The sequence below is a fragment of the Maylandia zebra genome, linkage group LG20, assembly GCF_041146795.1.
Source record: "Maylandia zebra isolate NMK-2024a linkage group LG20, Mzebra_GT3a, whole genome shotgun sequence".
In the NCBI taxonomy this organism is placed as follows: domain Eukaryota; kingdom Metazoa; phylum Chordata; class Actinopteri; order Cichliformes; family Cichlidae; genus Maylandia; species Maylandia zebra.
In genome coordinates this window covers 4,722,264-4,831,441 of record NC_135186.1, presented here as the reverse complement: position 1 = coordinate 4,831,441, position 109,178 = coordinate 4,722,264, and the positions used below count along the sequence as shown (strand labels likewise).

The 109,178-nt window shown below is 43.3% G+C and overlaps 4 protein-coding genes across 11 annotated transcripts; 2 read left to right on the top strand and 2 right to left on the bottom strand.

The window, feature by feature from the left end:
• Window positions 1-13,633: 13,633 nt before the first annotated feature.
• LOC112436652 (uncharacterized) lies at window positions 13,634-15,225 on the top strand. 2 transcript variants are annotated; one of them, XM_076878059.1, is made up of 6 exons: window positions 13,634-13,991; window positions 14,548-14,609; window positions 14,686-14,748; window positions 14,833-14,892; window positions 14,975-15,106; window positions 15,189-15,225. In XM_076878059.1, exons 1-6 carry the CDS (start codon window positions 13,799-13,801, stop codon window positions 15,207-15,209), a joined length of 531 nt encoding a protein of 176 aa, XP_076734174.1. In that variant the 5' UTR covers window positions 13,634-13,798; the 3' UTR covers window positions 15,210-15,225. The 2 variants fall into 2 exon arrangements, with proteins under 2 accessions (XP_076734174.1, XP_076734173.1); XM_076878058.1 differs by having other exon boundaries at window positions 14,975-15,225.
• A 5,439-nt stretch (window positions 15,226-20,664) lies between these two features.
• klhl17 (kelch-like family member 17) lies at window positions 20,665-35,325 on the bottom strand. 3 transcript variants are annotated; one of them, XM_012919919.4, is made up of 12 exons: window positions 35,098-35,325; window positions 31,263-31,527; window positions 30,439-30,560; window positions 30,108-30,329; window positions 27,598-27,714; window positions 27,262-27,493; window positions 26,691-26,835; window positions 26,307-26,474; window positions 26,123-26,211; window positions 25,900-25,973; window positions 25,579-25,760; window positions 20,665-23,087 (listed from the first exon to the last, which is right to left on the bottom strand). In XM_012919919.4, exons 2-12 carry the CDS (start codon window positions 31,474-31,476, stop codon window positions 22,859-22,861), a joined length of 1,794 nt encoding a protein of 597 aa, XP_012775373.1. In that variant the 5' UTR covers window positions 31,477-31,527; window positions 35,098-35,325; the 3' UTR covers window positions 20,665-22,858. The 3 variants fall into 3 exon arrangements, with proteins under 3 accessions (XP_012775373.1, XP_012775372.1, XP_004554263.1); XM_012919918.5 differs by lacking the exon at window positions 35,098-35,325 and adding an exon at window positions 34,322-34,911; XM_004554206.5 differs by lacking the exon at window positions 35,098-35,325 and adding an exon at window positions 34,322-34,908 and having other exon boundaries at window positions 27,280-27,493.
• A 133-nt stretch (window positions 35,326-35,458) lies between these two features.
• noc2l (NOC2-like nucleolar associated transcriptional repressor) lies at window positions 35,459-57,679 on the top strand. Its single transcript, XM_004554205.3, has 18 exons — window positions 35,459-35,609; window positions 36,023-36,142; window positions 36,525-36,708; window positions 36,789-37,035; window positions 38,775-38,865; window positions 38,987-39,065; window positions 39,217-39,327; window positions 39,441-39,554; window positions 39,670-39,858; window positions 40,177-40,316; window positions 41,506-41,617; window positions 44,443-44,556; window positions 46,361-46,462; window positions 46,691-46,834; window positions 52,417-52,530; window positions 52,665-52,803; window positions 54,689-54,778; window positions 57,423-57,679. Exons 1-18 carry the CDS (start codon window positions 35,590-35,592, stop codon window positions 57,557-57,559), a joined length of 2,247 nt encoding a protein of 748 aa, XP_004554262.3. The 5' UTR covers window positions 35,459-35,589; the 3' UTR covers window positions 57,560-57,679.
• Window positions 57,680-58,683: 1,004 nt separating this feature from the next.
• On the bottom strand, window positions 58,684-108,928 carry samd11 (sterile alpha motif domain containing 11). Of its 5 annotated transcripts, none has more exons than XM_076878022.1 (14): window positions 107,715-108,926; window positions 106,470-106,561; window positions 94,301-94,476; window positions 84,430-84,539; window positions 77,478-77,495; window positions 77,318-77,410; window positions 74,054-74,218; window positions 68,793-68,946; window positions 63,696-63,811; window positions 63,439-63,517; window positions 62,553-63,331; window positions 61,960-62,093; window positions 60,730-60,840; window positions 58,684-60,472 (listed from the first exon to the last, which is right to left on the bottom strand). In XM_076878022.1, the coding sequence occupies exons 1-14, from the start codon at window positions 108,412-108,414 to the stop codon at window positions 60,197-60,199; spliced, it is 3,003 nt and encodes a 1,000-aa protein (XP_076734137.1). In that variant the 5' UTR covers window positions 108,415-108,926; the 3' UTR covers window positions 58,684-60,196. The 5 variants fall into 5 exon arrangements, with proteins under 5 accessions (XP_076734137.1, XP_076734140.1, XP_076734138.1 ...); XM_076878025.1 differs by lacking the exon at window positions 107,715-108,926 and adding an exon at window positions 107,431-107,627; XM_076878023.1 differs by lacking the exon at window positions 60,730-60,840.
• Window positions 108,929-109,178: the final 250 nt, after the last annotated feature.

The window sequence follows — 109,178 nt, the reverse complement described above, 5'->3', positions numbered from 1 at the left end:
AGGTTTCCAACTTCCTTCATAGAACACGCGGTCTTATCGGTCAGACAACGAAGCCCAAAACTCATGATCACGCTCTGTTTGCTCATTGATTAGATCATTGTCTGTGCTGAGCTGCTGCACTAGTGTCATAAATTTTAAGCGCACGCTGCGGTCGGTCAGTTGATCCCAGCCTGTTCAACCAGTTGTTTAAACAGATACACCTGAGGCGCTAACAGTCATCAGCCTCCAAACTATGCCATCTTTCTGACTGCGTTATAATGTTCTCTGAAACCCCGTTTGGGGGGCTCGAGTAATTTAATCAGCAGTGGAAGTGAATATAAAGCGTCTCGGTAAGCGGCAGACGATAGAATTGAGACCAGATAAGAGGTGGGATCGAGATAAGCAAACACCCAAGCAAAAAGAGGGGGAGAAAGACTGAATGTGGCTGTTGCCAGGCAAATTTTGCTTAAGAGTATCATGAAATAATAATAATAACTTCAACTATAATGATATGTAAGGTTTATAATAAAGATTTGATTCCTTTTAGCATATATCTAACCTTTAAAATTTAAAATAATGCTAGTGAGCAAATGATTATGTACCGGTAGCAGTATGTATATATTAGCAGTGGGGGGGTTTGTGACACACAGCCCATGGACCCATGTATTTGGTTTTGTTTTTACTCCGAATCCCCTTCCTGACAAATCTCAGGGATTTTTGTCTCCCCTGGTTTCAGCACCGGAGACCTTTCACGTGTTGCTACATTTTTACTTTCAGTTCAATCAAAACAAAAGATCGCCAAAGACAGGGTCTGAAGATGTCACAGATATTTTACTGAGTAATCAAACAGACTGGTTTTAAACATTTATTTTTACTTTTCAGGTCTGGCTGTGCATCATCATGGAAAAGCGGGAAGATGAACCAGATAATTCACACATGCAGCCAGAAGTGACTCACACTCATAGTCATAATATTACAGGAAAAATGAAACAGGGAATTTTTCCTGTGAGATAAATCTACTTTAAGTTGCTTTGGTCAGTCAGGTGCCTCATCAGGCACGCCCTTTATCAATAATACGTTTTCCAGATATTTCACCATCTAGCACAGAAACAGGTTGTATGAGACAGAACCCAAGTTTGACCTGATAATTCAGGTCAAACTTACATTTCATGGCATAAATACTATTTGTAGTATTTCTAAATCTCACCATGACTTTCCTGGAAAAATGGAGGTAAAAAGATATTCAAGCTTCCTAATCTTGGCCTCTCGAAGTACTGGCAAAATTGATGCTTAACTGTGGAAGCCTGAATATAGTTACTAAATATACAAGTTTTTGAAAAGGTTGGAAGCACAAAAGTCAAATATGTGAATATCCATATTTACAGTTTAACTCGAGTAGTTAGGCCACCTTTTAAAGATGCCTAATGCTCTGCCTTGGATCAAAGCTGTGGCCATACTTTTCCCCCCATTAGCAATAAAGCGAACAAGCCACACATTAGCTGGAGTGAAAATTCCTGTTTCTGGTGTGTTTTGCAATCCTATGTGGTCACTAAAAGTACCTACACCTTTTCAACAGGGGCGGGCCACATCTCATTTGCAACAGACACCAGCGATCCATGAACGGCTCATTATGCATCGTTTGGTCAGGCGTTATACAGCGCTACTTTCCTTTGTGTGACATCATGAATACCTTTAGGCAACTGCTGTCCCAAAATGTGAGCTGTTATATTAATTGTAATGCTTATTGTCTCAGTAAAGGTGGCGTTTTAAACTCGTGTGTTATCCTTGAACAAGGATAGCTTTTAGTAACACAGGACTTTCCTGGGCCTACAGCACAGAGACTACAGCAGACGTAGTGTTTTGTGGGAGAAACGTTTCATCACGTCACGTCTCCTACAGGTAGTTTAACATTACTCAACAGGAAGAGGAAATACTTGGAACTATGTCAAAAACAAGTCCTTATCTGGAAGTCAGTTTCTTTGTTCTGACTCATGTAGGAAGGATCACATTTTCCAAACAAATCCGCTATGCACAATAATTTCCAAACAGTTTCTATTGAAATTAACGACTTTGTTTCCATTTTCCAAATATAGTGCAGTCAAAAGCTATTTGACAGCACTCTTTCCTGATTTCTTTTTTTATGCTTATTTGTCACACTTACATGTATCATCACACAAAACAAAGCAAAAAAAACCCGAGTAAACACAAAATGCTCTCTTAATGAATGAAATTACAATTTCATTCATTAAGAGGGAAACGTTATCCAAACCTACCCAGCCATGTGTGAAAAGCTAAATCGTGATTTTAAAAAGTTAAATCACGAAGCTGAGTTTAATTTCACTAAACACACTCAGGCCTGATTACTGCCAGAGTTACCGAATCGAGAAATCACTTAAATAGAAGCTGTCTGACAAAGTAAAGTATCCTAAAAGACCTCAAAAAGCAACATATAACAGCATGAGCTAAAGAAACAGCTGAGAGACAAAGTCACTGATATCTATCAGTCCAGAAAGGGTTACAAAGCCATTTCTAAGGCTTTGAGACTCCAGCGAACCACAGTGGGACTCATTAGCCACAAATGGAGAAAACATGGCACAGTGGTGAGAAAGAGACCAGGCAAAAATGGCATCCATGGAGAAAATCACTGCTGCCTAAGAAGAACACAAAGGCTCGTCTTAGATTTACATAACAATATCGTGATGAAAATATCCAAGACTTCACACTTTTTGGAAGGTTTAAATTCTGTTACATGTGACATAAAACTAACACAGCTTCTCATAAAAAGACCATCACACCGATGGTCAAACATGGTGGTGGCAGTGTGGTTGTCTGGGGCTGCTTTGCTGCTTTAGGACGACCTGCTGTAATTGATGGAGCCATGAATTCTGCTCTCTACCAGAAAATCCTGAAGGAGGATGTCCAACCATCAGTTCATGTCCTGAACCTCATTTGAGTTATGCAGAAGTGCAATGATCCAAAACAACAGCAAGCCTACCTACACAAAAAATAAATAAATAAAATAAATAAGGTGGTTTTGGAGTAGCCTATTCAATGGCCGGACTTATATTAGACTGAGATTTTTTTGGCAGGATCTTAAACAGGCCATTCATGCTCCAACACCCTGCATTGTGGCTGAATTAAAACAATTCTGCAAAGAAGAGTGAGCCAAAATTCCTCCACAGTGATGTGAAAGATTCACTGGCAGTCGTGACAAACGCTTGATTGTAGTTCTTGCTGCCAAGTTTGGCACAACCTGTTATTAGGTTTTAGGGGGAAATAACTTTTTTACATATGAATTTCAAATGAATGAAGTCATCATTTTAAATATTCATTTTGCATTTACTTGGGTTTTTGATTTTTAATATTAAATTTTGTTCAATAACCTGAAACATATACATGTGACAAATATGCCAAAATAAAACTCAGGAAGGGAGCAAATACTTTTTCACGACACTGTATATCACGCTACCTCCATCGGTGGTAGGTTGAACTGTGTTTCTCCCACAGAAGTCACTTGTTGGTGTTTACCCAGGCTCAGCGGGTGAGAGCAGCAGTGCTAAAGTCACACCTCAGGCCACTAAAACGGAGCCTGGATGTGAGGCCCCCAACATCAGGTGTCCAACAGAGAATGAGACGTGCCAAAGTTCTCACACAAGGCGACCGTCAAGGAATCTTAATTAGACCGTGGCCTCCTTTGAAGGGAAGATCTGTCATAGTCAGATTAATAGTGTCTTACTTCAGTAGGTTCCTGTCTTTAAGTCACACACTCCACATTCATTTGTGACTGGGTTATAAAAGTGTGGTGATAAAACAGAAGAGTGCTTTCACTCTGCACTTTAAAATGTGCACACAGACCTAATTACATCCAGTATGGGAACCAGACAACACCTTTTGATGTGATCTTTTATGATTTACATACTTTCACTTCTCTGGAAAACAATTGAGTCAAAGGGACGTATTGTGCCAGCGTGTTAGACAGGTTGTATCATTTCCTTGGAACTGTTGGCTCTGATAACTGCGAAAAATGAAGTGGGGAAAGAAATCTGAGTGAAACTGCTATAGTATCATTATCCCATCATCTGTGTCTACCAAAGCACTTAACTCACAAATTTTAGTATTTTTATGTTTTTTTATTTTTTTATTTGAATGCACAATAGGCTTTTCAGAAACTGCTGATCCTAGTGGTGGTTGTGTGGGATTTTCCCACACAACCACCACTAGGATTTACAGAGAATGATACTAAAAGAAATTAACGAAAATATCCTAGAAAAACAGACTCTTTCCTTGTGAGCATTGAGAGGGGAATCCCCAGATTTTTACCAGCTGATTAGAATGTAACAGTAAATAAATAACCACACCTTCCAACCAAGGTTTGCAGAAGAGCACCTCTGAATGCACAAGAAACATACAGCCGCAGGAAGACCACTCCGGCTGCTGCTGTCAGATAACAACAGGAAACTGAGGCTATTGGCACAGTTCTCCACAAATGGGCAGTAAAATGATTATGGAGGATTATCTCTTATGATTTTGGGTTGTTTTTATTATTTTTTATATTGTTTACGTGGATGATTTCTTGAAAGCTTGTCTGTAAATCAGGTTTTCCTGTAGGCACATGGAAACACATGACAACACATGACAACAAAAAACATGACAACAAAAAATGACAATGAAAGTTAAATAAAAGAATCCATCCTGCCTCGTATCAACAGGACCATGTAACAAATCTCCAATCATCTCAAACTGGTTCGTTGAACAGTGTGGAGCAGGGAAATTATTTTACTGCTATTGTTAAATAATTGTCATCATTACCATTGCATTAATAATATAATCTGGAGTTTATATTGCATTCAGGGGTTAAACAGTGTCTCTTTCAGAAAGACTGAGTTGCAGGCTGACAGGAAGTTGTATGCAGAAGTGAAAGCAGGAAGTTATTTTGAGCAGCAGGCTAAGACGAGGCTTTAACAATGTAACAGATAGCTTTAAGAAGGCTTTAAGGTTTTATGCATACAGGTATTAAATTAACTTTGTATTCCAGGTGCAGTTATAACTATTTTATACATATTGCATATCTGTGCTTATTTGAGTTGATGTTCAGGTTCTTTAAAGGTCTTAAGCTTCATCTAGTGAGAGTGTCTAGATGATCCATGCTGAGGGAAAACTAGAACATAGAAGGAATTGCAATACATGCTTACAAAACACTTATATATCAGATCATTTTATATTAAGCTTTTAAGTAGAGGTTCTTGATTAAAACATTTATTTAGTAGAAGACATACACATAGTCTCAGTGAGCCTCTGGTCTGGTAAAAGGTCAGAAGTGCAACAGGTGAAGAGGTGACACAAAGAGCATGTGAGGTCGTGACACACACACACATAGAGTTAAATTTATTTAGAGGAGAGATTACTCATGTCTGGTTGTAACTGCAAAATTGTCTCGGTAAAAGAGGAACCGTTCCTTGTTGTCTCGGCAAGAAAGAGGAACAAGACAAGAACTGAAAGGTAGACAGGAAGGGCTAGCCATGAAAATAGAAGATGATTTTCTAGGTGAAAAGTCATGATGATGTTGATCTGATCTATGTATAAAATGTACCGGTGACGCATGAAGGGGCGTCAGTAAACAAACCCTGATGCTATAAAATATCTGTTCATGCTTTGATTAAGTCGAGGACTACTGGCTGTCTGCGTACAGAGTGTCTTCCCACACGTGTGTTCATTAAAATCATTGTTGGACCAAGATCCTCCAGACCATGGGTGGTTTGTACTCTCCTTCCTCAACTTTGAATCTTAACATTTGGGGGCTTCGTCCGGTGGTTGAGGAGGGAGAATTGGAGGTTTAGATGGAGAAATTTGGTGGTCTCTGAGGTGGTCTGACGGGCAGACATGAATTCCAGTGGTCGAAGTGAGTGGGCATAAGCCGGCTTATCCAAAAGGTAAGGCACTACCTGTTGAATTATTTCCAAAGTGTGCCAAATTGGACATGATAAAATTTAAGTCTACTCACTGAAGTTACTGGTGGATGTCTGTTTTGATTTTGATGAAAATCTCATGAGTTGATGCAGTTAGAGTTCTGCTAGGAAGAAATGAAAGTAGTTAAGAGTCTGATAAGAAAAGTTTAAATACTGGGTTGAAGTCCCAAAGAAATTGAGTTAGAGTCTCAAGTAGTTTGGTAGGGTATTTGGTCATTTTGTGGGTTAAAGTCCCGGTTGGTCATTAGGTCAGACCTTTGTGGGTCAATTTGTGGGTTAGAGTCCCCATTGTCCATCAGGGTCGATCTGCCTCAGTTATACACTTGTTTTGGGTGTTGATTGTTGTTTCAAAATACTATAAATTATTCTAGAACGGCAGTTCGAGTCTGCTAGGAAGCGCAGAGCCCGGAGGTTACGCTCCCTCCTTGTCGTGGACGCGCGACATTGACCTGTCGGCGAACAGGGTTAGTTCAGTTTGGCTTAACTGTGGGGTACAGGGCATCCTGGAATTAAGCTAGGAGTTAGAGTCTCCTTACCGTTTGGAACGGTACCTGTGCTTTTTTGGTCAGAAGAAGTTGGACTTCGGGCGTGTAACTTTACCTAAAACTTCAAAGTTTGGGTTGGTTGACGCTTTTAAATTGAGTTAGGGATTTTAGAAATGAGGCCAGAAACAGTTAAAGTCTTGATACTGGTTAATTGGTCGCAAAAAACTCAGGGAGTTTATCCGCTGGGCGGTTATTTTAAATTTGTCTAAAATTGTGTAGGCGCTAAAGCTGGCAGATCTGACAGTGGTTGTAAATATAAGACGTCGTTGTAAAATAGAATAAGAAAATTTGGTGTGAGAGATCTCTGTGTGTCGAGTCAGTAATGCACTGACTGCCTGCTGCCATTTTTAGATGGAGAGTGTGTGTGCATGCAAATGAGGCAGCTGATGCAGAGCGCATGAGAGGACTATGCTTTCGGTTTTGTGTGATTATTCAGCCCTATAACTATTGTTTGCAAATGTGGATAAATGTCTGCGATTAGAATGCTGGCTTAGTATATAATAACATTGTAAATATATGAATGGTGACAGCGTTTCAAAGTAGAATATAAGAATTGTTTGTGTTTAAAACCAACGTTTAGGTAAGAAGATTTAAGGTGGATTTGAAGGCATAAACAAAAAATAAAAGGGTTACAGTCTGCAAGGGTTGTTAATTCATGAGCTGACTGGATGCAGAGTAAGTGGAGTGGTCATCCTGAGAGGATTGAATGATGCTCTAACTCTGTGGTCAAGTCAGACATAGGTTTTAAGCAACCATGAGCCACTAATAAGCGTGACAGATTAATGAATATGTGTAAATTGAACTTGTTAAATAGCCTTAATAGAAGTAACTCAATGAACACGCAATGAAGTGGACTTTTTAGGGGTAGTTTACCATTGATACCAGAAAAAGCAACTTAATTAGTAGTTCAATAACAAATTTTAAAGATAACCTTTGTTATTTGATAAGAGAGAGAAAAATTCAGGTTACATATATTAAATAAATAAGGGAATGTTAATCTCTGCGTCATTCCACACTGAAATTTCAATTGTAGGGGATCATTTGGAGGTGAATTGTGTAGGACACGGGGAGACAGAAGAATCTCCCCATGAGTTTTCGGTGTGCATAGAAATTGAGGAGGCTGAACTGGAAGCCTGCCTGGGTCGTTGTTTTTGTTTATTTGAGGGTCTGCTGGAAATTTGTGAGAACGACCACCTTGATATGTGGGAGCCTTCTCGGGCAGTGATTTTTTGTTAAACATGTGGCAGGTTGTGCAAAATGGAGAAAGCTTTGACATGATGAATAAAGGTGTGAGAGGTATTTCTTTGGTGATGTAAAGTAGGAGGTTTTAAAGTTTGAAAGTGTTTTTAATTTGAGAGAGGCATGAGTGATGTTATAAGAGTTTGAGTTTCTTTTTCTTTCAGTTTAAAACACATAAGTACATACACTTGGTACACCTGTTTACTCTTTGACTTTATTAAAACAGACGGTGTATTTGAGTTTGAATTCCAGTAATTGTATGTTGATATGGTAATTTAGTTTTATGTTAGGTGAAGGAGATGTCCATCTCTGCGTCTTGCAGGATTGAAAGTGAAAGTTGAAGGTTGTGATGTGAATGCTGTGAGTACTCGATTTGAATGATTTTGTGTGAGGTGTACAAAAATACTAAATAATAATAACACTATGAAAGTTGATAGTAGAGTGAGTGCAAGGTGGTGCGTGAACAGAGGAAGTCTGAGAGAGAAGTGTGTGCGTAGGCAAAATGCAGAGTGTGTGCGTGAAATAAGGGAGTATTGTTTTTACATCAAGGTTTAGTAGAACTAAAGTAGAACGTCACAAACAAACAAAAGAAGGTAAAATGAAGAGAGAAAATAACTGACAATTACATTAATGAATAGAAAACACACATACACAAAGTGCCATATGTGAAATTATTCTAGGAAGGAGTCAGAAGTGAGATAGTTTAATATAAGATGCAATGAAGGAAGCAGCTTACACTCCTTTAATTTCCAGAGCCAGTGTGTTCCCTCCCCTGCCCACTTGGGCCCCGTATCAGGCGAGTATGGAAGGCTGGATAGCCCATGACGGGTAAGATCCCACCTCGAAACCCTGGGACAACCTAAGGCAGGCACAGTCACGATTACTCGGCTTCAGTAAGAAGACGGGACCTGACGGGTAAGGCCACTGGGCTGAGGCAGAGGGGGTAAGTGGCAAGTGGAGCCCTACCTTCTGGCTGAGGACAAGGAATGCTGCTATTTAAGGTAGGAAATCAGAATTTGGGTTAGTAAATTTGGGGAGGAGAAAATTGACTGTTTAAAGGCAAAATTATGAAGGAGTCTGACACACTGCAAAAGCACCATATGCAAATTCACACACACAAACAGAAAATGCATTAAACTTATAAAGACAAGACAAGCTCATGGAGTTCAATGCATAGACACTGATTAAACCTGGCTAAGAACACAAACATATGCAATGAAGAACAGCTTGCTATTTTGTATGAATGATACAATGGTGTGAATGTTTAATAAAATACATTTGAGTTTGTAATTGAGGAATAGAATAAGCCATATGACAAAGGGAGTTATGAAAACAAAAAAGGGATTAAAGTAGTTTTAAAAAGAGTGACTTAGGAGTGCTCTCGTACTGAGTGATCAAAACCAGTGATAACTGTAGAAAGAAATAACATAATTTAATGAGTTGGTGATGTTTAAACATATGTTTCTGTTGTTACAGCTTTTTGAGAGTATGCAGTATGCAAATTAGTTGGAGTGAGTGGTGACGTAGGAGCTTCCTGTGTGTGTGTGACTGAGGAAGTGACTTTCAGACGAGGAAGCATGGCAGACAAGAGAAGTATAGATTTGGGTAGGAAATAGTTTATAGTTTAGTGATTATACGTTGTCGAAAGGGGGTGATTTTTGTTTGCAAATTGTGTGGTTTTAATGAGACTTTCGGTGTATTGAGGAGGTGAAATTATGTGATTGGTGTTTTTGTTTTTAATAGAGGGAGTTTTAGGAAACATGGACATGTCTGGGAGGGGCCCATTATTTTGTAACAGTGCACTTAAAGAAAACCTGTCAGGTGATTTTGTTTTGTTTTTATGAGCTAACAGTCAGCTCTATTTTTTCATTTCTGTTTTAAGCAGGCCTGCAACAGTGAATAACGGCGCTGAAAATTCTCGGGAAGAGCAAATATAAGGCGGCTTTCCAGATTACAATTGGCTGAGGAGAAAGCTACCTGGGGACTGATCAAGGTCGTAAGTCCCTGTAAAAAGGATTTTATGCGAGTCAATCCAGTCCAAAAGCATAAGGAAATATTTCCCTATGGAAAATAAAAAATGACTGAGCTTATTTTGCTGAGGGTGGAGAATCTGACGCGGGAAGCTCCACTATCAGCAAATACATGGTGTGACTGCATGTGAGTGAATGTGTGACTGCATGTGAGTGAATGTGTGAATAAATGTGGACAGACAATTTGTTTTTACCAGAGAAAATTTGTTGACTGGGGTTAGATTATGGGATTATAGTATATTGTTGGGAGAATGCCAAATGCTAAAGGGGAAATATTTTTTGATGTAACTCAGTTATCATTAATTGAAGAAACACATGACTGATAACTGTTCTGTTTTAAGTTTATTTTTATGACATAGATTGGATCATGAGTGGGGAAACTGAGCATTTTAAGTTTTGTATAGTATCTTGACACATGAAATGTATCAAGATAAAGGGGGGTTTAGGGTTTAATAATTTAATTGTTTAATAATTTAGGATCATTTCAGGACCTTTTGGGTTTTTGATCATTTGGATATGGTAAAACTGAAACTGTTATTTTTAAGTTAAGGTTAAAGGATTAAAGTGAACTTGTCACGGTTTGCAGGCCAAGCCGTGTGGAGTTGTAGAAAAGGACCCAAAAGGCGGCAGCTCTGGTGTAGGTGAATATTTATTTACAACGGTGGGCACAAAACAGCACTGGTGGAAAAACAAGAAACCGGAAACCTAAACTGGGTAAGCTAATAACACAAACCAGAAACAAGGATGCAGGGAGGTCCGGGGAAATACACAAGAGACGCAGGGAGACCGAGGGGAAACAACACAGACGAACCAGCAACTACCATAATAGAAGACACAACTTAAATACACCCAGAGAACACAGGGAGATTACACACAGGTGGGGAACACAGGTGACACTGATAAACATAACGAGACAGGGCAGGAGTGAACACAACATTACGCATACTGACGAGAGACTGTCAAAGTAAAACAGGAAGTACACAGAGGTTCAGACAGGAGGAGAGAAAGCACGGGGAGAACACAGACATAACAGGCTGGGGAAAACATGGAATAAACACAAAGAGAGACGAGAGCTCATGAATAGACAGAGGGGCACAAGGGGGTAAGAGTCACAAAGGGAAAAACACTTAGGGAACACCACAAGAGGACACCTCAGAAAACCTGGCCTAAATAAGGAGCGAAAATACAAGGAACCAAGAATACTGGGCCAACATGGCCCAGGACCAAGACAGAACTGAATCCTGTTTAGAAGATACAATGCCGGTTTTTCAAAGCTGTGAATAAGTCTTAGAGGGAAAATTAGTGAGGGTTGAAGGAGTAGAACAGCTTTGATTTCTTTTTGATTTCTAGAAGTAGTGGTTATAATGTAGGCGTACACATACAGATATTACATAGGAGGTATTTTTAGGATAAAGGGGAGAGCTTGTAAATAGAAATGATTTTATACATATTGCATTTTTTGATATGAGTTATTGAAGTTATTGAAGGATTGCACACGCTTACAGACACAGAGTTAAGAAACACACATGACAGTATTGATTCCAGGCAAAAGGCCTTAAATTCATTTAGCTTTTGACTGAACTTAAAAGAAGGACCAAAGAGGAAGGAAAGCATATATTTTGGTTAAGTCTGATAAACTAGAATTAGGAGGTATTGTTACAGTAAAGGAGCAAAATGAAATAAAAAGCCTATACCAAAAACGGGTTATAACATAGGAAATGTGAGGTTTTAAAATGAAGTTAGTGTTAACACATAGGAGTTGTTTCAAGGCAGCATTTAGCTATGATGAAATGTATACAGGAGTAATTGCTAATATGCTTAAACTTAATTGATTAAAGTGGTTGTTTTCTTTTGGAGTAGAGGAACTTGCAGCAGCGACAATTTGTGCACAGGATGTTGATGATCAGATAAGGGAAAAATAGAGCGAGCAACCGGACGTGAAAGCAGGGCTTAAAGAGTTTTAAAGTGATGAGGAACGTTGAAGAATATATATACATATAAGTCAATAAGTTAAGAAGATAATTAGGATCAGGCTTTTGATTAAAGAGTCCCAGAAAGGATAAGTTAGGGAGATGCAAGAAAAGGTGTTTTGTTTCCTTTACAGAAGATCTCGGCGACCACAGGAGGGGCGAGGATCCTGGAGATCTCGAGGTCCGAGACCACCAGAGAGGGTCTGAGCGAGGACACAATGTATTGCGACCTCTGGTGTTCCAGAGGTCGTGAGAGGGAGTGTGGAGCAGGGAAATTATTTTACTGCTATTGTTAAATAATTGTCATCATTACCATTGCATTAATAATATAATCTGGAGTTTATATTGCATTCAGGGGTTAAACAGTGTCTCTTTCAGAAAGACTGAGTTGCAGGCTGACAGGAAGTTGTATGCAGAAGTGAAAGCAGGAAGTTATTTTGAGCAGCAGGCTAAGACGAGGCTTTAACAATGTAACAGATAGCTTTAAGAAGGCTTTAAGGTTTTATGCATACAGGTATTAAATTAACTTTGTATTCCAGGTGCAGTTATAACTATTTTATACATATTGCATATCTGTGCTTATTTGAGTTGATGTTCAGGTTCTTTAAAGGTCTTAAGCTTCATCTAGTGAGAGTGTCTAGATGATCCATGCTGAGGGAAAACTAGAACATAGAAGGAATTGCAATACATGCTTACAAAACACTTATATATCAGATCATTTTATATTAAGCTTTTAAGTAGAGGTTCTTGATTAAAACATTTATTTAGTAGAAGACATACACATAGTCTCAGTGAGCCTCTGGTCTGGTAAAAGGTCAGAAGTGCAACAGGTGAAGAGGTGACACAAAGAGCATGTGAGGTCGTGACACACACACACATAGAGTTAAATTTATTTAGAGGAGAGATTACTCATGTCTGGTTGTAACTGCAAAATTGTCTCGGTAAAAGAGGAACCGTTCCTTGTTGTCTCGGCAAGAAAGAGGAACAAGACAAGAACTGAAAGGTAGACAGGAAGGGCTAGCCATGAAAATAGAAGATGATTTTCTAGGTGAAAAGTCATGATGATGTTGATCTGATCTATGTATAAAATGTACCGGTGACGCATGAAGGGGCGTCAGTAAACAAACCCTGATGCTATAAAATATCTGTTCATGCTTTGATTAAGTCGAGGACTACTGGCTGTCTGCGTACAGAGTGTCTTCCCACACGTGTGTTCATTAAAATCATTGTTGGACCAAGATCCTCCAGACCATGGGTGGTTTGTACTCTCCTTCCTCAACTTTGAATCTTAACATTAGGATGATTCGTTCACTGTGCTCAGATGACCTCCACAGTTACCAGGGCCCTGTTTCAGGAAGCCGGTTTAGAAAACTCAGAGTGAAAAACGATACGCAGGGTTGAGTAACCCCGAACTGTCCAACTCGGAATATTCGGTTTCAGAAAGGCTGATAACAATTAGTTCAGTCAACGCGGAGTTGCTACAACCCCAAGTTAAGCACGCGCACGAGGATACATAAAGCCCCGATCAGTGGAGCACAGATTAAGCGAGTCACCATGGAGACGGAGGGAAAGAAGGCGCGGTCGACGTATTTCACAGCGCTCGAGGCGGAAATTCTGATGGCAGCATATGCCGACAGCATGCACATCATGCAGAAAAAAAGTAACACAGCCGCAGCTGCAAAGGAAAGGGAGCATGCATGGCAAAACATAGCCGACAGAGTCAATGCGTGAGTGTTAATTTAAACATTGATCTAGGGATTTCCACCCATATAACACGTTATTTTATCATATGTCATTCTATTTATGTTATACATTTTATTTTGTGATGTGATGTGAGCGCAGGTGCAACCCAACAGGCCCCAAACGTTCCTGGCAGCAAGTAAAAATGAAATATAAAAATATAGTCCAAACAGGTAAGGTGTAATTGTATTATGAGCCATAGTGCTTGGTCTGTGTGTCCTATGTAAATCAATTGCAGTTAGAGGCTACAGTAATATACCACCTGTAAGCACATATTGAAATTATCTGAGCACATCACAAGTACACATTTGCCTACTCTGTATGCCCAAATGTGTGCCGTCACAGCCAACAGAAAAAAAGCGGAGGCCCGAAAAACAGGTGGGGGTCCTCCACCACCACCACCCACAGAGGCTGAGCAGTTGGCCCTCAGCCAAAACAGTGGGCGCCCTGTGGCTGAAGGCATCTCTGCGGGGACATCCTCTGTGGCAACAACCCCACAAGACACAAGTGCCTACATAAGGGGTAAATCCAAAACAATACATGGCGTGCATACATCCATTCTGCACAGTCACCTTGACCAAAATGAACTATGTCGTAGTGAAGTTACTGTCCTACTGACAGAGAATGACAGTCATCAAACAGTTAGGTGAATAAACAACACTGAGACACTTGGAAACTGTTAACGTGCTGCACGGGTGAGGGCCCAGGGAGAGACTCACACACACCGAGCTGCAGTGGTACGTCTTTATTATGAGCATAGCAGTGTCCTTTAATTTTGCATACATGCGTGTGTGTGTGTTAACCTCCCACAGGGTGAGCTCCCTGTTCCCAGAGACAGAGCGAGTAGTACATTCCGTACCTTTCCCAATAAGTGTAACATATGAACATATACCTCAATGCAACATAAAGCTCATAAAAGCGTTTCCACCCTGACACCTACTGATTTTGCCTTCCCTCAGTGTCGGTTGTCTCTGAGAGCATACTGACAATGAGGTGTATGGTGATTGGTATGTCTGGTAATTGCCATTTGCGCCCACATAAGTCATGAGTGACCTGTATGAACCCCATATTCTTCCAGTTGACGGTGATGGTGTACTGCATCTGGTGCAGCCCCCTGTTGAGCCAGACCGACATGCAGTTGTGAGTACTCGTAATACTCCACAGACTACATGTGTCAACAGTAGAACAGCAATGTTGTTAAATGTCTCCACCACAGGCACATGATGACGAAACAGTGACAGCTGCTACAGAGGAGGCCGCAACAGAGCCACACTATGAGGTATACAGTGTACAGTGGAAAATATAACAACTGACGACAATGTGGTACTATGATGACACCATGGACTTACTATGTCCCCGGCAGAGTGATGCTGGAAATGAAGAGGAAGAGGGTCCAGCCACTCCTACAACGAACCTTTCCACAGTGGGTTGTTCAGCACTGATTTACAACCAACCTAAGTAGGCATGTACTATGGATGCCAATGCTATGTCCCTTGTTGCAATAGCTCCCTGTGAAGCAGCTGTATAAGACATATCTGGCCAGGAAGATACAGAAGTGCGACATGGAAATGGTGCACCTCCAGCTGCAGATCCAAAAGTCGAAGCTGGAGATTGTACTGCTGGAACAACAGTTAAGGGTGGGTGGAGTGATCATAGATGGACGAATCATGTCAGTGTTTGTACAACATACTAATATACGCATTTATTCTTTGTGTACAGGACATACAGGGTGACCAATAAAGGCAGTTGACCACAGTATCTGTGTATTTGTCTTGTAACATGTTGGGTTGACGGGTCACAGGAAATGGTTGTGGCATATGGTGTCTCTGACTGCTCTTCCATCCTGTACGTTCGTGGGTGGGTCAGGATGTTCATCGTGTGGATCACTGCTGTTGTCTGGTTCAGCTGGACACTGTTCACCTCTAATCGTGGCAATGTTGTGTAGGATCACACATGCCACAATGATGTCACATGCCCTTTCTGGGGTGACCCTGAGTCCACGAAGGCACTGGAACCGGGCCTTGAGCATTGCGATGGTCATTTCAACTCTGGCCCGTGTCCTGCAATGGGCCAGATTATAACGCTGCTGTGGGCCCGGTTCAGGGTCAGGGTAAGGGGTGAGCAAATAGGGTAGACATGGGTACCCCCTATCACCAAGCAGGTGGCCAGTGAACTCTCCTAGGACAGAAGAATACATGTCAGTGCAAACGTCCCTGTGGCAATTGGTCTCTGTATATTTCACAGTTACTTCGACCCACCATGTCCAAATTTTGTGCTCAGTGTACATTCACAGAATATTTGTGAGTCATGTACAGAGCCTGGCCACTTGGCTTCCACATTTGTGATGATGTTGGCAGCATCACATATGATCTGCCCAGTGCAGAGAACACATATTAGCATCCATTACCATGATGCCATCACTTGTTGGTGTGAAATGCTACAGGGAATTATGTACCTGTACATTGATGCTGTGGACGGACTTCCTGTTCACATAGTCTCCTTCATTTGCTGAGGGTGCAATGATTGGGATGTGGGTGCCATCTATACAGCCAATCACGCCTGGGAACCCTGGAAATTTATGTACCATTTGAGTGGTAGTTCACGTATCACCACATCATGCATTGAGTTTTGTTCATCCTGATACCTGCAATTTTGTGGAATCCCTCTTTGATAAATCTTGTGGGTCTGTGACCGGGGAACACCACAAACGAGTGCAGGAGACGTTTCAGTGCAACTGTAACATTCCTGACTGCCCGACAGACGGTAGCCTTGGAAACGTGCTCAGCGTCACCGATATTGTACAGAAAGCTCCCGTTTGCAAAGAAACGGAGTGCGGTACAAAGAATATGTAATGGACTGAGCGCATGTCCACGATGTGTCACATGCGCAATATATGGCCTGAGGATGTTATCCAAATAACTTATTGATTGTGCTGAGACACGGTAACGTTCGCACAGGAAATCATCAGGTAATGATAAGATGTCCATACGCGCTCTGATCACTCTCTCCCGGCGGAGTGCTCTGCGGAGAATTTGGGCTTCAAGATCTACTGGCTCTTCAAGGAAGGGACACGCCATGTCTGACACTTCCTGCTGTCAGGTTTCCGACAAAGAGGCGGGGTCAGTCAGGGTTAGTTGTAGTAAACCTGCTAGGGGGCAGGTTAGCTTCACGGCGTGTGTCGTCATAGTGACTCACTGAGGCTTCAGCTGAACTCGCTTTGTGAAACCGAAAACCCAGAGTTTTCGTTAACTCAGGGTATACTTACTCAGTTTTTCCACTAAACCGGCTTCCTGAAACAGGGCCCGGTGTTCTGGGAATCCATCCTACCTGACAAACCATCCTACCCGTTGTTTCTACGCATGCGCACAACACGACATTCAGTGGCGAACCATCCTACCTATGTGAATATAAGCTACTAACATACTCTGATGGGTACGATTAAGTGCCAAACCGTCCTACCTTTGTGAATGTGACGTACAAGCATACTTTAACAGCTAAAATTAAGTGGCGAACCATCCTACCTCTGTGAATATGAGCTAGAAGCATAATTTTACAGCTAGAATTCAGTGGCAAACCATCTTACCTTTGTTAATAACAGCTAGACACATACTCTGACGGGTAAAATTATGTGCCAAACCATGCTACCTTTGTGAATGTGACCTACAAGCATTCTTTAACGGCTAAAATGAAGTGGCAAACCGTCTTGACTTTATAATTATGAGCTACAAGCATACTCTGATGGGCAAAGTTAAGTGGCAAACCCTCATACCTACTTACATTTGTGCTGGAATGACTCTGTGACAGCAGAAATGTGCATAAACTACTTACGGTAGGACGTTTTGCCAAAGTAGGACGTTTTGTCAGAACACCGGATCTTAATCCAGTAGAGCACCTTTGGGTGGAACAAGAGATTGTCATCACGCATGTGCAAACGATAAATCTGCAGCACCCGTGTGAAGCTCAATATGGACCAAAATGTGAGTGAGGAATGTTTCCAGCACCTTGTTGAATCCACCCAATAATTGGGATAATTAAGGCGTTTCTGAGGAAAACAGGGGTCCTAGTACTGGTGCGTGTACCTAAAGAAGTGGCCAGTGAGTGTATAATCAAATGAGAATCTAAAAGCAAATCTAAAGCATTTGCATTTACGATATGAACTGCAGCTTTATCTTGCTCTCCTGTTTCTCTTTCAAATCGTTTAAATCTACGTCTTCATTACTTTTGCTTTTGGGGCTTCGCACACAATAATTTTCCTGTTTTGCTATCGGACATCTTTGTCCTTGACTTTGATTTATCGTAAAAATACTGTAAATATTATTAGTTGGTACTCTGATTTGTGCCATGTGTTCCTGTTGTTTGAATTGTGATATATGGCAGCTTCACATGACAGCACTTGACTTTAAAAGCTTAATAAAAAATCAGCTAGCAACTAGCTCCAAAGCAAAAGTAGCAGTTTGTTATGGTCAATTTCTCAGATTTTACTCACTTGCTTAATTTAAGAACTTTTTGTGTTTTTTAAGTTAAAACACACACAAAAGAATTTTTCCCATGAACAATCAGCAAGTGTTTAAAAAAACTGATTACATTGAAGCATCATGTTTTGGATTTCATATGATTTTAAATATATATATATATATATATATAAAAGTGACTTCCAGATAACAGAAAGCCTTATAGAGATGTTCTATGGTTTAGTTCTCCAGCTTAAATGATTATTTAGGTAGCAGTTAAATGCTAGCTAACTCAAACGGCCTTACTCTCAGTGCTGAAAGAAAAGAAGAGTTTTTACAGTGAACTTTATGTCTCCAACTGAGCACACAATTTGTTCTTGGATTTAAGGATTTAAGACCTTCCACATCATTTCTTTGGATTGCCATGGGCTATAAGTCAGTCTTTGATGCGGCTGAAAGAGTCAAAAAGTGTATCAGCCCCCTCACAGTAGGTGCAGTAATCCAAGTTGACACTGCAGCCCTTTCAGAGAAGGTGACAGCATCTCTGTGGCTTGTTAAAGGCTGTGCGGAGGCTGACACCAGGGGAAAAGGAGATGCTGCAGTGGTAGGAATGCTGGGAGGACAGACGGCCCCCCAGATCAGCTGTAGCAGCTCTTCCAGAGTGAGCACATTCGACCAGACAGACTGTAAAGTCGTTAGCGTCCTGATAGCAGCAGAGCTGACAGAACTTTCCATCTACCGTTGACTTCTGAACTACAAGTTAAGCTCAACATTACTGAATAATGTTAACAGTATAGCTGAGGTTTGCAACCCCCCCCCCCAACAATACCCACCAGTATTTGTAGTGTTGCGTATACATGATGGTGCCACGCAGTGAGCATGTGTGTTACAATCTGGGCCCACATTTTTTAGCTTGTGCTTGTTTATTTCTTGGTAAATTGTCTCTATTAGAAAGAAGGTGGCAACCATCAGCAGATCATGTTGAAATTAAAGACAAACATGAAGCAGGTTGTAGACTTAAAACGAGCAACGCCCATCTCTGATGGTTTTTAGGTTTCTTTGTGGAAATTTATATATTAGAGATCAGTCATTGCACTGAATAAAAAACGCATTGTGTGTTCAGATATGACTGAGTTTAGACTGACAACAAACTTTCCAGGTCATGCTTCTCATGTCTCCTTCCATACTCATCTTCATATGTACTTCCTCAGAAGTGCACCCTGGTTTGGAAAGCAGTACCCCACAATTCAGATTTTCTTGGCTACCTGGCTAATGCGTACTGTCCAAAGAATAAGAATGGTTTTATTTTAAAAAACAAAAGACCAACCCATAATATATAATCAGTATGATTTGATACTGTTCTTTGCAAAGACAGGAACAAAAAAAAACCCAACATATTTTTAAATCCACCTTTCTAAAGTTCAGGTGTTTGATTGAGGTGAAATGTCCCTTTAATATCAGTACCAGTATGTACAATTTCAAATGTATCTATTTAACAGTCATCAGTAACAAAAAGCAGCCTGCAGCATCACCCACAATAAACCTGCAGTCATTTTCAAATTTATTAACGTGCTTAAATTAGTCTAAGACCTTTTTGTCATTTCTGATAGGTAGACTTTGTTATTTTCAGAAAAAGGTTATTATAGTGAACATACATGAGGTTATGTTATATATCATCAAGCAAGCACAGAGATCTCCATCTCATCCTACTGTGGTTATAAGACAGCCGTAGGCGTTTTACATCTTATTCTGAATGCGTTTTGGAAGAGTACGAGTTTATGGGGCCGTGTGTGTGCAGACGCAGTCACAGGTGTTAATGCCATGTGACTGAGGTCAAGACGGGTAAAGTGAGAGTGTTCAGCTGTCCACGTAGATCACTGTGAAAGAGCAGTATGTTGGGAATGGACCAGAGAACTGTGTAGAGTGATCCTAGCAACAAACTGTTAGAAACACAACTGTTACTCTGTGTGTGTGTCAGTCAGTTTTTATTAGGAAACAACATACACCTACTATTCCGAGTGTCACAGTGCTCCCAGCGCCATAAACGTCATGCCTTTTTTTGTTGTTGTTTGTCTTTGATAAATGGAGAGCTGCATTGTTTACATGTGATGGTATCGAGTACACCGTTGCTAAAGAATAAATATGTGCATGCAATTAGGTTTCATAATTTCCTGGACAAAGACAATTTTTGCATTTCTTCTTCTGCACACCACCACAGTGGACTTTTAAAATGAAGTGCAGTACACGAGCTGTATAAACAAGTTTTAATATGAATCATATTTGCTGCCTTATTTTATTTTTGATGATGTAGAACTCTCAAAAACTCCTGTATCAAATATGATTACCTGTTTAGGAATTACAGACATTTTTTGACAAACTAACATAATTTTAACATAATTAAATATTTATTATTTAATTATAAGGATAGTTTTTAAATACTCCTGTTTAATAATGCTTTGCGGTCACTGAAAGCCTGAAGTCTAGGACCCATGGACATCACCACATGCAGATGGTCTGCCAGGCCTTTAAGCTTTAAACCCCTTGAATTAAAGCTGAGAGTCTGCACGTCAGTCACATGTTTAATTAAAAATGCACGGTGGTGAACTATCCAATAATTTATGGACACAACTGTAGGGACCATTTATACATGGACGGGTAAACCTTTGCTCTTCAGTTACAACTTTTCATTTTGTATGTCACTTGCAACCAGTTGTTTCTGTGTGTGTTTGAAATCACCAGAACAATTTTCACCTTTGAAAACATGTTTATTCATTTTTTAAAGTGTATAGTATTGCTCCATTTGGCAACAGTGCAAAATCCAACATTTTAAAGTCCATCATAAATAAGAAACATACCATAAATAAATATCACCACATTTAACACAAACTTTAAAAAAAAGAAGAAGCTACAGTCACATAAAATTGCACAAATAGATGTAAGATATCTTAAGCAATCTTTCTATGTACATTTGGATCCACAGAATGGAGGCTAAAGTCTTGTGTGGTTTTGTGCACCTTTTGTCTTTAAAGTCTGTCCCTGCCTTGTATCGACTTCATCACAGCGTCTCTATAAGGCCATCACGACTCCAACTCTACGAGCGTCCGCACTTACACAGAAATTAAAACGCAAGGTTGTTTTAGATAAACAGAAAAGGTTCAACAAAAATCCTTCAAAATAAGGAAAAAAGGCAACTTCTCAGAAGTTTGGAAAGGTTAACACTGCACGACACGTGAAATGAACCCAGGTCCCATTTACTTTAGACATGCAGGTGAGATTCCCAAATCACCCACAACAGGTTCAGTGACATTATATTTGTGGTTAATCATACGGCATATATGATGAGGTAATAAAAAAGGGAATATGACAGCACCAAGTGTCAACAACATTACTGATTAGTGTCAAGTGTTGGCATACTGAAGCTAAACTAGACCTTTCTGCTTTGACTGAATTCCAGGATGATATCCACTTCCACATTTTTGGAAAAAACTGATCAAGAAGCAGGATTAAAAACAGTATAGATTTCTTTCATTGAGTGGTCAGCAGGTTTGCGAGCGATTAAAGCCTTTGTCACAAATGCAGTGTCAAATGCGGTCATGCTTATGGCAGTGAAGAAATATTTAGAAATGCAAAACGAAGGCCGCATTTCGAGATGCAACAGGAGAAACTCTACCCCTCTCATGCTTTAGACATTCTTTGTCATATCCACTGATGATATGCACATCACACATCTAAATAAATATATTAAAAACACTCTGAAGTAGGCATAGGTCGGATCTCCTTTCCTCCCTAAGCATATTTAAAACAGAATATATATTAGCATTTATACATTTTTATAAATACATATACTTTATCATCTCTGTTTTATATCTTTAAAAAAAGAAAAAAAGAAAATGGATCCAAACTCATTTACAGTTTTGAGGGCCTAGCTTTTCTATGCTGTTGGTGTCCATGCGCTCTTGCAGTGAGGGTTTACAACATTGCCTGTTACTGCCACCTAGTGTGGCAAAGCAGCACTACAATATATATATTTTTTCCTATCTTGTTGGTGCCAGTACATAAACATGCATGGTACAACCAGTAAAAATCTACATTCCAAAATAAATCATTCAGCTTTTCTCTCTCTCTCTTTTGTTTTTTTTAAATACATTATTGCAAAACCTCTGGGTGTCAAAGAAAAACCTTGCAGCGAGACCGCAACATCAAACCAAATACATTTACATCACATACGACAGAATTAAGGGGCCACCGTGTTTTTAGGTGTGTCAAACACCAGAGCGGTGGGAAATTTTTTTATTTTTATTTATTTATTTATTTTTAAAAGTGGAGCTTTGAAGAACGATTGGTCAATGTTCACATATGGGAGGGAGCCGGTATCTTTATGGCTATACAGTGGAGGTACTAAGGCCAGATATAGTGTAGTCCAGAATTAAGGGGAATATTGAAAACAGCCAGATTGTTAGAGGAAATTTAGAACATGCAATGCAGTAAGCCCAGTTTTTGTTCATTCAACCTCAAATTAATATAATCAATGAGGCTAAGAATGTATCTGAAGCTGCAAATGCACAAAACTGAAAGTTTTGTTGATTTTTTAAAAGGACTTTTTGTTGATATAATAAAAAATTTACTTGTGAAATACTGTACATTACAGTTTCCTATAATCAGTGAAAACAACATAGATCTTTAAATCCATTACCAGCATGTTTGTTTGTATTTTAATTCTGGTGCACTAATCTTCACCAAAACTGCCACTAATTCTGAAGCACACTACACCGAGGCCTCAGCCCATCTGTTCCCCTCGCCTCCACACATTTACCTGTCCAACCACCAGCGCTCTTCCTCCTCATCTTCTTTGTTTCAAACAGAGCAGTTGCGTCTCTTCCCAGAGCCAGTCTGGGCTGTAGCAGCAGAGGCTGAGGTCAGCCAAACAATGACCCCGTGTCAAAGGCTGGTGGAAGAAACCGAGAGGGTGGGCGAGGAAGGTGGCGGGAAGTTCAGGAGCTCCAGCACAGCCACACCCACGCTGCTGCGCCGTGTGAACATGCAGGAGGCTGCGACCCATTTATTGCTGCGTGGGTTGTACTTTTCAATGGAGTTGAGACTGGAGCTGCCATCATTGCCTCCCACTGCGTATAACCAGCCATCCATTGCCACCAGGTCATGAGTGCTCCTGGAAGGGAAAAAGACTATTTAAATGTGTAAGTTCTCACATATATTTAATATGATGTGTGCAAGTCGCTACTGCTGAAACGGACAAAGAAACAAATAGCAAATTCATGTGGTCTGAAACCACAGCTAAAAGCTGCAGTGTTCAAAGAGAAGAGAAGCAATTGGGACACCCAATGACCAGTGTACTGGCTTAGCCTTTGGATGAAACTGTCAATTTTGGGGACTTGTGGTGTTGCCAATTTTCTCTCCATCGTTTCTTTTTAAAAGTAAAATAGAAGGATAATGAAAATGAATCAGCGTCAGACAATGTCCAATAGTTATCAGATGAAATTTGGCATCTAGCATTTCTCATTTGCTCTCCACACAGACATGCAACCAAAGCCTCCTCAAAGGCCATTAGTCAATGCCACTCAAATTTTAAGATAAAAGTGGAAACCAGAAAGTTTCTGCTGTCTCTTACCTATAGATGTTATATAATCATATACACAAGCTGTTTACAGAGCTTTTCACACGACTCTGTGCAGTCCTATGGTTAAGCACTCCCTTACTGCTTCCACAGGAAATAAGCTAAGCAGCAGCCAGGTGCTGATGATGAATTGCACTTTGATCATCAGCAAGTTTGCGCACCTCTATAAAAGCAGCAACGTTTGGCAGTTTGCTGCCTGAAGCATTCAGGTGTTTGTTAACACATTGCCACAATTGCCCAAGTGAAGATGTCCCAGCAAATTCACATAAAAGTCAGGCCGTGAAAAAAAAAAAATAAAAAATACAAGAACTTTGTCTCAGATGCTGCAGGCCTCAGCATGTTAAATGTTAAAGTTTATGACAGTAAAATTTAAAAATGTGAACACGTGCGGCTTGTTTGGAACGATTTTCTATAAAAAGAACCAGGTGACATGGCTTTGGTTTGCAAAGACGAACCTAAACAAACTACAAGACTTCAGGAACAATGAACTTTGGACAGACAAAATTACTGCCGTAAACACGGTATATCCATTCAAACATCTCACGCCACAGTCAAGCATGGTAGTGGAGGGGTGGTGATTGGGGCTCGTTTTGCAACCACAGGACCTGGACACCTTGCAGTTATTGAGTCAAACATGAACTTTTACAAAAAAAACTACAAGAGGGTTTCAAAAACCACACAGGACTGTCGCTACCAAAAACCTTAATGTAACATAATGTGTATATGAGCCTGTTGCAGTGCTTGGGTAACACAACTCTGTTTAATATTTAGCTTTGGGGATTAAAGCAACCTGACATGGCACAGACCTTTAAAAAGCAGTACTTTTTGAACATCTATACTTAATTCTTAATCAAAGCAAATGATCGGTGTAAAAAATAAATAATTTAAAAAAGAAACATTTTCTGCGCTTAAAGAGGACTTGGAACAAATTTGGTTTTAATGTTCATTTCAAATATCCCCGTCGTGACCGTAACACAATGAGATGATTTTGGACAAGACTATTATTCTACAATGTCTCCCACACCAGCACACGTTAGAAGTGGCTATAGCGTGTGACACATTAGTAGCCAGTACAGTGTGATTGTTTTGGACTGTGGAAATGGAGCCTCTCAGCAACTGGATAAGAAAAGAACTCCAAGGCACACAGCTGATTAATGCCATGGGTTATTCATGGAGCTGCACAGTCAACTGTTGTCAGGTTTTTCTGCTCCTACAACACAATGACTCATACATAACCAAGTGTGCGTGTGCGGATGCATAAGTGTGTCTGCCCTGGGAAAGAGCAAATCTGCCGATGCTATCACAAATCCTCAACAGCTACATCTCCAAATCTTCCTCCCTGCTGCAGATCCTGTGACAATACAATGCTGCGAGCGTGCGTGCACGTATGCCTTTGTTGATAATCACTTGCAAGATGAGTTTCAGCTTTCATCTTCTAAGAAAATTAAAACATAAAAACTCTGTTGTGGAAAATAGGCCACTTGATGTTTATGCCTTAAGAAGGTTTTGGCAGCACAAGGGGAAAAAAAATCCTCCAAATGCCCCGACACCCGAGCCTTTTGCACACAGCGAACTAATTGCAGCCGAGATACTATTCTGACAAGCTACATACAGACAGAGCTACAGATATTTTTTCAGCTTTTCAAAGAAGATGGTTTTATCTCTTTATTTAGGTTAGAGTAAAACTGAGGCTTGGCCTGTGGTGCTTCTCAAATCCTTTCAGCAAGGTGTCGTGCTTGTTAGAAGCACAAAAATAAGGATAAAAGCTGGACAGCGCTAAAAAAACCAAAACAAAAAAAACCCACAGAGGCTGTTTCCATATTCTTCACTCCCAGCTGAAGTTATGCAGGCGTAAAGGGAGAACTGGGTCATCCTGCTGGCTCAGTTGGCTAAAGGTGTGTTTAATTTATTACCTAGAATTCATCCCAGATTTTTTTCTCATCTCTTCTCTTTCTGCCTCTTACGGTGCAGCATAATGTAAAAAAAACAAACCATAACCTCTGTTCTCTTTGTAAATGTGGCTAACCTGCGTATATTCATGGCGGCAACTCCTTCCCAGGTGTTGGTCTTGGGGTTGAAGCGCTCCACTGAGTTCAGGCAGCTGGTGCCATCATTGCCTCCTGCGACGTAAAGCATGCCGTCGAGCACGGCCACCCCGGCACTGCTGCGTCGACTCAACATGTTGGCGATGGCGGTCCACGTGTTGCTCTATTCAGCCAATCAAGAGACCGAGCACATATTCACACAGCAGATTCATTTGTACCGTTTCACTCTGTCTACAGCATCCAGTCTAGGTAAACCTGGCAACAGACGAGTTTTTCTAATGATAAATTTAACAGCTGTATACCTGGGGGTCATATTTCTCCACTGTTGCGAGATGTGAGGAGCTGTCATAACCTCCCACCGCATACAAGCTGCCATCTGGAGGGGAAAAGGGAGTAAATACTGAGAATGTAAATATTAGCGGTCGCATACCGAGATGGCAACTCCCTCTTGATGTGAGTTATTAAAATACAAACAGTGAAAAGTAAATACAGGAGCACAGCTTGGTTTTTTTTGCCAGTACCTACCCAGAGTTGCTACTCGAACATATCTCCTACGAGTGCTCATAGCAGCGATTGAGGTCCATGTGCTGGTCAGAGGGTCGTACCTCTCCGCACTAAAAGAAGAGGTGAAAAAAGACAGATGCTCACGTGTATTTAATTCAGCTTAAAATGATCAGTAATCATCAGCATAATAACAGGCTGTGCATACCTATTGAGACAGGAAGCTCCATCATAACCCCCCGCAGCGTACAGCAGGCCATGCAGGACAGCTACGCCTAGACAGCTCCGTCGTGTTCCCATGGAAACCTCAGGTTGCCAGGAGTTAGTGATAGGGTCATAGGACTCCACGGTTGCAAGGTCAGAGGTGCCGTCATAGCTAAAGAGAGCGACACGGATATAAATGAATGCACAACTTTGCAACAAACGGTGAACATACAAGATAAAAAGTTGCTTTGCATGGAAGAAAGCTCTCACCAGCTTATCGAGCAAATGCAAATTATCCACAAATTCTGCTTCCCCTCAAATCACACAATGTAATGTTTGAGTAACAAATAACTTTTTAGGGTCAAACGCTGCGATTATTATCACCTACCCTCCAACAGCGTATAGTCTGTTCCCAATTGCTGCCACGCCCACCCGTGCCCGCCGAGTGGACATGGACGCCACCATGTGCCAACGGTCTGTTCTGGTGTCGTACGCCTCGCAGTCTCCGTGGATAGCAAACAAGCTGCCACCACCTGGGAAAGAACAAACATACACTAAAAAAAATGAGGAAAAATGCTTTGAGCAAAAACGCAAATGTCATCAGGAGGATGGTGACATGAGAAAACGAGGACTTCAACTTCGGGTTTTTAAAAGGAGTGAAAATGAAATGTGTTTACAGTCATTTCAAACAGCAACGCTAGAAGTTAAAAATGAGGGAGGAGAAATATTAGAGCCTCACAGCCTCCAATCATAGTGGGTGTAAAGGTCAGATTGTTCATTTTGGAAACAGTCGATGGAGACACATCTGACGTGTGTGTGTGAGTGTGTGTGTACACAGGCGCACTATTCAAGTTCCAACATGCAGTTCACACAGAATAAAAAAATGCTGGCATTTGTAAAAATCATGAGTGACTGGTGAGCTAGAGATGTGTGTGGTCCAAGTGTACCCTAATGGGTACCTTCAGATGCACACTGACCAACGGCGAAGAGCACAGGGCTGGCGCCTTCACAGCGTCGTGGGCGCGTCCGGCTGTTGCTTAAGACACCCCTCTGCTCCGGCATCAGGTGATACTTTAGGGCCTCGATTAGCAGGTCTTTGCACTCCGAGTGGTGACGCACCAGCAGCTCCGTGTCTACGTTGCTCATCAGAAAGTCTCGCCTCAACAATGGCAGCCGCACGCACTTCATCAGCTAGCGAAGACAGTGGGAGAGTGGGTGATGAGCGGGTGGCGCTACATAGAGTTAAACAACAAAAAGGGGAATGGTTTCCATGTTACCCACCCCAAACGACTTACCCAAGGTACATGTTGCCTGCGTCCATCTATATCATGTTTTACCCAACTCAACACGGCTCGGTACACTTCTTCCTCAGATGGCACATTGAGATTGTCACTGGAGATCAAATCTAGGACCTGGATCGCAAAGACAAAGCATATAGGAAGAGTGAAATTATACTATCGCTTACAACTTTATATTATTCTTTTATTTTTTATTTTTTTTTAAATCATAGTGTATCAACTTGGACCGTTGAAAAGCATTTGCAGAATACTTTCTTGTGGTTGTAGAAATCGGCACACAGGAAGTAATTTGCATGGGTCACAGACCGTGTTAGTTCCTGTATATAGTGACTTCAGCTGAAGTCTTGCATCTCCTTTTGTTTTGCTTGATTTGTTGTCTCAATTCAAAATGAAAAAAAGGATGACTCAATAAAGCACGACTCTGACATCGTGCACACTTCGCTTGTGCATTATATTACAGCCTGTGTGTGTGCACGTGAGCCGTGATACAGTTTAAGTAATAGTTTAAGCTACCACTTCTTCAATTGTGCATCTGTGGCACAACGAATGCTGGACTCTGAGTGGCTGGCTGGCAGTGTTCCCAGCCCAAGCCTAAGCTGGCAGGGCTGGGTGGGACCAAGGAAGCCAGCTGCTGCTGCTGCTGTCTTGCCTGGCCAGATCAGAGCAAAACCCTCCCAGGAACAGCCTCCTCTAATCCAGAGTCACACACAGAAATACTGCTGATGCCACTGCCCCACCCTGCAGTCCCTCCTACCACTGCATGCACATAGTGCATCAAATTAACTCCAGAATGTGTGGGTGCATATGGAGAAAAACGCCTTTACTGCCTTTTCATAGCATGGCAGCACGATTGAGGGACATATGAGCGCCACTGTGTCAAAGTACTCATGTCTTCATAAGCTAAACGCAGTAATTAGGAGGAATCTGTCGACTGTTGTCTTCAAAATGTCACGCATACGACTCTACATCACCAAATTTGGCAAGTCACAATCCTGTCGTGCCTTGCCACTTCCTCCAGAGAACATCAGAAGAAATATGGGGCATATTTCACAGCTCTGTGAGCTTGGAGTCCTGTAGAGCAGCCAGTACATAAATCCTGATCTGGTGCAGATTTATGACAGTCACAGAACAGCTGCAGACACGACAGTGGAGTAAGCCAAGAGAAAGAGAGAGACAGAAGAACAGGAATGAAGAAAATGGCCTATTTTTAATCTGCTTTTATGCAGCTTAAGTTTCAGTGTTTTAATGGACTGTGCCCACACACTGCAGATTCAGTCTCTGGGCTTTGAAGGCCAGATACAGAGGGATGCTTAGTGTGTTACTCTGGTGGAACAACATCGCTTTAGGACTGTGGGAATTGTTATTTAAAGAGTGAGAAAATAACAGGAAAGGGATGGTAGTAGCAGTTTGTTAATTTTCTTCAACTTCCTTTTAATTTGCTGTTACCTTCTTAAACATTTCATCTAAGAGAATATATATTTTCTCAATTCTTTAGATGTTACAGTGAGCCCCTGCCTGAAACAAAAACATGATGTGCCTCTGTGGGCTTTTAGAAGCTGTCTGATATCATGAACACCAATTTTTAAAAAAAACCACGAATTGCTCTAAAAGTTTAAAAATAAAAACATGTAAACTTTGTACTCAGGTAGGTGTGTTTAAACTGCAGGAAACAGGAAGTTTAAATAACCCAACAGCAGCACTACTTTATTCTTTAGCATGCCAGGAATAGACTAATACCAACACATAAATGTCAAATACAATATGCCAGGATGTCCCGCTGGATTTTGTATCACTTTGCAGTAAGAAGCTAGCGTATGTTTCTGCCTTTTCTGCTACAATTTTGGGCAACAACTTTTTAAAAAATATTTTCACTCCTTCGGGATCTACTCCAAAAAGGACTTTGCAGTTCTTGTTAGCCAAACATTGCCCTCTTCACAGGTAACTGATAGCAGTGTTTGGCTGCTGAGCAGCTCATTTGACCAGGGTTATATTCTTTCCCAAGGCCCAGCATTCCTTACATCGCTCTAAAATAATAAATGGGTACACCTACAAGATGCATTTCTCTTAAAACGTTGGTTAAAACAAGCAAAAGAAAATTGAACCAAAATAGAAACCATTATTGTTACGTCAGAGGAGCAAACACTGCTGTTAGCTCTCTAAACAGCACAGCAGCTGTGGAAATGTCACTGGCTTTGCCTAATTACCACTTCCCAGACAGGAACCAGAGTGCTGCCACCGCTGAGCCCTGCTAATGAATAAGTGATAGTTTGGCTTAGCCGACTTGCCAGATGACAAAACTGCAGAAGACAGTGAAAACAGGCAGGAGAAAAAGTTTCTCTAGTGAATGTCAAAAGCACACAACTTCCCCGTGGCATGTTGATGCGGTTTAAAAAAGAAAAAGCTGTGCTTGTGTACACATTATGCTGGGGAAAAATTATAGATGTAAGCATTGCTGCGTGTCCTTTGTGCTTTGGCATTATTCATGATAGATTAATCATCACCCCTACCTGTTTCAGTGGCAGCAGCATGAACTCCTCAGTCTTGGACACCTCCACAAAGTGCTGCAGGACATACTTGTGTGCTGACTTGAGCAGGTCGCTGCAGGAGTGTGTGTCAGCGAAGCCTCGGATGCCCAGGCAGTTTGAGGGGTCCAGCTGGCTGAGGAGGAACTTACAGCAGGCGTCCCGCACCCCATTGAGCTGCAACAGGCTCGCTGCTGGGAGCAGTGTCTACAACAGGTGGAAACGCAAAGTCTGTTAATTTTTTTGTGCCATATGAAAAAGAAAGCAAAAAGTGGTTTAGCAGTTGTGTATGTGAATCTTAAAACGTCAAGCCTACCTGCACATTTCCTTCCCCGACCACAATCTCTGCTGTGTAGGCATACTGGATCAGCTGCTCCAAAGCCTGAGGGTCAATGTCGTGAAGGGTCACGTGGGTCTGACGGCTCTCAGACATCTCATCTGCGTGGCCGCACAGAATGAGATCAGATTAATTTTAACAAATTACACCGAGTAAAGCTCCAGCTGATAGCAAAACTCCTCCCTCTTCAATCATACTGACACATGGCATCTCATAGCATTTACAGCACTGCTGCAAAATGTCAGCACAGCTCATTTGTTACCGTTTATTAAATCAGTCGTTTCAAGTGTGTGAGATTTTTGAAATTCCTGGATATAAACACTCTCTCTCCCACAGAACTAAGCCTGGAGCTTCTACAGTAACAGTCACGAGCTTCATCGACTCATAGTTAGACAACCTCACAAACACCTCTGCTGAGGTTTTCTGTTAAAATAGCTTAATTAGGGACTCTGTCAGATGACATGAAGTCTAGCAGCTGAGTCTCCAGGCAAATGACTGTCTGGAGACACACAGCATCCTCACAAAGGGCTAGTGTTTGGGAGGAAATCTGACTTACACACACCTCACATGACCACCTGTGCCCCAGACAGGAATAGGTGGAAGGAAGCGATGATGCTGAAAGGATGGAACAGCCATAACGGCACGCACCCACGCAAAAACAAGTTCTAATGTAAACAAACTCAAACAACAGAGAAAAATAGTTTGCAGTTTGAGTTTGTCATGCCACTTGCTCATCTTTGTTAACTTCAGGGACAGTATACAGTATATGCATCATCAAGGTCCATAACACAGACTGAACTTACTGGTAAACATAGCGTGGAAGTATGGACTGCAGGACGCCAGCACCACTTTGTGCGCCTTGATTTCTTTGTTGGAGACATGAAGGACGATGTCACATAGCAAGCCACGCTGTCGCATCCGGTTCATGGACACGAAGGAGTCGTGGTAGTGGCGCTTTGAGTTGTGCGAGATGCTGTGGCCATCACGGTTGAGCAGCTGCATGCCCCCCTCCATCATGGTGCCTGACGTTGCGGTCGTGGGCTCGTGCCTGGGCCACACTCTTGGCAACTGAAACGTCAAGAAAAGCTTTTTAATGTCGGCCAATACTAATATCATCATCATAATAAAATCCTTTTTTTGGGGGGTAGACAAAAGTCTTGGCTTTGCTTATCTATAGGGAGTGAGCCGTTATGACAGGTGTCCTGGGCAATCATTATACAGTTATAGCACCCATCCTGTCGGCTATGACAGGAAGTCCTGCCAGCATGACAGAAATCTGAGTACAATCACAAAGTGTAGTAGGATGGATGGCCTGATTATTTCACATTCAGTCTCAGGAATGATTAGATCTCACTATGACACACCAGAGAGTTTCAAAAGATGGACATTATGGATGAGCCTGCCATCAAATCAGTGTGATCCATCCTGACTTGCAATTTAATTGGACCACATTTAGCTGTGAACTCCCCCACTCTGCTCTTGAATGGAAGAACACACTTCTGCATGTTGCATAACTGTCATCACGCAGCATCTTAGAAGTTGTTGTCTGATGAATATGTAGTGACCAGATGAGGAAACCAGATTGAAGCAAGAGTAGAAAACCACAGGCCAAGAACAGACTGATTCTTAAACAAAACAAAATATAATGCACTAACTCCGATGCAGTGATACCTTAAAAGTGTGAAAGGCTTATAAGCAGAAGCTGACTATGGGGTTGGGGAGGCCACGCTATCAAAAATATAACCTTCATACTCATTTGCAGCTCCACGTTTGTAACCTTTGAAGAATAGCTTTCAAATAATTCTTATTTATCTAATGCAGCTAAAAAAAGGATTATTTATCTGGGATGAACAGGACCCTGGAGCCCACAATTCATCCCATAAACTGTATATAACGCATACACAGACTAACGCATACACACACATAATGCCTTTAATTTAAAAAAAAAAAAAAAAAAAAGGGGGGGGGGGGGGGCAGGGATAGCTCAGTAGGTAGAGTGGTTGGCCCATGACCGGAAGGTCGGGGGTTCGACTCCACTGAACAACTACCCTGAGGTACCCCTGAGCAAGGTACCGTCCCCATAGCATTGGTGGCTGCCCACTGCTTCACTGGGTGAATGGGTTAAATGCAGAGGAGTAATTTCCCTACGGGGACTAACACATGCATATACACACACACACACACACACACACACACACACACACACACACATATGAAAGATGGACACAGCCAGCACAACATCACTACCATCTTTTCCATTTGAAACCTGACCTGACAAGCGAGGAGTGGATGTGAGTGTGAAACAGAGGAACACTGAATTCTTGCTGGCAAGTGATTTGCAAGTATTTAGCCACTGAGCAGACGCTGGTTCGCCCTGCGTTCAGACGAATAATTAAAATGTGGCTACAAGGGGCTCTCCCTCAAGCTCCTTCCCTTGCCTGGGAACCCTTCAATGTTCCCCTGGATAAGATCGTAGGATGTGGCTTAAGAGACCAACTTCTCGGCTTAGACTGCTGCCCCTACGACCCAGCCCCAGATAAACACCGAAACACTATTTTACATGCTCTTCTTTTAAATCAATTGATCTGACTGGCCTTCTGATTGGACTGCTCTTTGCAAAACATACGGTCTGAACAGCCGGTTTGGTGGGGCTGCTCTTCTCACAGCCAGAGGTGCTGTATCAGAGATGACAATATTTAGAATATCAGCCAAAAGTGAAAAAGAAATCACAGTAACCACACATTTAGACTTTTTTTTTTTTTGCTTAAATATATTAGCTGTACTTAGACTGATGTCATTATTTTAAACTTTGCTGTTATTTAATGTGAGCATTCACAGGTGTAGAAGAACTTATATGATTGAAAATAAAGGAATATATGTGATATATGTTTAAACTTTAATGATAAAGAAGGATTCTTAAACTACAGGACCCCTGATAAGTGTGGTCATTGCCTGCAGGACCTTACAGCCACACACATTAAACAAATAAATAAAAATCACACATACCTTAGGATATCTATTTAATACACCAAGCTGGAACATTCCCTTTGAACCACCACATACAAACAGCCTCTGTATGCTTTATTTAGACATATGACAGGAGGTTTACAATCTTGAGTTAATCAGAGCAATTATGCAACAAGCAGAATCTCATCAGGAGAGAATATTGACCAGTTTGAAGTCCAAGAAGTGCAATGCTCAATGCTGAAACCCATTGTACCATTTTTCCTGATTATGTTAAGTTTCACATGACTGTCAAATAAGCAGTTCCCTGTTATGATCAGTACATCCTAATAACGGCTCTGTCGCTTTCAATTCAACACTCTTCCCCCATCCCACCGAGCACCATCTCAAATGTCATCACAGCTGCCTGGCTACTACCCCTGGGTCCCATTTTCCAAAACACAATAGCCCATTAAAAAAAACAAAAACACGCACACCAGCCATGTTCCTCTATGAGGGAACAATCTGCTCTCATGCCCAAGGGAATAGTAAGAGACAATGCTGGAAAATGAGACATGGAAACACGGGATGTTGTGGTAGATGTGAAAACAACTGTCACAGTTAAACTAACAAACTGAAACACTTGTCCTGTTCATCTGAGGCTTGTTTCTCCCTTTATCGTCTCTACCCCCAAACCCTGGCTGGTATCCACACAGAGGCTGAGTTGCTCCTTGATAAATAGTGCCTGCACAATCCTGCTGAATGCACAATTTCATTGGGGGACACAGGGATGTTCCTATCCAAATATCACTATGTGATATACGGAAACCCCAACCCCCACTCCATCAGCACTGAATAAGAGCATATGTCAGCTGCAGCAGCGGCAATAGGAAAGAAAATGAATGTATAATGGCTTTACCGGTGGTTGTTTTGCAGTTATCCTTGAAGACAGTGTGTTCCAGGAGGTAAGGGGAGATGAATGAAGAGCTGTCGCAGTCAGAAGGCTCTAAAATCCTATCACCGTCTACTTATCGGTCCATATTGTGACTCGAGCATAGGAAATATGAAGAAAGCCTCTGTTTTGTGCTGTATGTGCTTGACGTCAATGCAAAAAAAGAGCTGCCTGAAAGCTGACATCGGTCTGTTAAGGTGACGCTGTAATTGTCGAAGCCGAAGGTAGCAAGGCTTGCTCATGCTGTTAAATTTTAATACGTTAAAAAGGAAGACATGGTTGAAAAACACCGGTATGTCATTTCAAATGACCAACCGGCAAACTAATGCAGTGAATGTTCAGTTTACGAGCCCACAGACACACGCGACCTTAAGCCACCACTTTTGTCTTGTCGGAACACGGAAGTGTGTTCGACGTATCCGTCTGTGCTACTGTGAAAGGCGGAGTTTTCAGTGACGCGCTGTGATTGGCCACAATATGAAACATACCCCGTTTTGGTTAGCCCGGAAAATAAAATGAAACATAACTACAAACGTGTTCAATAATGCACAGCTTCTGTAATTTTTTCCTCGTTATTTACGTGCAAATTATACACTTATCACCCTACTACTGACGTAAAATAAGCACCCTGTCTTTATTATCTCTACGTGAGATAGCCAGTGATTCTAAATAAGCTGTCTATGAAGCTAGCCGCTAAGGTAACGTTAGCTAACCTGAAAAAAATTAAAGCACAGGGTACTCACGACCAGCCGTCGTCGGTGTCGATGCGATGACAGCAGTGACTTCCTTCGGTTTGTAAGCTTGCCCAGCTTTGAGGCCGTGCAAAGTAACGTTTAAAAAATACTGTACTCCTCTCTGGATATTTGGCTTCCTGTGTCTGGTAAATGCAGCTGAACATTTTATTTAAACCTCACGTGTTGCATCAAAACAGTGTCCGATCTTGCACGCGCAAGAAAATTTCGAGGTTTCCGTGAACGCACTACCGTATATTTGTTTTAAATAATCAGTTGATTATTTGTTCACTGTATTTGTGCCGACTTTACTTTCATCAAAAACTAAACAAATAAAGTTTGTTAGCATTTTATCAAAAATAATAATGTTTCGGTCAGTCGGTGTAATTATAAACGCAAGTACCGTCATACGATCAGTATCCGCGAAACATAAAACCAATTCCATCGCTTTGCACCAGAGGATTGTGGGTATTGCGGTTTGGCGTCACGTTTTTTAGATCCAGCATGGCAGCGAAACAGAAAAGGTTTGTTAATATTTTCTTTATTATGCTATGAATACAATGAGATTTACCCAGTATTTTATGTTGATGTTGAAAGTTAAAGTCTGGCCAGTTAGTCGTGAAAGTCATTCTAACTCTTTACGACTGTATGTTAGTAACTAAAGTGCTAGCATAAAGTCGTCATGCTAACTCGAATACGACTGCTGTATTCTAAGTGTGGTTTCGCTTCATGAAAATATTAATAATAATAATGATAATAATAATAATAATAATAATACAAGGTTCCTGAGTGTTTTAGGGAGATATTTGCATCTGACTGACAAGTGAACAGCTAACCAACAAAAATGCTTACACGTGAACTTAAAAACTGTAGGACAGTTAGACCACACACACATTTTGATCGACTTGCTTCTTATGGATTGTTTTCTTTCTTGTAGGAAATTAGAAGACTTGAGTGTGGATGAGTTCCTGCTGACAGGCTTTGAATCGGACGAAGAGCCTCCCAAACAGAATGGGCTCAAGAAGAAGACAGATCAGAACTCTCCAAGCCCTAAGAAGTGAGTCCTTATATTTAGAGACCTTTAGGGGGTGAAACATAATCTTAAATGTGGGCACGCTCTGATACGGGTATACACACGTGCAGCATTTTCCAGTGTAAAATATTTGGATATTGTATTCTGTTCAATTGGGGTCATATCCATTTACTTTTCAGACTCACCAACTGACTTCACACCCCTTTAGCTATGGTACTATTCTGCTATATGTGCTGCCTGGCCTAATCAAAGTCAAAGTCCTAACCCGACTGAGATGCTTTGGCAGGGGCGTAATTTCCAGGGGGCCTGATTATTCTTTTCTGTATGATGTACTGTTAGAAAAGTGCAAATGCAGAAAATGTCTCAAAGTTCTGTAACTCGTTTTGTACATACTCTGTATTTATAGAGATCAAAAGTCTAAAGGTAAGGCCTCTCAGCACAAGGAGCAGCTGTCCAGGTTAAAGAGCAAAGATCCCGAGTTCTACAAGTTTCTGCAGGAAAACGACCAGGCACTTTTAAATTTTGACGACACCGACAGCTCAGACGATGAAGACGAGAGAGGGTATCACAAACTACCATCTAAACTGGAGGTAAGAGGGCTACTTACTTTCTGGTGTGAGTTCTTTTGGAAATTAGGAGATCCTCATGCTGCCTTTTTACATGTTTGTAGGAGGCCAGCTCTGGGGATGAAGAAGATGATGACGATGAATATGCAGCAAAAAGTTCAAAGAAAGCCAAGAAGGGAGCAGATACTATCAAAGTCACAGACAAAATGATAGACGACTGGAAAGTGGCCATGAAGAAAGAACCCACAGCTCATCTCTTCAGAGAAGTCACGCAGGCCTTCAAGGCTGCTGTCGCCACAACGAAGGGTGAAGAGGGCGGTCAGTGCCGCTACAAAGTAGCTGACAGCTCAGGTGGGTCCTCATATCTGTATTCATGTATATATGGGTATATAACAGTTTAATTTGAAATTAAAACACCAGTCACACAGGCCTAGAGGCCTGTCAGCAACCATTTACCATCCAACAGTCACAAAGGAAAAATGTGTGTTCTCCAACCGGTAAGCAAGTGATTGTTGAAAGCACTATTTATGCAGTCCTAGAGAGGGGGGTCTGTGACCCCTGGCAACCATTGATTGCTATGTGAAAGTTTTAATTCTGTGACTGGTTGGTGAGTAGTTGGTCTTAAATAGCCCTTTTCCATTAGCACCTCTTCGGATCAGATCGACTTGGTTTTTGGGGTTTTTCATTATGTGGTAGTACCTGGTACCACGTACTTTTGTAGTATCTACTCGGCCGGGGTTTCAAGCGATCTGAAAATGTGACGACAACAGACTGCATCCCACTGGTTGGCTAGTCATTGGTCATGAGAGCATCTCCTTCATGAAAATCCAGCCAGTTTTGAAACCAGGCAACAAGGAAACACAGTGGTCCTCAAGTCTGATTAAAAAGCCATACACCGAGCAGCAGGTATACCATCGGTGTAACGTCCACGGGACATTTGGACCCACTGCTATCACGACCCTATAGACAATAGATGGGGCGACTGGAAAACGAGTCGCCCCATCTGGATGATGAAAATGGCTAAAGGACCTCTTTTAAAAGAGGTATACGGTGATGCAGTGGAGACAGTTCAGCATCTTCCATACAAACTGCTGTCGACTGCTGTGATCTGCTAGCAACCGGCAACCAATCACCAACCAGTAAGGGAATACCTAGCGAATTTAATAATTTAACCATAATTTGTTGTCAGTCCTTAATGACTTGTCACATGCTGTTGGAAGCGTTCATGCTTTTGTGTGATATTTTACTCATTAATTAGCTTGTAGTCGTGTCCCTACGGTTGTTTATGCAGTGCCAGCCACGATAGAAATATATAAAATGCTTGGACTTGTTGTTATTGTTGTCAGGTGGGGTTTTATTTTTTGTTTTGTTTTGGGGGTTTTTTGTTTTTTTGTGGGGGGGCTTTTGTTTTTCACTTTTTTGAACATTCGTTCATCTCCGTTCTGATACTTCTGGGAAGCTGCAGTTAGAAATTTGCTGACATCTCTGAGTCCTCATGTTGAGGTGGTCATTTTTATTCTCTGACTGATAAATTAAAAAAAGTGTAGTCAACAAATAAAAAAAAAAAAAAAAAAAGGTAAATGCACAGGAGGAATTGAGAGTATCGAACAGGCCAATCACAGTAGCGGTTATATTTGTAGTTACAAATGTAACTGCAAAATGTAGTTACATTTGCACATCAGGTTACATTGTAGTGTTTCAGAGGGTTTCTGTTACGATGTATCTACAGTGCAGATTTAATGTTTATTTTAACGTTTTAAGCACTCCGTAAGAAGCTCATAAGATTCACAAACATCAAAAATGAGCTAGGATAAACAAGCTACATTATATAAATAAAAAGAAGCGAAGAATAAAAGAAGCGCAGCTTATTTAGAGACAAACATGCCGATCTCTGTCACAGAGAAGAAATTGAAAACACAGTTTATCAGTTACAAAAAGTCCTCTGGCAGTTCTTCAAGCTTTCCTTTAAAGATCGATTGTTTCTAGAATTGTATTATTGTGATGACATAAGCACATTAATATTCAGTCCTTGTGCTATTTATGAAAGATACAACACTTAAGCATGCATGATGTTCTTTTTCTGTCTGCAGTGTTCAATGCTTTGGTCCTGTTCTGCATCAAAGATATCCACGGAGCTCTGCAGAGGATGCTTAACCTGAAGCCAGATAAAGACCAAAAAAAGTACAAAATCCACAATATTCACACTCGTCTCATTTCTCATCGATTGTCTCGGTGTAGCTGAGAAGAGGGAAAAGAGAACCTGTTCACTCATTTCTTTGTTTGTCTTGCGGTTTGTTCGCAGGTCAGTGCTTCCTTCGTCTAGTCCAAGATGGCAGAAGAATCAGATGGACATAAAGATGTATCTCAGTGGAGTGGTTCAGGTTTGCTCTTTACTTCATGTGTCTCTTTGTTTTTCACCACTTAGATTTCAGGCCTGTGTGTTCCTGTGAGGCAGATACATGAAATACAGAATACAGGGATTCATTTTTGTGAATATTTGCTTTAAAATTATTTCTTGTTTCCCAACTGCAGCTGTTATCCAGCCTAACGGAGGCTACGGTCATCTGCGCGGTCCTGAAGCACACCAACCAGCTCGTACCGTATTACTTGTGTCTACCCAAACAGTGTCGCCACCTGATTAAGGTGAGACCTCCACCTTAGCTTGATGACACGGAGTAAAATATGTCAGTATTTATTGACAAATGATGTCTTAATGTGTCTCTGTTTTTGTTTCCTTTTCCTGTTTCTGACTCCAGCAACTAATGAAGCAGTGGAGCACGGGGGAAGAGACGAGTCGGGTTCTTGCCTTCCTGGCCCTCAATAAAATCTGCCGCCAGAAACAGGAAACGTACCTCAACCCGATTCTTAAGGTGAGCTGCAGGAATTGAGGTGTTCACAACAAACCTGGATCTTTACTGAGGCAAAAGGGGGGGAAAAGCAAATCCAGCCTGGGCTTCTTAAGAATAACCGTCTTCCTCTTTGCAGCAAATGTACATTTCTTATGTACAAAACTGCAAGTTCACATCTCCCAACGTGCTGCCCATGATCAACTTCATGCAGAGAACTCTGACAGAGATGTATGCCCTGGACACGCAGGTCACTTACCAGCACGCCTTCATCTATATCCGACAGCTGGCCATTCACCTCAGAAACGCCATGACCATGAAGAAGAAGGTTGTTTGGCTTCTTTTTGCTGTTTGTGCTCACATAAAACAGTATTTATAGAGACTGACAAGTATACATCTGCCTTGAGTCATTTAGGGCTTCAATTTAAGGATTGGTTTTTGTAATTATATAAAATTCAAATATATATTTGCTTTTGAAATGCTCATGCGCAAAAACGGGGATGTATGATTGGAGCTTAGTCCAGTTTACAAAAGTAATTTAAAGCTATATACTGACTGAGCAACCACGCGCAGTGACACAGAGCTATTCTCTGCTATATAGATGCTCACCCTCATTCACATTTGACCCCTTTTTTTTCTTTAATAGGAAACGTATCAATCAGTTTATAACTGGCAGTATATTCACTGTCTGTTCCTGTGGTGTCGGGTCCTGAGCACACTCCACCCCAGTGAGGTACTGCAGCCTCTGATCTATCCACTCTGCCAAGTCATAATTGGCACCATGAAGTAAGTATACATAAATATGTTAGGGGAAAAAAGCTTTTAAAAGATTAAAAACTCAACCCCAGAGTCTGATGTATAAATAAAGCCACGACTTGGCTTCAAATACACACTAAACAGCCACTTATATTATATCATACACTTATGTTACACCTCGCTAGCACCTCCATTTGCTTTTAGAACTAGCTTAATTCGTTGTGGCATAAATTCAACAAGCTGCTGGAAACATTCCTGCTTTGGTCCATATTGACATGATGACATCACACAGTTGTTGCCAATTTGTTGGGTGTAAATCCATGATGTCACTTTCTCGTTCCACCACATCCCAAAGATGCTGTGATGGATTGAGATCTGATGAATGTTTGAGTACATCGTCATGTTCAAGGAACCAGTTTGAGATTTGAGCTTTGTGACATGGTGCGTTATCCTGCTGGAAGCAGCCATCAGAAGATGGGTGCAGTCTGAGATGGACGTGATTCAGTATTCAAGTAGAAGTAGCGTTTAAATGATGCTCAGTTGGTACTGAGGGTCCCAAAGTGAGCCGAGGAAATTTGATTGAAGGCAGGATGGATCCAAGCTTTCATGTAGTTCTGACCTTAACATCTGAATGTTGCAGCAGAAACTGAGACTCCTTGGACCAGGGAACATTTTAAAAAAATTTGTCAGTCTGTGTGAATTGTAGCCTCAGCTTCCTGTTGGGATGGGAGTGGTCTTCAGAGATGCTCTTCTGCATACCTTGGCTATAATGACTTACTGTGATTTGACTTACTGTTGTCTTCCTTAAAGCATCCAAGCTCCTCTGATCCTTAAAAGTAGCAAGTGATTTCTGCCCAAAGATCTGCCTCGCGTAGGATATTTTCTCTTTTTGGGAATGTTCCCTGTAAACCTTAGAATGATTGCACAGGAAAATCGCAGTAGATTAACAGTTTCTGAAATACTCTGTCAGAAGGCACGTGTATGCCCTTTGGGTTGGCTGATTAGATCTTTGCATTAAGAAACATGAACAGGTTTACCTAATGAGATGAACCGTTGTTTGTACTCCTGCAATCTGCATCAATATATTTTGTGGTTCCTTCACCCAAAATTTTTTAAAACTGTGTTGCTTTCAAAATCTTGGAAGAGAATTATTATTTTTTTTTTTTTGTACACGTTGCCAACAGCAGGTGGAGACATTGATCACTATTTTCTCTTTCAGACTGGTTCCCACAGCGAGATATTACCCTCTGAGGATGCACTGTTGCAGAGCGCTCACTCTGCTGTCTGGCAGCACCAACACGTTTGTGCCCGTTCTGCCTTTCCTCTTGGAGGTAAGGCTTCACGTCATCTCAAGTAACCAGCGTGCAGAGCTAACAGCGTATCAGTGAGGGGTCAGGTTTCCAGTGGCTCGAGTCTCTCGCACCGACACACAACTTGAGGCCCTCAGATAGTTTGAGATAATCTACAATAAACAGCCCGTTGGCTGACTTTGGTGAAATGGAAACAATGAAAAGGTAGATGTGATGAAATGTTCCGTCGGTGGTTTGCTGCGGAAAAACATCAGTGGCATACGAAATGCACTTTGGTCTCAACGGCCACAACTGTAGAAGCTTAGGAGGAAACATTCAAAGGGTAGAGCTGTGAGAGACACCTTTGTTATCAGACCAATCACGGGTCACCAACTGACAACATCTTCTCTGGATCAGGTGCTAGTCACGTGACCGCGTAGTGTGCCTTTGTGCGCAAGTTTTTATGCACGCTGTGCGGCTTTGTTGTGGTTTGCTGGAGGAGAGACATGTGCTGGCGACTGGCTCGGCCCGCTGGGAGTGGTCAGCGCACGTCTGTCTGTATGTGTTTGTGTGCATGCAGCAGTTTGACCGAAGCGATAAAGACACGGTTGTGGTTTACACTCTGGTCCTAACATGCTGTGCAGACCACATCCTCTCTGCCTATGGCCCACTCCCCACTTCTCTCCCCGTCATACACACAGATACACTCCGACCCCCGCCTCCCTCGCTCCATCTAACCCCCAACAGCAAGCTGTGTTTATTTGTGACGCACAATGCTTCCTGTGTTTTTTCTCCTTTACTGTTCCCCTTGTTAAAGTCAGGCTGAGGTACGCTGCTACTGTTTTAATTAGAACAGCAAAAGCAGCCCCTTCCTCCTGTGTGTCTGTGCCTGTGTGTGTGTTCTCGTATCTCCGAGGGGGGTGTATGATTTGGAGCTTCCTGCTTGTGTAGCTGTGTGCATGCGTGTGTGTGTGTGTGTGTGTGTGTGTGTGTGAGAGAGAGAGAGAGAGAGAGAGTGCACCAGGGTTGGCCCATGCCTTCCCACTTCCCCTGGCTCCCCCGCAGACCGCCACCACATCCTATGTTTGTACAGACAGCACCGGCCAGGAGCGTTGCTCTGCTTCGCGCACAGCGAGCATTAACGACCACACACACACACACACACACACACACACACACACACACACACACACACACACACACACACACACATGCACAGAGATACAGGGAGTCAGAAATAGCTTGATACACAAATACAAGACAGAAATTCACTTGCGCACTGTGGGCAGATGTGAAAGCTAAAGCTTGTAGACAAATAGCCCACACGTTGGCTAGAATGTACTTTCACAGACTAAGATAGAAATGTGTCATCTCAGTAACACTGCAGTATTTAAAATGAGCTGCGCTGACTGATAATTGTCAAAACACTTTCAGCATCCCGCAGAATAAATGTTTTCTTTAGCTGCGTTGTCTTTGAAGAATAGCAAGTTGAATGCGGATTTACTCAAGACAGAGACGGTCGCGGCTTTTATTAACGCGTAGAAGCAGTTCCAAATATCAACCTACAGCCAGGAGATAAAGTTTCCGCTGGACTTGAAAAACTAAGCACACCATACGATTCAGTTGCTTGTAGAACCACTTTTAACTTGAAGCAATTGTTTTCTATATGACTTTCTCTTAAGGTCCTGCCACTGCATTTCAGTCTGGTTGAGGTCTGAACTTTTACTTGACCTTTGCAACACCGTCGTTTTCCTTTTTTAGCCATTCTGCTGTAGATCTCCTGCGGTGCTTGGGATGATTGTCCCGTTAAATTACCCAGTTTCAGCCAGCTGTCAGACAGACGGTCTCACATTTGACTCAAGCATTTGGTGCACAGTGGGGGTTCATGTTTGACTCAATGACTGCAAAGTCTTGTGGATGCAAAACAACCCAGATCATCACTCCTCCACTACCGTGCATGACAGTTAACCTGAAGTGTTTGAGCTGATATGCTGGATTTGATTTTCCTTTTTCATACATGGCACTGGGCATCGTTGCAGCCAAACATCTTCACTTTAGTCTCATCTGTCCAAAGGACATCGTTCCAGAAATCTTGTGGTTTGTTCAAATGCAGCTTAACTTAAGCCGTGCTGCCGTGTTCTTTTAAGAGAGAAGACACCCCCTCTTGTCAACAAGCACCACACTTGTTCAGTCTTTTTCTATCTGTACTGTCATTAACTTTGACATTTAACATGCTAACTACAGCCTGCAGAGCATTGCATGGTCTGATCCTGGGGTGAATTTACTGGAACATCCAGTCCTGGGAAGATTGGCAACGGTCTTGTTTTTCACTTAACAGTAGATCCCATCCCAGTTTGATGGGCAGCAACAATTGGTTCTCTAAGATCACTGTTGATGTCTTTTATTCTTGGGATTATGTTAACACACGTCTAAATACTGCGGACCAGCAAAGCTTCTGCTTTTAGAGAGGTGCTCACACTCGCTGATGATCAATAATTCAAGTGCATTTGATTAGCAGCACCTGGCTGCTACTTACCCTCTTAAGTCCTATGCAAGCGGTAGCTGTGGACTTGGTTTCTCACAGATAAAACAGATTTATTAGCTAATTGGTTTAATTAATAGTGATGTTAATTATGACATTTGTAGGCCCAACCTGCATTATTGATTCCTTCATTAAGGGATGTGTCTGGATTGGATAGTTGAGAAAACAGGTGGATGTTACTCATACCAAAATCTGCATCCTTTTTAAAAAATGCAAACAAAGAGACTGACAGATTGATTAAAAAGAGCATGTTTTATATTTGAGATGGTATGCACTACACTGTTGTATGAGTAGATCAGAGTTTACTGTTTGTCTCCTCTTACAGATCTTCCAGCAAGTTGATTTCAACAAGAAACCCGGACGAATAAGTAAGAAACCCATCAACTTTGCAGTCATCCTGAAGCTTAACAAGGTCAACCTAATCGAGAAAGCCTACAAGGTAAGTGTTACTGTGACCGCTAGTGTTAAGAGTGTTAGACCAGGTACTTCTTTATAGCTGGTATACAGCGGTTCCTGCTGATTCTGTCTTTAGTGTGCTGAGATGGAGCAGCTCCTGGAGTCTTAGTTATTTTAGTGCTACTCTGTGACAGAGTGGGTGTGGATTGAGGACAACGCTGAAAGTCAGAGCTCTCAGACTGACCCTGAGTCACCTCGCTCAGTGCTGCAGCCAAGAGGATTGCAGCTCTGTGGGATTATCCCCCGCACTCCGCTCGCTAGGTCTGTTCTCACCGCTGTCACCCAGGCAACTGCCGTGAACCCCCGTCTCGTAAACACACAGCAGACCTGACCGAACAAACAGATCGGTCTGAATCAGAGCACCTCTCAGTCCACACAGGCTTCAGATGTTTTATTTCACAGAAAGGCAGCTTAACTTCTAGCCCTGTAGATGGCATCTTTACGTATTCAGCTTTTACTAAAGGCTAAATAATAATAATAGTAACAACAACAATAATAATAGTTGTTGTTGTTGTATAAAGTAGGTCCTCATTTGACCTGAAACTTTAAAAGGTTTAGGGGCTACAGGGAGCTCTGAGTAACACAATTGGTAATCTCAGGTTGCTTTTCTGTGGTTTCCTATTTGTTTTTAGTCTGTGTTGATAGAGAATATAGCTGTTATGAAGTGCTAAAGTTTGTACACTGTTACCGTCACATAGTGGCTCTGTGGTGTAGCGGTTAACAAAGTTAGCATTACGTGCAAAAAGATTGTCGGTTCAAGACCAGGAGGAGAACCAAATCCTGCCTCTGGGGTCAAGCTAGTGTACTGGTACCCAGTGCCTTTCCCAGTCTTTGCCGTATCGACATGTAGATGCAGCTGCTGTGGAAACCTGGCTGCTCTTCAGCCTTCAAGCTGTTGATGCTACACTGTAATTATTTTCAATGCATTCGGTTTTCCTGGGGCGGCATCTCGGCTAGTCATGTTACTTTTTGGTATATTACCTAAATGGTAACCATTTGATCTCCTGTTTATAAGCCGGAGGTGACTTCATGTCCCAGGGACACACACATCCACAGCTGTGATGGATCTGTGTGCTAGCACTATACATTGCAAACAGAGTATATTGATTAGCACAACATTGTGATAATGTGCTGGCCAGTAATCGCATTTTGCTTGCTTATTGTTGCCAGTGTAGACTTGCGCAGTTTGTCGTTCATATAGACTCCTTTCTGCTTTTCAGTGAAAATACAGTCGTTCAGTATTGGCTCCAGTGTTAGCCACTCATCACTGCATCACTCCTAATGGCAGGGTGATGCAGACACATCAGCTCGCACTGTTTGAGTGATTTAGTGAGTTCATATAAAATAAAACTTTAGCTTATGTGAATGTTGCACTTTGTTTCTGTTCACTGGTATAGACGTCATGCTAAGCGAGATGTGATTGGTTTGGAGACTTATTTTAAGTTAGCCCCGACCAATAAGCAGGAAGTATATTGTCTGTCCCAAAAATGCCAATATCCATGAACACAAACACTGCATACTAGAAGTTCAACATTAAATCTTCCCAAAATAGATCTGGATAGAGACACAGATCAATTAAAACAGCTTGTAATGCATTATTGATTCTTGGTTAGTAAACATTTAAATGTTAATACCAGGCTGGGAAAAGCTATTGGCGTGATTAATTTGCAGCGAGGAAGATGCTTCCATAGATCCACTCGAGTTAGTTTCACATGAAATAGGAAAATGATGTCATTTTGTAAATTGTGAACATTGTTTATGATCGTTGCTGTCCTGTTGTGTTTTAGGACGGGATGATTGACCAGCTGTACGACCTGATACTAGATTACTTCCACACTCAGGCCAGCTCCATCGGGTTCCCTGAGCTCGCCTTGCCCACCATCATTCAGGTGAGGCATACTTCAAAGTGATCTTAAAGCAGACTAGAATTGATTTATTTTTTTGACTTAGCAATTGTCTAAAAAAGTGACAATGACACTGAATGCTATTCCCAAAGTTTTTCACCTGAATATATGATTCAGGATCTGCTGAACCGAATCAGCTTCCTTTAGGGGAAACAATAATCATCCTTTGTGCTTGTTCTTACCTTCTCATGCACCTCCTCCATGTCCCTGCAGCTGAAAGCGTTCCTGAAGGAATGCAAAGTGGCCAATTACTCTAAGCCGGTGCGTCAGCTGTTGGAGAAGATACAGGAAAACAGCAGCCACATCACAGGACGGAGACAGAAGGCCACATTTGGAGTGGCCGATGCCACCGCTGTGGTGAGTGGGTCTGGTTTGTGCGATGATTGTTTGGCCCTTCTGCTTTTGAAAACCTTTAACATAGAAATGAGTTGCAAATACAGAGCAATGCTCTTCCATTGATCCACATAATAAGGGCAAATAAATAATATGTTGAAAATGGCACTAAATAGGTTTAAATTTTAAAACTACTCAAGGCCAGTTAAACGTAAAGGTCATCAACAAAATGCAAGATGGGCAACAGGAAAAAACATTTTACTGTTATTTTTGCTTCCAAGCTAGACTTTATTTCATTTTGAAAGCAGTCTTGAGCAACAGTTCTCCAGACTTTATGAATATCTTTTCAAACGTTTCTTTGGACATGAAAAGGTATGTAACTCAATGCATGAGCCAGTGTTCTGTCTACACATGACTCATCTACATGTAACGTACCATTTGCCACTTTGTTACTAGTAGCCTGTCACAAAAACAGTTCCCATTTCTTTAGTTGAATCTATAAATAACTGCCAAAGATAACACACTTTGAAAAATACTATCTTTGCACCAACAAGGTGATTCCCAAAGAGCTATTAGATTAAAAAAATTGGCATTCCTTGAAATGGTGTACTGTGTGTTGAGGACAAACAGTATCTGAAAGTCATGTCCTGGAAAAATATGGGAAAGCATCCTGCAAACACCTGACACAGAACTTGAGAGATGCATCTGACTCCTTAACTGATCCATACGGTTCCCTGAAGCCTCATCACACACTCTTAGTGGAGGGCTGGTTGTCAAAAAGCCGTTCTTATGGAAGGGAAACATAAAGAAAGGGCCAAATTACACAAGAACTAGACTGAAAATCAGTAGCAGCACGTATGATGGAGCGATAGATCCACATTTTCAAATCATTAACATCAAGGACGTTTGGAGAGGGGTACAACAGTGAGTATTTACAGTCATCTGTAAATAAATTACAGCCCTTATGGGTAATAATTATTGGTTCGTGTAACTATATGTTCAACAATCATATTCCAGTATTTCTAATAAGAGCACCAGAGAAATCCAGTTGCAGGGAAAAATAGCTTTTTATATTCCTTTGGGATAGTTTCCAGTTGAGCTACGTGCTGCAGGCCATCTAACAACAGATCATCTAATGCCACAGGCAGAAGCTGGTAATGGAGAACACCTCTCTATATAAACCTTAAACTCAGGTAAGAATGACCCTGTGCTTACTCTGGCTGTAGACCCCGGGAGGTCTCAAAGGGCCAGTTATACACAAGATGCAGTTACCAGTAGTGCTTCACTGAGTTACTGTCCAGTTTTCAACCTAATGAACTGTATCTCCCATATTCATACTGGATAGTTTTCCTATAAATAGACTCATCAATAGCTATAAGGTTTGAACTAAGGGTGGTGCCTGATGCAAGTCCTTGGCTGTGCAGACAGTGGGACGGTGGCTTTACTCCATCCAGTAAAGGTTAAAAAGTGAAAACATAAGCTCTGAAAAGTAAGTAAGAAACTACAAATTAGATCTTTGAAGGACATTTCTACCAGCAGTTTTTGTGCAACACTATCTGAACCTCATGCTGTATTAACATAATAATAAAATTATATTATCTATATTATATTAGCAGTAGGGAGTATAAACTTGATTTTAGAACTTACCTTCACAGCTAAAAAGAAAATTCAAGAGTTTTAATAGGATTTTAATGGAGGGAACTCTGAGATCAGTTATAGTAATCATTTCTACTGAGACAGTGGATTTGTCTTTGTTTACATGTTATAATCAGCTGACCTGATGCTGCTGCTCTGAGCTTTACTGCTCTTTGTACATTTACAACTGAATTCAACTAGATGTAAGCAGATGCTTCATAGACTGTCTTGATTTCCATCCTCTACACTGACAGCACCCTGTTTATACTGTCTTTATGCTAGAAAGTATACAGTTGGTGTAAAGGCCGAATTCAATGAACGAGTCTCAGCATCATTAGCTTAAATTCAAATTCATCTCTGCTGTATGTAACCTAACACTGGCCATGAGCACCACAGCCACTGTGCACCAGTCCAACACAGCGCTTTACTGTACATTTACCACAGTACTGCAAGCTAACCTGTTTATCCTGAACTTAACTGCCAGGTATTTTCATACAAACCCTGGACCATGCAAAGTTATTATACTGAAGTATAACTTACCCCCAAAGTGTAGCGCTTCAATCAATTACATGTTTTTGCCTCTTTCATCTCTTTGTATGTGATAAGCCCTCTTGATGGATAAACCAGTAGGTGTTACTGTTCCCTCCATTTAGGCTCAAATCAGTTTCATGTTTGAATCTCCCAGACTCGTTAAACCTAAAGTCACGAGCCTGTTTTGCAAACATAATGAGTAGAAATTAGAGGCATCTGTGTGAAAATGTAGGAAGTAAAAGTAAAAAGTTGCCAGAGAAATAAATACCCAAATAAAGTACAGATACCTGAAAATCCTACTTAAGTACACCAGTACTTCATAGGGTTAGGTTTATAGGGTTTTCTATAAACCGAAGCACTTTATCACCCATCTTCCTCGAATCCACGACCAGTTTCACTCAACATGCGTGTCTTTGGACTGGATTTTGAAGTTCACCACAGACACTTCACTACAAAGAGCGACCTGCAATACTGGTTGTTCCACAAATCTCTCTAGAACATGCAGACACAGTCTCTTTAGAGCTTGCAGCGTCTGTAGATCACCAGTGCACTACTATGCGATGACGATGGTGGATCTGCTGTAAGATTAAAGAATTTGCATCACAAAGAGCAGTGCTGGCAACATAGTGGGCTGTCCAGGGCTAACAGATGTAGTTTGTCCAGGGCAAAGAACATTGACTTTGTTAGCTTGTAGTACTGGTGCTACAAAGCTTGCTAGTTTTGTTAAAATCCCTAATAACCAAAAGCAGTGCAGTTCTTTACTTAAACACACTGACAGTAATGTGTAATATGAACACACAATAACTAGAAATCTTTTCAGACAAACGTGTTTGTCGGTAAAAATGCAAACACAATAACTAGTATTAGTGTGTATAACACATAGGTGTACAAGTATACGTACTGCATGTGTGTGTATATGTATATGTGTGTGTGTGTGTGTTTTAGTGACATACATGTGTGATATTTGAATGTGTCTGTATGCAACACCTCTATAATTACAGGTGTCAGGTGTGTCAAAGCGGTGGATGTCTAGGTGACATCCACAGTAACAACTTGCCCTTTCAGCTCCATGCCCTTAAAATCATATTAACAACAAAATAAACACCAGTACGGTAACTGAAGAACGTATTCAGGAAATATTTCTCTGATATGATAGGACACCTGAAAGGTACCTTTCTCTCCCTCAGACTGCATGCTCGGGAACTTCTCTAACATTCCTCCTGCCTTCAGCCATTTAATGGCAGCGAACTCGGCACGCTCCATTCGATGCTTGATCTGAAGAGCAATTTAGAGTTGCGGCAAATGGCATAATTTTATGGAACAGTATTGTTAGAACAGGACAGAGCAACTTGAAACAAGCATTTCCTTTTTTTTTTATTGTATTTCTTTTTTTTTTTTAACGTCGTCTCTTTTAAATATCTTGTTTTCCACGACGTAACGATTGTCTGGTTTACTCTTTTTCACTGCTTCTGAGCAGTGCTGACAAAAAGTTGCGCCTTAGCTTCATAGTTCGGCCACGGAAAGTCCTTTTCCCACTCGCTGTTGTACTTCTAAACTTTCCCTTTATTGTCAGACGTTCCTTAAGTTGCTGCAGGTTGTGTGTTTGTTTCATCCTGATGGCTCGTTTTCTTCCATTTTCTTTTAAACGTTTAAAACATCGCTCCATTTATTCAGCGAAAAAAACGCTTCCAATTTCCATTAAACTCTCTGAGCCGCCTGCGCATACCATCTACCAATGGACTGGCGGCAAACACAAAGGAATTGTGGGAATTGTTGTAGAATTTAAGGCTAATCGTATTGATACGCTAACAGTCTATTATCACAGCAGATTACAACTACTCTGTAGCATCGTGATGTAGCATGGTTTCACAAAAAAAAAAAGTGGCTTGCAAAGCTCTCGCATTAGTGCTCCGTATGCAAAATAATTTGCTGTCTCTTTCTTTCACCGTCTCGTTAAACACTAAATCTGGAGTTCGCCCGTCTGAAGGTGTGTCTGGGTGCATAAGTGCATCTGCACACTCTGGTGTTTGGAAGTTTGGAAAGAAAAGCGTCTGGAATTCTTTAAGTTTCTTGAAGATGTTTCATTCTGATTCAGAGCTGAAGAAGCTTCCTAGATGAGAGCTGAAACGTCTTCAAGCTCCTTAGATTACCATGACCTGGATGACTGAGAATCTACGCAGACACGTATGGCAAGGTTTGCTGTCGGTGAAGTGAGCGCTCGCATGATTGGAAAGCTTCACAGTGACATCTGATCACTTCATGGGACAAACGTCCTCCAGCCTAGAAAGCTATGGCTGAAATGTCCAGTGTGTCAGCAGAGGCAGGGTTCAGGCGGGGGAAAGATTGCCTCTGTGTGGATGCGTTTAATTATACCCAAGGAGATTCAGAGCTGAAGTCATGGTTCAAGTTCGTGGTGTGTTAGCGCTTCTGCTATAACCGAAGGAGGAAAAACAAAATCACTTGTGCTTTTTATGTTCTCGTGGGAAGTGGCTGCATGTCCACACCCTCAGAAATGCATCATTTTGTCTGTTTGTTACTGTGATGTTTTTATAAATGTCGTCTAAAGCGTTTAAAGATGAAATGGAAGCGGATGGTCTTCGTCTGTAATCTAGCTGATGAAAGTGTGTGTGTGTGTGTCTGTGTGTGTGTTTACATAGTATGGCAGACGACGCGGCACGGTGCCAGCGCCTGTCGCCACGGCTCTGTGCTCAGCGGAGGCTGTCGCCATGGCATTGACTCCCTGGCACGGAGGCAGCCGTAGAGGTGTCACCGCGGGCGAAGGAGAGGGGACAGCCCTGCTGCTGTCGCTGTGGAAAGGCCACGGCCCCCCTCCGGCCACCAGCCCCCCTGCTGACATGTCACCCAAACTGAGAGCTAGCCTAATTAACGACGCCCTGCGTCCATCCTGGTCACACTCTGCCATCGCTCGTCTTTCTCTCATCTGAAATTATTTAGTTGTTTGTCTGACCGAATTCAGAAGTAACGTTTTCTTTCTCTCGTCCCGTCTTCCGGTGCACACGTGTCACTCTGTCTTAATAGCGGCACTGAAAATTGTGATAAACATGTTAGGCCAACGGGTACAAGAGGCCACGGTCTGTTCGCACTATTGGATTTGTCGGTCAGATAATGTGATTGGGCCTAATCAATATTGTCCAGAAAGACCTTTAGGGGCTGAAGAAGATCTCCTCTTTCAGGCATCTTCAACCCGTCTGTTTTCTCTGACTTTCATCACACTCGTCTGTCTCTTTCTCCCGGTCAGCTGGAGTGTAATATGAACCTGCTGAAAGGCTTGTCTAAACAGATCCTGGAAAAGAAAGGGAGAGAACCCACCTGTGTATTTATGCTTATTAGGATGGAGATTTGCATTTCCTTTCACATACACATACCTGTCCTGTCCACACCTGTGTGCATTCTCCATCTAAATATCTGTTCTCTGTCAGGCGGCTTGGGAGAAGCAAATCCAGGAGGAGGGGACCCCCCTGAGCAAATATTACAGCCAGTGGAAGAAGCTGCGAGAGAAGGAGATCCAGCTGGAGATTTCTGGCAAGGAAAGGGTAATTATCAAACCAAAGAAACCTGCCAGTAGTCGCCTTACTCAGTCATTATGAGTCACTTCTACTGTTTTTCATTCATGAATGTTCATGTGTACAAGCACTGCAGTTTGTTTTTGTGTGTGTGTCACATAAAGATGGAGGATCTGAACCTTCCTGAGATCAAACGGAAGAAGATTGAAGAGAAGAAGGCCGAGGACAAAAAGGAGTTCAAGGGTCTGTTCCAGTCTGACAGCGACTCCGATGAAGATGACGATGCAGGACTCAAAATCAAATGTGAGCTAACCCCCTCATATCTGGTTTCCCCCACTTATCTGAATCCGGCCCTGCAAAGGATGCAATTTGTGGACTGGTGCAGGTTATGGTATATTTCCCAACTTGGCCTCTAGGGGGCTGCATTTTGTTACAGCAGTGTAAAAGCTTGAGAGGTGATGACAGTTCACTGTGATTTTGTTTTTTTTTTCCCTGCCGTTATCCGTTTGTGTGACGTCTCCTAGATTTGACTACACGAAGCAGATCACCTGCAGAGCAGTTTGCCGTAAGGCTCCGAGATATGAAAGCATCCACAGAGGCCGTTTCCGTGGAAATTAAAATTAAATCCCAAATCAAACTGAAGAGAAAATCTCTCGCTTATCAGAGAGTTTGGTTCTCTCTTACTCTCTCCGCCAAAAGCGCCGTCAGCTCATTCATCCTTTAACACCCCCCCCCCCCCCCCCGTTTGTCTCTCGTCCTCTGCGGGTCGTCCACAGGTCAACCTCGATTTTATAGCTTTACACTCGGACACGCTCCAAACAGAAAAAAAAAACCCTCGGCAAGGTCACTGAGGAACAGAGCAGGCGGCAGGGTTTTTTTTTTTTTTTTTAAATGCATCTGGACTTCATTGTAGGGAGAGTCCCCACAAACGGATGGGCAGCTGCCGGCAAGCATCCCCTCCACTCCTCCCTCACCCCTCTTTCGTTCAACCTTCCTCAGCTCCTCCACACTCACGAACCTGCCCTCCCCACCTCCACCCCAACAGGAAGTACAGGCTTGGATCCCAGCGGGGGTTCCTAATTCAAACCAGCCCACTGGAACAGCCAGCGGTGGCCTCTCTCCCTTTTTTTTTCTCCCTCTCTCTCTCTTTTTCTGGCTCTGTAGACTCCAACCAGCTGCCCCCGCATGTCCTCGCAACACGTGCGCAGACACACACACACACACACACAGACACATCTCGATGATAGCACACAAATGCACACCCACCGCCTCGCCGTCCAGTTTCGAAGAGCCAAAAGCTTTCAGGCAGCTCACCAAAGCTCTCTGCGGTCTCACACACTCCCGGAAAGAGGGGGAGTGCGAGAAGGGGCAGATGATTAAGATTGGTGTGTGTGTGCGTGTGTGTATTTTTGTGTGCGTGGTGGTAATAAGTCATCCAGGTCATTTGGGGGCAACCTCAAAGGTACAACTGAAATCTGCAAGCACCATGTGAGCAACAAAGAGTTAGAGAGGGCGAGAGCACGTTTGCGATCTTAAATTCAGATGGGAAGTACCTGATGTTTTAATAGACGTTGTTTATGTGTGTGTGCGTGTGCGCGTGTGCTCGTGTCATAAAGGAAACAGCTCTGTTTTCCTTCTCTCTCCCCTATGCCGTCAGCTTCTCATCACACCTCAACTTCAAAGCATGTGGACCCCAGTTGTCCCTTTGGCTAGACAACACACACACACACACACACACACACACACACACACACACACACACACACACACACAGAGCACTCTGAGAGTAGCACACCTTAAATTTCAAAAAGAAAAAAACCCAACATCTCTCCAACACACACACACACACCAACTCTGCCATTATCGTGGAAGCTGTGGAACCTGCCTGCTATCTCCATTTGCTATATTTAGGCCGTGAGCATAAGATGTCTGAAATTGCCAGTAGTAAACTGTCATGGGTGTTTGTGCACCAGCAGCAGCAGCGGCGGCGGCGCCTGTAATCGACTCTCAGTTCCATCTCAGGAGGAAATAGACACTTCCAGCTGCCTGTGATACCTGGCCCACATATCCACGTCTCCAAAGTCGTCAGACGTCAGCGATGCACCGGTGCAAACTTAGGAACGTCTGAAGAAAGTAGGACTAGACAAATTTCAGCGCGCTGTAATGTTTTTCCACCATCTCCCCTCAGGTAAGAAGAGCAGCCGTGCGTCAGATGACGAGGATGACGATGATTTTGAAGACCTGTCTGACCTGAGCGATGATGAGGGAGAAGACTTAGGTCGGTATTCACAATTAACAGTTTTGACACATTTTAAGGTCCTAATTTGTCTGTTTTGGTTAATTTGCTGTGTAGAGGCGTCTGCGTTACCCTTTTCTATCAGTGCAGGGCCAGAAATATGGAGGCTGGCTGGTAACAAGGGTAAAACTTAAAATTACTGTTTGCCTCTAGAGCGGGGATGTCAAACTCGTTTTACACTGTGGGCCACATACAGTCCACTTTAATCTTAAGTGGGCCAGCCCAGTGAAACAGTGCTTCCTGAAGTTTATCTGCACATTTAATCCTGGTTGTATATTAACTAGAGATGGACCGATCCGATATTACGTATGGGTATCAGTCCGATACTGACCTAAATTACTGGATCGGATATCGGAGAGAAATAAAAAATGAAATCCGATCCATTAAATATCAAACAAGCACCTCACAAAACTTGCGACATGGCGTAACTCTGCTCATAACCGTAGCACGTGGGAACAGTATGCATCACGTGATAGAGCAGCTGTGGCGTGCGGGACCTGTCAGCGGTCTGGTTGAGTATTTGTAGCCTCGCTACCAAACCGGCATTTCATCTCCGAGGAAGTTATCCCAGAGAGAAGTAAAGCAAGTGTGTAAGTTCATCTCTGAGTGTTTGTAAAGCATTCCCACGTTAAGCTTAACAACCGATATATGGAGCGACTGCCTCTTCTCTCTCCCTCCCTCTCCTGTTGCTACTTCAATCGTGAAACTGATCAATGATCAGCTGATCGGCTTTTCTGTCGCGAGTCCGTCTCTCTTGCTTGTTTTTGGCCCACTTTGCACCAGAAAGAGGAAACCAGCGGCTGAACAACAGCAGCACGTTTAAGCTTGATCAGCTGTTGTTAGAATTTATTTAATATTACTTTCTACACCAGGATCTTTTTCTAGTAGCTGACGCTGGTAACTGTGCAGGGGCGGATCTAGCAAAGTTTAGCCAGGGGGGCCGATAGGGCATTAACAGGGAAAAGGGGGCACAAAGACATACTTTTCTTTCTTATTCTCATTTAAAATATCTAGTGTTTAATAAATAAATATCTGAATCTTACACCCAAAGTTTTAATCTGATGTAAAATGTATAGAAGTCCATTAATGTATATAGAAACTATACCCTACTAAGCTATAGTACTTTTTCCTTTGGGAAGGTACAATCTGTGCAGTCTGCAGTTCTGTTGAAGAAAGACGTTGAATCTATTTAATATTTCTTGAAAAATATTTGATTTCTGTGCATTTTTTTTCACACTGCATCAAATTAAAGTTGATTACGTCGATTAAGCATCATGAGGTGGAGCGTGAGGGGTGGTTCTCTTTTCTTTCTTTTTTTTTTGCTGGGAGATTGCAACCCTATTGGTTAGGTTGCTTACTCTTTAAAATACCAGAATAGGGAGGATGGAGCAGGTTTAAGTTTATTAGATTGATCAGTATCGCTGAACTATGAAATATTTTGGGTGCAGTGTATTTTTTGCATACAGGTATAACAGAATAGCTTTAGTGTTTGTTTTGTTTTTTAAACTTCAGTATAAACTTACACAAAATGCAGCAAGATATTTAACCCTGGAGAACCAATGGGGTCAGAGCCGACCCCATTGGTTTTCTATTGGTTTTCTCCAGGGTTAAAAAACAGTTTTATTGATTAAAAACACACTATATCGGATTCATATCGGCATTGGCTGATATCCAAATTTATGATATCGGTAATAAAAAAGTGGTATCGTGCCATCTCTAATATTAACAAAAGAAGAAGTAGAATTATAACAATATGTTTTTCTGCACGATATAGAAATGCAGCTGTAGCAAATGAAAGACAGACCGGAAAGTTTTTGTTCATTAAAAGCAAATGTTAGTTTTTTTCACTGTGGACATAGTTTATTAATAGATATCATCTATGAATTCATTACTTTAGTGTAGTGTGGCCGTGGAAAAGCTCTTTATCAGTAAGAGAAGCTGTGAAATTTATGTTCTTCATATTTTCCAAAACAGTCCAGCGGCCGGATTGGAGTCTGTCGGGCTGCGTCTGGCCCCCGGGCCTTAAGTTTGATATCCCTGCTCTAGATAATGCAAATATAGTCAAGTACAAAAAATTGAATTTTAATAAATATTTAATTGTTTTTGTAGCAGGTTTTCAGGCATAAACTGCCACATGATGCCAGATTTGGGTCTCGACAGTCTGAACTTTTAAGCTAAAACATCTCTGGGTTCGGCTGCTGGTTTGGAGGGAAGAGCGATTTTAGAATTTAGACTAAGCATTTGCACTGAAATAGTTAAATTGTCCCCAGAAATTAATTCAGTCTCTTAAATGAATTTATTATGTATAAATGAACAGAAATGGAATTTAAGGAGCGCAACTCTAAATTTATGCTTTTCAGTTATGCTTTTATCATCCGTGTGTAACTTTTGAGAGATGGTTTACATCACATTTTAACATGGTGGTCTCACAGCTGGTAGCAACTCCTGTGGCCACTCATTAGCCGAGCCTGGAGAGTAAACAACATTGTAGAAATGTGTCAGATTAGAAGAGGTTTGTTAAAAATGCCGTTCTACTCTAACGTGTGTGCACGTAAACTACTCGATACCTGAGAGGTTTCTGATGTGGCTGAGCGTGAAGTTTAAGTACTTCTTGTCTATATTCCAGATGATGATGATGATGAAGAGGAAGGAGATAAAAAGGCTTCCAAGACTCCTCAGCCGCTGTCCTCCTCTGCTCTGATAAAGCTGGCTGAGGGAGAGGAGGATGTAATCGAAGACCTGGAACTGTCTGATGACGACTGAGGGTCTATAGGAGCGGTCAATATTTCCAGTATTTCCTCTTTGCTATTGTTGTTTTAATTTTCTGTCTATGTACAGTACAGAGAAGTTTAATTTTATTAAACACTGAGCCTGATACAAAAAAAAAAATCCTCTCCTTGAATTTTTTTAAGATGCTAATTGAAGCGTGTATGTGCATGTTAATGCACAAGTGCACCTGAAACGAGTAATTTGTGTACATGTGCACACCTGTAGGCACCCCCAGGCTTTGTAAGAACGGGCTATTTGGAAGGAGCTATGAGGCTGGCTGAGCCGGGCCCAGCCAGGCAGGGCCGGCCAAGAGGAGCGGGTACAGAGAGGCGGATGTTCAGCCCCGAGGCAGCAGTGCGGTGCCAGGCTGGCACGGTGGTGTCTGATGCTGCGCCAAGACTCTCTGCCCAGGTGGTAGAGCAGCAACACAGGCTGGTCTGTTTCCGTGCCAACTCCTCACCCACCCCCTGCCCGGACCGCTGTCTTTTCTGTCTGTCTATCGCACATGCTCAAACACGGCTGTCCTACTCCCCCCCCCCCCCCCCCCCCCCAGCTTGCCAGAATCCACAGCCAAACCGATGGCGATTCTGACCTTTATCACGAGGCACATTTACGGCACGTATTCACTGGTGTAGGAAGGACACAAGTGAACTACGTGTGGTGTGAATCCTTCAACTGCAGATCTGATTTGAGCAACTCTTGTGTGTCGTCACGTTTCCTCTGCTGTGGTTTTCAGTGAATTCTGAACCTCCTGGTGCAGAGGCCCGCCTAAAGCGAGGGGGAAGTCCCAGCAGAGTGAAGAGCGCACCGCTTTGAAGGAGGAAGGCGAGTGTGAGCGAGGGTTGCTCCTGGTTCTGTTGCTGTGTGCGTGTGTGGGTATATGAGGAGGGTCAGGTTTACCCCCACAGGCAGGGAGGCCTTGGCCTGCGGCTGAACCTCACACTCCGACAGCTGGTGTTGACCCGAACTGTGCCCCCCATGGGTCACCTCCCCTTTATAAAACACACACACACACACACACCCCGCCTCCTGCATGTTCTTTTTTAACGAAAGTACCACAAACACCTGAGGAGGAAAGAGCATTTCTGATATTTGAAGCAAACACGAGAGAAAGAAGAGAGGCTTTCTTTAGCATTTATTTCACCTGTGTGGTGAATAGAAAAATAGGATGAAGACAAACTTTTGAAGGGAAATCTAGAGACCATTTTTAATTTGTTTGCGTAGTAAAAAACAAAAAAAAAACAAATTCAAAACATTTGCATTAAGAGCTTGTGCCTTTCTTTTCCCTGCAACCAAGAGAGAAAGTAAAAGTATCTTTGGAATTCCATCTTGAGGGCTAATTTTAATACATATCACCATCTGTTTTATCTACTACATTAAAAGTCCTATAAATATTTTTGTCCTCATATTTATATGCTGAAGTAGCATTCAAGATTGGAGCATACGTTTTTGTTGTTTGTTTTTTTAATATTACACTTTTTTTTAAAAAAGGGCAAAACAAAAACTCATGAACAAAAAGTACCACCAAAGTTCAGCAAGTCACTTTTTTTTTTCCCAGTAAAGAAAACCTTAATCGTGCAACTACATTTAACAAAAAGTAAAAGTACCACGTATGTAATCTTCAGGATATTTTCATCTTAAGCATGATTCTGTACAATTTTGCATGTTTTTCCTACCTCCCACAGTAGTCAACACAAGCGTACAATGACATAAGGGGTACAAACCACAGCTGCTATTGAGGCTTCTCCATTTCTTAGCATTTTTAATCCTTTGTTTGTCAGTAAACGACGGCTCTACCTGTGTCATCTCAAATAAGAGTCCCACTGAGTGAGGCACTAAGCCTAGCATTCCCCTGTTTGACCGTTAATGCAAAAAGAAGCGCAGACACGTTGTGAAACATGGTTTCAATTCCACATATCCGGTCATCTTTGGTATCGGGACAGCGGAATGCATAGTTGCAGTGATAAGAGAGGAAGCTGGTCAGATCTGGTGCTGCTCAGCATATACGTTTCAACTCCAGCCTCTAGAAGAAGAAAAAAAATAACCAAAAAAAAGAAAAACAAACCAACATACAGCACCACGCTGCTGTTTGGCCTCAGGGAAAGGGGCGAGGAAGAGGGGAGGGAGGGAGGGAGAAATGTCTCTTTTTTTAAATTCCTGGGCTTTGCAGGGTTCTGGGTGAGAGCAGTCAGAGATGCAGAGACTAGAGAAAGAGAGTGAGCGAGTGAGCAGAGCTTCCTCCAGCCCAGGAAGGAAGGAAGAGTTTCCGCTAGCGTCTGACTGTCTGACTTGCAAGAATGTCGCATTTGTGGCAGGGCTTTGCTCCATTTTTTTGGCAGGCTTGCTGTGACCAGCTGTCTCCTTTTTCTCTGTCGCTTCACGTCTCTTCCTTCCAACCCAGTTTCTTTGGATTCTGCTCGGCTACAGCCCCTGCAGAGGAACTCAGCTGATTGGTTTGTCGGATACGGTCCATACTGTCCAGTTGTCTTTTTTTTTTATTCAAGTCTGTTATTGTCCCGTAAATTTCAGCTCAAAAGGTGAAGGTATTGAGAGGTCAGTCTGCTTCAAGTTACACTCCCCCATCCCCATTCATGAGACTAGTCTTCCATTCTCACCCCTTCCCTTACACTCCTATGAGGGGGTTTTGGCCTCGTATCGTCCTACCACATTGCCGTTTTCCTGTTTGGGGGAGGAGCAACCTGGGGTGGGGCCGCTGTAAGGGGAGGAACTGCTGCTGGTGGAAGTGGGTCGGTGTGGCACAGAGAGAGAGAGGGGCAAGGGTGTGTCAGATGGCGCAGTCAGGGGGTCCCGATCGCGCTCTGGGGGTCGCAGGGCAGCAGAAGGTGGAAACGGGAATGCCAGCGGGAATCCTGTCATGTAGAAAAGCCTGCCAACGCGGCGAGCCACCTGAGGAGACGAGAGGAGATCACATGACTGTCAGTACAGCCTGTTGAGCATCGGGTTATGGACTAATGTGTACTGAATTTAGAGAGAGAAGAAGAGAGGCTGAGAATGTGGGGCAGGCTAGTTTAAGGGAATCAGCTATACTATTCTAGCAGTTTGTCTCGGTCCTACAGACGGGAACGCACACTCAGACAAACACGGGTCCACTTGATCATACACAAACACACACACTCTCACACGCGCAGGTCTGTGAGGTGTACCTGTGAGCGGATCTTGAGTGCGGGCCCCAGCTTTAATCCCATGGTGTTGAGCAGGTGCTCCTCAGTGAGCAGTGGCAATGTCTCTCCATCAATGGCCTGCTCCCGAAACACCTGGCGGAGACACAGCCTCTTCAGCCACAGCCCCGACACACACAGAAACACACACGACCCTACACATTCGCTCACACGAACACTACAGAACAGTGGGCTCTATTCCAAAATGTTTCATACTCATTTTGAGAACGCAATTGGAGATTATCAGGAAACATTTTTGCAATATGGATGATTCAAATTGTAGAGACTGTAGTCTTTTATCATTTTAAACATCGTAATGTTGGGATTGGGATGTTTTCTATGCCATATGTATATACGGTTATCATTTATTGTGCAAAAATGACTCCAAAGGTTCATCTAAATCTCCGAGTCTAAGACAGCTGAAGCCTAATTATGGTGTCTACTTTGTTCCTTATCAGTTCCCTTGGAGTCAGGACAGCAGCAAATCCCTCCCCATACACGTCTCTGACTCCAGAAATGTTCCTCTGGCCCTCTTCCACAAGATGTCTTTTGTCTCGTCTCCTTTCCATCACCCCCAACTGGTCACAGCACATGCTGCTCTTCCCTGAGCCTGGATCTGCTGGAGGAATCTTCCTGTTAAAAGGAGGTTTTTCCTTTCCACTGTTGCCAAAGTGCTCACTCATAGGTTGTCATTTGATTGTTGGGGTTTCTCTGGGTTATTGTAGGGGTCTTTACCTTACAATATTAAGCGCCTTGAGGTGACTGTTGTTGTAATTTGGCGCTATATAAAATAAGTTGAATTGAATACCTAGTCCTAATATTTTACTCGTTTCCATTTTCCAATGATGAGAACTTTCTCTGGATAGTTCATTTTGGAACGTCGCACAGCCTGGATTAACACACAAATGCACGTTTCATTCACACAAGCTACACCTACATGCACTTTAAACTCACCGTCATTCACACAAACGTGGCTCAAACCATTAAACATGACCATGCTCTCTCATGCATCCACACACATTCACAAAAACCTTGAAAAAGCTGCAGGTTTACTGTTTCTACCTAAATATAATGAGACGCCTTTGACAGTACTGCAGTGGTTTTGGGGTTTGAATTATATCTTAGTACACTGTTTTTCCTCTATGGTTAATAATCAGCCTGCCCCTGGCCTCAGTCCCCTTCTCTCTCTCTCTTTCCTGCTCTCTACGTTCTCACCTGTGTGTATTCAGCACATCCTGCCAGGCTGCTTATGAAGCCGCACACATCCTCCACACTCCACTTGCTGATGTCCTCCGCAGGGTTTGCTGTGGCCGAGTCCTCCCCATCCATGAAAAGACCTCCCAAAGAGCCTGAAAAAGCAGCAGTGGGTGAAAATGATGTGTCAATATATACACACACCAGGTACAAAGGTGCTATTTGTTTTCAAATGTGTATTTTTTTGGTTTGGTTTTAAGTGTCTGTGTTAAGTAAACTAATAGATATCTTAAACTCATTTAATAAATGACTGTTACAGTTTCCTTCAGGTGCTCATTACCAGTCTTTTCTTATGCTTTCATAAAGTAAACGTGCCGCTTGCTGCTATGTCATCCCACTTTATGCCTGCAAACCAACAACCCCCTCAATCCCTCCCTTCTGCCCACGTGGCTGTGCTGTTGGTGGCGTGCATGTGGGTCACCCTGGGGTCAGAGGAAGAGGCCCTAACAGGGAGAGGCCTCCACACTAGAGACACGCACAGAGAGTGATTCTAATGGATTTCACGTGTCAGCTCTGAGCTCTGTGTGTCGTGTGTGCGCGTCTGAGTCTCTCACCCGTGTGAAAATAAGGGTTGGCGTAGGGGAATCCGAAGGGAAATGACTGGGCATGAAGAGCAGGTAGCGGTGGCAGGAACCCTGGTGGCAGGTGGTACTTCAGATCGGTTTTGCCCAGTCCAGTGGTAAAAAGGTGGCGACTGGGGGACTCTGTACCTGTAGAACTACAAGGGGCGCTCAGCCTGCCTGAGCGCTCTACAGTCTCCTTGGCACTGTCACACACTCCCTTGCTGCCAGTGTCTTTACCCCTGTCCTTGGGTTTACTGCTAGACTTGGCACCGACTCTCTCCAGCCTCTCATCGCACATCTCTGTCTCGCTGTCTGAGTCCTTCATTTCCTCTTCGTGCACTTCCATGTCTTCCTCCCTTCCTCTGTCCTCCCTTCCTTCTCTGTGATCCCCACTATGGATTTGCGTCTGGGGGACCCTGCGGGCCATCTTTCTGGATTCGGCATCTGTGCCAGCAGTGGAGCTCTGCGGCTGGGTGTCTTTGGGTGTGGACGACGCCCCCGGTTGTTGCTGTTGTTGGTGGTTGAGTGTTAGGAGGGGCGTGGTAGCCCCGTGTCGAAGCACCAGCATTGCGTTCGTGCGGCGGGCCAGTTCCTCGCGGAGAGGATGGCCCTCTGGGATGTCATGGAAGCTCCGCAATGCTGGATGGTCGAGAGGAATTCCAGGAGGTAGAGCCCCCAGAGGGTCAGAGCCCAACAGACGTTGCTGTTGCTGTCGCTGGTGGAGATTTTCCAACTCTTTCTGTCTCAGCAGCTCGGCTGACATCTCAAGTCTGCGGCAGCGAAACACAGAGAGGTTTACCACACAGTCCAAAAGCTTCCTAAACCCATATCTTAATACTTTTGATGTAGGCTTTCATCATCACTTTATTAAACACACCTGGCCAGGTTCTGCTTTCTCAAGAGCTCCTGTTGGCGGGCAAAGAGCTCTGCTTGAGCTGGCTGAAGGAAACCGTAACCTGTAACAAAAACAGCACAAATGTAACAATGCAATGTCCCAAGTTTTGGAGGAATCTTTGAGTTAACATGTTACAAACTAAATCAAAGTGCCAAAAAGAAATACTAGGGTGAAAATTTGATTTTCTTTGTGTGTTGTGCAAAAGTATCCATCTGGCCTTAGAATTACTTATGACTCACCGGGGGCTTGGCAAAGAGCAGAGGGCATGCCAAGGAAAGGAGGCCGCAAGTGAGGTCCTAAGGCGATGTGAGGAGCAGTTGGAGGGGACAGTAGGGGTGGAGGATGGGACATTTCTCTGTGGACACAAATTAAACAAAAACATCAATCTCAATTTTAATTTTACTAAATAGGTTGAAATAACACGAATGTTCAGCACACGCGACTTCCTACGTCAGTGGAACAGTTTTCACTTCACATTTTGATTTTTTTCCCCTCTCTCTTCTCAGAAAATTTCAGCTGCTGCTCTGTGTGTGTGCGTGCGCGAATGGTGCCACACTGCCAATGTATGCAGTGTATTTTTATCAGTGGTGCTCCAGAGGCCCTCATGTCGCCCCAGCGCCTCATCAGTCTTGTCACGCCGCAGCAAGCGCCGCTGGCCATTGCTGTACCCTGGACTGCAGCCTTTCCTTCCCCTGCCGCCTCACACATACACGCCACAACTCCAGACCCACACACATAATGAGGGCTGAATGCACAATGCCAGTGTGTCATGCTCCGACAGCTGGGGCGGCCCCTGCGTCTTGACCGGGGCCACGGGCTGAAGGACCTTCTAATTAACACTCATCCCTCCTCTCTTCTCCTCCTCTCCCCTTTTTTCTGTGTGCTCTTCTCCCTGCTTCCCTCCCTCTCTCCAGGCTGCATTGAAGCCAGTGAAAAGATGGAGCATCCTACAACCCCTGTTTCTGAAAAGGCCTCTCCATTATTGGCTTAGTCTTTTGTCCTCTTTGAGGGGGAAAGGTGCCTCTCACCTTTCCCCCTCTTTCTCCATCTCTCCCTCTGTATTACCCACCTTTTTTCTGTTCTTTACTCCCTTCTCTCTCCTTCTCTATGACCTCTGAAAAATCTGTCTGCTCTCTACTGTTATTCCTTTTGCCTGTGTATTTTTTATCTCTCCTCATCCCTTCATCTTATCCTGTTTTCGCCTTGTGCATCACTTCCCTTTTTCCCCTCCCTTCTGTCATTCTGTCCCTCTTTCAGTTTGGCGTGCATCCTTGGGGGCGCGGGAATATGGCTTCTGAAGCAGCACGTAATGTGTGAAAAGTGAGGCATGTGCACTTTGACCCACTGAAGGCGTCAGAGTGTGCGAGGCTTTGATCCCAGAGTGGATGATGATGCCGCCCGCCTGCTCTGTCTCTCTACCCTCTCTCGAGCCTTTTCCTGAGCTCAAGCTCGAGCTTCTTTTACCCACACGTCTCCACTTCACTCCCCTCTCTGCTCCCCGAGCTGCTGCAATCACACCAATCAGAGCTCAGCTGTGCGCGACTGCCGCCGCACAAAAGCATACACGGGAAACAAGCTGAGGAAAACAACAGAGTCAAAACCAACACTGGGACACATGCGACCGCAAATATTGTTTTGCAACCGTGTTCAAATTAGCCAGCGCCTGCATGTCTCCCGCCTCACTAAATGGTGAGGGAAAAGAGAGAGAGAGAGGGGAACTGTGAAGAGGGAGGGCACATCTACGAGAGCTGGTGGATGAGATGGGGTGGTGTGGGAGGTGGGAGGTGGCAGAGGCAGCACTGAGAGGGTGGGTGGGTGTGTGTGCTGGAGAGGGGAGGGAATGGGGGGGCGGCAGCATTCATCGATCGCCTCCGCCGCTGAAATGTTAATGCTAATCGTATAACTGCTCTCTCCGGCGGTGCCTCGCACTCCAGTGGCAGCTCCAATTAATCTTGGGTGAGGGCTGTGGCGCGTGACCCTGGAGCCGCGAGCCGGGGCCCCGCTAGCCGCTGCTTATGTAATTACACCGCCCAGTGTGTAATCACCTGGCCTAATCCCTCAGGGCTAGCAATTAGCCTTCCGACGCGCAGTTCCACTAGGCTACGTTAAGGCGCCCCCCAAGCCTCCCCCCCCCCCGCGCCGCCCGACCATGGCTCCCGCATGCCAAATTCCCATCACCCCCCCCCCCCCCCCCCCACCCCCACCCCTCTGATATTCCCCCTTTCTTCTTCCCTCTTCTTGTACCGCCTACCCTTGCCTAGCGTCAGCCCTCAAATGAATAACGGTCAATTAAAGCTGCATGACTGGGGCTGCCAGGCGTCTGCGCCACCATAATTAGGCCTAATCACGGGGAGTGAGAGAGAGAGAGAGAGAAAGAGGAGAGAGAGAGAAGAGAAGGAGTGTTTGTCTGACACTCCCCTCCACTCCCTTCCTTCATCTCTCCCTCTCTTCCTCTTTTTATAGGAGGCAATTTTGAGGGAGGAGTGGCAGACATTAGTCGTTTTGCTCTGGGGCTGTGTGTGTGTGTGTGTTGGGTGCTCCTACATGTGTTTGTGTGTACTTGTCTGTTTTTCTCTGTGTGGTTTTATTTTCTCTTTTTTTTTTGCACCATCTTTGCATTTTGTTGGCAAACCACTGACATGCTATAAAAAGATGAGGCAAAAAAACTCAGAGACTGAAAATAGGCAGACTCACAAATGCAAGGTGGACTCATAATCAAGCAAAACTGTATCGCTGGATTCTCTCTTTCAGCCTGTGTGTCTCCTGCCTGCAGTGAGGCCAGGGGCTCCTGGGGAATTCACTGGTGTGTGGCGACCTGTCAGAGTGGCGACAGCGGCCCCGTCCCACAGCAGCCCAGGCAGTGTGTGTGTGTGCATAAGTGCGTCTGTGTAAGTGTGTGTGACAGGGCTGCCCTTAATGACTGGAGCGTGGGGGGATTAGGAGCGCCGCGCGGCCGCCTTCGGCTCCTTCTCCGCAGGAACACATTTACACAGGAAGCTCATTAAAATGGATGAGGCTCCCTCCACGCTTGCGCTCTCTCTCCCTCTCCCACCCTCCCCTTATCTCACACTCTCCCGATCTCCTCACTCCCTATTTTTGTTCATCTCTCTCTCGCTCTCTCTGTTACTCCGTCATCTCGCCATCTCCCATCTCCTCTCTTCCTGTTTTGCTTCCCTTTCTTCATTCCCGCTTTATGCTCCAATGTCCCCCCCCCCCCCCACACACACACACACACACACACACTCTCTTTACTTGTCTCTACCCCTCCCCTATTTGCCTTGCAGATGCTTGGTGAGCTTAGTGCCATTTAAGGCCAGACAAATGGAACGCCAGGCTCTAAGCCCATCGAGCGGCCCTAATGATTTGTTTTTAACAATGGGCCCTAATGGGCCCCAGGTAATCAATGATGAGGGGTCGATGGAAAGGTGAGCCACGGAGAGAGTTAGGGAGGAAGAGAGGGGAGCGCTTCCATCTCTAACTCACTCCCTCAGCCTTCATTCTTCATTTTATTGCTGTTATTATTTTTTTTTTCAATATACCAATTATCTCCATATTAATTTTCTCCTCACTTTTGCACTCATTCTCTCTGTCCCCCCCCCACCTCTCTCTCTCTTCTTTTTAATAGTTCTGTTTATCGTTATTTATCTATTTCTATCGTCCGATAACGATATAAATCACAAAAATGTAACATTTTCTGTAAATTCTGTGAATCTCGGGCAGCTCGACTTGCGTGAAGTGTTTCCAGCTGCGCATCGTGTAGCTGGAGTCGAGTGTTTTAACCGATGCATGAAACGATACATTTTTAGACATAAGTTGTAAAGGCCACCGTTTTCTTTGTGAGTATTTATTACACGGCGTGCTGCGGGGAAAAGCCTGTTCTAACGTTTGAGTCTAAGGTTTATTTTTTAGCACCTGGCCGCTCTTTTCTACTTCTCATCCGTAAATAATCTGCTCTTTCACGTGATTCAGTTTATTTTGAAAAGTCTCAACAGGATCTTGAGCTTTATTGCGAAAGGTTTATGTGGAACATAAACAGGCGGACACGTGATGGTTTTACCGTCATTGTTGCTAACGACAACGCATAAAAACAGGCGCTTGTCCGTCCGTAGTGTGGTTATATTAAATATAAGAGAAAGAGAGAACTTTAAGAAATTAATATAGCCACTACAGTGACCGTCAAAACGATGAAAAAATATTGCTGTAAACAGTTTATTTTGCGACACCACAAAACAAACAATAGCGTAAAATGAAACGATAGACGTTTTTATATGGTCATCCGATATATATTGTTATATCGAGCAGCCTTAGGTCCATTTGTCTTTTCTTCCTGTACTACTGCTTGGACAATAGCACAAGTGATAGACAGATTAAACTGTTTCACTGAGGGTTAAACAGAACGCACAAGCAGGGAAGAGTGAGGTAGAGACAGACGGACGGACGGACGGATGGAGGTAGGGTGAGGCCTAGTTAACTCTCCCCGGTCCTGTGTGGCTAATTACTTTGTGTGCTGTCGGAGAACAGCCGCGGCTCACTGAGTACATTCACACTGCACCACTGGCCTCTCTCACACACGCGCACACAAATTAGCAGACATATTCACACAAACAAACCCAGATTCAATCCGCATAGATGAGTATGCATGCAGACCGCCAGCTTGAAAAATGGAACAAACACATGAACACTCAGCCCCCCCAATCTTGCCACAACACACACACACTATATACACCCCCACAGTCTCCCAGAGCTGCACCACACAGCGCCTGGCCGCTCTGCTTCCTGCTTATTTCCCCCTCCTGCCCCTCACCAACCCCTCTCTGCCTCTCTCTCTCTCATGCACACACAAGCGCACACACCCTGCTGCCGCACCGCCGGCCCATTATCGATCCCCCGCCTCTCCCCGCGCCACATAAATAATCGACAAGCAATTACCCGCCCACTCCCGCTGCCCCTGGCTTTGTTTGGGAGGCGCAGGGGCCAGCGCTTTGGGGGGGAGGGAGGAAGAGCTGGCGTGCAGGCGTGCAACTCCACAGTGGTAGCCAAGAGGTTATTGGATCCTCAGTTTAGCCATGTATGTGGAAATGCACACGCTCACACCAACTCTGCAGCACACAGGAAAAGCCAAATATGAGATCAGATCTCGCTGAGGAAGGTGGGGGTGCTATACAGTGCTGTGCTGATGCAAACTGGCAGGTGATTAACTCCAACTCTTATGGTATGAAGTTATATACATGTGCCAGGTGGATGCAGGTGTTAGGGTTTCTTTTTTCCTAATAATGAATAATGCCGGTATTTGCTTCAACAGCTACAGCTGGTTACGGCAGCGCTGATGTTTTTACCTGTCGGTATAATGTGCGTCCCGATGCTGCGGCAGGCCCTGCTTGCGTCTCTGGCTGGATGAAGAAGAGCTTCCCGCCGAGGGCAGGTGAGCTTCTAAGGCCACTGGATTCCTCACCGCCGCAGCCAGCGCTTCCTGGCGAGCTCGCAGCATGTCTGCATTACGGAGCAAAGGGGCAAAACAGGGGAAAGCACGGCAGGAGGAAAAGAAATGAGATGATAGTGTTGATGTGACAAAGATGGGATAAATATGAAAGAAAAGATGGATCAGAAAAGAAAGAGGATGTAAAGGGAGACAGGGTGATGAAGTTTAGCATCCAGTTGTATTTTACTGAACATTTGTAAAAACACAATTCAACTAATTATACATTTAGCTGCTGATATTTGGCTTTTAATATGTGATACAAGTTATTAGAACAAAAAACAGAAGTGGCACATGCTCTCAAAAGTTATTTATTATCCTGTAGTGATGGATTTAAGGGTCAAGTATGCAGGCAGCTTATAAAAACACCCAATAAGTCATTAAGAACTCCACTCGGCCTCATTCCATCTTTACACTGAAATGATGGATTTTCTTATCCATTCATCTACATATACAGATATCCACACAGAGTTTAAAGCCATGTGTCTTGCTTTGGAACTGAGCTGACCCCATTTAAGTGAATGAAAAGTAAAATTTCTGCTATTATTTTTTCTGATATTTATTTTAAAAAAAGCCTGCTGTGCAAAAAGCAGCACAGTATGTGCAGAGTGTTTTTACCCCTCACAACCACCACCACCGTGCCTTCTCCCTCCATCTCTACCTGCCCTCTCCCCTGCACCTTATGCCCTCCACCTCTTGCCTCATTCCATCTCTTTCTTCTCTTATCCCCCTCTCCCTCTCTTTCTTTTCCTCCCTCTCCCCGATTCTCTCTCGCCCTCGAAGGAGAAGAGGACTCATCATTATCAAGCCAGGCCAGGCCACACCAGGAGACATGGCTTCTAATGAGAGAAAAATCCATCCTGCTCTCTCTCCTCCCTCTCACTCTCTGCCTCAATCTATCCATCCCCCCAACCCTCCCCCAACTTTTTTTTTTTTTTTTTTTAATTAGACAGATCCCTCGGGAGCTAGGGGCCATTTCCGCCGCCGGTACGGGTGTGATGTGTGTTTCTGTGTGTCTGCGTGATTTAGGTGCTTACGTGTATGTGCCCGGCTGTGTGTGTGTGTGTACACGCGTGTGTGCGTGTGTTGAAGCAGTTGAGCGGGCGCCGAGGTGGGGGGGTGAAGCGACAGATATTAATGCGGCCTAGCTCCGGTGTATCGATCTGTTTGCTGCGCCAGGCCGCGAGGGACTCTGCTGGCGGCAGACAAGGGTGTGTGTGTGTGTGTAAATGGGGGGGAGGAGGATAGGGAGGGTTGTGAGAGATAAGGGAAGGATCAGAGGGAACTGAAGCCCCAAAGCGCACACACATACACACACACACACACACACACACACACACACACACACACTCTGTTGAGCACTTGCATACAAGGTGCAGTGAAGACAGGGTAGGATAGTTGACCTCTATAAGTTTCCTTTGGTCGCAGTCCCACCTCCACCAATTATTTTGTATGTCTGGCTCAGTTAAAGGGTTTACTTTAGCAGTTTTGTTAGTCTTTAGGAGCACCAAGCACCCAACTGAGAAAGAATGGTCACAATAAAAGCTGCAGAGACAAACAATCTCACCATGCTGGAGACCAAGGAGCAAACACACCAACTTTTAGTTGATGTTTAAAATAACAGTTTGGCTGAGGCAGATGACACTGAGCCATAAATGTTTCCAGGGGATTCTGAAAAGTTAAGAGGCCATGAAACACTTGCCGTTCATTAAAGTTCATTAAATTACTAATGTTCTAAGTATTTGTTATTTATTTATTTACTGATGAGCAGCAGACCAGCGTTTTGGTTTCACTGTCATGTTTTCATTTCTAAATGCGACATACGTCCTAACATTAATAAATTTCCAGACACATTGTTTGTGTTTTTGAGATCCTACACTTCCCATCATGCTTCTCATTAGACTTTTAAAGGAGTCCAGCCAGCCGGACATTTATTTTTAAAATATGAAAATCAATCTTAAAACCCCCAAATATGATTTCCCAAAAGTAACTAAGACCTTGAATTTGACAGGTGTAACAGGTGATATACTCCCTTAAATCGACACAGTACAAGCCTTATGACCTTTGCTTCTCCGTCTATTATTTCTTCCTGTTATTCTCTACATGTTCACTCCATGGAAACGATGCATCACTTCAATATTGGGTCCATATTTTCTCTCTCCCTCCCTCTCTCTTGAATTCTCTTTCATGTGAACTGAGAGCAGCATGGTCACCTGGGGCTCTAACCCTCTCTTTTTCTCTTTGTGTGTGTGTGTGTGTGTGTGTGTGTGTGTGTGTGTGTGTGTGTGTGTGTGTGTGTGTGTGTGTGTGTGTGTGTGTGTGGGGGGGGACAGATTAGGTGCTCGGACTCAGAATGTTCCCCTCTAAAACTCTTGTCTCATGTTGCAGCTGCTGGCACACAAGAGGAGAGCCCCTCTGACTACAAATTAGAGTCCTAATTGCAGATGGACACACACACACACACACACCTCTTTCTTTGCATGAGTTATTTTGGGAAGTCCCAGTTTGTCATTCGGACCCATTCCACTTATCCCTCTTTTGTGCCATCCCATTTTTCTCCCCACCACCATTCCGGGAGTTGGGCCTAAATCCCCTCAGTTAAGCCGGGCTTTCCTCAGCACGAGAATACAGGGGAGCGCTGCGCTGATGCAGCTTGGCCGGCCCCGTGATGGATTTGGTGGACTGGCAGGTACACAAAAGCCAGCATCTATCCGCTAAAGCGCACCATACACCAGAAAATTAAGCATCTTTTCAGGAAGAAGCATTTATCAGCATTTAGCCAGTATCATAGGCTTATGCAGCTGTAAATATGCGGCATGTGTGCTCATGCTGAACGTCCTCGTCCTTTGACCAAACGCACTGCTTGATTTTTTCACTTTTTTGGGATGGTGCTAGAGGTGTTACGCACAGCTCCACATTTCGACGCTGACTGAACTCCAAGAGACAAAACAGGAGAAGACGCCCCCCCATCCCACCCCTCCTTTCACTTTCATCTGGATCTCTACCCCCACCTCTCATTTTCTTTTCTCTCTTCTTTACTCTCCTTTCATCATATGAAGAGGGAGGGAAAGTCCTCCTGGCCATTTCTACATCCCTTCCTCCCCTCCACCTCCACCCCCAATTTCAACCCTCCACCCCCCCCCCACCCCCACCCCTCACACCCACACCCCCAATCACTTCTTTTGGTACTCTTCTTTTGCCCATCAGGTCCAGAGAGAGAGCCTCTCACACAACACGTTGCAACTACACATTTGCGTGCACACACATCTAGACGCATGCAAGGAGACTTGCTCTTCACCCCCACCTCTCCATGCACGCACACTTTCATTTTCTGTGCCCCACACTTCAAACACATGAAAGGATGCTCTGCGGGGACCAAGGCTAAAGGGAGAGTTGGCGGTAAGGAAAAAGGAGGAGGAAGAGGGGAGGTGGTATAAAAGCAAGCATGAGAGGCAAATGTATAGGAGAGATGAGGGGCCCCGGGGGGGTGGGGGTGGCGTAGGTGGTTAAAGAAGAGGGTCATGGGGGCCTCATTGGAGACCAGGTCAATGTCAAGGGGCTCGCTCTCGCTGAAGTGATTCACATCGGCCTCTCAAGAGACAAAACAGCCATCCCTCTGTCCTACATCCTAAACTGTTCACAGTGTGGTTCCTAACAAGCGCCACCTGTTAATTGGAGAAAGGGAGGATGTGGAAGCAGTGTTGTGTTTGGCAAATAAACCTGTAAACAGCCAGTGGATTTATAGAGAAATATGGAAGGGTGGCTGTCAGCACTAGCAAAGCCTGCACTGCCCGTGGCTCCTCAGCCACTGACAGCATCTAACACATATAAACAGGAGTGTGCTATGTCACAAGGAAATTATCTTTAAGTGATGGGTTCATTTAGTGTGTGGCAACTGTAACTTGTTTTATATTTCTTCCTCGAGGAGAAGTTATTTATTTGTTCTTCCCTCATTTGTGTTCCTTCTTCATTTCCTCTCCATAGATATAAATTTTTTCCCCTCTTTACCCGTGCCTCTTCTTCTCTGCACAAATGCTGGTCGCATAAAGAAAGCATATTTGCAGAATAAAGGATAATGTGGAAACTATCAAATGATTTGGAATGTGGAAATGAAGAAAAGGAAGCGAGTATGTCAGCATCGCGCCAGAGCGCCTGCCTCAAAACCGACAGAGCTTCTGGGAAAGGAAGCCGGTGATCAGACTTAGCCCAGGGCCATAAAACCCCCAGAATTTTGCCTCTAAACTCTGGGGGGGGCAATTAAAGCTTTTATAGGCTTCGCCCCTAGATTTGCAACCGGCAATTAAAAATCATTACTAATCAAATAAAAATAAAAGCTGCTCAAACTACAATTTGGCCCAAGCACTGATTGGATTTATACTACTGCAAGAAAGACTCGTGTAAAAAAAAAAAAAAAAAAAAAAAAAGGACACTGGTCGGAGTCAATGTTACATCCTGTAGAAAAAATGTGAGAAAAATATTAACATTTCACGCTCAGCGACAAGAACAAGAAGCCAGCTTATCAATCTGTAACAACTTTTCTCATTTTCTCTCCTCCCCGCCCATCAAACTCCAGTTTCCTCAAGATAAAACTGGGGAATTTTATGTCTATAGAAACTCAGTGAATATGTGACACACTAGAGGTTTCCTGGGTGAGACTTAGAGGGTTGGCAGGCAGCCAATGAGAGCTCCTGGATCAATCATGGCGTTGATGCATGTGAAGGCTTGTGGGTGTTGTTAACAACGGAGAGTCGGGGTGGTCAGAAATCACCCTGAGTGACACTTTGACACTGGGTGGGCAAGCACCGCAAATAGAAATGTCAGCCGTCTCAGTGGCCGGGGTTTCACAATGGCAGCGGCGTGGCACGGTGCTACATGGTAGTGTGAACACAGAGCTGTACTCCAGGGTTACCAGGTAGCACTGCACCTCAGTGACTTAGCGACAGGTGATGGAGGAGGGTTATTTTGTTTTGTTTCTTAAAAGATGCTTGAATTAAAGTGAACAAAAAGAAACCTCTAGATCTTTTATGTAAGAATTTCTAAATATATATTACTATTAAGAATTTAAAAATCTGTGGAGTGGGGAAAGATTAGAAATAGCAAGACAGAGCTTTGTGTACTGACCGTGACCGGGCAGACCCATGCTGCTTGCTAGCTGGTAGAGGCGTTGCTGCTGCTCCTCGTAGGACCCTTGCTCGCTGAGCGCTGACATCATGCGCCTGTAATGTTCCTCAGGGCTCATGTGGCCGTGGCTGCCGCCTGCCTCCACCCCTGGGCTCTGGGAGTTTTCTGCAGAAAGGAGGGGAGGGATTAGCGATTGTCAGTAGCAAACTGATCGGGAAATTTCTTTTAACTTGATCTCCAGGCTCTGAAGCTCTCCCCATAAATTTCTATCACCTCAGTGGCACACGAGATATTTATAGGAAGAACAGTCCACATTCATTTGCATGTCACGATTGTGCAGAGCACGCCACAAGCAAGAGGTTGCATGAAATGTAATACTGTTAGCAGCCTCAAAGCATTAGTGGCTCTAAATGGTAACCAGAGGTCACAGATTTGTGAAATTTTGCAGTTCAACAGCTAAAAAGCCGATTCAACATCAGACACATGAAGCACTGTGCTTTAACATTACTGCGAACTTTATTGTCAGATAAGAAATAGTGATTCAAACTTTTTCTAGTTAAGATTTGATTTCAGTTCTTAAAGGTACTAGACCCTTTGAGAAATACCTAAATATTAAGCATTTTTTGGTCATATTTTCTCATTTTACCTAATAAAACAAGTATAAGTTTTATGCATATGTTAAATATGAGTCAGAACATGTGCTTTCAAAGATCATGAAGGTCCAGTGGACTGGAAGCCTCTTCACATGAAGCTACATGCGTAGAGCCATGCATTGTTAATGTTCAGAGCCTGACCCCATCATGAACTCACAATTTCTCTTACACAAAGCGCATCAGTAGCTCCGGTAACACTGCAGTGATGAAACTTACTGTATATAATGCAGAAAACTCAACAGTACAAAACAACTCTCAGCTTCGACCACTGTTAGTGTGGGTACGTGTGTGTGTGTAACACCTCTCTGTTGTGTTTAGGGTGTTGCGAAGACAATGCGGTGTATGATGTCTATCTAGCCGTCAGTCCCCCATACTTAATCTCCCTGCCTTTGACCTCCCTCTTCCCCCTCCCTGTCAATAGTAACATGATCTAAGGTAAGAACGGAGGGGGATATAGGAAGGTGGTTAGGGAGTTAGAAAAGGGAGACAGAGGATGAGGTGGAGGAGGGAGAAGCAGAGGAAAGAAGCAGGGGTTATTTTTACCACCCTCCTCCTTATTGAAACCTGAGTCTGGCCCCGGGCAGGCGAGCAGGAGTGGCGCTGAGGAGCGGAGGTGGGGTGGAGGTGGTGAGGGAGGAAGCGAACACGCAAGCATCTCTGTCTCCACCGACAAGCTCCAGCTAATCCACCCAAGGTCCTCGAGTGTTTGTGTGTGCGTCCGTGTGTGCGTGCGCAACTAGTCTGTGCCTGTCTAAAGTTTTCCTGCTCTCTAAACACAGCAGGGGGTGCCGACTTTGCAACTGAAAGAAAAACAGACATCATTTACACAGTGGTATCCAATCTCTCTGGCTCCATCCACACACTACCCTCACAGTCTGTCTCTTTTAGTCTGTTCTCCACCTGCATTAGTCATTAAAGGATCTCTTGTGTCACCACACTTGGAGGCAAAAAGATGTAACTTAGCATAGATAACACACAAATACTAACCCACGTACAGGTGCCGCGTCAGGCTTTGGGTGTGGACGGAGCTCAAGGTTAAGACACAGGATCAGCAATGTTTTGACAAGGCTTAAATGCACTTTTCTGGACAGCTGGCTGCACACACACACACACACACACACACACACACACACACACACACACACACACACACACACACACACACACACACACACACACACACACACACACACAGAAACAGAGTCTGCTTTATCAGTTTCTCTTGTTTCAGTTTCAGTTTGTGCATGTACAGCAGAGGAAGAATGTATGTATGTATATATGCAAAGCATATACAGAGATTGTGTTTTTAAAACCAGAAACCTAACCATACACACTGTGAGAGGCACAAAAACACAAACTCAAAACACACAAACCTCCATTTGCCTTAAAAGGAAACCGAGCCAGAATACACAAACACACACACACTATTCTCAACCAATAACAAACCCATGCATCTTTCAGAGGCAGGGTTGTGTCTAAGTAAGACGATAATGGCCACGAATGAGTGCTTCTGTACACAGAGAAAGAGGAAAGAGGCTCCAGGCAGGACTGCAGTCGGTCAAAGGTCACCTGGTGGCCAAAGGTCAAAACAGGGATCACGCCGAGCTCGACACAGCTCAGTCTTACATCCGAATCACACACAACTGCTTTCACTCATCTAAATTTTAATCCATACTTTAACCCTCAGAAAGAAGATTTTATTAGTTTGTCAAATAAGAAGTGCAGTGTATGCACAGCGCTTGTGAGTCTGCAAAGATAAGATGTGTGGTGAGCTGCCCTTGGGTTTTGCCTGCTGTATAATGCATCAGTCAGGAAGTCTTCGTCAGGAGCCCAGAGGGACAGACTCGGTGGCCGTGCCAGCTCCACGCCGGGCGCCTGGTTTCACACCACACGAGGGAGATATGAATAATAGAGGACAGCGCCCGGATTGCAGCACTACAGAGGAGCACCGTCTTACCAAGGTGTGCCTTGTCAAGGTCCGTCATTTACGCTGTGCTAATTTCACCTAGAGAGCAAATGCTTATGCTCATATGAGTGTGTCTGCCTGAGGATATTACTGTACACATGTGTTTGTTTGGAAGATGACAGACGGGACAGGCGCCCATGCCCTCAAATCACAGTTTTCATTCATTTTTTGTGGAACACACACATATATAGAGGTGATCAATGTTTGATCTTTTTCAGGGCTAAAAATGAAACTCCTAAATGGTTTTCATTTATTGATATTAAATCACTTTGTAAGTAAGAACTTTGTTTTTTATTTAACTATTTATTCGTTTTTGGTGGCACCCTCTAATGTGTGCATATGTAGGAAGAAAGGGGAACGAGATAGCTGCTTCTACATGCTCCTATCTCAACCAGGAGCATGTGACACACTGAGATCTGGCACATCGTTTGCTCTGTGGGCCTCTGTGACCTGTAGTCACCCATAACACCTTTCTCTGCAGGGATGTTTGCATGTATATTTGGAGAAACATGATTTGGGGTCAACATTCTGACATTCACCAGCGGCCGAGTCAACTTCCATCTTTTCTCTTTAGTCATTCTGTCTTTTTTCCCTCAAACAGTTTCACACATCTGTAACATCACAACACACAAATACACTGCCTACCTTTGGGGGATACACTGCGTAACTTCTTGCTTTCAGAGGGACACTCGCTGCTGCTGTTGGGAGAGAAGCTTCTCCTCTTGCCTAGAAGGTCATCTGTAAACACACACGGAAACCAATCAGAAACAAAAACCAGAGTAAAGACTCAATATTGTGTCTCTACAAGTGTGCATGGTGGCTGCTTTGGAAATGGTAGAAGAGAGAGAGAAGTGCGAGTGAAAAATAACCAAGGAGGAGGAGAGAAAGATGAAAAACAGAATGAGTGAAACAAGGCACGGGCGTCTGGAGAGGTGCATATTCTGTCAGAGAAAAGAGAGGCCCTGCACTGCCGTGGATGACGGATCTGCCCCCCTTAGTCACGTGTTTGTTTGTCTATCTAAAGCAGGGAGGGGGGCTCTGTCTCTCTGTGCCATAATCTCTTTCCAACAGTCTGTCCTCAAGTGTTATCACCATCCTTCCTCTCTCTTTCTTCCTTTTTTCCAGATGTTGAAGCAAAACCCTCTGACTGAACTAAAGTGCACGAGATCCTCTCAGAAATACCGCTCAGCTGACATCATGTCTGCCTCACGTGTTTTTATTTTAATTTTCGTTTTTGTACCTCTACAACAACTTTTGGTGACCTCCCATAAACCCTCATGTCTCTTCATTTCTCCATCCCCTTCCTTCTCTCGTTAGTGTCATTTGGGTGTGTTTGAACCTCAGGAGCATCTCACTCTCACATTAACACCTCTCTGGCTCCTCTTCTTCCTCCCTGTTGTCCCCACCCCTGCCACTAGAGCTGCTCCCCCCCCCACCCCTTACCTCTCCTCCCCTCTCATCTCTCTCTTCCTTCCTTTCCCATCCCATCACCTCCCACCCCCCCGCCACCTCCCCTACAAACACACCTCAAATCAATACAGGCCTTATCAGAGAAGGAGGAGATGCAGAGCACATCGCACGCAGCGCCGGCAGGAAGGAAAGAGGCGTTTGTCATTGCGCTCTCTCTCTCTCTCTTTATTTCTACTTCATGCATCTCTGATTTTTCTCCAACTCTGTTTCTTCCTCCACACAGACAGCCAAACCCATCGCAGTGACTTCTTCTTCCCTTCGTTCCACTTTCTCTCTTTCCCATCTCAATGCATAGTTTTCAGGGTGAGGCGAGTTCCCCCCCCTCCCTCAAGGAGAATGGTTCATCTCTCTCTCTCTGCTTTTTCAGCAAAGCAATTTTTCATCATTTGCACAGCAGGTGTAAACAGTGCGGAGAAAGAACGAACACAGAGTAGAAATAAAACACGTCGTCATCATCATCGCAACACCCACGCAAATATAGTTAGCTCCGCCTCTTTCCTGTGTCCAGCATTAATATTGCTGGTGGTACGTGAGAGTAAAGCTGATATGGTGTCTGAGCTCTGACCTTTAACCTATTAGCCAAACTTGTGCCTGTTCCTGTCTGCAAGGGGAAACAGAGGAGGGAAAAAAAAACGGATTTAGACAGGACTCTGAGGACTTTGCTGTGCTGCTAAAGGAGTGCCGGTGTTGATGAGAGGGCGAGCGAGCAAGCGGGAAAGGATGAGAGGGAGGAGGTTCACTAATGATCCGGTGTTTGATGTTACCTCTCAGGTCCTGAGGAGATCCACTCCCTATACCATCCAAAAGAAACAGCAGGAGGAGGCGGGGGGCACAGGGAGTAACGCTAATGGACAAGTGCATGCATACACACAAACTGGATGCTTTTTACCATTTCTACTTTTTCTCCAATCTCTTTTATGATCTCTCTTTCCGTTTTTCTTTCTCGTTTTCAAATCTCGCTTGGTACTTTTCTTTCACTGGTCCTTTCAGGTGAAAAAAAAACGAAGGTCTCCATCTATCCTATTAGTGAAATATTAACAAAGAGAGAGAGAACCCCCATTAGTTAAAGCCCCTCTTCTACCAAACACACACGCGCTTAGACCCACACCCACAGCCTCTCATGATCAAACACACTTGAGTCGTCTCTTGAGCCGACCTCACTCAAGACACTGCGTCTCCTGAGCGAGTGCCCGAGGGCCCGAGATTTGAGGGCGGAAAGCTTTTAAAGCCAATTAAATGGGGCTTCTTAGAGCACCGGCGCTCCCTTTTAATGCCAAACCCTGAGCTCTGCTAGCATCTATACTAACCCTTTTACTCCCACTAACACAGCTTACAGTCAAGTTTGCTACCTTAGGCCTTTCCCTATCACCTGCTTGTTAATATTGCTAAGGAATTAGTGGTCGTGGAGTCAAGAGTTTTAGTCCGCCTTCAAGGCTGCTATTTTAACTGTCAAAATACAGCAATTATTAAGTGCAGACAGCGTTTGCTTCTAATGATATAACCCCATGTTTTAGCTTTTCTTGGTCAACAGACAATCTGCAGTCTTGCCTTTTTTTCAGACGTGTATGTGAACACACCATGTTCCAGCCTCTTCCTCAGTTCCTCCTTGCTAGTTAACCACCTCCTTATCTGCTGTTCCTCCCACTGAGAGAAAAGATAGATGAGAGCTGAGGGATAGAAAGAGAAAGAGGAAACAGCAGGACCTAAACGACTTCTCTTTCATGTGACACCAGCAGGGCGAATCATCAGCCAGGAGAACGTTCCCCTTCCTCTCCTACTCTTTTTTTTTTTTTTACCCCTCTTCTTCCTCAAACTTTAGCCCTCCTCCTCTCTTCTCTCCATCCTGTGGAGCGCGTTGACAGCTCAGACAGCCAGACTCCTTAATTCCTCTCTTACTCCGTTAATCTGTCATCTTTATCAGGCCGAGGAAGGGGAGGGGGAGGCGGCTGAGTGGAGGGAGCAGCTTGGGGGGGTGGGGTGACAGGCGGGGACGTGGGGTGGGCCGCCAGCCGCAGCCCCCCGATCAATCTCCACATTACAGCTGACAGAATGGTGCTAATAACTTATTGATCCCTCCTCCGTGCGCCGGGGCCTCCGCCGGCCCTGAAAGCCCTGGCATTGATTGGCTTACGGGCCGATGCAGCTGGGAAAGGGCGGTGTGGTGGTGGTGGGGGTGTATGAGAGAGGGTTGGGGGTGGTTGATGGAGTTGGCACGAGTGGAGGATGCACCACAACAACATGTGCAAATGTTCACCAATAGGAAAACTGCCACAAAAAGTGCTCGTCTTTCTTATATGATGGAAGAAACTGAAAGACGGACAAACAGAGCCAGAAAAAAATCCCAAAAGGAATGGAACAAAAAAAACCCCCAAAAATCTGACCTTAAAATGAAAATCTGTGAGTGTGATATTTTCAAGAGATCATAATTATGTAACCAAATAAAACCAAAAGTAGGTTTTGTCTTTGTCGTCCTCACTGCCTTCAGCCGGATACAGTCAGTCCCTTCTCGTAGGAATCCTCTGAACAGATGGCGTTACACGAGAAGTTTCCATCAGCAGTACCAGTGGTTTGTTTATAATGTCGGTTATGACAACCACTGTGACTACTATGACAGTCACCCAGAAAAAAGTTTTTTAAAATTACTAATATGTAGGCATCGGTACACCTCACTAGGTTGAGTAGGCTACCCATCTAGCAAAAGACCACTGCTTTGTTGTCTACTCTATTTCCCAAAATAACGGCTACAAAACTAATCTGACAACTGTCTGTCCTAATTCTATGGAAATACCATTTATTTTTGAATTTCCTTTTAAAAAGTCAAAAGAAAAAAAACATGAAAGAAGTAACTAATTAGAATTAAAAATAAGTTTGATTAATAAATAAAATACTTCATCATCCTGAATCAAGAAACACAACATATAAAAGAAAGGGAAAAAAACCATCAAGAAACATTTATATATAATATTGCATAAGTAGATTAAATATCTGAAAAAAAAATCTGTAAATGGAAAATTTCTCAATTAAACTTTTCCAATAAGGTTGTTCTGAATCCAAAAATGATGTCTAATATCTTCTGTCAGTCTTAAATGTATTGCTTTCTTTGTCAGATCTTTCCGTCTTCCCAGCATTCATCCGTCTTCTTCTGCTTACAGAGACTGTTCCTAGGCAACAGTTCATGCCCAAATATGCAAGCTAATATTCCCATTCAAACAACGCGCAATTCGCAGGTTATTAAAGGCAATTAAAGATTTAAAAGTGCCAAGAAATATTTCTGTGACGCACAACTCGACCGACTGCTGATTCTGCTCAAGTGTAACTTTGCACAAGTACAAGCAGAAAAGAAAGAAACAATACAACTACAGAAACTACAGGGTTTCTTTTAAGCGCCCAGGCATGAAGGACAAAACTATTTTCACTATTAATTCAACTATTTATTTTGTCATCTTGAATTTCACATCTTGACAGAACCATCAGCATGTCTGTTTGAGAAACCATGAGAAAGCGTTTTGTTATGGCAGTGCAATTACATCCCTGTTAAGCTGTGGGATGTTTTAAAATATTTACTATCCACATTTCCCCTTTTTAGCCGCTGTATGACAGAGCTAATATAAGCACACATCCTGGAATGTTTACTTTGGGGGCAGAATTGCCTTTCTATGCTAATCATGTAATAACTAGCTGGTAATACTTTAGAAGCAATCAGTTTGAAAGAAAAAGGCCTTGCACAAACACGCTGGGCTGCAGATTCACACGCAAGCAAACATTTAAAACCAGGCCTTTCGAAACCGCACACGGAAAGGTGCGCATGCACAAACACACACAAAAATGTGCTCAAGCCCCAAACCGCTGCTGCAACCCCCAACCACACACACGCCGACAGGCTGTAACTGCTTTTGAGAGCCTGAGTGTTGGGAGCAAAGAGAGAGAGGAAGAGAGAGAGAGCGGCGGCCCAAAAACACCTTATCTGCCTGTTTGAGTCTCCGGTCTGACCGCAGAGCCACGGTTTACAGTCTCCACAGGCAGCCAGACTCTCAGCATCGGCGCCCCTGCCCCTCCTGCCTCCTACCCCTCCTTCCCCTCCACCCTCCTCTCCGCCTCTAACAGAGCCTCTGAATAGCCAGTGGCTGGGGATTGAGAGAGCAAAGCAGGGGAGGGACGGATGGAGATGGGAAGAGAAGGGAGGGAGGCAACCTTCCTGTCTGTCTCTCAGATTTAATTAACGGCCCACTCCGGCACAGAGACGACCCGGCAAGCCTGCTTCCCTTTCCTCCTGACCCACACACACACACGCACGCACACACACAAACACACACACGGAGCAGTCCGCCGCCATAGTTGCTGCTTACCCTCCCTTGATACCACTACCGCACTCATTCATCTCATTTTCTTCTGGCTCCCTATTTCCAAATGTTTCCTCCATCACAGCATCTCCGTCTCTCGCTGCTGCAGACTTTTTCTTCACCTCCTCCTGGCTGCCTTTCTCCCTTCTTTCCCTCCACTGTTCACTGGTACACATTAAACACCTCTGGAGGAGTCGAACAGCAGAGGTGACTGATGCAACAGCATAAACACATAAACACAAGCATTTATGCTGCGCCAATCCCAAAGCCAAATAATCCACTGCTTTAAAACTTCATGTACATTTCACCCACCTAAGTATGTGGACGCAAATTCGAACTTGAGTTGATATTGCGTAGGCACGCAGATGTATAACTACATGTTATTTGTGTGTAATTGTGTGTTTGAGAACGAGTGTGTGTCTAATTTCACTGGCAGACAGAATTAGAGCCAGTGGCTGATCGGATTGGACTTGTTTACAGACACGAAGCGAGCCGCTTAGGCAGCCTGTTAAATCTCCCTTTAATGCTCAAGCGGACAGATTTTAGGGTCTTGGACCCCCTACGTGTAGGCCACACTGTGCGCGCACCATCCCCCATTGCTGCCCCACACCCACCTCCATCCCCTCTTGTCTTCCCCCATTAGGAAAATCATTCATGGCTCTGATTTCTCCATTAAGTTTAACAGCTGATTAGACTGGTGTATTGGTGGAAATCTGTCCCAAACAGGGACCCAAAGACACCGGCTGAGCTGGCTGTTTAGCAATCTAATACTCTCCCCACCTTGCACCCACTCTACCTCATATCGCAGGCACCGTATGGACAATTAATCTGGTAGACAGAGTATATGAGCACACGGAGAGACAGTATGGAAGTGTTGGGTCTGGGGTGATTATGCCACTTGCTGTGCCTCCTACTAATGGGATAAGAAGGGACAGGGGTTGAACTCCGGGTAACAGCAAAGCAAAGGTATGGTCTTTACTGATAAAAAAGGCACCCAATTATTTAATTAAGGGTAACTGCATTTATTTAAAAGTGTTTGGATTATCTGATAGAAGTTTATAATCCAGGGTTATTCATGTGTCATGATCAATATTTTCACCTGCAGGCAAAAAATCAAAAAAAAGAAAAAAAAATTAGCAGGGATAAGAAAAAATAAAACTCTTGAGATTAATTAGTTCAACATGAAAGGCCTTCCAACTGTTTTAAGTCTTCAACAACCCTAAAATTATAGTTAGTGAACTTCTTATATTACTGTGATAATGTGAAGATTTTGCAAGTGTACCATCAAAAACTACATAAACATACTTGTACGCCACTAAAGTTAAGTGCAACTTACAAAATGTGAGCGAAACATACAGTACAATGGACTTGTTTCTAAACAGTGACTTACACAGAGGCTTTCTGAACACCCATATGTCTTTGATGGCTGCACAATATCCTCATACAGTCTACTTGACAAATAGCTGTGATTAAATGTGGTCTGTGTTCTGTGTTTAAGCTGGAAGCAAAGCTCTTAGCTTAGCACATGCACACCATGGTTCCTCTGCTCACATGAAACTGGATTAATGGCAAACAAAGCTATTTATTCAGAGGTAATTTAAAACAGGGGGTTTAGCCAAAAAAAAAAATAAATCCTGGAGTGCGGCAGAGAATGTGGGAAGAACATTAAGTAATCAACATGAGCGACCTTTAGGAATTACTAATACGCTTATGTTAAATTCCCTCAATCACATAAATTACAGTAAATTAAATGGTTAATGGAACGTTTACATGTGTTTTAGGAGGTGTAAAGGGGCATGTATCATCTGCCTACATGCAAAGGAAGAAAGAGAAAGACAAATGTAAGAAAGAGAAAGAAAGAAGCCACCTTACATTTTGCATACATTACAAATGCGTACTGTTAAAACACATACACACACACACACACAGGCATCATCATGATCCTACCTGTGTGTCCAGTACTGGTGCTGTGGTCAGAGGCGGACTGGCCTTCGGGCATGCCGTGCTGTCTGGTGTGGTGCAGGTTGGAGATAATTGTAGAGAGGTCAGTGTCACGACTGCAACACACAAAATACACACACACAAACACACATAGAGGAAAGAGAGCACAATTAAAAGTAATGAACAAAAGAAATGAACTAGTAGTAAACCCAAATCAGTGTGTAAGCAGCAGCATTCAGCATTCATACTGTTTCACATAAGACTTACCACCGAAATCCTCCATACAGACAGACCTGCGCTCTATAAAATGCACATCTTCACACAGACTCAGCAGCAACAAGTGGCTGTCCTGTCAACTGGCTCTTAGCTCTGAGGTGTGTAATACACTCTGACAGACTACCGCATCCAGCACTTTCAGGTCTCATCCCTACTCATCTTCCACACTAAGATGTATTAATGAACATATTCACAACCCATAAGCAGTTTAACAGCTTAAAACCCGCTCTAATAATATGCAAAGACAGGTAAAGAATAGTTAAGATAAATAAACGATTCGATCGCGCTTGGGAGTGGTTTTATTTAATAAGAATGTATAAAATCCTCAAGTATAAGCCACCATTGATTGCGCTAACAATTAAAAAAAGGAGCTGCAAGTCTTCTCTAGTCTTGTGCCTACACTAATGTTAAGTTCCTCACTTGATTAAAAAAAAAAAAAATAGAAAGAAAATTATTATTCACAAGAATTTCTCAAACACCCTGTCCTGCCCTTCAGCACCCAGAGGAGGAGCAGGAGGAGGGTTAACAGATTAGACCCAGATTTGGTTGGAGCCGCTCTGTCCTTTCAAATTCTCCACCAGCTGCCTTTCTAAACTCCCCACACCAGCGGACCCACACAACTGTGTCATGGAGGCATTTCATTTGCAATCTGATTACCATCCTGATCGCATTAAATGGCATAATGATGGGAAATAGGCGCTTAGCGTTTGAGGGTAGCGTGGCCGCGCGGTGTGTGGAGTGTAGTCAGTGTAATGGCAAACAGCTTGTGCGGCAGGAGAGGTACAGGGCTGAGTGTGTTTTTTAGTTACAGTCTACATATCTTCTGTCATAGTTATGCGATATACCTGCTGCACACAGCTGTCCCAAAGCCCATGAGGATTTAGAGATTTTTGCACATACATGCTGTGTTGTTTTCACAGTAACCCTAACACGTCATTTCACAGCATCAGCAACCTCTCGTGTGAGCAGCAATCTCATTTACAGCCTTAACTGGCAACTTTATTGAAAGCAGAAACATCTATGAAGGGGGTCTGGTATGACACGGCAAGCACAGTTTATGGGACAGAGGCGGTGAATGGTTCTTAGCTGCCACCACTATGACGAGGCCACACTGTTTGCGGCTGCTGGATTTGGGTTTTTACAGTCCCATGATTACAGGCTCCTTCTGTAATGTCAGGCTGTCGGTCGCCAAGCTGTTTTCCACACGCTAACAGAAAAGATGAAGGGTAGTGCTGAGGACCTCATGCTGGCCCTGCTGGCCTCACCAGTCACCTCTCAGGCACAGAGAACCAATGACTCAGAAAATAGTCGCAGACAAAACAGTCACCATCGGTTGCTAAGCAAGGAGACGCTTGATTGGTCTGTGACTGCAAACTTTTTACACTAATGACAGACTTCTTTTTTAGAGTGCAACTTACTAAAATTGGTAGCTCTAAGCGTCTGTGAGGGCAATGATTCTCTTCAAAAACGAAAATGAGGTCCAAAGAAGGTTTTTTAAAGGTCATTATTGTGCGTTTGTGTCACCCACTGACTCCAAACCATGCCATCCGTGCACAATGCAGTTAGATGCTCTACTGTGGGAAGCTGCAGCCAAATCCATCAATCAGTTAGCTGCATTATAACACCACCCTCTGTCCATCATTTAAAGTGATCGTGATAATGCCATCGTGAACTTCTCAGAGAGGTGACGGGGTTATTATCCCATGGTGAAGTGGCCGCTCAAAGCCATGCACGGCAAGGACATTGTTAGTTGGGTAATTAGCGCACTTCTCCTGAGCCGTCCCGCCTCAGCTCGGGCTAATGAGGGCCTAGCCTTATCCCCACCCACCTATGCCCTCCCTCAGCCCCCTCCTTCGCTCAGTCTGCGAGCGGAGGCAAGGTCACTCTCAAGCCGTGGAAGACGGAGAGGGGGGCTGGGGATGCTGTTTAAAACCCAGTCACCTGAGTCAGCGCTCCCTAAGGAGCTCCTAAGGCCAGGGTTAGCTGGGAAGGACGGAGGCCTTGGAAACGATGGAGGGAGGGGGTTATATAGCGGTTGTTGAGCCCGATTGCTAAGAAGGACATGAGCCAACTTCTCATCACCCACGTGCACCAGAGACAGTCACCTCCTGCTTATCTCTAAACTGGTCAGTAGTGTTCCTTTGTTACTGGACACAGTGAACCAGACACTGGGTTAGCCAGAGTGTGTCATTAATTAAATACCACTATCTTCTAACATTGATTATGACAGTTTTATGTCATCAGTAAACTTCCACAAAGGCTGAATTTAAATTTCAATACAATCCATCTCCAGCTATGATACTTATTTTTTTTAGCCTGTATAAAGCAGAACATTGCAGTTCTCAGAGTAACCACTTGAGGCTGGCTTCAAAAGTGAGTCACTCTCATGTGAAACTGTTAAATAAAAAGCATTTAAAGCCATGTTCAGTAGTTTTGGGCTCCATAGTTTTCCTTTTCATATGCATTTTCATAAAAAAAAAAAAAGGATGCTGGTAAAGCTCAAAGTTAGGGGAACGGGTTCCACCTTTGTGCTTTTTGGAACATTTTTAATGTCTAAAGTATCTGACAAATAAGATCTGCTGTGTGGTGCAACACATAACATATTGGAAAATGCATTATTTAGCATTATTATTATTTAGCAGATAACTTTGTATGTGCATTATAGTATATACCATGGGTCGGCAACCCTAGGCACGCGTGCCAACTGTGGCACGCGAAGGGTTAACTGATGGCACGACCATAGCTGGACTGGCCATCGGGCATACCGGGCATTTGCTCGGTGGCCCGGTGACTTTTTTTTTCTTTGTAACGGTATAAACAATGAAAGGTGTTGGATTGGCCAGATGCTGGTCGGTGTGTAAAAATAACTCAGTTGTTTGGTGGTGGCTATGGCGGAGCTTCCACAGATTCAGTAACATTAGCAAGTGGTGGAGGCCAGCAGGTGGATGAGGGAAAGGGGAGGCAGGAGGGGAGGCAGGAGGAGAGACCCGAGGCGGCCGCCGGTCCGAGTGTCAGGTGAACTGAACTTCAGTTAAGAATTTATGACCTGCAGTCTATCTGGGTCAGATATAAACCAAGTTTAGGTGGAGTTTATTCTCATTGTGCTGACTTTTTACAATCAGTTACAGTAACTCGTACTGCGTACTAGCTAGCATGACGGAGTTTCTATACAGCTGGGTGGGTGCTATGATGTTACTGATAGTGAACTTTATTTTATTCATAAGGTCAGCTAGTAGAGTTCCTATCGTCCCGTAAAAAGACGGAATCGTCCCGTATTGAGAGAAAATATTACTCGTTTCGTGTTGAGGTGAAAAGGAGCATAGTTTGTCTCGTACTTCAGCTAGAATGGAAAAAGACACAAAGCTGGAGTTATTCTGTGTCTTTACGCTGCACAGCTGCCTCTTCTTCTCTCATTCTCTCCCCTCCATCTCCTGTTGCTACTTCAATCATGAAACTGATCAATGATCAGCTGATCGGCTCTCTTGTTTATTTATCGCCCACTTTGCGCCAGAAAGAGGAAACCGCCGGATGTCGCGCTAAACAACAGCAGCGCGTTTAAGCTTGATCAGCTGTTGTTAGAATGTATTTAATATTACTTTCTAGTATCAGCTGATGTTTGCTGGAGCCACAGCTGTAAAGCTGCTGGTCATGATGTCAGTTTGGTTATCTGGTGAGAGGGAAACATGAAGAGGAAACCAGGAGATGTCCTTACTGAATCATCAGAGCTGAACAGGTGATGGAGAAACAGGTTTACCTTTTAGGTGACATGAATGAGTTGAAGGGAAGTTATGAACTGTTTCTGAGAGACAAATAACACCAGGATCCTTTTCTAAGTAGCTGACAGCTGGTAACTGTGCAGGGGCGGGTTTTGCCAGGGGGGCAGGTAGGGCACTAACAGGGAGAGGGGGGCACAAAGAAATACTTTCTTATTCTCATTTAAAATGTCTGTTATTAAATAATTATCTGAAGCTTACAACCAAAGTTTTTATCTGACGTAAAATGTTAGAAATCATACATATAACATCGAAGCAGCTGGAATCCACAGCTGTGCGTGTTCATGGAGCTGCATTTTCACCTGCTGGACATCACTACCTGACAAGTTTAACTGTCTTCAGAACATTGCAGAGGCCTTATTGACAGTATTTGACTCTACATATCTGTGTGAGTGGATTTTCTCTCACATGAGTCCTCAGGCAGCTGTCTGAATGCTGGACACTCTGAGACCTGTGTCTCTGAGTGGGAGACCAGAGATCACATTAACATGTGTGTCTCTGTATTAACAGACATGCCATATTGGCCCAGTTTATTGTTCTTATCATTGTTGTGAGGAGACCATAAATAGCATTTGCATTTTCTGTTGTACAGTTCATTTGCTGTCATGGATAAAAAGTCTTTTTTTTGTTTCAAAATAGCTGATAACTATTCACTGATAGCTGCCAACATCTGCGAACAAATATAATTCTATAAAGTGGTTCTATATAGTGTGTAACTGTTCATGTAGAGCGTTATTAAATTTATTGCTAATGGAATCATATGGCACACTGACCTCTGAGGAAATTTTAAATGGCACTCGTCATCAGAAAGGTTGCCTACCCCTGGTATATACTATGTATGTATACTATGTGTAGTAGTGTGCTCTGTATTACAATTTTCTGTGAATATTGTTTAGATAGTATTTAAAATATGTATTTATAGCTTAACAAGAGAAATGATTTGTATTAGAATAAAAGTTTATCTTTTGTTAAGAAACGCTTGTGCTCTCTTCTACCAATTCAGTACTATTCAAAATAACCCAAACAACATGAAAAGACTTCTGCTGGCACCGGGAGTCAACTCAGTATAAATGCCCAGTAGTGCCCTGCTGTGGCATTGGCACGTGGAGCTGAGGTGGCAGGGCTGGAGGTCACAGTGTGAGCTGGCAGAAGCTGGCAGCCCAGGAACCCTGACGCCATGTCTCACACCACCGCTGGGAAAGTGCTGACAGACAGACAGCAGGGATGTGAAGGAGGAGGAGTAGGAGGAGGAGAAAGAGCAAGAGAGACAGAGACGGGAGAGAAAGGCAGGGTGCAACTGCTATGAAACATCTGGTACGCGCAGGTTTACTACCCTCATCTACTCAAGACAATAGCCCAAACATACAGCCTGCTCCAACCTGCGCAGGTGGCCCCATAGCAAAATTCAAATACTACCAGACAGTATGTAATATTCAACAACCAGAGAGAAGAAAGGCATGCACATGAGTATTATGATGAAAAAATTAAGGAATTAAAAAGAGTTTATAAAAACAGACTTCCTTTCAGACCCATCAAGTCTAAATCAGGATTCTTGCTGGTTTATTGTGAGCAGCAGAAGCACAATTGTCAGGCTTCCACAGTTGAATCCAAAGGTAACATGCAAGTGGGAACCCTGCAAGTGGAGGGGGTAATGAATAAATACAGAAACAGATACATGAATAAGTCAGAGTAGCCCAGCTTCATTTCTCCTGGTTGTGCGCCCGCTGTACACGCTGACATGAGGTCGATAAAGCAGCCAAGTGAGGGAAGACAATGGAAACAGGATATACAGCAAGTCTGCCATGCTACATTTCCTTGAGAAAACTGCTGGTTTTATTTACTCTTGATTTCTCATCTGTAATGCAAATCTCTCCTCACTTGGAGAGAGATTTTTGTTTTTAGTTTTAAGGAAAAATTGGACTAAATAAAATTTATATATGCAGTTTGAGTGGTAATTCTCAAGAGAGGACACTTTCATTCTGTGTTAATTTCACCTGATTGGCACTGATATAACAGCACAATCACTTTGATCTTTACACGTGGAAAAGCTGAACATATCTCAAGCCACATCTGAGCCTAACAGCTGAAACACTGCTGACCATCTTTCTGTCCATCCTGTGTTATGACAGCAAGTTAACAGTGAGAAAACACTCTTCTGTGTGGAAACAATGAATGCCTTGCTGCTAGCCAACGCCCAATCAACTACTAAATTGCTGCGACTATGTCGCCATGGCAAAGGCATGTAAACAAGACCTTTTTTTTTCCTTCCTTTTTTAAGGCGGAAAGCTCCTCTAAAAAGCTATAAAACCTCCAAGCTCATTAATTAGTGCTTTAGGGGAGAGCCATTTCCAGTAATTTCACACTGTCTCTGACCCCTTACTGGCATAAGGCAATGACACGGTTGTTCAATGAAGCCAGAGGACAAAATGTCAATTGCAACAGACATACAGTAGCTAACTCAGCATCAGTGTCTTTCTCCATTGGCCAGATTAAGTAAAGCTCTCCTGTTAACAAATGAGCCAATGATGCTTCCCAAAAAGGGGCCACAAAGTTATGTGAGAATTTTTTTAATCTTCATAAATGTAAGCACCTGCCTGCTGCTTTTTTCATACCAGCCTGTTATCACCCACAGCCTGTAACAAACAGTAAGAAAGGTACTTCAAACTCATGCCAGCTCTTCTACATTTTGACTTAAAATAAAATGTTGCCTCCATGACGAGGAGGATATTAGCATGCTCTAATATGACCAGACAGGAAAAGATGACCCTTTTATGAAGTATGTTTGCTGATTTTGTTACAAACACCTCCCTGTCATTACTTTAACGTCTCTTTTCTAGAAGGGAGAATTTGCATATACAATTAATTGCCGTGGATGACTGAGAAACTGTTAAAGCGTCTTTTGTGTTTGTTTTGGCAAAGGCTAATAATGGGTATGAAGAAGTTTGTCTTCCAGAGGTTGCAGGTTGGAAGGCAGACGTCAGCAGGTGTAACTTACAAAATCCACGGTGGCTGCCAAGTAATTATCCAGACTCTCAGTCAGCACTTTTCAATCAACCCTTGTTATCTATAGCCAAGATAAACAAATGCTAAGATAGGCTTTGTTTTGCCCTCGAGTAAGACGCTAAAAATCTTAAAATTTCCCTGCCATTAAAAAAACAGAAAAATTATGAAAAATGACTCCATAGGTTGATGGTGTAAAAAGCTTTTTTAACCGGAGCTACATTACAACACGACGGCGGCAGTAGTAATTATGACGGGAGCAGACGAGGAAGTGAGGTGGCGTAATTACAGAGCCATAAAGCCTGCATAGGTAGGATGCTGCAGAGGATGAATAGTTTGAAAAATCACTGAGCTGACCTCCATTTGCACTCCTTTTACCAACCAAAAAGTCAATCTTTTCCCCCCCAAGATGAAATTCATCAATCAGTGTGTAAATAATCCTAACAATCTGTAGCGCAGACACCACAATAAGAGCTTTGGCTACATTCTGATATCCAGGAAACGTCCATATGCGTTCTATTGCGATAACGATTATTGGGTTAGTTCTGTGGTTTGGCTGCACTTCAGTCTGTAGTTGGTCTATGCTTATTCAGCAGGACGAATGCAGATCTATAGAGTGCCAAGAAAAACAATTGTCTGTTAAGACAGAGACTGCTACCATTAATCAGATTAAGGTGGAGTGTCTGATAATGAATTCTGGAAATGAGAAGGTCAGAAACTTTCTGACATTGGTATGCAAAATCATTTTAGTGAAAAATGTGACACTTTATACAAGTTCCATGCAACTCTGCAGTGAAAAACTTGAACTGAGTCAAAAAAAAAAAAAAAGGGGAGAATCTCCCAACGTAATCCTTCTGGAAGTTAATTTCTGGATGAAGCATTATGCAAGGATCAAACGGTTAAATACCACATGGCACATCTGATGTGCTCTTTTAGATTAAAGTACAGTTACAGTAGGCAAGTTGCTGCAACCGAGTGGGTGTGACGGTGCTGCCGCCAGCTCTGATGATGTGAGGATGAGACAGCACAGATACACTCACATGTATACAGAGGCCCTGTATTTTTCACATCCATCGGACAAATCCAATTTGTTAAGACCCTTCTACGACTCACTTACGAAGCTGCGGTCAATGGAAATCACATTTCCATGATTGGACATCCCATTATCCTGTTCGTCCAGACCCACATTGGGGGATAAAGCAAGGCTGAGACGGATACCCACGACAGACCGGAGCTGCGGCTCCAGCGAGTCCGTCGCCTTTCAAAGGGTAAAAGCCTGACATATTAGTCATAAGTGTTCTTTAAATTCATTATCATCTTAACACGCCAGCGGCACAAGTGTCAGGGGGAGGGGAAGCCCTCTTAAATGAGGTTAGTGGATCCATTTAAAGCTTCACAGTTGCTGCGCTGTCCGCCGTGTCACGCGTAAATCTCACGACATGAAAAACATCCCTTTCTTTAATGAGGTTGCACAAGCTCCTTTAATGCAGCTGGGGACTTTCTGGGTTTAATCAATGAACAGGCTCTGCCTTAAATCAATAATCTGTCTGATTTCTAAATATCACAATCAGTTTACGTACATACTGAGCAATCACAAAATTCCACGGTGGCAATTAAAACAAAAAACAAACACACACACGAGAAAAATTATAATTCCATCTCAGTTTAGTTTTTGTTCCTAACCCCATCGACTATACGCCACCAGTGGCGGTGTATGACATCATTGTAGCCTTGCACGTCTTTGTTTGCATGTATGAAAATGGAGACGTGATTATTCACTTGTATCCAGAGCAGTTCGCACTTTATGACAAACCAAAAATCCTGCACAGAAATCATCTTCATTTTGAAAATAACTCTTTAATATTTTTGTTTATTTAACACATAAACTTGCTCAATGTAAAGAATAAACACCCCCAATCATTATGAAAGCATTTGAGATGTATGCCTAAAACATACTCCAGGGGGATTATTATTATGATGTGATACCAGCTACTTCTTAAAAATAAAAATGGCACAACTCAAAAAACTCCTGCTTTCCTTCCAGATCTGACAAAAATAAAATACTAGTCATGTGAATGATGAGGACCCAGGGAGGCTTTATAGAAGCACTGCACTGCATGTTTTTACCACTGCCAAAGTGTCTTTGAGGCAACATATGCTACTTCTTTCTTTAATCTAACTCGAGTTGTTCATAAACACTTCATAAGCGTTTTGAAACAATCTTTAGATCAGCTGAACACCATAAAGACGGCAAATTTATCTTTTCTATTATGAGCGAGCTGCTACAGTATAGGATGAAACAGGCAGCAGTGACTCAGGTGATTCAGTCATTCGATATCAACTCAAGACAGACACACCGAGACTTGGCAGCAGCAGGATAACGCAAACTAACAAACCAATTAACGCCGTGAAAGCTCAACAGCTTCCATTAGACATCCCAAAGCAAAAACCATGCATATATATTTTTGAAATGCGGCTCTTTGTTTGTCTAAAAGTGAGCCTTTAACAGCAAAATTATCCTGAAGCCACTTCTGATAAAAATACTAAACACGCCTGAGGTGCTATTAGTTTATTAAAGCTACATCCATCTGCCATTAAACACAATCTGAGAGGCAAAAACAAAAACAAGAAAACAAAGACTAGTTTAATGTTTTTCTTCATGAGGTGACTAAAGTACTTTTTTTTGAAGACATAATAAAAGCCTGAGTAAAAATATATGACTTACAACAATAAAAAAAAAAAATTCTGGGTAATTACCTGTTAATTTTGTAAAAGAGCATAACAACCGACCGCATGCAAGTCATAGCTACAAGTCAGAGGTGACTGACCTTTTTCTCATGATATTGTAATGGAGCTCATCCTCCTGTTTGATGTGAGCATGATCCCCACTGGCCCGGTCACTGCCTTCACTGTCGTCACTGCTGAAAATGGAGGCCAGCTCCTTCTTGGGCACCCGGTTAGGTGGCAGGGGGATGGTGCGCTTCTCTGCCAAGCGCCCGCGGTTCTGCAAAACACAGAAAAGGCGAGACTTTAAAAACAGGATTCAGTAATTCCAGACAGACAAAGTACTAAAATGTGAGTTATTTAAAGTTGCCACTCTTTGAGATGAAAACACAAGTAGATACTCAAAGTAGAAAATCAAAGTCAAAAAATAAATAAATAAAAAAACCAGACCTGAACACCAGATTTCTTTCAGTTTGCGATCCATGGGTTTCTATCTGCAAGTCTGGCTGTATATAAAAAAAAGAATTGGCAGAAATTTTGGAAAGTCTGATTGTCAGACTGCACAGGAAATGATAGACTAAAGATCAGCCGAAACTGAGTTACTGCAGTAATCAGAACGCACAGAATGAGCTAGTGCCGCTAATCAGAGCCTTTCTGGCTGTTGCCCTAAAATCACCGCAGAGAGTGTGCGATTAGCACACAGAGGTAAAGGCTTCCCACTTGGAATAGGCGTTATCAATGAAAATCCAACTCTCTGTTATATCTCAGATACTGCAAAGGACATTACATAACGTTAGCCTCTGTGGGCAACGTGCAAGAAAAACCCCTTCCCTGCTCTTTGGCACAAATCTGCAAGATTAGGCTTTGAAAAAACGACATGAAAAGAAACCCAATAAAAGCTGGGAACACCTGCTTTGGTCAGATGAGACCAAGATAAATGCGTTCGGCTCAGACGGGGTTCAGCCTGCGAGGAGTGCCACAGTAAAGCACGGAGGTGGGAGCGTGATGATACGGGGTTGTGTGAGTGAAAAGCATGTTGGGGAGATGACATTTACAGATATCAGTGAGCCAGATGTAACGTGCGCGCGCGCCTATCCCAGCTGTCATATGTTGAAAGGGGGGGTATATAATATAATAAAAGATAAAGGTTACATGTTGCCTATTACATGAGTTTTTATTTCAAAAGCAAATCTATGGGAAGAAAATAACTCTGTCGGTGAACCGTGTATTTATTTTGTTCCAAAACTTCCTGGAGTTAGCAGAGCAAAGTAGGGATTAAGACAAGAGTATGGCCGTAGGGATATCGGGAAGTGAAGCTGGGCGACCTTTAATGTGACCTGAAGAGGTCACTGCAGATTAACACGACCCTATCACAGAGCAATGGGAGAAGGGTGAGAAAGAGGAGGGGAGGAATAACCTAGATAGGAGGATTGAGAGATGCATAGAGTAAAAGAGACTGAGTCAGGGAAGAAAATTGGAGAACGAGCAAGGGAACGATAGGGCAGAGAAGAAAAGTTAACAAGGAAGAGAGGAAGAGCAGATGTGGGTTTTGCACAGGAGAGAAAAAGGTGAGAGAAAACACAGAAATAAAAGAGAATGTGGTGAGTCAAAACATGAAAGGGAGAAAGCTCCACAGAGGGAAGGTCTGTCCAGTGTGGGAGAATGGACTTGGATGTGAAACTATATTCCCCTCTCTCTCTCTTACTCTCTGTGTGTGCCTACATCTCTGCTCTTACTCCTTCAAGCCCTCCAGCTATCCCTTCCACGGCATGCAACCCCACACTCCACCACTCCTCCCTATATTTCCCTTCTTCCCTCACTCCATCCATCCCAGGAGGTGCTGTAGCATGAGTGGCAGGCGGGGGCAGAAGGAGGGATTTGGGGGCTCCTAGCCAAAAGGCAAACAGGTGCAGCCCCTCTGGAGTCTCTCAAATGGCACACATTAAAAAGAGTTGGGAGGGGACAGAGAAAGATGAAAACATCCCCCAGGATGAGCAGGCCACAGATTTCTGAAAATTTCTCGCCTTTCTGCTTTTCTGTGTCTTGCTTTAAAAAAAAAAAAAAAAAAAAAAGATTTTTCATCTGTTTCCTGTCCTGTCAGACCTTTCTACAAGTTGTGCACCATTATTTCAGGACAGTTGATCACTTTCTGGTACTTCTGCTTCTTCTAGTCCAGAATGCTGGAGCTCTAATATATAATCAAGAGGAGTGGAGGGGCCAAGAGTGAACCCCTCCCCCAAAAAGGAATAAAAATAAATAAATCACTCCTTTATGGATCCAACCACATCCATCTGTCTCTCTTACACACAAACATCTGGCAAATACAAATTCTCCACCTCCAGGTCTATTTATTGCTGTCTTCACATTGTCAGGGAAAACACATGTGCACTACACCCGCGCCGTGACACACATAAACGCATGCATGCTCTCACAGTCAGGCACACCTGTTAATATTCCTTAGAATTCCCCTCCAAAGTGGGGGATTTTACTCGGAGCAAGCCAGCAATAGAGTGTACACAAGAATAGTTTGTCTAAGAGCAGTCGTGACTGTGACTGTGTGTGTGTGCGTGTGTGCGTGACAACCACCCACATGGCCGTGACATACCCAGCCTGACAGCCCCCCTCCCTTCCTCCCTCTTCTCTCCTCCCGGAAAGCCCCAATCCTTTCTTTAGTGGCACTGACGCAGAACTGGGGGTGAGCTCCCACTGCTTCCGGCAACACTTCCGCAGGACGGGGGAGGGCTCTCTGAAACAAAACATGAAGCCAAACACACCCCTGGCAGCCCACGTAGGAGCGCTCAAAGGAAGGGCGCCTGAGCGCTCATGCTCGTACATGCACGCACAAACATGCGTGTGTGCAGAGCTGAGGCAACCTTACTGTGTGTGGTCAACCTCCTTTCAGCCATGGAAAAAAGTCTCTCATAAAAGTCCCACTAAAAGCACCTCTATGAATATCACCTCCCACGCTTTCTGTCTAACAGTCAGCCAGCCAAGAAATATATCTGGGCTTCACATTTACACACACACACACACACACACACACACACACACACACGCGCGCGCGCATATAAGGACATAACGATGAACTAATTGCACAATATAGACAATTACAATTATAATGACTACAAACATCCAGAAACACGCAGACACTCTGCCAATCACTCACAATATGCAGTGAAGCCGACACTAACTGAACCTGAACTGAAATTTCTCAGTGATTCAGACAGATCGCTGCATGTTTGATACTTTGGGGGCAAACAGCAGTGCAGGTGTTCATTATGCTATTACAGGTCAGAGATAATAAGAGATGAAGTTTGATGCAAGAGCATCCTTCAGAATCTACTATATATGGCATTCACTTATTGAAGCCTACATAACACAAAAGCACTCACTTCCATTCATTGAAGGAATTATAAATATTTGGCATTAATCAATATCTTCTGGTTTAACTTAATGTACACAAATCATTTCATAGTTAAAATATAAAGTTTTTATTCTCAGAGATTTTTCAAAATAGAAAACACGAGTTTTTCTAGCCCTTCATACATGTTAAATTAAGTTAGCGCTGTCTATTAAACTAAGGATTAAATCAAGCTTTTGTGATTGTAACACATTTTTAAATGCAGTAACTAGTTAGCTTCTTTCAAACTAAGCAAATTATATGAGAAGCGGATCTAAGACTAATAGTTTACATTTATTGAATATCTTCGGTTAACCCTGCTAGGATTACATCATAAAAGCTGTAAGATGACTGGGGGAGTCCCGCATATTTAAGGCATTGGGGTAACTTAAATATCTAGGTTAAGTACGATTACAATCATTTACAGTCCATTTTTTTTCAATGAATGATATATATATATATATATATATATATATAAAAAATAATTTATTATTCCATTACATATTAATTTAAAGGTGGCCACAACTGCTTTAGCCAGTGAAACAACATGTTACCTTTGTATTACGTATTGTAATAATGATGTATGAGCTTTAAAAACAAATTTTTGAGAGACGTTAAAAGTTTTAGTGTCTTTAGGTTTTATTTTTAACTATTTCGGTCTTCTTTGTTCACTCGGTTTGTGACGTCATCCAATGGTTTCTGAAGTCCCATTTTAAAGCCTAAAATGTAGCATTACCGTCATCGAGATATTAGTGTTTTGAAACCGGATGAGACCGCAGGTGATGGTTCTGTCTGTGAAACTGCACACTGATGCAGTATCAACTAGCCAATGACCATATCCTGGATAATTCCTCTTTTTGACCCCTAGAATGACCAAAATGCTTTTTTTTTTTTGTTTTGTTTGTTTGTTTTAATTGAGTGCAACCCGAAATGAGTGACTGAGGTCATACACTCAGCAGGAAAGTATTTACTGGCGTGGCGTAGACTTCTATGCGTGGAAGTTTTGCAACCACAGCTTCGCCCCCCTAGTGGTGTTTACTAAGAATGCAGGTTCAAGGCATTTCTGCATTATCTTTACTTTTCACACCAACACGCCCATCTGTAACACTCTCAACGGATTCATTGTAAGTGATTATCTTAATTCTATGAATGCTAACGCAATTTCCATGGCAAAATTTGAAAGACATGAATAGCACCAACTGCCACTTAAGCCCACTTGCAATCCTTTCGGCCAATACTGTGTAGGCTTCAAGTTTGGATCCACAGCCTGAATGCTTTTCTGCAAACACTGGGACTACAATTTTACTACCTGGCAACATTTACATATGGCTTGCAACATGGAACAAGTCTGAACTGCATGCATTATGTAGTTTCGCTGATGGGTAGGCACACGCACAAAGCCACCGATACAACAACTAGAGACAAAAGTCTAGAAGACCCGCACTGTTTAGTTTCTTTTTTCCTTTACTACATATAGAGATTTTAATGAAAGAGGCTTTCCACATTCAGGACCAAAAGGAATATAAGGACAGGGTTCACAGAGAGACAAATATGAGAGGAATGGGCAATGTGAATTGCACTGGAGAAGAAGAAGATGGGCACTCTCAGAAAAACTTCTGATCCTCCTCAAAATATGCCAAAATATAGAGCACATAGTTTCTCTGTTACTGTTGGGGGCTTGTCCGAAGTCGTGAGGAGCATTAACCTAAGAGTGACCTACGTCTAATGACATAACGCCGTCACTTTAAAAGACTGATGAAGCCAGCACTGACTTCCTGTGTCTCATATGGTCTTTAGTGTGGTGGGAAGACATTTACTGAAGTACTGAAATATATGCTACTGGGCTCACTAAAATGATTTAAAATTTAATGAAGAGGCAGGAAATCAACTCATATTTTAACATATAGGAATAATACATTTTTAATATTTCAGTGAGTAATGCTGTTGCATTTGCAGCCATAAACGCTCATAAATTCATGGCCAGTGCATGGCTTAAAAGCAACAAAAAGCCGTCTTGGTGAAAAACAACGCAGACTAACATCCACAGCTAAAGCACAGCTTGGACAGCAAAAGCATTCAAATTAAAGCAGAAATTATAAGGCAATCTAATGTTTTCTCTCTAAATTCATTTTAGACTTTTAAATAAGCACTTGGTGGAAAAAGAGGACTAATAAGTATGTTTTTTTCCCCCTTTTTTCCTCCCCTTTCTCCTTGCGTTATTTCCTGAAAGGTGCAGTGCCCCGCCGCTGGCTCCAACCAGCATTAGCAAGCACACACACACACACACACACACACACACACACACACACACAGAGCAGAAGCCGCCCGTGACATTCCTGCAGCTGCGGCGCTCTCTCTCCCTCGCACGCGCCCCCCCAGCGATCTCCCTGGGGGACGAATGCCTAATGAGTCACGCGCCTGTCTGCCGTTACCTCGCAGCGTGTGTGTGTGTGTGTGTGTGTGTGTGTGTGTGTGTGTGTGGAGGCGGGATGGCGGGCCGACTTGGCGCGAGCACTAGGGGAAAGGGGGAGGGGGGAATGAGGAGACGACAGCGAGGGGAGTGGGCGGGGATGAGCATGAGGATGGTGGGTTTGGCGGGGGGGGGGCGCGAAGCGGTCATTACCGCGCTAGCATAAGAGCTCTGAAACAAGGCCAAAACAAACAATTTGTCTGTTGTGTGTTTACGCGAGACTGAAAAACAATTCGTCACAAAATGCAAAATCTACTTTGTTTAGTCTCATCTCCTCGCCTCCGATTCCAGTGGACGGTACGGCCGTTATGACATTTTCACAGGTGCACCTTCGAAAAAGGTGATTAACTACAAATCTGTCAGCTTTGGTCAACCTGAGGTCGCTCAGTGTGCAAACACGACCAGCATAACCTAACTACTGTGAATAATCAGATTAAGGTAATGGTTTGATTAAAGTGTTTACATGGTTCACAGTTAATCTGATTTCCCCCACTAACCTAATAATAAAGTTTATGTGATTTCTTTGCTAGTCAGGATAAAGTCTGTAAGAATTTCTACTGATCTGTAAAATCTCTTAATGGAGTCACAAGTCATCAAAAAACGGAGTTGGTGGAGTTGCTTTTGCTTTGGTGAATTCACGGAAAACATTCATTGCCAGGCTCTGTTACTTTTCGTTACGTTCGTTCCATGAAAGATATTTATTTCGGTGTTTTTTCGTTCTTCGACACACCCCATACGTTTGTAGAAGAAAAAAACATTTCGTACTTCGTGACCTTTCAGCAAGTTTAGAAACAAAACTGAAAGAAATCAGACAAAGGCACAGTATACTGTGCAGGGACAATGACAAAATCTCTATTTGCCTCGTGGGGTTATAATTGTATGACTAGTGTGAGCTTCACATTAAGAAACTTAACAGACAATTTTTTTTTTAAATGACAGCTGAAACTCACAGCTTTACACAAGTGGAGTAAAACATAGTTATGCTTCAACACAAGTGCACAAAAGCAACACAGTTTCATCACTTTTATTTTATATACATATATTTTACTAGTAACAGTTACAGTAACTTGTTACTGCTCTTCTGTTAAAAGATAAGACTTAGCTACATGTTCCTGAGAACTATACTAACATTTAGCATGTTTGTCGGCCTAACCATTACCCTATTCTTTAAAGCAAATCCTATCAATACTTCAAAATTTTATTTGTAGATGAAGCTCCTATCCAGTCTGTTCAGGTTAGAGTCTAAAGTGCTCGTTTTATTTTTTCCGTCCATACACGGCTACAATTGTGGATGCTAACAAAGTTTCAAATAATGATGTCAGTATACGCATCAGTGATCACTGGTAGCAACAAGCTCTGTTTCAGATATTTTTTTTCCCCCTTTCTAATTTTGTCTCTGTATGATGTCAGAGAGTGGGGACATTAACGATGCGTTTCACCTCGTGCGCACAGCTTTTTGTCGTGAGTAGTGAAGACCTACGCGGCTCCTGTTCAGACGTTTACGAAGAGTAGCCAACCAAAAGAAGGCTAGCTTCAAGGGAAGGCGCAAGGAAGCTAAAGCTGTTTGGTTTCAGAGCGCGGATTAACTGAGGCACAGAATCAAGGAAAAGTTGCAACTGATGCAAATGAGTATCACAGGTTCCATTTGAAATTTGTAGATGGTTTTAGACCCGATTTCCATCGCACCAAAATAACATCAAATAATACCAAATAACAAACATACTTATATACATAACACAGCAGCATCGGGCTTGCAGACAGAACAAGAGCAATGATCTAAAAGCAAGTATGGAGAGCACGAGTAAATATGGGATTTGAATTTTCCAACATATTCTGGTATAGTGTTAGAGATGGTTCACTAAAGATTTTGTTGTTACATCATCTTCCAAGCTTTTGGAATAATTTTGGTAAGAACATGCTTGTGCTGACAGAGGTATTAGCATGGGGTTTCTTTAAAGGTCAATATTTTGGTTAATAATAAATAAATAAATATTGTTTGAGTGGCTCCTCGTAGTGTTCACTCCTTCACACATATCGTACTGAAAACGTGTGATAATAGCAAAAAGAACTACCAATCTCCAATGAGATCATGCACAAAAGCACCAACTCCTTATGAGTTCAAATGCACTTTGAAAAATAGATCTGATTGTGGATGGCAGTGTGTGCGAGTGTGCGTCTGTGGTTTATGTGCAGTCTTTAGGCAACACTTGGTTGTTCAAGGCCATGTGAGAGAAAGAGGAAAAAAAAAAAAAGTGAGAAAGCACTGTAGGACAGACCGGCATGCGACCAAGACCCACGCCTTCCCGACACACACACACAGAGATATATTTACACACATGCACACATGCTCTCCTGCACACTCGGCCCCCACGCGCTGAGCCAAGCGGGCAGTTGCAGCCCAGTGGAGCGGCACAAGGCAAAAGGGGAGGGGGTGGATGGGTTGGGGGAATAGTGGAGGAGGGGCTGAGGTGCACAGAGGGCGAGAGGCGGCGAGGTGGAGGGGAGGCTGCAGGCTCGGCGCTGGGAGGTCAGTGCCGGTGCAGCCAGGCGTGCAAGCGTGCCTCTCACGCCCCCCCACCCGCCTTTCTTTCCTCCTTCCTCACTTATTCTCTCTCTCTGCCTTTCCATCGCCCTCTCTCTCTCCAACTCTTTCTATGTGTTTGTACGCCGACTGAGGTCGCCACAGGGGAGCTTTACAGACAGGTAACGACCGTGGCTTTCCTTCCCCCGACAAATATGGGGGGGAAGAAGAGGGGAAAATATAAATAAAATTGAATTGAATTGTTACATCTGTAACATTAAAAAATACATACACATTCTATGCGTTTACATTAAGTATACAGCTAACAACCAAATTCATTATTAAAGTGAATATTAATAACCAGAAACTCATTAGACCATCACAAACTGGTGAATGTTCTTTCTTTGGTTGAATACAGGTATGAGTTCTTTTCAGTGTACTGAAAGACGTATGATAGCAACACAATAGTGTCTACAAAGGTCTGCTGTGGCAGATCAGGCCTACAATTATCAGAGGAAATCGCACGTCAGAACGCAAGCACAAACACTTTACTCCACACACACACAGATATCGAGGAGGAGGGTTTTTCAAGAAATATCACCATTGTCTTCACTGTCACAAACCACATTTGGTTGACAGACAGCTGTTCCAACTTATTTTAGGGGCATCTTAACAGTGTCCGCACCCACCACAGAGCAGCACAGAGCTCGTTCACACAAACTGCCAGACACATTCAGCTCTCAGTCTTTGGCATCTCTGCTGAACAGGACACTAACGGAAGCTAATGGGTAATTTGCTAAATTAAACAGTTTATTTTAACTGAATTATTCATAGATGGAAAGACAACAAGAGCCACAAAAATGGTTTTAAGTGTGTGTGTATATGACTAGGATTGCATTTCTGTATGTCATACCCACATTACGGTTTTAATGTCTCTATCAGTAAGACTGATGCACATATTGGAGGCTCCATATCTAATTGGTCGCAGAGACACAGAGAGAGACGCGCACCAAAGTTATGCACTTGGCACAACTGCAGTTTCTGCACACTTCTGAGCTGATGACCTATTCCATTGTTACCATAGCAACGTAGCATCAGCAACATGCGTGCGTGCGTGTGCACAAACACAGAACACGTCACGCAGTGGATACGGTCTAGCCATCACACAAACACATCGTCCTCCTATATTTCACTCAACATGGAGCACTTTATTTAATTATCTTCTCCATTCTTACCCAACTGAAAATGGGTGTTATGAACATAATGAGAAAGAAGTTATACGGAAAAAAGTGTGTGTGTACGTGCTTGTACAGATATGCGTGGCTGCGTGTTTAATTCCACTTTGCAAAAGAAGCCCTTGATTGGAGGAGGTCTTTACGAGCCGGAGGAGGGGAGTGTAATTTCCTCCCGGCCTCCGCCAGTTCCGCTGAAATAACAGAGCAGAGGAAGCCCAGCTCTCCCGGGAAGAGACACACACACACACGAACCCAAACACACTCGTACGTGCACACACAGCAAGCTGACAAGTCAGCCGGTATCAGGCAAAGAGAAACACAAATACAAATCAACACAAACATACGCAAAGACAAAAAGACAAATACACAGAGCTAAGATAAAGTATTATATAGACACTCAATAAGCAGCATCTGAAAACCTCAATGAATAACCGTAACAAAAGCAAACGCTAATAAAGAGGAATCCTTTAAGCAACTTGCCGTTATTACATAATGGAAAAGTAAGACACCTCGACAGCGAGTCGTAAAGGAATTAATTTCATACACCAACATTAAGAACATATTTAATCCATAAACTTTCCAGTGTAGCGGACCAATTTGTGTCGTGGTGTTATTAAAACAGCTCGTGCCCAGGCAGACGCAGCAAATTACCTTCCCTGATTTCTGTGCAGGCAGGTGAGACGTCTTCCCACCAGCTGCTGCACTTTTTTATGATGGCTTGCCTCATGCCTATAGCGAAACAAGATCACTCAAAGTTCAGCCGTCAAACTTTCAAAACAAATGTCGGCATGAGGTAATTTGTGTCAGTAGGCAGGCATATAGTGCGCGCGCGCGTGTGTGTGTGTGTGTGTGTGTGTAAAAGTGCGAGAGAGCGAGAGCTCATCAGTGAGGGAGTGCTGGCTGCCATGCCCTGAGGGGAGTCAGTGGGGAGAAAGGGAGACGCCAGTACAGGCCATACAAGTCCCGCTGCCTTCCCTCCTCCGCCTAACCCTCACTGCTCCACATAGAACTGCCAACATACTCAGCCTGTGTGTCTATGTGTGTGTGTGTGTGTCTGTGCGTGTGTCATAGAGGTATTCACTTGGTGGGTTTGACTTTAGGCTTCACCACCAACCCAAGGAAAGGGGAAAGAGGCAGAAAAGGCTACAACAACAACCTTAAGGCTCTCATATCTCTGCTTACGTCAATAACAAAGTTTTCTCCGTCACAGCTGTAATTGAAGTGGAACTGTACAAGCCATAGCAAGCCAAGAGCCAATGATATCAGTAATGAGCCTCAGCGCAAGCAAACGCTCACATTTTCAAATCCTTCGTTAAAAAATAAGACGTGTATTTTTCCTGCCCCCAACCTCCCTCAGGTAATTTGTTTTGGCTGAACTCAATGTGTCAGGGTGCAGGTCTTCATTCTTGGCTGTAAAAAATGTCACCAGTTTACCTGTATCACTCAAACACCTCCGGCTTATCAAACCCGCCTTTGCCTTGCGTGCCTCACACACAATAATCAGCAGTAGCCACGCTCAGTAGCTCGCTAAGCCTCTTACACCCTTCCCTCAAGATTAGAGCTTGGGAGCGACAACAGATGCGCTCCGCGGTGATAAAAAAAAAAAAAAAAAAAAAAAGAAAGAAAGAAAACACAGACACACACGCAAAGACACACACTCACGCTCAAAACCCTCTGCACCTGTGTGAACAGATTTGGCGGCAGCGAGCCCGCAGTGTGCTTGCTCAAAGCTGACACACACACACACACACACACACACAGAGCGGTGATGCTATAATCGTGACACACCTGCAAGGCCTCAAGGTTTGGCACCGTGCCCTTGGCCGAGCCCTGAGGGAGGCACTAGGCAAACAAAAGTTCAACAGCCAGGTGAGGAAACTGACTCGGCGAGACAGAAGAACCTGACCACTGATACCCAACGTCAGGCATTAGACCTGGACAGCTCAATGCCTCCGAATAAAAGGCTGTTTGATACGCCACATCTGTGAAAGGCTGAAAGTGGATTTGATATTCATGCTGAGGAAAATTACCATCAAAGCTGACATGTGTGCCTGTAGGGTCTCTTCCATCAAGGTTACAAAGACTGCTTCACAATATACTCTTACAGACTACCCCCACTGGTAGAATAAAAGCTGACAACAAAAATACCAATAAATGCTGGTATGTCTTTTCCAGCTCTGACCCACGCCAAACTCAACTATAGGCTAAGAGGAAAAAATATATAATAAACAAAAAGGAGTACAGACTCCAAAGCCCTTAAATAAGATTTTGCGATTTAAGAAATACAGAAATAAACTGATGTGCCAGCCGAGAAAGAGCAAACTGTCCTCTTTGATTTAACTGAGCAGAAAAACAAACGATTATATTGCCTATCTGCAAAAGAAAATGACAAAACCTTTGACACAAATGTTTTTTATACCACGACTGTGCTCTTTGACCAGTTATAACCTTCACCACCAATGAGATAATTCTTCACCACTACAGTAACCCTACACACTAAAAAAAAGAAGTTACCTTTAAGACAAATAAGCTATACCTCAGCAAGTAGTGTTCCCATACCCAACATAAAACATACAGAAAGCCACAGCAGCCACCAGTATACATATATATACATATATATATATATATAAAAAAGAAATATTCTTACCACTGGGGATGAAATTCGACAACCAGGGCAATCGCAGATGGGTGGATGCACCTGTAAGATTCCTTTGGACATAAGAGTCTTGAGACTTTTTCCTGGAAACAAACAAGAGAGACACTTTCAGAGAACACCTATCATATCCTCCATCAACTAAACTCATCTCCTGTAGCATGGGAGAAGCTCCCCACTAACATGGCATCTGTCTTCAGCTCTTCACCTCAGAATTTTAAAAACAAATAATGTTAAATAACAAAAATAAATAATAATAACCAGATAATTAACACAACACAGACCTGAAAGAGTCGGTACCTGTAAAGATTTGCCTATTCTCTGTTTAATTTTATCACTGTGTCCAGCTGTAGCCACTGTTCAGGGCTGCGAGCCAGCCAGGAGCTTACTGACATCTGTCTATAGGAATCGCTATATTAAACTATAAGACTATCAGTTTTGACCTGTGGGCGACCCCCCCCCCCCCCCCCACACACACACACACACCCCCACCCACACACTTCTTAATGCGTGTCAGTTTTGCCTGAGTAGCCCTGCATGCGCATGAGTGTGAGGCGAAAGGGCGCGCACCAAGCGTAGTTACTGCATAAGAATACTTTGCTGTAAATGCCAAGCTAAAAAAAATCACTGGCAACGGTTTCTTGCTTTTTTTTTTGTTTTGTTGCTATTTTGTTCTTCTTGGGTTTTTTTAATGAAAACAAAAACATTCAAAATGAGTCAACAGCTTTAATGAGAAACACTGGATACAAATAAGTCGCATTAAACGAACTGTGATGCTAAATTGACGCAAAATATCGGCTCATAAAGTCTCCTCAAATCTAACATGCAATGCGTAAACGTGAACACCCATGCACAAGTGCAGCTGCACCTAGCGGAATGATTTATCTCATAATGTGGAAGAAAACAATATATCTGAACTGTCACGTATTTCAGTAAACTACGTCTAACTTTTCACCTCGGTCCAGTGCAGCCAACTCCTAGTGCAGCCCCGGCTCGGTGTGTGTGAGAGCAGCCCAAACTCTGTGTCAAAGGCTCGGAGGGTATGTGGAGGATATGCGCCCTTTCTCATCTGTCTCCTTACGCACCGACTGCTGTAACCCTTTCACTCCAAAACTCAGTACCGAACCACAGGATTCAAGTTAGTAGCCACACTATGCGGCGTCTATAAAGCTCCTAATTCACAGTGTCGTGTCCTCCTTTGCCCGTGAACCTTCAGAAAAGTGAAGATACAGCTCTTACCTTTGTGTCTGATACTCCGTTTCCAATCTTTGGCAGTCTCACGTCCACTGACAAACTGGAACTCGTTGGGGGTGAGCCACTCGCCCCTGTATTTAATTGAGGGTCCCTTACTGCCTTGACACAGTTTATTGATATAAAGCAAAGCCTTGTTTTCCCCGCACTCCACCTCAATGCAAGGCTCCCCGTTGTCGAAGAAGGGCTGAAAGTCGGGGATGGAGGAGAACCTCTCTACCATTAAGTCGTCCGTGTGATGGTGGAGGTGCTGGTGATGCAGCGCCGAGTCGTGGAGCCCCAAGTACGCGCGATGATGGGCGAAAATGTGGTCGTAGGGCGGCGGATGCGGGGTCACCACGGGGATAGCGGTGGCATTTAAAGGGGCCAAGTATTCAGAGGGGTTGAACGCAGTCAATGCCATGTCGTCTCCATCCAGCCTCTCCTTCTTGATGGCAGGCATGTTAGTGGGAGCCGAGCGCCGGTAACAAGTGAAAAGCTGCTGCTCGCCCGATCCAACTTGAGCGTCCTCTTCGTCTGCGAGTTGGGCTGACCCAGACTTGGAGACGCGCCGCTTGGTTTTACGCAGTCCCGTGTCGCCGAGAGACAGCGGTCTGATGAAGTTGCCGGATAGATTCCCATTCAGTAGTTTCCAGCTCGCAGCGGCAGCAGCGCTCTCCGCCAGCCTCACAGCTCCTACCTCCCACATTTAATCACACTCGCTCTGTTAATACCTGACATGCTGGGCAGCCCTGAGCCCCTCACACTCTCCTACCTGCTCTAATCAGTAGCGGCCACGTTTTACCTCGCACTTCTTAGCGTTTGAGAATTTTAAAAGTGGGAGTTTTCTTTTCTTTTTTAATATCCACCGAGTAGAGGTAAACCAATCGCCAGTGCAATCTTAAAAAAAAAAAAAAAAAAGCGATTCTGTTGTGGAAACTTGGGGGAGATGTAACGAGCCCAAATGTTACAGCCAATAATAAGAAGCCGATAAGAGTGCGTGTTTTATTTCAATTAAACCACAGTTATATATGCCACTGATCAGAAACGCGCCCCAATATTATTATTAGTAATAATAATAAAATATGAGACTTAATAATCCTTAGTGTCTGCGCAAACGTTGGTGCGGTTTAAAGTTTGGTAAGAGTTGTTAGTTTTTAACCCCTGTGTATGTCGCTGAAGTCACGCTGAAGTTCACAGACCCAGACCAAACAAGATTTGCACTCTCCGCCGCTTCTCAACTTGGCCCATTTAAACAGCGGAGGCTAGGCGAGACCCACACAGAGGGAGGGGGGTACCGCGAGGGACGGCACTTCAGTGCGTAAAATGGAGGAACCACCACGAGGAAGTAAACTGTCTCCACCTATTTAATTAACTCTTAAACTTCTTTCAGCTCTTTCCTTCTGTTTACCCAAAAGCTCACAATCATATAATTATTAAGTGGAACACTGACACAAAATCGCACTCATACAA

What these genes read in the sequence shown, in the direction of transcription:
- samd11 (XM_076878022.1), bottom strand. Translation starts at nt 108,414, where the DNA reads ATGTGGGAGGTAGGAGCTGTGAGGCTGGCGGAGAGCGCTGCTGCCGCT. An exon ending in CATGGGTCTGCCCGGTCACG is followed by an intron (nt 68,947 to 74,053) that starts GTCAGTACACAA and finishes TCCGTAATGCAG; the next exon opens with ACATGCTGCGAGCTCGCCAG. An exon ending in GATGTGCTGAATACACACAG is followed by an intron (nt 60,841 to 61,959) that starts GTGAGAACGTAG and finishes TGTCTCCGCCAG; the next exon opens with GTGTTTCGGGAGCAGGCCAT.
- LOC112436652 (XM_076878058.1), top strand. Translation starts at nt 13,799, where the DNA reads ATGTGTGCCGTCACAGCCAACAGAAAAAAAGCGGAGGCCCGAAAAACA. An exon ending in AGCCAGACCGACATGCAGTT is followed by an intron (nt 14,610 to 14,685) that starts GTGAGTACTCGT and finishes TCTCCACCACAG; the next exon opens with GCACATGATGACGAAACAGT. An exon ending in CTACAACGAACCTTTCCACA is followed by an intron (nt 14,893 to 14,974) that starts GTGGGTTGTTCA and finishes TTGTTGCAATAG; the next exon opens with CTCCCTGTGAAGCAGCTGTA.
- noc2l (XM_004554205.3), top strand. Translation starts at nt 35,590, where the DNA reads ATGGCAGCGAAACAGAAAAG. An exon ending in AACTACCATCTAAACTGGAG is followed by an intron (nt 36,709 to 36,788) that starts GTAAGAGGGCTA and finishes ACATGTTTGTAG; the next exon opens with GAGGCCAGCTCTGGGGATGA. An exon ending in TGGCCGATGCCACCGCTGTG is followed by an intron (nt 46,835 to 52,416) that starts GTGAGTGGGTCT and finishes GTTCTCTGTCAG; the next exon opens with GCGGCTTGGGAGAAGCAAAT.
- klhl17 (XM_012919919.4), bottom strand. Translation starts at nt 31,476, where the DNA reads ATGATGGAGGGGGGCATGCAGCTGCTCAACCGTGATGGCCACAGCATC. An exon ending in TGTTCGAGTAGCAACTCTGG is followed by an intron (nt 25,974 to 26,122) that starts GTAGGTACTGGC and finishes TTTCCCCTCCAG; the next exon opens with ATGGCAGCTTGTATGCGGTG. An exon ending in TGGAGAAATATGACCCCCAG is followed by an intron (nt 25,761 to 25,899) that starts GTATACAGCTGT and finishes TTGGCTGAATAG; the next exon opens with AGCAACACGTGGACCGCCAT.